The sequence below is a fragment of the Nyctereutes procyonoides genome, unplaced genomic scaffold, assembly GCF_905146905.1.
Source record: "Nyctereutes procyonoides isolate TBG_1078 unplaced genomic scaffold, NYPRO_anot_genome, whole genome shotgun sequence".
NCBI classification, from domain to species: domain Eukaryota; kingdom Metazoa; phylum Chordata; class Mammalia; order Carnivora; family Canidae; genus Nyctereutes; species Nyctereutes procyonoides.
In genome coordinates this window covers 72,008,277-72,118,839 of record NW_026575135.1, presented here as the reverse complement: position 1 = coordinate 72,118,839, position 110,563 = coordinate 72,008,277, and the positions used below count along the sequence as shown (strand labels likewise).

The window sequence follows — 110,563 nt, the reverse complement described above, 5'->3', positions numbered from 1 at the left end:
ATATGGGGGCGCCTGGGTGGCTCAGTGGCTCTGCCTTCAGCCAAGGGCGTGATCCTGGAGTCCCGGGATCGAGTCCCACATTGGGCTCCCAGCGTGGAGCCTGCTACTCCCTCTGCCTCTCTCTCTCTGTCTCTCATGAATTAAAAAAAAAAAAAAAAAAAAAGGTAAAATATGGGTGATGTTACTGAAAATAGTGGAGTCGGGAATTCCAGGGGCTTATCTCTCTCTAAAAACACTGAAAAAGGGATCCCTGGGTGGCGCAGCGGTTTGGTGCCTGCCTTTGGCCCAGGGCGCGATCCTGGAGACCCGGGATCGAATCCCACGTCAGGCTCCCGGTGCATGGAGCCTGCTTCTCCCTCCGCCTGTGTCTCTGCCTCTCTCTCTCTCTGTATGACTATCGTAAAAAAAAAAAATAAATAAAAATAAAAATAAATTTATAAAATAAAAATAAAAATAAAAACACTGAAAAACCTTGGCAAAAATTGTCAGAGGCAATCTTATCAGAACTCTAGAAAATAATCAAAGATTTCTAGCAAGCAAGAGCTTAACCAGAAGAAAGGCCACTGAAATATGATAGGAGGGCTTTTTGGCAGCTAACTTACCCTTTCCCAGTCCAAGTACTGGGAGCTTGGGAGCAGAGTGGGTACTTGGGAGCAGAGTGGACTTTGTTCTCAAGAACCTGTGTTTGTTTTGTCCTGTCTGAGGTTCCCTGAAGGATCCAGGTGAGGGGCTTGCCTTTGTTTTGCCAACTTGGAACTCTTTCAGGATGGAGAAGTGGCTATGCAGAGGATAATGCTCAAAGACATTGAAAAGCAAATGAACAAGCAGCTGCCACCTGGGTTTGGGGAAGGGGGAGGGAATAACAATTGGAGGAAAAAGTAAACATGCCAGAAGCTTGGGAAGAAAAGTTAGAGGTAACCAAAAAAAAAAAAAGAAAGAAAGAAAGGAAAGTTAGAGGTTGAGATATGCTGGGGACTAAATGCTTTGAAAAGCTCCCACATGTAATGAAGGATCTAGAAAGTCTTGTGCGTGCCAGCCAAGGGCATGTGCTCAAAAGAGCTTTTACCTTTTGCTGTCCTGTAGGTTTCAAACAGCAGAAAGTGAAGTCTGAGTTGAAAATGGCCTGGCTGAGCACCAAAGGTGTGTCCCAACACAGAGACAACCTGCAAAAATCCGGAAGAGTATTCTTTTCCTTTTTGCTTGTGTTTTCTGTCTCTGTCTCTCTGTCTCTGTCTCTCTCTCTGTCTCTGTCTCTCTCTCTCTCTCTCTGTCTCTCTCTCTCGGTTCATGGTATCTCAAGAAATCCCTATTTAGCTTTTACTGCCGACTATGCTAAAAAACAGAGTCATTAGGGGCCACCTATACCAAAGTATAGTCTTTACAAAATTGTTTTTAAAAGTCACCAAACAAGCAACTGCAACTCACAGCAAGCAGAACACATCTTGAGGAGATGACAGAATCCAGGTTACAATAGTGTAATAGTCAAAATGCCCAGTGTTGAGCAACAACGAAATATTAGGTGGGCAACAAAACAAAAAGTTATGGCCTCTTCACAAGGAAGAACAATTAACAGAAAGTGTCCCTGACATTAGAATTACCAGACATAACTTAATTGTCTTAACCACACTCAAGGGAAAAAAGTGAACCATGGACAGAAGGTGAAAGGAAACCGGAAGAAGGATGTCTCAACAGATAGAGAACATCAGTCAGGAAATAGAAACTGTAAAGAGGAGCCAAACAGAAAATTCGAAGATGGCTAGACAATGTGTTTGTGTCCCTTCCCTCCCCAAATTCATGTTGAAATCAAATCACCAATGTGGTGATATATGGAGGGTGGGCCTTTGAGGAGAATATTTGAAGGAGGAGGCCTCTCATGAATAAGGATTAGTGTCTGTAAAAGAGACCCAGGGGGTTTGCTTGCCCCTTCCACCATGAGAGGCTTTAGTGAAAAACTGCTGTCTATGAGCCAGAAAGTGGGCTCTCCACAGACACCAAATCTGCCAATATCCTGATCTCAGACTTCCAGCCTACAGAATTGTATGAAATATATTACTGTTTTTATAAGCCACCCAGCCTGTTGTATTCTATTTTCCTTTTTAGATTTTATGTATTTTTTATTATTTTATTTATTTATTCATGAGACACGGGGAGAGAGAGGCAGAGACAAAGGCAGAGGGAGAAACAGACCCCCTGCAGGGAGCCTGATGCAGGACTCAATCCCAGGATCCCAAGATCATGCCCTGATGCTCAACCACTGAGCCACCCAGGTGCCCCAGATTTTACTTATTTAAGAGAGAGAGAGAGAGAGAGAGAGAGAGAGAAATAGCAAGAAAGAGCATGAATGGAGAGAAGAGGGAGAAGCAGACTCCCTGTGGAGCAGGGAGCCCCATGTGGGTATCATGACCTGAGCCTAAGGCAGATGCTTAATTGACTGAGCCACCCAGGTGCCTTCAGCCTGTGCTATTCTGTTACAGCAGCCCTAACGGACTAAGACATGAAAAATCCAATACCTAAAACAAAAAATTCACTAGCAGGGATCAATGTGAATTTGAACTGTCAGAAGAATAATCAGGGAACTTAAAAATAGGTCAAATTAAATGATCCAGTCTCACAAGTAGAAAGAAAAAAGAATGTTTTCTTTTTTCCCATGGGACACCATTGAACATGCCAACATATGCATCACAGAAGTCCCAGAAAAAGAGAGAAAAGGGGCAAAAAAATATTTGAAGAAATAATGGTCAGAAACTTACCAAATTTGATAAAATACATTAATGCACACATCCAAGAAGCTCAGTAAGTTCCAAGTGGGATAAACTCAGGATCTACACTGACACACACACATTAAAATTAAACTATTGAAAGATAAAGACAGAATCTTGAAAACATTGTGACAACATAGGTGAACCTGGAGGACATTATGCTGAGGAAACAAGTCAGACACAGAAAGACAAGTACTGTATGATCTCACTTATATGTGGAATCTAAAACAGTAGAATTAAAAAAAATAAAAATAAAACAGTAGAATTCATAGAAACAGTGAGTAAAATGGTAGAGATGGAGAGATGTCAAGGAGTATGTTTTGTTTTGTTTTTTTATATAAATTTATTTTTTATTGGTGTTCAATTTGTCAACATATAGAATAACACCCAGTGCTCATCCCATCAAGTGCCCACCTCAGTGCCCGTCACCCAGTCACCCCCACCCCGCACCCACCTCCCCTTCCACCACCCCTAGTTCGTTTCCCAGAGTTAAGAGTCTTTCATGTTCTGTCTCCCTTTCTTTTTTTTTTTTCTGTTTTTTTTTTCTGTCTCCCTTTCTGATATTTCCCACTCATTTCTTCTCCCTTCCCTTCTATTCCCTTTCACTATTATTCATATTCCCCAAATGAATGAGAACATACACTGTTTTGTCCTTCTCCGATTGACTTACTTCACTCAGCATAATACCCTCCAGTTCCATCCACCTTGAAGCAAATGGTGGGTATTTGTCGTTTCTAATGGCTGAGGAATATTCCATTGTATACATAAACCACATCTTCTTTATCCATTCATCTTTCGATGGGCACCGAGGCTCCTTCTACAGTTTGGCTGTTGTGGACATGGCTGCTAGAAACATCGGGGTGCAGGTGTCCCGGCGTTTCATTGCATCTGAATCTTTGGGGTAAATCCCTAACAGTGCAATTGCTGGGTCATAGGGCAGGTCTATTTTTGACTCTTTGAGGAACCTCCACACAGTTTTCCAGAGTGGCTGCACCAGTTCACATTCCCACCAACAGTGCAAGAGGGTTCCCCTTTCTCCACATCCTCTCCAACATTTTTGGTTTCCTGCCTGTTAATTTTCCCTCTTCTCACTGATGTGAGGTGGGATCTCATTGTGGTTTTGATTTGTATTTCCCTGATGGCCAGCGATGCAGAGCATTTTCTCATGTGCTTGTTGGCCATGTGTATGTCTTCCTCTGTGAGATTTCTCTTCATGTCTTTTGCCCATTTCATGATTGGATTATTTGTTTCTTTGCTGTTGAGTTTAATATGTTATCCAGGGCAATTTACACATTCAATGCAATCCTTATCAAAATACCATGGACTTTCTTCAGAGAGTTGGAACAAATTATTTTAAGATTTGTGTGGAATCAGAAAAGACCCCAAACAGCCAGGGGAATTTTAAAAAAGAAAACCATATCTGGGGGCATCACAATGCCAGATTTCAGGTTGTACTACAAAGCTGCGGTCATCAAGACAGTGTGGTACTGGCACAAAAACAGACACATAGATCAATGGAACAGAATAGAGAACCCAGAAGTGGACCCTGAACTTTATGGTCAAATAATATTCGATAAAGGAAGAAAGACTATCCACTGGAAGAAGGACAGTCTCTTCAATAAATGGTGCTGGGAAAATTGGACGTCCACATGCAGAAGAATGAAACTAGACCCCTCTCTTGCACCAGACACAAAGATAAACTCAAAATGGATTGAAAGATCTAAATGTGAGACAAGATTCCATCAAAATCCTAGAGGAGAACACAGGCAACACCCTTTTTGAACTCGGCCACAGTAACTTCTTGCAAGATACATCCACGAAGGCAAGAGAAACAAAAGCAAAAATGAACTATTGGGACTTCACCAAGATAAGAAGCTTTTGCACAGCAAAGGATACAGTCAACAGAACTCAAAGACAACCTACAGAATGGGAGAAGATATTTGCAAAGGACGTATCAGATAAAGGGCTAGTTTCCAAGATCTATAAAGTATAAGGTTTTGGTTATGCAAGATGCATAAGTGTTGGAGATCTAAGGCACAACAATGTGACTATAGTTAACAATAGTCAATTGAATACTTGAAATTGGCTAAGAGGGTAGATCATATGTGTTCTTACCATGCATGCGCCCATGCACACACACACAAAGTAGTAGCTATCTGAAGACATGGATATGTTAATTAGCTTGAATGTGGTGATTATTTTGCAACATATTTCAAAGAATAAAATTGTATTTAAATTTATTATCTTAAATATAGAAAATTCTTAATTGTCAAATATACTTCAATTTAAAAATTAATTAGCTAAGTTTTTAAGAGAGTAAAAAGACACCTGACATAATGGGAGAAAATATTTACAAATCATATATTTGATAAGGGTCTACTATCAGAATATATAAAGAATTCTCACAACTCATCAGCAGATAAGACAGTCCAGTTACGAAATGGATGAATGACTTAGATAGACATTTCTCCAAAGAAGATACACAATTGGCCAACAAACACATGAAAATATACTCACTGTCACTCTTCATCAGGGAAATGCAAATCAAAAATCACAGTGAGATACCACTTGAAAGCCCCCAGGATGGCAATAACAACAAGGCTGTGAATTTGGAACCCTTGTGAGTTGCTGGTGGGAATGTGAAAGAGTACAGTCACTATGGAAAAATTTGGTGGTTCCTCAGTAAGTTAAACACAGAATTACAAGATGACCCAGTTATTCCACTGCTAGGTAAATACCTGAAAGAATTGAAAAGTCAAATAAACACTTGTACATGTTTATAGCAGCATTATTCATAATAGCCCAAATGTGAAAACAAAAGGTGGTGTATGAACACAGTTGGCCCTTGAACAGCACAGGTTTGAACCACACAGATCTATTTATATACAGTACAGTTCTGTAAATGCATTTTCTCTTCTTTATGATTTTCTTTTCTCTGGATTACTTTATTGTAAGAATACAGTATATAATACATATACCATACAAAATATGTGTTAATCAACTTTATATTATCGATGAGGTGTTCGGTTAACACGAGGCTATTAGTAGTTAAGTTTGGGGGGAGTCAAAAACTATACACAAGTTTTTGACTACATAAGGAGTTGAGGCCCTAACCTCTGAGTTGTTCAAAGGTCAACTGTACAATTAAATATTATTTGGCTAAAAAAAAGGAATGACTTGCTGATCCATGCTACAACTTGGTTGACTGGGGGAAACATGCCAGACACAAAGCCCACATATCACAAGATCCCACTGACATGAAACATCCAGAATAAGGCAGATCTATAGAAACTGATTGGTTGCCAGGGGTTGGGGGTAGGGAGGAACGGGGAGTGACTATTAACAGATATAGGTTTTCATTTGAGATGATAGTGGGGATGCTTGAGCAACAATATAAATAAATGTACATACTGCCACTGAACTGTATGCATTAAAAGTGATTTAAATAGCAAATTTCATCATGTGTATTTCACCACAATAAGAAAAATGGTAAAATGCATATCTACCATGTGATATACCTGTTCTAATGCCTGGGCTCAAGTCATGGTTCCTTTTCCTGGAGAGAGACTCTGGGCATGTCCCACCTGTGAGTCTCCTGTCTGGATCCAATGCAACTGGCAGAAAACTTGGTCACCCTTAAGGCCATACTTAAATGGGACATGGGAGTAGAGGATGAAATCAGATCCTGGGGTAAGAACCAAGGAGGCTGGCAGTGAGCTCACCTGTGAAAGCCTATAAGTGTCAGCCTTGGTCTCCTGAGAAGTCATAGGGGACACCATAGAGAGAGAGAGACAACCCGCTTAGCATGAAGGTTGATATCTCAACTTTACACCTCAAGCCAGCCCCTCAGAGCCTCAGTGTCTTCATCTGTGAAATGCAGACAGAATTTCTACTGGGACTATGGTGAAGAGACAGTGATGAAACATTTTATACAGTGTCTTGTTCTAAGAAGGTTTTGAGGCAGTATGATAATGTGTACCAAAGAGCGCCAATGAGCTTCATTTACCCTATGCCCTCTCCTCTCCACAGGCCCTCCTTCCTCCCCAGATACCCTGCCTTCATATCCTCACCCCTTTTCCACCCGAGATTTTGGGTGTATGAGCACAGAGTCCCAGTACTGCAGAGAGGGGCTCCTGGGAGAAATGGGGCAAGGATAGGGTCTTTTTAGGAGCCCTGAAAGCTGCCCTTTTGCCCCATAGAAAACCACAGTACTGAGTTTTCACCAGTGAACACGGTCCACTCCAGGCTCACAATCCTTTCCCCAGGACATTATGTCTGTGGCCAAGACAGCATGGTACCAGCTTGGATATACCCCTGGCCCCCCACTTCCTGTCCAGTGCAGCTGTGCCTTCCCCAGATGTGGCCAAGGGCAGAGCTCACCTCTCCAAGGCTCCCTGCAGGCCGGGGCCCAGGCACACATGCCTCCACTTGCCTGTAATCCCACTGTCATCCCGAAAGCACTGCTTGGGCCTCCAAGTTGCGACAGCTCTCAGCACTCTGCTTTCCAAGCTCTCAAGCCAAAGTATGTAAGTCACAGAGCCAGGCCCTTGTTGTGAGAGGTCCCCCCACCCCACCCCTGCAGATTATTTCATCAGAGTAAATTCCCAGCAGTGAGATGATTGGGCTAGATAATATGAACATTTTTAGGGTTTTTGCTGCTCATTGCCAAATTATCTTCCAATGCTTATCTACACTATCAATAAGAGAATATACTGGTTTCATTACAGTGTTATTGGCACTGATTCTTATCCTTAACTTTTCAAAATTTTTGTGAATACTTTATTCTTTCATTTTTAGAAATACAAATTGCTTGTCGTAAGATTCTTATACTGTAGACAGAGAGGTCACTGCTAATCAGACATATTTCACAAAATAACTAAAGTTTTGATGTGCCATCATTATAGCTTCACTTAAAAAGTGAATTCTATTTTGTCCCTCCATATCTCATAAGCACATTTCCCTACATAATCATAATGTCATTGTGACACTAGATGACTAGATGACCAAGAAGTCTTTGGTGTTATCAAAAGTATACTCCATAGTCACATTTCCCCCATTGCCTCAAAAATAAGGCCTCTTCTCACTTATCTTGTTCAAAGAGGATCCATACTATGGCCATACATGTTATGTGGATATTATGTTTCTTAATTCTCTTTTAATCTAGTGGGTCCACACATACACCTTGCCTTTCTTGCCATTGATTTGCTGCATAAGCCTGATCCATCATCCTGTAGAGTGTCCCACCTCTCCAATTTGTCCAGGTTGCCTTGTGGTGTCCTTTAACTGGATCTTCTATCTTCTCTTCGTCCTCACATCTAGAAGTTAATTCTAAAGATGTTCTCCGGATTCAGGTTCAGTTTTGGGGCAGAAGCCTGAGAGGCAGGGCTGGGGGCTTCCTAGCCCATCCCACTTGGAGGCACAGGACATCTGGATGCTCTTTTCTTAGTAACTCCAACATTGATCTCTGCAAGATAAATGTCTCATCAACCTTTCAGGCATTGATTGATGCCTATTGATTATCAGTTGGCAAGGATCCACTCTTTAGCTTGGTGTCACAGGGGATGGCCATTTTATCATTCCCTAATTAATTCTTTGTATATTTGAAGATAAATGTGTAAATAGATAAAGGAAGCCAGCATTCAGTGAGCACCTACTATTGTGCTGGAACAGTGCTTGGTGCCTAGCTGTGCTCTGTTGTATTTAATCTTGGCAACAACATGGTGAGGAAGAAAACTGATGTGATCATACCAGAAATAATTCAGTAGCATTTGGGATGCCTCATTTTATTCAATCCTACCTTTGAGGTACACTCTGTTACTATCAAAATTACCAGTGATGCTCAGAGGTGGTCTTCATTGGCCCAAGAGCACAGAGCCAGGGAGTGGCAGGGTGAGATGTGAACCCAGCTTCTTGCCTTCTGCAAGGCTCCTCCTTGCAGTTCAGGTGTGGTCATGGATCCCAGTTCACCTTGGCCTTGGCTGCCTTCAAGCAGTGGTAATTGGGGAAATGGTCAGTGTGTAAGCATACCCACCTAAGGCTTCTAGAATCCTAGAATTCTTCTAGAAGGACTCAAGCATGACCAACACTGTCTGGCTTAACAGATATTTATTGGCCATAGTCCCTGCTCTTGTGAAACATAGAGGTCAGTCTGTTGGTGGTCATGCCTGTGGGCTATTCAGTAAAGGTGGCCAGATGAAATTCACACTGGAGATGAAGATAACTGGCAAGAGATAAAAGCTAAGGCAAGGTAGTGGAGGAGACCGCCATAGAGCACATGAAGAGTACGGAGGTAAATAGGCTTGGAGATACCACATATTAATGGAGGAGAAATCATCTACCCAAGGAAGGGAACTGCAAAATCTTTCCCAGATCCTAAATATCCCATCAGTAGGAATGAAACTATACCAGCCAATCTAGTCATCCTGGGAAGCACATTAAGAGGATGATACAGGGCCATGCACTGACATATGTTCTACCCAATAAGACAGTTGATGATGAGAAAATCAAGTTATAGAACTACATGGACTGATTATGCTATTTATTACACACCCATACACACAAATGCTTTATATACACTATAGGTGGACATGTGTGCCATAAATACATAGAGAAGGTCCACAAGGAGAGTCAGCAAATCCAAACAATATTCACTTGGGCCTGGGATTTGCTGAGGGCCAAGCAGTCAAGGAATCCTTGGCTTTATTGAAATAATTTCATTTGCATAAGAAAAATGTACTCACTTGTCACTTGAGTATTTAAAATTAACTTAACAGTTTAAGTGAAAAGCCGTTCAGAGACTTTGTGGTGTTGGGTGTTATCCAGCCTGGAGGCTGCCAAAGCTGGGGACGCTCCAGGGTAAGGCAAAATAGACAGCTCCCTGAGGCCCATCCCCTGGCTACTCCCAGGCACTGGCAAATGCAGGAAGGGATGTGTGCCAGGCTCCTGGCATCTAGCCAGGCCTGCAGCAGGCCCTCCTGCCAGGCGGCAGTTACTGTTGTCCTGGGCACTCTCTCCCTGGTTTCTTCCTGAGTATGGGAGAGGGACCTACAGGGAAACTAGAGGTTGAGACTCTGACTGAGTGTGTACTGAGAAAGGATTCCCGGTCCACCTGCGACCTGGAGAGGCCTGGAGGTGAGACTGGCCTTGGGTGGGGCTCTTTGGTGCATGGGCTGATAAAAGGGAAGTCTGTGGTCACCCAGGCCCCATCTGTGGTCACTCCCTCAGGTCCAGACCCCCTCCAGGTGGCAGCCAGAAGATGAGGGGGTGCTAATCCTAGCTCAGTCAGAACAGACCCAGATCTGTCCAAGGGGACATAAGAGGCACCTCCCTCCCGAGTCATGCTCTGAACCCTGAGCCCTGGCTTGGAAGGCTGCCCCTGAGCCTCTGGAAGGCTGGGGACCAAATGGAGCTGCAAAGATAGAGAGAAGAGTGAGTCTGGGGGTCCTTAGCAGCATCTTGTGGCCTCTGACTGCCCTAACACTGAAATTCCATCCCACTGTGGTTTGAGTGTTGGTTTGGGGGGCGCATCTGTTCCTTACAGTGAAAGCAGCCCGTTGCCAAACTGCTCTGCAGAGAGGGATGCAAGCCAAACTCCATCAGCAGCCATGTGCTCTAAGATACTTGACAGCTTTGCCATGAAGATGGGAGGATGATGTGATATTGGAAAAAGGCCAATCACCTTGCTTAGGTCCCTTGCCCACCACTTTCTGGTTGTGAAATGATACAGATGTGGCCAGTGGCTGCCCTAACCAGACCTGAGTAAGGTCACTTGGCACTCCTGGGTCTCTCTCCCCATGGTCATTCAGTTACTCCAGGCATATCTCTGCCTCTGAGCAGGGCAGGCCCAAGGTGCTGGGGACTGATGCTTCAGGATGGGAACGGCCGTGTCAGTACATCAGCTCCCTTGCCTCTCGGCAGGATGCCACAAGGTGTGTGCTTCTAAGTTTCTCAGGAGGTCCTATGGGGGACTGAGCTCCATTGGCAACCTGCCCACTAACACCTTCCTTAATGGGCTTGCCTTCCTTCCCATGTCCCTTCCCTGCTCTCTCTCACCATGCTTCCTGGGAACTTGAACCCAACTAACCTACTGTAGCACCTGCTTCACTGCTTGAACACAAATCTTTGTCTCAGATTCTGTTTCTGGAGAACCCAAACAAGACAGCAGCATTTGGCAAGTGACTTCCCTCACTCAATGCCCTATCCTCATCTGTAAAGTGGGTACAATTGTGAGTACTAGTTCCCCAGTGTCGATTCATCCTGCTTCAGTCACAGCACTCTACTTTTATTTGCCCCATGGTTAGTTTTTTTTTCTTTTTAAGATTTATTCATTTATTTGAGAGAGAGCATGAGTGGGAGATACAGAGGGAGAGAGAGAATCTCAAGCAGACTCTGTACTGAGCCCAGAGGGCGATGTGGGGCTCGATCTCACCACCCTGAGATCATGACCTGAACTGAAACCAAGAGTCAGATGCTTAACCGATTGTGCCCCCCAGGCACTCCTCCCCCATGGTCAGTCTTAGTGGTACCTTTGATTCCAGGACTCAGGCCTGTCTGATTGGGAGGAGCAAGACCCAAGCAAAGCCAACCAGAACAGCCCTTCTGGACTGTGAATCCTGCAGGTATAGCGGACAAGTAGCCCAGTGCCCCAAATGAGGCAGCCCGTGGTACCACCTCCCAGCTCCTGCTTGAGCTGGCCTGGCTCCCGTTCTTGTTCAGCTTTGGTGCCTACCCATCCTGCTCACACTAAGGCTGCCTGTTAGCCTTCCCATTACCCTGTCAAGAAAGCCAGGTTCCCATGTATGGAAATTCCAACCCTGGCCCTCTGCATTTTGGTGGTCTCCAGGAGCGTCTTACATGTTTGAGCTGGAACCTGTGGCTCTGAATGACACTCTCTACCCATGGCTAGTGGTCCTCATGGGTACAACAGAAAGTGGAATCATGGCTTCGGCACATCTCACTTGGGTACTATGGAGTTTATGCTGTGCTACTCCATTTGCTCATGTCTGATGTTCCACAGGGGTAAGGTGTAGAACTCCCTTGTGTCCCATTCTACCCAGCCCAGAATCCCTGCACATTATAGGAGCCAAATAAAGGTATATTTAATGGCTAGGTAATTGGAGGAAGGAGTCCAGCTTCCAGCTTTGGAAAAGTCTGGCTACAATTAAAATTAGAATACAGAACAGTTTCATCATCCCCGAAGAATTCCCTCATGTCACCCCTTTGTAGAAACCCAGTCCCTATACTAACTCCTGACCACCACTGATCTGTTCTTTCTTCCTATAGTTCCCTTTTTTCCAAAATGTCATGTAAATGAAATCATTGAAGCTTCTAGAGTCTGGCTTCTTCATTCAGCACAATGGCTTTGAGATTCATGTCTTAATAAATTTAAAAAGATTTAAGTCATATAAATCATGTTCTATGACCAAACCAAAACCAGAAAGAACAATAGAGAAGACAAATAAAACTGATAAATGTCTAGCCACACTGAAATTTGGGAGAACACAAATTACCAACAGCAGAAATGAGAACAGTGACATCACTACAGATTTCTACAGATATTTGAAAAATAATAGAATATTCTGAAAAACTTCGTTCATAAGTTTGAAAATTTTGATGAAATGCACAGAATTCCTTGAATACCACAAACTACTGAGGCTGACTCAGGATGAAATAGATAAATAGCATTGTATTCATTAAAGAAATTGACTTTGTAATTATAAACATTCCCCCAAAGAAAACTCCTCACCAGGGAATTCATTTAACATTTAAGGGAGAAATAGCAACAATCCTCTACAAGCTCTTCCATAACATTGAAGTGGTGACAATATTTCCCAACTACTTTCATGAGGCCAGAATTACCCTTGTATGGAAACCAGGCAAAGACATTCTAGTAAAACTACAGACTAAAATTCCTGATAAATATAGTTGAAAAATTTTAAGCAAATCTTAGCAAACCAGAGTCAACAATATATAAAAATATTAATACATCATGACCAAAAAGGGTTTTTCCCAAGAAGGTTGGGTTGATTGAACGTTCAAAAATCATAATGGCAAGGTGGCTGGGTGGCTCAGTTGGTTAAGCATCCAACTCTTGAGTTCAGCTCAGGTCATAATCTCAGGTTGTGATCTGAGATTATGTGTAATCTTCACTGGGTGTGGAGCCTGCTTAAGATTCTCTCCCTCTCCTGCTGCCCCTCCCCCTGCTCCCTAGAAACAAACAAACAAAAAATCACAACGGAAGCCAGTATAGGTAATGGGTCAAATAGTGTCCACCTCCCCCAGATTCAAGTGTATTCAGAACTTCAGGATATGACCTTACTTGGAAATAGGCTTTGTAGATGTCATTAGCCAAGGATACTGAGATAAAATCATTGTAGGTTTAGGATGTGCCCTAAATCCAATGACTGGTGTCCTTATAAGAACAGGAGAGGTCACAAAGACAAACATGAAGAAGGTTATGTGAAGATGAAAGTAGGTAGAAACTGAAGTTATCTGGCTGCTACCCAAGGAATATCTGGGACCACCAGAAGCTGGAAGATGCGAAGAGGGATTCTCCCTTACAGCCTTTATAGGGGACATGGCCCTGCTGACACCTTATTCTCAGACTTCTAGATTCTATAACTGTCCAAGAATTAATTTCTGTGGTTTTCTTTAGGCATACAACATAGAGATTTAATAAATGTATATATTACAAAATGATTACCACAATAAGTTTAGTAGCATCCATTACCACACATGGGTACAAGTTTTTTCTCATGATTGAACTTTTAAGATCTATTTTCTTAGTAACTTTCAAATATACAATAAAGTATTGTTAACTGTAGTTACCTTTCTGTTCATTACATCCCCAGGACTTATTCATCATTTACCCATATTTTTTTTTACCCATATTTTTTAAAAGAGAATTTTAAAAAGATATTAGGGAAGTCTGAGGACTTTCACTCTTTTGTGTAAGGTTTTTTTCACAAGAATTTGTGGAACTTGCTATCATAAATTGAGTGAATGGAAGAAAACTAAGTAAATTAATAGCAGGTTCATACTTATAGAATATTTTCAGGAAGTGGTTTGAATATATTGTTTAACTCAAAAAAAAAAAAAAAGCAAAACAAAACCTAACATCATGTCCTAAAGAAGTTCCCTTGAGTTACTAATTTCTGTGTTTTTAAGTGGTAGTTTGTTACAGAAATCCTAGGAAACTAGGACCATACTAAGTAACTCAAAACAAAAAAACCACATGATCATCTCAATAACTGAGGAAAAAACATTTGACAGAATCCAAGATCCATTCCTGATAAAAACCATCACAGCACATTTAGAAGGTGATCTTCCTCAGTTTAATGAATGTAGATTTAAAAAACCCTCCAGCTATCAACATAAATAGTGAAAGACTTCGTATTTTCCTCTGTGATTAGGAACATGACAAGGATGTTCACTCCCACCACTTCCATTCAGGATGGTACTGGAGTTTCTAGCCAGTGCAATCAGGCATGAAAAAGAAAAAAAAAAAAAAGTCACTCAGATTGAGACAGAAGGAGGAAGCTGACTTTATTTGCAGGTGACACAATCCCCTGTGGAGAAAAATCTACTGAAATCTATAAAAACAGCTATTAGGGGGCAGCCCAGGTGGCTCAGCGATTTAGCGCCACCTTCAGCCCAGGGCCTGATCCTGGAGACCCAGGATCGAATCCCACGTCGGACTCCCTGCATGGAGCCTGCTTCTCCCTCTGCCTGTGTGTGCCTTTCTGTGTCTTTCATGAATAAGTAAAAAATAATAATAAAAAATAATTTAAAAACACAGCTATTAGAACTCATCAGTTTAGCAGGCTCTAAATTCAAAATAAATGTACAAAAATAAAATCTATTTCTACATGCTAGGATTGAGAAATCAGATATTGAAATTAAAAACAAATATCATTGACAATGGCATTATAAAGATCTGAAAAAAAGTTGTAAAAGAACTATATATTGACACTACAAAACACTCTTGAGAAATTAAAGAATATCTCAATAAAATAATGGAGAGATAGACTTTATTCACCTGTTAGAAGACTTTATATTATTAAGATGTTAGTTCTCCCAAAGTTGGTCTAGAGATTCAGTACAATCTCAGTCATATTTCCAAGAGGACTGTTTATGGAAATCAACAAAATAACTCTAAAATTCACATGGAAATGCAAAGGACCTACAATAGCCAAAACAACTTTGGAATAAAGAACAAAGTCAATGGGCTAACCCTATTTGATATGAGGATTTATTGTAAACATACCTTAATCAAGACAGAGTGGTATTGGCCTAAAGATTCCATATTTGGACTATTTGAAAAAATTTTAGTATTCCATTTTAATTAATTTATATGATTTATGTATGTATGTCTTTTTCGTGGTTGCTCTAGGGATTATGATATGAATAATTAACTTTTAGTTTACTAAGAATCAATATTTTAATTTCCAGTAGAATGCAGACACCTTCACCATATCCTTTTCCTTTACACTATAATTGTCTCTCTCTCTTTTTTTTTAAGATTTGTTTATTCATTCATGAAATACATAGAGAGAGAGGTAGAGACACAGGCAGAGGGAGAAGCAGTCTTCTCGCGAAGAGCCCACTGTGGGACTCGATTCGGATCCTGGGATGAAGGATCCGAGCTGAGGCAGAAGGCAGACACTCAACCACTGAGCCACCCAGGTGCCCCTACACTATAATTGTTTTGTGTATTATACCGACATACATTAGAAACTCCATCACACGATACTGTAACTTGTACTTTTAGCATCAAACATGTTTTAAAGAACCTAAGAGGAAAATGTCTTATTATATATACTGAAATATTTACCTCATCACCTTTTCTAAACAACCACACATGGATATGGAATGGGACATTCCTTATTTCTTTGGCCCACACAGATTTGTTGAGTCTGGTGTCAATGTGTACATCTGGTGTTCCCATCTTCTTCATGGCAAATTTCCAGATCTCTTTGAATACACAAGGGGCACGCTTCTTGAAACCCACTCCATTGATGTGCTTGTGAATGTTGATGGTGTATTCTCTGGTCACTACCTGGCAGAACAGTCCTTCTCACCACCTTTCATCGAGGGAGGCATATGAAGCCAGGTGACAAGGAGGCTCAGAGCAGAGTAGGACAAGCACAGGTCAAGTCCTCTCTCCCCAACTCAGCCTCACACTGCTCCCCTTTGGGGGCTTCTAGGTGCCTGACCACTGAAGTCCCATGTCTGGAGTTTTTTGCAAGGCAACTCCTTGGCAACACATTCTCCATATTTTTGTCTGTCCCAGAGTGTCTTTATTTTGCTTTCACTTTTGTAAGATTATCTTGAAGAATATAAAATTCTAGATTGGTTGAGGTTTTTTTCCTCAACACTTTAAATATTTCATTCCACTCTTCTAGCTTGCATGGTTTCTGAGAAGTCAGGTGGGTGAAGTGTTTTTCCCCCCTCTGGTTTCTCTCAAGGTATTTTATCTTTGGTTTTCTGCAGTCTGAATAGCATATGTATAGGTTTTTGTTTGACATTTTTCCTGCTTGGTGTTCCCTGAACTTCCCAGACCTGTGGTTGGTTCTGACATTAATTTGGGGGAATTCACACTCATTACTGCTTCAAATCTTTCTTGTGTTCAATCTTCTCTTTCCTTTCCTTCTGGTGTTCTTGATATGCATGTGTGACACCTTTTGCAGTTGTATCACCATTTTGAGATTTGCATTCCATTTTTTTTCAATCTTTTTTTATCTTTGCTTTTCAGTTTTGGAAGTTTCTATTGGCATTTCCTCAAGCTCAGAGATTCTTTCTTCAGTCATGTCAAGTCTACTAATGAGCTCATTAGGTATTTCTCACTTTTGTTATAGAGATTTTCATCTCTGGCGTTTCTTTTTAATTATTTTTTAGGATTCCCATCTCTCTGCTTACATCCATTGCATGTTGTATATTTTTATTATTAAGAGTCCGTAGCACACTGATCATAATTGCTCTAAATTCTCAGTCTGATAATCCCAACATCCGTGCTTTATCTTAGTCTAGGTCAGATGATTGTTCTATCTCTTCAAAATGTGGGGGGTTTTGCCTTTATGTATGCCTCGTAATTTTTTGTTGAAAGCCATATATGATGTGCTGTGTGAAAGGAACTCCAGTAAATGGACCTTTAGTGGTTTGGTAGTAAGGTATGAGAGGAGAAGTGTTCTACGATCTTATGACCAGGTTCCAGTCTTTTAGTGAGCCTGTGTCCCTGGACTGTAAATTACACAAGTCCCTCCCAGTTATTCACCCTGTTAGGTGGGACAAGCATAGAGGGGGCTGGAATTGGGTTTTTCCCTTCCACTAGAGACTCCCTTCAGAGATTCTGCTAAAACTATTGAGTTAGACTTTGGTAAAACAGCACAGAGTCCTCTGGTATATTCCAGAAAGGTTACTTTCCCCTGTCTCTACAGGCAGCACAAGGGAATTTTCTCTGATGTTCACTGTGAGGACCTGGTGGAGTTCCTGGAGGTAAAACTCACAAGAGTGCGGGGGTACCCCTGACTGGGTCTCTCTGGAATTTTTAACTCTCAGACTTGTCCAGAACCAAGCTTCTAATTGGTGGATTGCGGGTCAAGTTATACTACTCTGGCATTGGTTCCTGGGGAAATTTTTGTTCACCTTTTTCTACTCTGTTAACTGAGTATCTCTGTATCCATCTGTATGTTCAATTTTGGAAACAATGATTTGCCGTTAAGTCACTTCTCTGACAGATCTAAGAAGAATTGTTGATTTTTCAGTTTGGTTAGCCTTTTACTAATAAGTAATAATAGGGTAGAGTGATAACTTCCAGGCCTGGAAATTGGACATCTCATTTATTTTTCAGAATTATCAGATAGCTATTCCACACATTCTGCCGAAGGATCTTCATTGCATTTAGTAAGAGATAAGAACTCTACCTTTTGGAACAAAATAACAAAATATATAACAATAAATATATAGTTGAAGATGAAACCAAGAGGATATTTTAACAAAACCTTCCACGTTATTTCTGGGTAGGACAATTTTGAAGGTTTCTTATTCACTTTTTGGTCATTTTCAACTTTTCTCTAATGCACATTACTACTTATATAATTAGAAATCATTAAGCACTCTTAAAATAACCCCTGGCACGGTGAACTCCCATTTTGTGGTCAGAATAATTTCTAAGGCGTATGCTGTGGACTATATGGACAGATGGAGGGTTCACATGAAGTGCTGCTTGGGGCAAAGGCAGTGCCTAAACAGTGTGAGCATTCTCATTCCAGTCCTGGACATCATATCTGCTCAGGTGAAAGGAAGAGAACCAGCACAGATGCTAGCCCATAGTCATTCAAGCAACAGGCCCTGGGGCTTTGTTTATTTTACTTTTTATTGTCTATTTTACATTGCCTAAACATTATGTTAAAATTAAAATTGTAAAGACCAAACAAAAGAGTCATTGTCATTCCTCTGAGAAGTCCTGAAACCCTTACCCCACTCCTTGGCCCTGGAGACACACATAGTACTTGATTGGTGGTCCCCAAAAAGTCATGTCCAGGTTCCCTGGAACCTGTGACTGTTACATCATTTGGAAAAAAAGTCTTTGCAGATGTAATTAAGTTAAGAATCATGAGATGAGAAGATTGTCCTGGATTGTCTAGATGTGCCCTAAATCCAATGACAAGTGACTTTATAAGAGACAAGACAGATTGGAAGGAAAAGCTGATGTGAACATGAAGGTAGATGTGTGAGTGGCTTGGGCTCAAGCAAGAAGATGGCAATCGCCAAAAGGTAGAAGAGGCAAAGAATAGATTCTCCTCTGGAAACTCAGGAGGGAGTGTGGCCCTGCTGATACCTTGGTTTTGGACTGCTAGCCTCCAGAGCTGTGATAGAATAAACTTCTGTTGTGTGAAGCCACCAAATTTGTGGCAATTTGTTACAGCAGCCCTAGGAAACTAATATAGCTTCAGAGAGGCCAGAATGTTGGCAGATCATCCTCCCCAGGCCGGGTGAGTCCAGAAGTCAGACCTCAGGCAGATTGATAAAAAGTCAGTTACAATCTGAGGTGTGCAGGCACACACAGGCAGGCAGAAGCCCTAGCAGAAGACTTATAGCCAGGAAGAAACCCAGTGTCCTCTAAGAAGGGATTCTTGGGATTCCTGTGGAGCTACCCTAGGGAAGGATCTCTGCTGTGAAGCTTACTCAGTGTTACAGCCTTTGGCAAGCGTGTGCATCAGTCAGCATAGCAGAGGCCATGCTACAATAACAAAAAACCCTAAGCTCTTTGTAAACTATAACATCAAACGTTTACTTTTTTCTCATGTTACATGTTTATAACGGCTTCTGCATGGCTTCTGCTCCATATTTCCTATCTCCATGACCCAGGCTGAAGACGCAGCCACCATGTGAAACACTAATAGTCACCATGGCAGAAGGAAAGAGAGCTTTGGCAGATTCTGTACAAGCAATTAAAATACACCACCTCATTTGTCTGATTTATTAGTCATTCCACACACACCCCCAAATAAGAAGGTCAGAAAGTGTGACCCTATCTTCCACAAGGTGAGAGCTAAAGCTATTTAGTGAACATCATTAATGACTAGCACGCTTTCTGTGAATTTAAACGGTTCCTCTTTCCACTGATTTTTCAGTGATCGCTGCCCACCACAGGGCTGACTGAGATTATGTTCAATTACTGTTGAATAAAAGGAAGGAGGGAAGGAAAGACAAGAGGAAGGAAAGAAGGGAGGGAAGGAGAAAGGGAGGAAAGATAAAGTTCTTGGTGTGTAGAAAGTGTTCAAGACTGTTTTTCTAAACCAGCACTGAAAATGGAACACAGTAGGAGCACTATAAACATTACATTGACATTCATCTTTGTTTCTCCTAGTTTTATGTTACAGCTTTATGTTAAATCCAAGCCTACAGCCAGACGTAGCCCATGACAGGGCAGCCTTAATGCCCAGGGTCAGGGGTGAGGTTATTGCTGGTGGAATTGATCTAAGCACTCACAGCACAGTCCCGGTGGGTGTCAGAGCAAATCTTGGTGCTAGGTTTGGTGCCAGGGTTGCTCTCCACTCCCCTGTTCTTAGGGCTATGTCCCAGTGACCCAGGACATGCCCAATCCGGCACACTATCATTTCTGGCCACTTGGATCTGCTCTGGCAAGCTCTGTCTAGGCTAATATCTGCACTCTGCCCCTAATCAGCCTGTCTAGATAACAACACAAACCTGAGAACTTTCCATTTCAGTCGTTCCCTTGAATCAATGGGAAGTCCACTTCCATTGATTCAATGTCAAATTATGACTTGTATACAAGTGTCAGCAACCTCACTCAGAGGGTTTCCAGAATAGAGTACAAGTGGTTTCAGGTATGGTTGGATCCAGCAATCTAACTCAGTGCTCCATTTCTCAGCTTGGCTTTCCTCTGCTAAGCCTCATTCTCAGACTGCCTGTTCTACACAGCATAGCTCTTACCCATGAGCCAGGCTGGTGCTAAGAATATTGTAAGGGTTCAATAAATACTTGTGGAATGAATAAATGAATAAATGGATGATGGGCTTAGCACTCCAGGTTTATATCCCATTAGTTTAGCAATTCCAGGAAAAAGAGAGTATTTCCAAATCAAAGTCCTTGGGGATGACTGTAATTAGTCTGGCCTGGGTTTGGATCCTGTATTTGTCAGAGTGGGCTAGACTTTGCTGTGGTAACACATAAATCCTGAAATCTCTTCCCGCTTACTCACATCACAGTCCAACATGTTTAGGAAACGGAGGCTTTGTTCCAAGTAGTCACTAAGGTGTCCAGGTTCATTTTGTGACCATCTTCCATGTGAAAGTTCACGGTCATCAGGGAAAGGAAATCAAGAGAATATTCCACATAGAAGACATGTTAAATTGCAGGCTTGAATGTGGCATCCTCATTTCTGCCTGTAATTTCCCTGGCTAGGGCTGGTGCAGGAGGAGAATAAAGTGCTCTGTAAAGTTGTGGTATTTTACCATGCTGTAGGTTTTATGACCCTCTGGGCTAATCACTGGGGCCAGGAAGTCTCACTGCTCTGATCGGTGAGGTTTGGGTTGCACACTCACCCCTAAAGTTGGGAGAGTGGGTCAGCCTTTCAAACTTCCTTTGCCAGCCGTGGAAGAGGCCTGCTTCCCAGGGGGGAAATCAAGGTGCTATTAGCAAAAGGGGAGATGTGTGCTGAGTAAGCAGAGTTCATGGTGACCTGTAATAGCCAGGTGTTGCATCTTGACCCTCCTCCCAGGACCAGCAGACAACTTCTGAGCATCCTCTTTAGGGTCAGCCTGGCAAAGGGGCCCAGAACAGGTTTGATTTTATTTAAATTACTCTCAAGTAACTTTCAGACCCCTGTGGTCCCTCAAAATCTAATTTAGTGAGGATATTCAAGCCTTGTTTTCATAACAGACTCTGGACAGATCAAAAGAGTTAAATACCTAGACAGTAATATGTATTTTAATAACTTTTAGAAATTGATTATAAAACTCATGTATATTACTTGCAGAAAACTTGGAAAATAAAGAAAAGTATTAGTCAGCTTTCACTGAGCTATGCTACAAATGATCCCCCAAATCTCAGTGGCTTGCAGCAACAAAGGTTTATTTCTCCCTCGTGTTTTATGCTGGCAGTCGGATCAGCCAGGCTCTGTTCTGTGTCAACACTCCAAGACATAGGCTGCAGAAGTCTCATGGAGATATGCTGTTCTTGCAGCAAGGAAAATGGAGCTGGCTGAACCTATAATGATTTTTAAAGCTTCTGCTCGGACATCATACATAGCCCATCTGCTCATATCACATTGGCTGAACACATCAGCGGCCATGTCCAATGTCAGTGGAGCAGGGTAGTATGCTCCTTTCAGATGGAGGCCCTCTGAGTCACAGACAATGGGCAGAGATGTCTTACAGGAAAGGGGGAGCAAAAATTAGAAACAAAACCATATTTATGACAAGTATTAAAAAATAAAATATAGTTGCCACAATCCCATCAACCCAGAGATAACCACTGTCACCCTCTGGGTGGATTTCTTTCAGGATATGTTCCTAAGCATGTGTAAACTAACATTCCTGTCTAATAGCAATTTACATGAATCACTCAAAATACTGAAATAAAGCAATCAAACCGGGTACTCTAACAATGAGTGTATCAAACCACAACCAAATGATTCAATCAGCCTCCCCCAGCCAAATCCAGACTCCCAAACCAATTGTCCAGGCCAGTTAATTGATTTGGCTGGAGAAACAGACTAATTGGCACATTGGTGCAGTGCTTACTATATACCCAACGTTGGTGTTGGTTGACTGAATCATGTTGATTGAATTATGCAAATTGAGTCCAAATGACTTCATATGTGTAATATTAGATTTTATAAGAAATATAAACTATAGAGAACAAACTGATGGTCGCCAGAGGAGAGGTAAGTGGGGGGATGGGTGAAGCAGGTGATGGGGATTAAGGAGGGTGCTTGTGATGAGCGCAGGGTGATTGTATATATTGTATCGCTATATTGTACACCTGAAACTAATATAACTGGAATCAAAATTAAAAACTTAAAAAAAGAAATATATATTTGGTCATTCAAATGACCAAAGTATATTTGTTCATGGTCCCTGGCTCACAGCTTCCAATACCCTTGGAAGTTTTTGAGTGGTAATAACAATGGCAACATATTTTGTTATAGTGGATCACCTGTCCTCAGTTCTTGGAAACACTTCACCTCCATAGAAGTGAAATGCATATCTTGGTTTTCATTAACAAGCTCCTTTCTACCACAACTGGGTTTATGTTACTGAGGTGACTTTGGAAAGCACCCAAGGGTGGGGCTGGTTGCCAAGGGAACCAATTATAAATAGAAGGTTGGAACTATCGAACTATCAAACGACCCCTTGATTTCCATGGAGGAGAGAGAAGCTGGAGGTTAAATCAGCCATCAGTGAGTGGCCAATGAGTCAATCAGTCATACATATGAAATGAAGTCTCAAAAAAAAGAAATGAAGTCTCCATAAAAACCCAGAACATGGGGATTCAGAGAACTTCCTGGTTGGTAAACCAGAATGCATCCATACTGGGCCCAAACTTCACGGGAACAGAAGTGCCTTTGTCGGGGGATCTCACCCTATGTATCTCTTCATTTGGCTGTTGGTCTAACCCCCTTTAATACCCTTTGTGATAAATCAGTAACCTAGTGAGTAAATGGGCTTCCTAAGTTCTGTGAGCCATTATAGCAAATTGATTGAACCCAGGGATTGGGTTGTGGGAATCTCTGATCTATGCCAGTCAGAAATACAGAATCCCTCTACTTGGGATGGCATCTGAAGTGGAAGGCAGTCTTAGAGGACTGAGCTCTAAACTTGTGGAATCTGATGCTGTCTCTGAGTACACAGTGTCCAAGTTGAGTTGAACTGTAGGACACCCTGCTGTTGTTGGAGAATAGCTTGGTGCTAGGGAAAACATCCGCCCTCTACATGTTGGAACTGGAACCAAATCCTAATATATGTGTAAATCTTTTATATCTATTTTTTTTTAATTTTAAACTTATCAAATAAGGATTTTTGTGTGGGTTGCTAAAACCTCACGAGCATAATTTTAATGACCACATAAAGTTTCATTGTGTAGCTATATCATAATTACTCAACCCGTCTTGAACATTTTTTTTAAAGATTTTATTTATTCATTCATGAGACACAGAGAGAGAGAGAGAGAGAGAAACACAGGCAGGGGGAGAAGCAGGCTCCATGCAGGGAGCCCAATGTGGGACTTGATCCTGGGACTCCAGGATCACACCGGGGCCGAAGGCAAGTGCTAAACTGTTAGGCTACCCAGGGATCCCCAAGTCTTGAACATTTTTAACACTGTCAATTTGTGCAGTTTAAGTAACTGCTACAGTCTACATATGTTAATAAAATAATCTCTTAATACAAAAAAATTCAGTTTAATCATACAGTATGTAGATAAAGAAAAAAATTAAATTTTCCTGCAATCCTACTTCCTAGAGATAATCATATGGATATACCTAAGTATACACATTTATTTATAAACAAAAGTGGGATCATTTAAAATATATATGGTTGTATATGATTTTCTGATTTGTCCCCATGCTTGCGACTCATAGAAGAAGGAGGATTAACAGGACAAAGGGAATGACCATGTTTAAGTCTCTTGATACATTTTCCCATCCCAAAATGTTGTGTTAATGTGCACCTCCTCCAGAAGTGTGTGAGTGTGCCCCCATCCCACTACAGTAATCGTGTTGTAATTGTTATTTTCTTCCATCTTGCTGGAAGAGACCTTGGCTTGAATCCCGGTGGCATCTCAAGTAGACATTGCATCTAGGTGGCAGGCCAGCCCCCAAAAGGCAGAGAGCTTTGGGACTGTGTCAGCCTCTAGCACACTACTCTGTTATGGTAACTGCCTCAGTTTCCTTCTCTGAAAGGGCAGTGGCTGCTGATTGCTGCCACCTCTGAATTTTTTTTGTCTCGACCTACAGCTCACCTCATGGGACAGCTGGACATAGTGATTGTTCCTAAGACATGGAACATAGCAACAGTGATGGACATCACCTCTGAGGTTAGACTGTGAGAGACAGGAGCTCTGTCTTGCTTACACACGCTCTCTTGCTGGCAGTTCCTTGCTTGCTCCCTTTAGTGATGACAGATGCTCACTTCATGTAAGCTGCCCTATGGAGAGGCTGATGTGGTAGGCAATTGAGGATGGCTTTGGGCCAACAGCCAGTGAGGAACTGAGGCCCATAGTCCAACAGCTCACAAGTTCTGCCAACAACCACATGCATGAGCACAGATGCGGAGTTTTCTCCAGTTGAGCCTTCAGATGCCTTGATTGCTGCTTCACAAGCCACCATTAGCCAGTGACCTCCAGCTAAGCCACACTTGATTCTTAATCCACAATGACTATGGGATAATAGATAGGCAAAGTTTTAAGCCACTGAACTTTGGGCTGTTTTGTTCCATAACAGCAGATAACTAAGAAGAGCTCCTACTACTCAGTGAGTATAGTATGCTTGTTTTTTTTTTTTTTTTAATGAAAATACTTTCTAATAGTAAAAGTGTTGAGAAGCATTGTTCTAGATGAGAGGTTACAAAATGATAAACCACAAGCCAAAATTAGCCTGCAGATTTTGCTTTTTGTTTCTCCCTCCCCCCTTTTTTGGGGAGAGGAAGTATTTACACAGTGTTTAGAAAACATTTTAGGGCAGTCGGGGTGGCTCAGAGGTTTAGTGCCGCCCTCGGCCCAGGGCCTGATCCTAGAGACCCAAGATCGAGTCCCACGTCGGACTCCCTGCATGGAGCCTGCTTCTCCCTCTGCCTGTGTCTCTGCCTCTCTCTCTGTGTTTCTCATGAATAAATAAAATCTAAAAAAAAATAGTTTTTTGTTTGTTTTAAAAGAATTATTTATTTGAGAGAGAGAGAGTGAGCAGGGGTAGCAGCAGAGGCAGAGAGAGAAGCAGACTCCCTGCTGAGCAGGGAGCCCAATGCAGGGCTCTATCCCAGGACCCCAGGATCATGACCTGAGCTGAAGGCAGACACTTAACCAATTGAGCCACCCAAGTGCCCATGCATTTCCCCCATTTCTTATGGTAGAGTAAGAGGAAGTTAAGAGAATGTCAAGACATGGAAAAATTTTGTTCCCACATCTTCAACAAAGGGAAGTTCAGGCCGAGAGGATTGGCGGTTCAGACAGCACAGTGAATGGCTCAGCTCTGCTCCAGGTGATATCTGCCGAGTCCAGATGTCCGGGATGTCTTCTTCATTCATCCTCTGGTGCTGCAGTTAGCATGGCTCCAACTACCACAGACTTTAGAAGTATGCCTGCAGGTCTGCACTCCTGTCCAGGGAATACAGCTTATCACCTCTCAGGGGTGGGTCGGACTATGGAACTGACTCAACTTGCCCATCATCAGGTCATGCATGAGTCAGCCTCTTCACTTCTTGTCCCCAGCCAGGGACAGGGCCCTGCCTGAACTGGGATTCTCTGGGTGGAGGGCAGCTTTGAGAAAGCCATGAGTGAATGAATGCTAAACCCAGTCAGGGAGGCAAAGAGCAGAACTGGTCAGGAGAGAGGATGGGGTCTACGGGAAAAGCCAGCAACAGGCTGGAGCTTCAGAGGTATAATTCTGGCCACCATTGCTGAGGCCCACTTCACGTGCCAACCATGGGCAGAAGCTTTTTTTTTTAATTAATTAATTAATTAATTAATTAATTAATTAATTATGATAGAGAGAGAGAGGGAGAGACATAGGCAGAGGGAGAAGCAGGCTCCATGCACCGGGAGCCCGACGTGGGACTCGATCCCTGGTCTTCAGGATCGCACCCTGGGCCAAAGGCAGGTGCTAAACTGCTGCGCCACCCAGGGATCCCCATGGGCAGAAGCTTTATAATAATTTCCCTCTAAGCTGCTGTTTTGGGGCATCTCAAGACCATCCTCAAGTTGTATGATTCATGAGAACTCACAACAGTTTCATGATAGGGGCCTGGCATTGGGCTCCGTGCTCAGCTCAGCATGGAGTCCGCTTGAGATTCTTTCTTCTTCTTCCTCTGCCCCCCCCCAAATATATAAATAAATCTTAAAACAAACAAAAAAATAAGGACTCCAAGGCCTGATAGGTCTGTGTCCTAGTGTTGGTTCTGCCACTAAATTCCAGTATTTCCACAAGCAAATTCACCTGTATAACAAAAGTAAAACAATGGTCTCCGAGGATTCTTCTCAGGAATGCATGAAGTAGTACCTCCCATAGCATGCCATGAGGGATGCATGAATATGAGCTCTCAGGATTTCTGTGGAATGGCTCACCTGATTCCAGCCAGAAGCACGGAAATAGCCCTAGGGAAAGTGGCAAGGGGAGCAGCAGATGGGAAAGCCCTGGAAAGGTAATGGTGGCAGCCTCCTTGAGACAGGTCCAGGCTGTGGAGCCCACCTCCAGTCTGCCACCTTCCGAAGGGGTTCCATAGGGCAGATTGGAGGTTGAGGGGAAAGCAGCCTGATGGAGCTCAGCCTGCATGTGTAGTGTCTGGGCCTGGGGAACCTTGGCCCCTGGGCAACATGTTCTCCGCACAGAAGAGTCAGTCCCTAAGATGTACAGATTGTTGTGAGGCCCAGGCCTGAGCTTTGAAAACCTCTTTTGGAGGCCAGACTCCAACAAGGTCCTCTGCCTCATGCACCAAGCAGGGGCAGCAGAGCCCTGATCACCCTGGCTGTGGCCACCATCGAGCCTTCAGAGGGGCAGTCAGCTTGGGGAAAGAGGTGTAGGGGTTGGTGGAGAATGCATAGACCGGCTGTCCAGATCGGGATCCCACCTGGCTTTGCCTCCTGTGGGAAGTCACTGCAAGTCTCTGGATCTCAGTAGCTTCAGTTATAAACTCAGCACAGCATTGTAGGGTAAGGTCACATGATTTAGAGAGAACAGGGCCACCAGAGCCCGTGCCAGCCCATGCCATGCGAGATGCATGTTATCTGATCCTCACAGATCATCTTAACACTTTCAGCTCACTGCCAGCATTTTAACATCAGAAGACGTTCCCCGGAAATCCAAGTTTCCAGCTTTTCTTTAGAGATGGGAGGGGACTGTGATCTGACCCCATGTGCCCCGCAGCCTCTCCCACGGGAGCTGGGCAGCAGCCCCACCTTCCCATGGGGACTTCCTTCCTCAGCTCGCCACTGGCCCAGCTATTTGTTCCTCTGTGTTTGGGCCTACCCACTTCATAGCATAGGCCTCGGGGTGACGCTGCCCAGAAGTGCAGGCACATCCCACCAGACCGAAGCTTCCCAGGGCTGGATTCTGAGCTCTAGCCCCCACGCTACAGTGTCCCAGCTGTGGCCCCAAGCAGGGGTTGTCCTTAGTCCTGCACAGGGAGGACACTCTTCCTGCCAATTGTGGACATGAACAGAATGCCTGGGGGTGGGGTGAGGGGTGGCAGCAGAGGCCCAGAGTGGGGGCTGTCCTGCCGGGTGCTCCACCTCCTCCATCAGGTCCAGGCAGGGAGCCTGAAGCCACAGGTATGGCCTGACCCCAGGCCACTCGGGAGATGCTGGCCACCTGCCACCTGGCTGGGAGAGAATAGCCAGGGTGGGAGCACTTGGAAGTTCCAGACATGGGGGGGATGGCAGGGCTTTGTAACTGCCAGGACCATTGGGCCTCAGGGGCCTCTGGGGATGTGAGGGTGGGGACATCTCAGAAAGCCTTATCTGCCAGTCGCTAGTGTTCTCCTTGCTCTGGGGAGGGCAGGAGAAGGGGCAAGAAACCAAGACTGCTGGGCTGCTCTGAATCTGTGTGGCTCCTGCAGCAGCCATGGGAAGCTGAACATAGAAAACCAGGGGCCGATGGGTCAGCAGTCCTCTGGTCCCTGCATTTGGCCTTTCTCTGGGCAGCCCTTCCTGGCCTCCAGGCCTGGAGTCTTTTTCCTTAGCTTTCTTTGACAAATTACATCAAGACACATTTGTAAAGCTTCCCCCTCCCATAAGCTTCATCTAGCCAAGGGCAGAAGCAATGCATCTTTCTGCTGGGTATCCTCAGGTCCTTGGATTTTGCCCCATTATCGAATGGGGCCAGGCACTCTGTATATTGGGATGGGATAGTCACAGGGCCATGTTTCCCATCAGTCCCTGAGAGCTGGGGCCAAGGGGCACTTTCTGTGTCTCTGGTACTCAGGCCAAGGCCTGGCACAGAGAGGTGCCTGGTGCTTCCATGGTTCATAGGGTGGAGCCAGCATGTCCTCTCCAAATGGCTCATGTGGCTGTGGTCCTTGCGCAAGCCATAGGCCCACCCCCAGAGGCGCGTGCCCATGGCGTCAGGGCCTGTGTACAGTGGGCCCTGGGGACGGGAGGAGTCTACATGACCTCAGAGGGGTGTGTGCAGGGACAAGTATGAAGTCATGCTTGTTTGTGAGGCTCTGACACAGCGCCTGTCATTTCCTCTCTGCTGGGCCACACAGCATCTTCCCTCCTCAACCAGCCTCTGATTTATTCTCTGGCATCACACACTTTCACTCCTGCAGCCTATTTCAGCAGGGATGACAAGGTCAGAGCTGTTTGTCTGCAGTTCGGAGTGACCATCAAGAACCCATTCTGGCGTTGGGATGCCAGATACCCCCCCCCAGCCCGCAACTGTCTACTTGGGCTGGCACAGGACATGAGCTGAGAGGTGCCCCAGCTGCAGCTCGGCATCTCCGCGAGGAGCATGGAGCAAGCAGAACTGGGGCCCCAGGTGGGAGCTCCTGGAAAGGGATGGAGGAGGGGATGGTCAGCACTGTGCCCTAGCCTACCTTTCTGCCCCTGGTCCTCCCAGAAAAGGACCTGTAGGGTCCAGAGATAGGGCCCCAAGAAAGGGGTCCTAGGGAACAGTTATAACAGCCTCAGAAAGAGGGAAGGGAGAGATCCAGACCTCATAGGCCAGAGTGCCTGCCCCGCCTAGAGGCATTCACATTCATGAAGGTTAGAGCACAAGTTTAGGCTGATGCGTGCCAGGCATGCCTTTGTTCACTGGCATGTGGGTCAGGGCATGGGGGCTGTGAGGACATGGCTGTCTTTGAGAAGGATTATGAGGAGGTGGGAGCGGATCCTGCTGGTGAAGAGGATGCAGGTGAAGGGTAACTAACCTATCTGCTACGATTTTCCACTCCATTGTCCTGGGCCTGTCTTATTTCTGTTGTGGAAACTGTGCATTGTAGCCCTAATTTATCAATGAAAGTGATGCTTCTGTTTGAAAACAACAGCAATAATACTTTGCTGGCCAATATGGAAACATGCATAAACACACACACGTATGTACACACACATATGCACACACACACACACACACACACAAAACGCATGCACACACACTCTGTCCCATTTGGCACAGTTACCTTGTGGTTCCTGGTATGAAGCCTGACAGGTCCTCACAACTTGCGAGTGAGTTCTTTGGTCTGCAAGACTCAGACACTAGGTCAAGCCAGGCCGAAAAACAAGGAATTTATTATAAAGAGTGCATGGCGTGTGGGGATATAACTATTCTGTGGCTCCTGATTTCTTATTGTTTCCTTATTGAGGTAGAGCACAAATCTTAAGTACACAGGCGGTAGGTTTTGAGCTGTGCCTATACCCACATAACCTCCACCCAGATGAACATAAAGAACATTTCCATCACCCCAGAAAGTCCCCTTGCACCCCATCCAAGTCAAACCCACAGCTCTCCAGAGACGACCACTGTTCTGATTTCTATCATTATACATTATTCTCAACTTTTCAGCAACTTCACAGAAGTTGAATCATACCGCGCAAACCTTATACGGTGCTACTGTGTGAACTTATGGTTCTCTTTCTCCTAGGGAAATGTCTGGTAGTGAGATTGTTGGGTCATTGAGTAGCAGCATGTTCGCTGTTATCAGAAACCGCCAAGCAGTTCCAAAGCAGTGGGACCACTTTACACTCCCCCCAGCGATGCAGGTGAGTTCCACTTGCCCCTTCTCTTCATCAACACTTGATATTATTAGTCTTCTAAAGTTTCCCATGCAAGAGGATGGGTAGTAATATTTCACTGTGATTTTAATTTGTGTTTTCCTGATGACTAGCAAAGCTAAACACGTTTTTCTATGCTTATTGGTCATTTGGATATCCTCTTTTGTGATGCGCTTTTCGATTTTTTCCCTAGTGTTCTATATGTGTTGTGTTTTTTCATTTTCCTTTTTGATGAGTAGGAGCTCTTTTTATGTTGTAGATATTCTATATATTTCTTTGTCAGGTATTTGTACATGAACACTTTCTCCCTGTCTGTATCTTGTTTTTGCTTTCTTGATCGTGTTTGTGGGTAAGCAAAAACCTTCAATTTTATTGAAGTCAAATTTTTTCTCTTATGATTAATGGCTTTTTACATCCAGTTTAAAAAATCTTTGTCTACTCTGACATCGTGAAGATATTTTCCTGTTTTCTTCTGGAAACCTTATTGTTTTATCTCTGACCTTTAGGTCCAGGATTCATTTCAAAATAATTTCTCTGTATGGTGCAAGGTAAGGGATCAAGGTTTCCTGTTTAATATGGATTTCCAGTTGATCTGACTTCATTTATTTATTTTTTTAATTAAATTAAATTAAATTTACATTCAATTCACTAACATATATTATTAGTCTCAGAGACCAAAGATACAAAGGTAATGATCCAGCTCCATTTATTGAAAAAATTCTTCTTTTCTTCACTGAATTGCACTGGAGATTTTATGGAAAATTACATGACTGTATGTGTGTGAATCTACTTCTGTATTCTGGATTCTTTCCACTGATCTCTGTGTCTGTTCTTATTGCGATTTTATAATAATCTTGATTCACATGCTGTAAATTCTCCATCCAAGTTTGTCTTGGCTTTTTATATTTCTTTTTTTCTTGATTAATTAATTTACTTATTTATTTATTTTGGCTTTTTATGTTTCCATATACATTTAAGAATCAGCTTGGGATCCCTGGGTGGCGCAGCGGTTTAGCGCCTGCCTTTGGCCCAGGGCGCGATCCTGGAGACCCGGGATCGAGTCCCACGTCGGGCTCCCGGTGCATGGAGCCTGCTTCTCCCTCTGCCTGTGTCTCTGCCTCTCTCTCTCTATCTGTGTGATTGTCATAAATAAATAAAAATAAATAAATAAAAAATATTTAAGAATCAGCTTGTGGACCTGACTAAGACATCTTGCTGGAATTTTCATATGAACAGCATTGAACCTATAGATCAATTTTTCTTTTAGATTTTTTTTTTATTTGACAGAGAGACAGGGCCAGAGAGCACAGCAGGAGGAGTGGCAGAGGGAGAGGGAGAAGTAGGCTCCATGTCAAGCAGCGAGCCCAACTCAGGGTTCAATCCCAGGAACCTGGGGTCATGACCTGAGCTGAAGGCAGACACTTAATTAACTGAGCCACTCAGGCACCCCTAACCTGTAGATCGATTTAAGGAGTATTGGCAGCCATATTGAGTGCTAACAATCTATGAACATGGTATACCTCCCCCATTATTTAGATGTTTATTAATTTCCTTCAGCAATGTTTTATGGTTGTAGTATAGAGACCATATACATCTCTCATTAAAATTAAAATTTTGGGGCAGCCCCGGTAGCTCAGTGGTTTGGTGCTGCCTTTGGCCCAGGGCGTGATCCTGGAGATCCAGGATCGAGTCCCACTTCAGGCTCCCTGCTTGGCATCTGCTCCTCCCTTTGCCTGTGTCTCTGCCTCTCTCTGTGTGTGTCTCTCATGAATAAATAAATTAAATCTTTTTTAAAAAATTAAAATTTTTTATTCTTTTCTATATAGTACTTTTACACTACTTTGATGTCTTTGTAATGGTAATTCTCATAGATTCCTCTCTCTGTGTCTCTCAATTTTTATGTACATGTTCTCAGTGCAAATTTTGAAAGGAGCCGGTGTGATCAGCCTATTAAAAACCACAATCTTCCTAAGTATAGTCTCCTTTGAATCTGGGGTCCAACCTGATCGCATTACCAAGCTTAACATAGTCCCTCTCTGAGCAGAAACCATCAGATGCAATGTTTTTTCACAGGAAGGAAGGATTATGTGTGGCAGCTACTATGGCTGCCATGCCACAATTCTGTAGGGAGTTGACTGCTGCCCCCCCCAAAAGATATGCCTGCCTGGAACCTCAGAATGTGGCCTTAATTGAAATAAAAGCCTTGGTATACATAATTAAGGTAAAGCTCTTGAGATGACATCATCCCAGATCAGGGTGGGCCCCAAATCCAATGGTAGTGGGCCTTACAAGAGAAGATAAAAAGAAGAGACCCTGAGAGACACAGGGGAGAGAAAGCCATGTGAGGAGATGATGGAAGCAGAGATTGGAGTGATGTATCTACAAGCCAGACAACACCAAGGGTTGCCCACAGCTACCAGAAGCTGGAAGAGGCATGGAACAGATTCTCCCTCATAGCCACCAAAAGAAGCCAACTCTGTTGACACCTTGATTTCAGACTTCTGGCTTCCAGAACCATGAGAGAATATATTTCTGTTGTTGTAAGTCATCCAGATAATGTTAATTTGTTACAACAGGACTGGAAAACTAGTACAGATATAGTTATGTAATAGTCACCCTAAACTGATGGATGGTTATAGCTAGAGCACCTGGTTGAGTAAAACAGCTGCCCTGCAGAGATTGTGGGCAGAAGCACCTCACTGTCACACCACACCTTTCCCTCCATGTTGTGGGGACTGTCTCTGAATGTCAATGGTGCCAGCCTTATGCTGGGATTCCTGTAGTAAAACTGGGGGGCTTGGCCAGCTCCTTTGCTGCTTTGGGCCATGTTCTTCTAGCTCTTCCAGGGTTGAAGGGGGTGAGGGGGGAGAACAGAGAGGTACTGTTTAACTTGGTGTTGATTTCTTCTATATGTGGCAGATATCCAAATGCTAATTCTTTTCCTGGCTGAGGTCTTCTGGGGCTCCTCAGCAACCACTAACAGGCAACCTTTGACTGCAGTTTCCTCACACTGGCAATGCTTCCTTCATTAGCTGTGGAAGACCCTTTCCCTGCTCCTGATCTGGAAACGCACTTTGCAGACATCCTCTTGGGTCTTGGCAACTCAGGGCCAGCCACCTTCCAGAGATCTAATGGCCATGAGAAGCTCACTCATCTTGCTGTGCCAGACTGTAAATACAAGCCATTTCCAACATGTTGTTTTAGTTAAAGTGCCTTTAAAATAAGATTTAACATCTGATAGGTCAATTCCCCCTAACCATTTTATTTTAATAATTTCCTTGTATACTTACTCTTTGCTATAAACTTTTAAATCCTTAGTCCACCTCCCTATCTTTCATCCTATCTCCTTCCCCCCATTCCCCCAAAGCCAAAACACATTAAATTTATATTCTAACTTGGGGGAAATTGCATGTTTATGGTGTTACATTTTCCCAGCCAAGAATTTAAATTTTCTCTTTGTTAAATTAAACATTTGAGACTTTCCATTCATTTTCATAGATTTCTCACATAGGTTCTGTATCTTTATTTTAAAAATTATTTCTAAGATTTTATAGTTATTGTGAATGCATTCATCTTGTTTTTATTTCTAGCTGTTTTCAAGAAAAACATATTTCTTATCTATTATATTTTCAGCTGCCTTAAATTCTCTTATCAATCCTGGTAGTGTTTCCAAAATGTCTTGGCTTTTTTGGATGTACATAATTTTATTTGCAAATAAAGATAATTCTGTCTTTTTTCCCAAATGTAATCGGTTAACCTATTTTTTCTTGCACTATTTTTTTAGCTAGAACCTCTAAAATAGTCTTCACTTTAATGGTAATGGCAGGCATATATTTTTTGTTGGTAATTTTAATGAAAATAGTTTCAACCTAGCAGTAATTAGTATGGTATATGCCTTTGATTTTGATAAATATACTTGTCTTAGTTAATATTTTTCTTCTATTTTTCTTCTATTTGGATTTTTTAAATTAGGAATGACTGCTAAATTGTAAATGCCTTGTTACATATCTTGAAACAGCCACATGATTTTTCACCTTTATGTAAATGTCCTCTGATCTTGAATAACTTTCCATTTTTGGAATAAGCCTTATTTTATCACCACACACATACAAATTTTATATATATATTATATATATATATATGTTTCAATTTTCTATCGACTTGCCATAAGCTAATTATAATCATAAAAATTAAGTAAAAAAAATTGGAAGTATAAATTCAATTCTATTTATATACCATTGCTGTGGGAAGCTATACAGTCTAGTGGTTAGGACACGGACTTAGGAATCAGTCTTGCTGAATTTACATACCAGCTTCACTACCTAATGTGCCCAGGTAAGAAGCTACATTTCCCCAGCCTCACCTGCAGATGGAGGTGGCCAATGAATTGTAGGTGGACATCTGTGTGGGCCTTTTGAGAAAGCCTGCCCTTTCATATTTCTGTTGCTTACCTTTCCTCCCCCTTCTTTCTATCTAGATACTGGGTGTAATGACTGGATGCACAGCAGCTATCTTGTGACCTTGAGGATGAATGCTACATGCTGAGAATGGTGAAGCAGAAAGGTGGAAGGAAACTGGTCCTGGGGACACCATGGAGCTACCACCCCAACTGGAACCTCTGTAGGTCCAGACTGCTTTTACATGAGACAGAAATGTACTTCTGCCTTGTTTAAGCCACTGTCATTTCTTTTCTCAGCTGAAAGAAGTAACAATGCAGCAACCTCACTTTATTGCAAGAATAAAAGGGAACTCGTAGAAACTTACAGACAATAAGCCACTGCACTCAGCCACTCCTGCCTGCTGCAGACCAACCCTGAGGAATGCAGGAGTGGGGCAGAGCTGCAGAGAAGTCCCAGACCTGTGCTATCCAGCCATAGAGCCCACATGAGAATGCATGAGGCATCAGCCTGCTGTCTTGGAAGCCCTCAGGCTGTCCAAGACACCTCGTCATCTTTAAGGGCTTTCCCCTAAGCCCCAAACCTAGGCTTCTTAGAACCAAAAAGGCACAGATGTCTTCAAATCTATCAAGACCCAACTCCCCTGAGCTCCTATCCCTGCTGTCTAGCTCTTCAGTGAAGACCAACGGGCAACCTGCAAAGTTCGGCTTAATTTCAAAGAGGTTGCTATCTTCACCAGGGGAACAGTTACCCAGAGTGGAGACCCTGCTCTGAAGACACTTGGCCATCTGCAACCAGAGCTACTGGGCTCAGGAAGCTCAGCTTTTGTCATTGCCTCAAGTGAAGAAATCTGAAGACTTCCAATGTCTAGTGTTTAGTGTCAGAACCACTGGGCAAACACGTTTTGCCCAAAGTCTGAGGGTCTGGGATCTTCTATATCCTTCTCTGACCCCAGATACCTCACAAACACTGTTGGCTGGGAGTTTATGCTAATCTGCACTCTCTCAGAGACACTACCTTCTTCTTGTGGGGACACTGACTCTCATCAAAAAGTTGTCTTCTCCCCTGCCTGGTGTTTTCCAGCATACAGGTCCTGCCCCCTACTTCTAGAAAGAGCTTCTCTTCCATCCAGCTTCCTGCACATCTCACTTTCCACCATGGTTCATGTTTGTCTCCTGGTTTGGGAGGGAAAGATTCTCTCAAGAACCTTTGGAATGCACATGACATAAAATCACTCTAAGAAAACTCATCAAACAGCTCACATTGCAATTGTCCTGGTAACTCCATGAAACAGTCTTAATAACACCTTCCTGGGGGTGAATGTCATCCTGGCTTTCCTTCATTGACCTTGCAAACAGGGAAGAACAAGTGATCTGGGTGCCAAGGATACTCAGCTGCTGTCCTTGCTCTACTCCTGATCCCTGGCCTCAGTGGGGCCAGAAGTCTAAAGGCAGCAAAGGTGAGAAGGCCTTGGGGACATGGAGCACCATGGCATGGATGGTTAAGATCAACACTGGAGGGGTGAGGTTCTCACTCACAAGTCTTTGAAGGCTCCAGCCTGGGGCCAAATTGGCCCAAAGGAGCCCTGGGCCAGGAAGGAGGCTGTAGAAGTCACTGTGAGGGGAGTGCTTGTGGGCCTGATGGTCATGGACTCTGAAGGCTTTCCAGAGTGAGCCTAGAAGGAGGGTGAGGGATAGTATTTTCCACCAAAGGCAAGACCTTAAGAGAGTTACGGGGACAGACAACAGAGACAAGGCTACTGGGCCCATCCAAGGGCCACATATGAAACCATAGATAGTGTGTCACAGGGGAGGAGTGCACAAGGAAGGCCCCAGGGCACGGCCCCAGCTCCTCCAGCAGACACATCTGGATCTTTCTCAATGTAGAAAGGCTGTGTCCTGACCATGCCTCTCTCATTTTCCTCCCTCCTAAGTGGCCTGTCTCTCCCCCACCCCCACCCCTACCAGCCTTGGCTCCCACCGTCCTGCCTTGGTCCTGCTGCTCAGCTGTGCACCAGGAAAGTCTGGAAGTCATTAGTGGAGAGCTGGACTTTCCTGCTGTCTGCACCCAGCTGGGAAACCAAACAGAGATGGGGGTGGGAGGCATGAAAGGGTCCCTCATCTTAGGCCTGGGTGGAGCAGGAGGGGGATATGGGATGCTGTGCTAATTTGGAGGATGGGGGCATCCTTGTGTAGGAGAAAGAGGCCTGAGCCAGTCTCTGTAGGGGTGGGCAGTAGGGCAGCATTGACAAAGACAACCATGGGTCATGTGGCCATAGCTCTGTGCAGTAGGCATGGCCATCCTCCCCTCACAGGGAAGAGCAAAGACTCAGAAAGGTTGGGGGCATCCCCGTGGGAACCTGGGCACAGATGGAACAGGCTCTGCTGGCCTTCCTGAAACCTTTCTCTGGCCGTTTGGACATGAGGCACTGCGGGAAGTGACCCACTGAGAGGATGCAGTAGAGAGGTCAGCAGGGGTGGCATGCAGAGGGCCAGGCCAAGAAGGGACACAGGGAGTATTGCTGAAGACTGGCCTATGGGGGTGGGGTTCAGGGTACATCTCAGACCCTCTTACTGCCCTGAGAAACAGCACTACCTGAACTTCCTTGCTGTACGAGAAATCCAAATGTTTTCTGGTTGCCAAACTAAGCTCATGTTTAAGGGAATACGCAGTGATGGGGGGATGGGGTAGGATGGAGACTGACTGCTGGAGGGCTAGCTTGAGGCAAGCGCTTTTGTACTCAGGACTTAAGGGATCGTCACCACCACCTGGGGTGCTGTTAGACCTTCTGTTTACAGAAGGGAAGCTGTGAGTGGGAAGCCACTTCACCATGCAAGGTCGCAAGCTGGGGACTCCAGCAGCAGGTCCCTGGGCCTCAGGGTCTCCATTCCTGGCAAAGAAAACCTGGAGGCTGGGTTGGGGGGAACAGTGCAGGTGTGTTCCCAAACAGCCTCCTCTGAGAGAAAACCTGGCTGTGAAGACACCAGCCTGCGGAGCTGCAGAGTGGATGCCTTTATCTCCAGATAGGAAGCCCCCCCACAACCCCACTTCACCTCTATCCCCAGGGTACTGACCCATTTCTCCATCACATTCTTGACAGCATCTTGTTCTAGCCCTCCAGAGGCCAACCTTTCCCAGTGCCTTCCTGTTTAAGGACACGGGGATGGATGCAGACTCTCAGTTGAAAGGAGCAGGTGGGCGAACTTGGCTGAATAAATTTTCTTTTCTTCCTCCACAAGGAGAGTGAAGGTTGGACCTTGGGCTTCTGACAAGTGCAGGGAGGGGTTTGGCCCAGCCAAATTCTCAACCAGAAAAAAAAAAAAAAAAAAAAAGAGCACAGCATTCTCAGAGGCTGGCCTCCATGTCAAGGACTCGGAGTTCCAAATTTCAGACTCATCTCTGTGTTCATCTTAGAGTTTTTGGCAAGCACTGGTGTCAGTTTTCCGGGACAGGAGTCCTCACACGTGTCACAAGAGGGTTCCAGGGTTCTCTGAACTACTTCCTGTGCGCAGGCAAGCAGAGAGCGGCCCAAGGACAGAAACACAGGAAGCAGAAACGCTCATTGGCCTTCCTCCAAAGAAGAGCTTCTTAAAGTACTCAGTGAATTTCTTCATTATTGTATTGCTTTAATTGATTGCAGTGAATCATGCTTTCATAAAACATAAAAGCAAAACAGTTATTTTAAAAGATGAATCCCTGGTTAGGTTATTTGGAGATGTGTCTAAGATGGAATATGGAGAAACCATTTGGAAGAATCTTCCTGTCTATATAGAATAATCTGATCTTTCTTTCCCAAAGACTCAAGGCTCAATTCTTGAGAATTCTGCCCACCAACAGTGGGCCTGTTAGAGACAGACACAGGGACAAGAGCCGTTAGACTGGGCAGCCAATCAGATTCTAAAGGTCCTGGGTTTGGTTCTCCACCTCTATCCAAAGGGCTTGAGTGGGCCCCAGGGGCCTCTGTCCTCCATGCATCCTCCATTCCATCCCCAAACACTGTTCAATCAACATATTTACTGAGCAGCTACAACATGCTAGGCACTGTTCTGGAATCCAGGGCTGTAGCAGGGGACAAAACAGACAAAAATCCCGCCCCTCATGGAGCTGAACTCCTCATGAGGGAGATGGACAAGGAATACATATGCAGGATGTGGCCTGGGGACAAGAATTCTGCTCTGAAGACAGTTTGAGCTGGGAAGAAGGGAGGGAGACCTCGTCGGGACATGCGCAGGAGCACTGCATTATGAAGCATGATGTTCAGGGGAGAGTTCATTGAGAAAGTGACAGGAAAGCAAAGATCTGAAGAAGTGAAAGAGGAGACCGCAGGGTTCTGAGGGAGGTACATGCCAGGCAGAACAGAATGTTCCAGAAACATTCAGGGAACATCCCTGTTCTGTGTGGGTGAGTGGCAGAAATTGGAGGGAGGGGGCTAAGAGCACAGGAGGTATAGGACCTACCTGGAGTAGGTATGTCCACGTCCCAGAACCTCTGAACGTGACCTTATTTGGAGAGAGTCTCTGCTGACATGATGAACTGGGGATCACAAGATGAGATCATCTTGGATATGCAGGTGTGCCCTCAATCCAATTACCAGTGTCCTTATAAAAGACATGTTGAAGGCAGGCACAGATGCAGAGGAGAAGCCCATGTGACCACAGAGGCAGAGACGGGAGTGATGAGCTGCCAGCCAAGGTCTTTGGAGTCACCAGGTGCCAGAAGAGGCAACTAAGGATTCCACACAAAGACCTTTGCAGACAGCATGGCTCTGCCAACTCCTTGATTTCCACCCAGTGGAACTGATTTCGCACTTCTGACCTCCGGAGCTGTGTGGGGTAACTGTGTTAGGTCACCCATTCTGTAGTGGTTTGTTACAGCAACTCCAGGAAACACATACACCACTGCAAGGAGCTGATGTGGAAGTGGGGAGACCGGGGTGGCGGTCCACTCTAAGACACAGCCACCCAGGGACTCCCAAGTCCATCGGGCCTGCCTGTACCCAGCCAGCGTTTGCTGTGTTTATTCACCACCTGGTTGTTCTTTTAACATCTTTTTTTTTTCATGTCAATAACTCATTTAAAAATGCAACGTTAGATCACTAAGTTAAATATAAAACGAATTCATTTTCCATACATAGACGGTAACTGTGAAAATGAGTTCAAGGAAAAACAGACTGTTACTACGTTACTACATTCTAATGTCATACCCCGCTGCCCATTCAGCTGTCTGAGCTTTCAGCTGTCTGAGCTCTTGCCCTCCTCTTTGCATCTAAAACCATAAAATCATGCTAGTGTCAGAGAGGGCATCAAGGTCATTAGCATGAGAGGGAGCTTCTCCCACAATGCCACTCCTTACTCCTTACTCTGACACCACTGCGGTCAGCATGGCCCCATCTTGCACAGCCCACATTTGGTCAGGCAGAGTCCTTGCCAGGGTGGGGTTGGGGTGGGGAGAATCGGGGTGGAGGCACAGGAGCCAGTCTGGGACCCAGACCTGACTGTAGAGGGGATCTCTGGGAATGAATAGTCTAAACTGGTATGGGTCAAGGGCCAGGGCCAGGAATGAGCCCAGTTTTACTGTTTTTTTTCGATGTTCATGTAGAGTGAAGTGCACCAATAAATATATGTCCCCTAGTTACTGATGGCCCCGCCAGCTTGTGTGGGGTTGGTCTCTGTCTCAGACCCGATGTCAGGGAAAAGAGTTTCAGTAGTGGAGTGGGGTAGGGCAGCGAGTCCCTAGGGAGGTTGCAAGTTGAGAAACTCGCCAGGTTTTGCCAGATCTCTAGCCGTGAATTCAGAAGTGCAAGAAATGAATGCCAGTGACTCCAGTTTGCCCCAAAAAGCCACCCTGTGCCCCATTTTGTGCCCCAGATGCCTAACCTCTAGATGAATCATAAACCAACAGGCCTTGCCCCGTGGAGAGGTCAAGGTATTTCTTCCCCAGGTCTGCTCCCTGCAGGGTCATCTAGGGCTGACTATGTTCCTTTGCCAGAGGTCATGGTTCTTGATTGGTGGCCTCTCCACAAAGCCCCTTCCTTCCTAGGTTTCTGATAATGGCACCACCCTCCGCCCTGACAGGCATCTGGCTATTACCAGCTAGGGCCCTGCACTGTCCCTCACAGTTTTCCTACACCCTCTCCACACCTCCATAGAGCTCATTTATTAAACCTAACCCATTTGAATGTGCTTCAGGAAACTTATCCTTGGAATGGTCTCTGGGATTCTGTTGTTCAGCTATTTGAAGAACACACAGATCACCCCCTCCTGGCTAGGAGAAAGGGGACATGGAATCCTGGCACCCAGTGGCATTGTGATTCCCCAAAGGAGAGCTGGTGGTGGCGTGCAATAAGCATAGGTGGAGGACAAGGCATTGGAGCATCGAGTAGCTGTGACACTCAGTTGCTATAGCAACCATGGCCCAAGGAATAGTAATGACCCTGGAGCATCACTTGTCAAAATGTGGCCCAGTCTATGGACTGGTGCCAGGCACTGACTGCTTATTGCTCGTCAGAGTTGAGATAAGTTGAGAAATCTGGAAACCTTTGCAGCATTTTGGTCCAGCTACAACATTGAAGTACATCTGAGAGTGTGACCAGTGCTTTTACTGCACAGGACAGAGGATCTGTTTGGGCCTTTTCAGAGCCACATGGCATATGGCACGTGTTGCAAGCATGTCCTTGATATATGTAGCACGACCATGTCACTAGGTATGGAGTTTTAAGATATGAACATAATTAAAATATGGGATCCACTTCTTTCTTTAAAAGATAATTTAAATTCCATAATCTATAGAATTAATTGCTGGGACTAGTGCTACTGAGGATTTGGAGATGCATTTTTAAAATTTTTTGTTTAAACTCAATTTAGTTAGCATATAGTGTAGTATTAGTTTCAGGGGCAGAATTTAGTGATTCATAGGTTGCATATGACACCCAGTGCTCATCATATCACGTGCCCTCCTTAATGCCCATCATCCAGTTACCCCATCCCCCCACCTCCACTCCAGCAACCCTCAGTTTGTTTCCCAGAGTTATAAGTTTCTTATGGTTTGTCTCCCTCTCTGATTTCATCTTATTTTTCCTTCCCTTCCCCTGTGTTCATCTGTTTTGTTTCTTTAAACCCGTTACTTGTTCCATTTTATTTTATTAATTAATTAATTTATTTATTTATTTATTTATTCATGAGACACACACACACACACACAGAGGCAGAGACATAGGCAGAAGGAGGCTCCCTGCAGGGAGCCTGATGTGGGACTCGATTCCAGGACCCCGGGATCATGTCCTGAGCCAAAGGCAGAAGAGAGGTATCTTGAGATTCATTTTGCAATTTCTACACTCATTTCTGCCAACACATCTCCGTGTGAGACTAGTTTATCATTAAAATTACTAAATTTAATAGCACTGGTCAATTTGGTTTATCTAATAAATTAACAAGGAGGAAGCTAGTCCATTAAAACTTCAAAACTAGGGGATCCCTGGGTGGCGCAGCGGTTTGGCGCCTGCCTTTGGCCCAGGGCGCGATCCTGGAGACCCGGGATCGAATCACACGTCGGGCTCCCAGTGCATGGAGCCTGCTTCTCCCTCTGCCTGTGTCTCTGCCTCTCTCTCTCTCTCATTCTATGTGACTATCATAAATAAATAAAAATTAAAAAAAAATAAAATAAAACTTCAAAACTAGGAATCATCATTGGGCTTCTTTTTGTTTACTTACAGTTGCAGAATGATGAAAGTCATTAACGTAATTATGATTCTTTGTATTAATCATCTATCTACGCTTTCAGTGAAATAAACAGCTTCTGTCATTTTAATAGTTTCTTCCCCGTGCTGTTTGTTCTGATTATACTTACTAAAAAGTAATTTTATGTGTATTGAATCTAATACTTTGTATGTCTTGCTCTTAAATTTCTTTTTTTTTTTAAGTAAGTCATTTTTATTGTATTTATGTAAGGATCAGTCTGCAGGGGATTGGATATTTTTTCGAATGACCTCTCCCCACAGACAGTTTGAGGAGCACCATTTGAGAAAGCTAGGGACAGGGGGAAGTTTTGAGCTAAGAATGGGAATGCAGGTACAGGGCCTGAGGCCGGAGGGGGAAGCCCTAGTGAGACACAGTTTGCAGAAGGTAGGAGGGAAGCTGTAGGAAACACTGGTATTCCCCCATCAGCAAAGTTTCTATGGGTCCAGGGATCTTGGCTTCAAAGTAGAGGTCTGTTGCTACACCTCGTGCCACCTGGAATGATGCACACTCCAAAAGCCTCTTTGCCTTCCCGGCTTGTAGAGCTTCTGCAGCACCACCACTGATAAACTCAGAGACCACATTATCTACTGATGGTATCCCACACAACATGGCCTCAAAACAAGGAATGCATTTTACACCAAAGGTGTGCCAGTGGGCTCCCACATGCCCCATCACCGAGAAGCAGCTGGCTTGTGGAAGAACTGCCCAAATGCTCCATTAGGATACCATCTGGTGGCAGCGGGGATGCCTAGGTAGCTCAGCAGTTGAGTATCTGCCTTTGATTTGGCATAATCCCAGTCTGGGGATCGAGTTCCACACTGGGTTATGAATATCCTGCTTCTCCCTCTATGTTTCTGCCTCTCTCCCTCTGTGTGTGTCTCTCATGAATAAATAAATAAAATCTTAAGAAAAAAAAAGGATACCATCTGGAGGACAATACCTATTGAGGCTGGAGTGCGAGCCTATAAGTGTGCATCAAACTGATGACCAAATATGGTGCCATCTCCCCCATATACAGAGTTCACAGGCTTGAGAACCAGCAGTGGAAATGGGAGTGTTTCCCCCTCACCATTTCACTGACATCTTCCTAAAGAAGACTTACATTCTCTCCCAATCACCTTAGACCCATGGGACCTAATAGGTCCTAACATTCAGGGAGGAATACAGTTATGGTTTCTACCACTGGAAGCTGAGAGCGCTCCCAGCTATGTGGGCTCTCCATTTACTGAACCAACAAGCAGATTTAAGTGGTCTCTGTACTAGGAAGGGAACTGACCCCAATTATGAGAAAGAAATTGGATTGTTGTAGGCAGTGGGAGCAAGAACTTTGTATGAACCTAGGAGGTTCCCTGGGTGCCTTCTAGTTCCCCTGGCCTAGTAGTACTGGTCAGTGGAAAGCATACAACCCAAAAAAAGACGGGCTCACTAAGAAAGGACTCATGCTATAAGAGTAAAGATTTGGAAAAGAACCACCAGATACATAACACTACCTGATTAAGGTACTGACAGAGGATAAGGGGAATGCGGAATGAGCAGTGGAAGAAGGAGCCCTAGTTGCCAACTCAAGTCTCCTGAGTTTATGTATCATCCATGGCTATTGCAGCAAAGTCAAATTACAAGAACCGTATGGCTCACAAAGCTTAAATATCTGTTATCTGATGCTTTATAGAAAACGTTGGGTTAGTGAGGATGTAAAGAAAAAAGAGCCCTCATGCACTGTTGTGGGAATATAAATTGGTGCAGTCACTATTGAAAACACTATGGAGGTTCCTCAAAACATTAAAAATAGAACTACTATATGATCCAGCAATTCCACTTCTGGTAATTAACCAAAGGAAATGAAAACATGAACTCAAAAAGATCTAAGCCCCACCATGTTCACTGCAGCATTGTTTATAGTAGACAAGATATGGAAGCAGGCTATGTGCTCATCAGTGGGTGAATGGATAGCAATTTGGTATATATACACAATGGAATATTATTCAGCCATAAAAAGAAGTAAATCTTGCCACTTGCACAATATGGATGGGTCTTATGGATATCATGCTAAGCAAAGGAAGTCAGACAGAGGAAGACAAATATAGTATGAGCTCACCATATGTGGAATCTAAAAACAAAACAAAACAAAAACTCATACAGAGCACAAGTAGATGATTGCTGGAGGTGGGGATAAGGTGGGAGAAATGGAGAAAGGTTATAAAATAAATAAGTTTTGAGAATACAATGTACAGCATGGTGACAATAGTTAATGATGCTGTATTGCATATTTGACAGTTTCTAGAGAGTACATCTTTAAAGTTTTTATTACAAGAAAAATATTGTAACTATGCATGGTGATGGTTTTTTTTTTAAGATTTTATTTATTTATTCATGAGAGACACACACACAGAGAGAGAGAGGCAGAGATACAGGCAGAGAGAGAAGCAGACACCATGCAGGGAGCCGGATGTGGGACTCAATCCCAGGACTCTAGGACCATGCCCTGGGCCGAAGGCAGATAACTCAACTGCTGAGCCACCCAGGCGTCCCAGGTGATGGATGTTAACTAGATTTATTGTAATGATTATTCCACAATCATAATCACAATTTCACAAATAATCACATTATTTCACAATGGTACGTTGAATATCATTATATTGTATACCTGAAACTTATATGATGTTATATGTTACTTATATCTCAATTAAGAAAAGGAAGTAAAAATTGCCCAATCCCTGCTATAACTATTGGGGTCCCCTGTGGAGACTCAAAGTGTTCTCTGAGTGAATGGATGCTGAGGCCAAAAAGGGGTGGGATGTTTGAGATGGTTTCCATTTGCCCCTGTAGGGCCCCTCTCCACCCACTTCCATCCCTTTCATATATCTGTTCCGGCTACCTCAAGCGTTCTCTGTTCCTCTGACTTCCAGAAATGGAAGACATTTAGCAGGAGATGGGAGGCAGAGAAAGAAGTGAGATCCTTCCTTCAGAGTCAGTCTCCCACAGCCAAAGGTCACAGCTCCTCTTGGACAACCTTCTCCACATGGCCCTTCCAGTCTCAGAGTTCCAGAAGCTTCTCCCTCCCTTTACCCCATCAGGCCCAGGCACAGTAATGGGCCCCTGCTGTTATTAGCACCAGAGCCCTGCCTGCTGTTTCCCTCCACACTGTCCACACATCCACAAAGGGCCCTTTTACAAAAATCTTCTCAGGTATCCAATTTGAAGGTATTATCTTAAACCACAGGAACCCTGATGGGTACATAATATAACTTGGCTTGTTTTTTTCTATAAGTAAACTTAATTTGAATCCACCAGGCTTCGGTTTGATTTTAACAGATTTCTGGTATAATCTCTGTTAATTCGAGATTCCATACTTGCCTGCATCTGGCTAACAGGACCCCTCCCTTCCCTGGGGTGGTGTGAATGTAGAGTGACCCTGTGATCGACTTGTGGGTCAGATAGTCCCAAGTCGACACCTGTTGTCTCAGCATCATTATTGTCTTCTTTCTCATATTCTAAACGATGTTTTTAAGGCTATGAACATTCCTCTGAATACCACTTTGTATGCACCACCCAGGTTTTCATGTGAATGTTCTTAAACAGCTCCAGTTCTACTCCCTCTTCTGCCCTAGGATTATTTAGAAGGATTTTGATTTTTACTTTCAAGTTTTTTTTTCTTTCATAATTTTTTATTGGTTGTTCTGAGGATCAGTACAGACATTTCAATTTGTACACAATTCTTAACGTACGTACCGAAAATCTAAAAAATCATGTAGTTGTGATTCTAAAAGTCATTCCAGTGACCTTCCAGCTTAAAATTTGGAGGCAAATTTTCCTTAACAGTATATCAAGTACCAGTATCTTCAAATTTTGATACACTGTTACTTTAAGTCCCATTAATTCACAATTTAATATCATATACACTACATATTCAAATTTTCAATCTTGCACAGCACATTAACAGTTACTAGAAAAACTGGACTACCACAACCAAGATGTTAGAGAGTGCACAAGAATTCTGACAAGGAGAGCCAAGATCTAGGACTGGTTTTCTTTAGGAAACAATTCTACCAAAAACAACATGGGAATAGAAGAAATTTAAAATGTTCAAGACATATTAAACGCACGACTGACTCCAAATTGCCATTTAGTATGCTTGGTATTATAGGATATAAAAACTACCCCGTCTATGGAATGTTGAGCTGACACCCAAGACAATCAAAGCCTCCCACATTCAATATCCCACTATTTTCTGGTTGTACCAAAAAAGTAACAACCAGCAAATGATTTCACCTCTTAAAAAAAAGCATTTACACTTAAAAAATGGGAGGAGGTGGGATTCCCTCCTTCTTAAAAATGTTTCTAGAGCTACTAAAAAACTTGCATTTACAAAATAGTTGATAAAAATATTCCTCTGGATTGTACAAGAAGGGAGACAGGGACCACTGATAAGACATGGTATATGGTATGGGTCAGACTTGGCTTCTTTCTCTCCTGCTTCATCGGAGGCTGGGCTCTCCTGGTTCTTGGTTTCTCCGTTGTCGGCAGGTAAGTCCTCTTTCGTTTCCTGGTTAGCCACTTCAGCCTGTTTTCCCTTCGCTCCCCTCTTCCCCTTTGTTTGCACTTTTTTGTCTGAAGATTTATCCTTTCCTGCCGCCTTTTTTGGCTTCGTTTCCACTTTTGCGGGAGCAGGTTTAGCGGACAACCTCGCCGACCTCCCCTTGGGCTCCTCCTTGGCCCGCCCTCGGCCGAGCTGACCTTCCTCTTGGGCATCGTGCGGCGGGCGGCGCGCCGGGTGCTCCGCGAAGCTGGGCTGCCTGGGCCGCTGCGCTCCTCCCGCCGCCCGAGCTGCTGCGGCCGCCAAGTTTTGCTGTTGTTGTTGTTTTTTTTTTTACTCTGCTTTTATTGTACTGGTATTCCATGTGTGTTCCCGACACCTTCTCTTATTGTCTTTCTCCTTACAACAGCTCACCCAGCTAGAGTATCATTCCCGTTTCACATATGAAAAAACACAAGTCTAGAAAGGGCTAGGCTTTAAGGTCCTTAGGGACACAGTAGGGATTCATCCTAACCCAGCAGGCCAGAAGAAGCACCATTTCTTGCCCTAAGAGGAGCAGGCTTTCCACAGAAAGGGGCTGCTGGGCAGTTCTTCTCAGCCCTGTCCTGAGCTTTGCGTCTTCTCAGTGGGTGACACCAGAGAGGAGGCCGTCCAGTCAGGGATGTGCAGTCTCTCTCTCAGGCCCAGAAGCTACCCCTCAGATTCCAGCTGCAGCCCAGGGCCTGCTAGGTCCTCCCTCCAGGGCAGCAAGGGGAGAAAGATGCTGGCAGGGAGGTTATCTATGGACTTACTCAGTTGGCCCTGTTGTCGCAAAGGCAGTGCGGTGACCAAAGCCAGGAAGCACCTGGCAAGTGCTCATTGTCAGTCAAGGAGCCAGCACCATTAGGTGGCCACTTTCAATAGGGGCACTGGGGAGAGGAGCTTTTCTGGGAGGGGACATGGACTAGCCCTGTGTGGCCATTTGGGACTAGGGGAGGCTTCCAGGCTAAGGGAACACCAAGGGCCTGGAAGAGGGGACAAGAGACTTCTTATGCTCACTAGAGAATGGAGCTCAGATCTCTGGGCATGGCCCCAAAGTCTTTCACACTATCTCCTGGCCTCTTCCTTGTTCTTTGTTGACACACACATATACACGTGTACACACACACACACACACACACACACACACACACACCACTGCCCAGAAAAGCTGGGCCCTTTTGATAACATCCTGAACCAGCATAGGCTGTGTGTAGGTTTGGGGGTTAATGGAGCATGTGCCAACCCTGAGAGTGGCTCCACCTGAAGGCCCCGTGCCTGCACCAGCTGGTGGCAGCTCGAGGGTCCCAGCCATGCCACATGAATGCATGATGCATCCGGCCTCTCTGGCCCCTTTCCCCATCTGTCCAATGGGCAGATTGGCCCAGAAGGCCCCAGTGTCCCTATAACCCACCATAGTCTGACTCATTCAGCAAACAAGTAACACACAGCTCATTTTCTTCGTCTGCTACTGACAAGACCATCTCGAAAAATCCTGTTATGCTGGGATGGCTGACAAAAAGGCCATCTGGGCAACACCCGTCCCTAAGGCCACTGATCATTCACTTCCCAGCTGTGTTTTTAGGAGAAAATAATTAAGGGTCTGAACACTGCCAACAGGGTGGCTTTGTGGCTATCCTTGGTGGTGACCCCCCCACTGATTAAGCTCCCTCGCCCTGGCTGGAGCCCCACCTGCTGGTCCTTACCATGGCCACTTGACCTCAGCTAACAAGGCCCCAGTAGTCCCTCTGCATAGATGGTCTCTATCCCTCCCTAGGCTGTGGTTCTCAGACCCTCTGTGGCCTCCCCTGCTCACCCACCTCTGCCATCCTCTGAGCTCCTTAGTCAGTCTATGCTTTGCAGTTTGCATAGGGCATCCTCATCTGTTCTCATAACTGCCTGGGAGCTAGGCTTTCTCAGCCCCATTTCACAGGCGAGGTTCAGGGAGGTGAAGGGGCTTGCAGGGCCACAGGGCTCCAAGAGAGGGTACAAGGACTTGGATTCCTCAGTGTACCCATTCCCATAACACTCTCCACCTCTTCAGATCCAGGCCCTCAGCTCTAAACCCTGCATCCAGCACGGTCCCTCCCTGAGCTCCAGACTCACCTCCAAAGGGGCACATGTGTCCACAGGCAGCTCAGATCCAACAGGGCCCAATCAGTCATCCCCAACCCCTTCAGCCTGCTGCCATCTTCATGTTCCAAAGAGCAGCAAATAGCTCTCCTGCTGCCCCCAGAGCTGGATACTGAAGACCATGCCATGGCTTCCTTTCTCCCCACTACCCCTTACTGATAGCTCTGGAGCTCACCTGTGCAACCTCCTATAGCTTCCTGGCTATTGCCAGGCCTGCACCCAAGCCCACCCACCCAACCTCCTCTTGCCTCAGAAATCCTTCTAAAGTGAAAAGCCCCCAGATCTCTTCAGCTTAAGGACAATAATTGCCTCTTTGACCACAGAATTCTGGTTCCTGCTGGCTGGGCTCCCCCCATGTTTTTCTTCTGTCTGGTACGTGTCCTACCCACTTGTGATAGACCAAATGTTTTATAACCCATTAGCCATGGGTTTAGTTTGGTAAAAGCACTTCAGACTTTATTTGGGGATGCCACTCCCAGCCCCACGATGGGTGTGACCCAGACCTATGATGGCATATCCAGTGATTAACTCAGACTCCCCGGACCATCTGAGGAAACTGCAGGACTTCTGCTGGAATCTCTGGGGAAGGAGCCCCCACTGGAGGTGCTAAGTCAGTAAGATATAAGCCTGGGACTACCAGGAGCCAGCAGGTAAGGGAAGCCGACCTGGAGCCAAACCAGAGCTAAGAGACTGGACACGGGATCTGAGCACCTGGATCCAGTTGCCCCTGTACTTACCCCTGCAATTTTGAGTTATGTGAACCAGCAAAGTCCCTTTCTGACTTGCCACAGTTTCCATTTTTTTTTTCTTCCAGGTACACACATTCCAGATCGGTTCTAGGAAGAGTGGGTCACTTCCTCCACTTGTTCCTTTTTATCTGTTGTACTGTGCAGCACAGTGGGGATTCACATCTGCCTCCCAGCTTCACCATGAGCTGTCAACGGCAGGGATTGGAACCTGACTTACCGTCATCCCTGGTGCCAGTGCAAGGCTGGTGCATGGCCAGCCCAGGAAGTGCCTGAGGGGTAAAAGAGTTTGATCCCCTGGTGGGGGAGGGGCCCACGCAGGGAGTTTTCTGAGTGGATCCCCATCCTTGCCTTGGGGGTTATTGAATTCCCTCTCAATCCTCTCAGGAAAGAGACAAGACTGCTCCTCTCTGGGCAAAGAGAAGACATAAGAAAGGAAGGTTCTCCCTGCTTCTGCAGCCTCTCTCAGACTGAACCTACTCAGTGAGTGTCATTGATGGCTGGCTGTAGTCTCAGACCACCCGGCATCTTCCCTTCTTCCCATCTGAGGACCCTCCCTTCAGCAATCATTCCAGGCGGTTCCAGGGCAAACCCCTGTCCTCAGCTCCCAGGACTGGTCCCCCTGACCGGGGAAGAGAGCTCCCTTCTCTCCCCACGCTTGGGGTGGTTCACTGTCTAAACCTGGCAACCAGGCCGGGCACCTGCCTGAGCCCCAAGACTACCTGGACGTGGGTGAATGGAGGACAGCACCACAAGGATGCTGTTGGAGCTCCTGGATCTATTTTTTGGAATAGAAGATTTCCTTTCTTTTCTTGCTTAAGTTGATGTCTTAGCTCAGGTGCCATAATAAAATAACCAGGTGATTCAAATGAGAGATACTTATTCCTACAGTTTGGAGGCTGGGCAGTCAGGTTCAAGGTGCCAGCAGATGGCGATTCTTCCAGTTCTTGGTAAGGGTCCTCTTCCTGGCACCGAGACAGAGCCCTCTGCTGTGTCTTCCTGTGGCCTTCAGGCGCCTGTGTGTGGAGGGAGAGAACTCTCCCTTCCTTTTCTTGTAAGGGCACAAATCCCAACAACAGGATCCCACCCCCATGACCTCATCTCAATGGAGTCACCTCCCAAGGCCTCACCTCCAGATCCCATGACACTGGGAGTTAGGGTTTTGACACACAAATTTTTTGAGGGGATGCAAACATGCAGTTAGGGAGCCAGCTTGAACTGAGCAGGGGCCTGAGACCAGAACCATATGGCATTCCAGGCTGGCCTCGTGGCCGAGGTTGTGTTCAGGGGACAGAAAGCAGAAGGCGGGGGCCCGGCCAGAGTCCTGTGCTCAGTGGAGATCTTGGAAGTCTCGTCACGAGGCAGCTGTTGAGGTGCACAGGATTTCAGGGATGTCTTTGGTGGCCAATGAGAAAGCACAGTGTCACATCCGGAATTATTTTCACTGTGCCAGATGTAAAAGGTGCCTGGCGTAAAGTCACATAGTGGCCAGCGTCCCTGGAGGAGGCAGTCACCACGACCAGCCCGTGTGTGTAGGGTTGGTGGGAGTTAAGACGAGGTCCACGTTTCCCCTCCAGGAAAGGCTTCTGTGCTTGTGCGATATCAGTATCCCCGCGTGATCCCATCTATGCGCATGGACGTGCCAGCCTTGGAGGGCTAAGTGTCTGGATGTTGGCCTGCTTTCAATTATTTCCACTCTACAACATCTGCAGACCCACGAAAAGATTCAAAGTATTTCATTCCATAGACAGATTGGTCAGCTTCATGTGGGACAGTTTGTATCCCTAGAGGACACAGAGCGCCTTGTTCTCCCTGCCCTGGCTTCTCTGCCAAGGAGTGGGCTGGCCAGGCAGCTGTGCCAAGAGGCCAGCCCTGTGTGCGCCTCCACAGCCTTTGGCTTCATGGGGCGGGCTGGAGCCTGAGTCACAGGACTGGCCACTGGTTACCTTGCCAGCAGGACAGGAGGCCCACACTGTTCTTCCTGGGCTTGGGTAGGCCCCTCTGCTTTCCAGGAGCAGGAGGCCCTTTGTACAAGAAACTTTTCCTGCCAAGCTTGGAGGCTCCTGATTTCTTTTTTTCTTTCTTTCTTTCTTTCTTTCTTTCTTTCTTTCTTTCTTTCTTTATGATAGTCACAGAGAGAGAGAGAGAGAGAGGCAGAGACATAGGCAGAGGGAGAAGCAGGCTCCATGCACCGGGAGCCCGATGTGGGATTCGACCCCGGGTCTCCAGGATCACGCCCTGGGCCAAAGGCAGACGCCAAACCACTGCGCCATCCGGGGATCCCTCTTTTCTTTTTTTTAATGGGAAGATGATGAAAATATTCTCTAACCGATTGTGGTGGTGGTTGGACAACTCTGAGAATAAATATACTTAAAAGCACTGAATTGTATGCTGTAAATAGCTGAATTATAGGATACATGAATTATATCTCTACAAAGCTGTTACATATGAAACCAAATGCAATGAGTAGAGACTTTGTAGCATCTCTGTACCCTTTCTTCCTGCCAAATAACATAGCCGGTACACACCCATGCCTCCCCTGAGTCTCAGAGCCGCAGTATTTCGGGGTGGGTATATTGCACACCAGGAAACCAGGTTCCTGTTGATACATATTGCCACATTTCTCTCCTGAAGGCACTTTCTCAGGCACTATATGATCCTCCGCCATCCTCCACATTCTCTGGAAGAAGAGAATGCCTTCCTCAAGGCCATACCACAAGGCTGCAGAGAGTCAGAGCGCAAACCTGACCAGCCCAACTAGGCCAGAGGCCAGCTCTCTGGTCTCCTTGCCTCCTATGAGCTCCGCGCCTCCTGCTTGCTCTGAGCCAGGCAGGAGACAGATGTGCCAGGGAGCAGATACTCAGCCTTGCAGGCTGTAAAAACACTTGCTAATATCAGACCATTGCATGTGGGAGAGGGAGGTTGTATATGTTTTCGCCGATTATAAATGTAAAAGTCTTACAGGCATACCAGCCAAAGGCGACCAGTAAGAGCTGTCTGGATCCCAATATAAATCAACAAGCAAAAAACTAAAAACTAAAAAAAGAAACCAACAAGCTATAAAAAGACATTTTTGCGACAATCAAGGAATATTGAATATACTCCAATATATATCAATAATAAAGATGAGGTGAGTGTTAGATAATTTAAATATATCACTATTAATTCTGTTTGGTGTGATACTGGTTACAGCTTAAGAGCCTTACACATCATGAATTATTTAAGGAATAAATCAATCATATCATGACTTATTCCAACAATACAAAAGTTGGAGAGATATTTGAGACAAAATCAATTACACATCAATCATTGTTGACTCCAGGGCACCTGGGTGGCTCAGCAGTTGAGCGTCTGCCTTTGGCTCAAGGCGTGATCCCCGGGTCCTGGGATCGAGTTCCGCATAGGGCTCCCCAGCGGGAGCCTGCTTCTCCCTCTGCCTGTGTCTCTGCCTCTTTCTCTGTATCTCTCATGAGTAAATAAATAAAATATTTTAAAAGTTTAAAAAATAATTGTTGACTCTGGGTGATGAGTACATGGGGGTTCATTAGACTATTTTTGAAATTTTTCAAAACAAAAAGTATGTGTGTACATATGTGCGTGCATGTGTATACATATTTGCCAAGGTCAAAAAGATTTTCTAAAGATGATACTTCTAGGGAAGTTAACAAGGGCACCCTCTGGTTGCCATTTACAAGAAAAGAAAGATGGTTTTTGCAGGCAGATCCAGTTATTCTAGAAAATGTGTAAGACCTTCATGTGCCAGCAGAATGGGGAAACCCTGTGAGCTCTGAGACTCCCTCTCTCCCCACACTCCACTGAAAATCAAAGTTATGTTAAAGGTCACGTTACCATGGTGATGTTCTCACCTTACAGAAACAGGTGGTGATGCTACAAACCTCCCATGAGGAGTTCACAAAGATCAGTGCCTGGAGGACCATGTCCCAGGAAGGACCTGCCTCCACAACTCACAGCACATGAAGACAATGACCCCCAACTCAATGTCTGGGCAAGCCGCCTGGAAGCCCCCAAACACAGCCAAGAGCAGAGTCGCAGGAGTCAGGGAGAGGGCAAACAAGGTATCAGTTCCTGAGGGCAGGGGTCAGCCTCACCAGGTAAGGCAGGGCCCCCAGCCAAGCAAGGACAGAATGCCTGAGAAGCTCAGGCATGCATGCCTTCCAGCAGGACTGCAGCCAACACAGATCTGCTTTCCTCTATTTTCTCTACACTCCTGAATTCTCCCCACTGGGGTCAAGCTGGCACAAGCAACACCCCCAGTCCCATATTCTAATACCTTCACTGGACTTCATTGGAAAGAAAACTTCCTTTTTCCAATGGGTCCTGCAACACTCTTCCAGGATGATGTTCCTGGTTCTGGTTCTCATCGGCCTGATTTAGGTCTCTTGAAAAGCCCAGACCCAGTTCCTGTGTTCTGAGGATGGTGGCCTCAGTGTCTTGGCCTGGGCTATGTGCCCACCACAGTAGTTGGGAGGGAAGCCAGCTGCATATGAGCCAGCAAGCTGAGAAGGAGAGAAGGGGTGGTTCCAAGGAGGAATCCAGGGTGTTGTCTCCAGGGGAAAGGAAAACAGGCCCAAATGTCCTCTCTGCCCATTAGTCACTCCAGACATCTTGGCTTCTGTGTCCTAGTGAACTCCCAGGCAGACCCTCCCCGAAGCCTCCTTCTCACCCTCATATCCCACCTGCCTCAACAAACATGAAAACCAGGCTGCACATGAGACAAGAAAGGCTTCAGATTTGCTCTGGAACCCAGACCCTGCCCTATGCAGTTGGACTGATGCTTGCATAGGATCATCTGCATGGGCCACCCAGAAGCACACCCCCTCCACTGTCCAATGGAGATGGACACCAGAAGGGTCCTGGACCCCAAAACTTCACCTTCTGTCCCTGTCCTAGGCTCTAAGAATCATAGGCGAATGCCACTGTTAGACTGGACGACTTGGAGGGGACACGGGCCACCGCAGTTGAAGAGCCCCTCCTCCACCCGCCCCCAGAATCTGCACATCAGTAGTGGATGGAGTAGTTGACTCAGCTGCCTACAGGGCCCAGCAGGAAACCAGGGCTGGAAGGACAGCCAGCACTCAGCCTAGGAGGGACGCTAGGGAGGACATGGAGGACAAGCCCCTCTGAGGATACAGCCACACTCAGCACCGGGCAACAGTGGCCAGAACTGTCAGCTCTTCTAATCAGTCAGAGACACTGGAAGCCCAGGACACAGACTGAGCCCTTCTCAATCTTGTCTCAGGGATCCCTGGGTGGCGCAGCGGTTTGGCGCCTGCCTTTGGCCCAGGGCGCGATCCTGGAGACCCGGGATCGAATCCCACATCGGGCTTCCGGTGCATGGAGCCTGCTTCTCCCTCTGCCTGTGTCTCTGCCTCTCTCTTTCTCTGTGACTATCATAAATAAATAAAAATTTAAAAAAAAAACATTGTCAATCTTGTCTCAGTAGACAAGAAGGCGAGAAAGCAAGAATGGAGCATCAGAGAATCCAGAGAAATTGGTAGCAGCCAGAGTGGCCAACCACCCCAGTTTGCCCAGGACCGAGAGGTTCCTTGGGATGTGGAAATCTCAGAACTAACCCCAGGACAGTCGCAGTAAAAAAAAGTCAGACAGCTAGTCACCTTGGGTTACACCCTCAGACAGGATGACAGAGCATTTCCTGAAGGGAATGTGCAGGGTTAAGGCAACCAGCAGGGCTGGGTCAGCTTCAGGGGTGCTCAGCCGGAGCATCGCCACCCAGAGACCTGATGGGCTGGACCCTGACAGGGCAGTGTGGGAGAGGCCACCAGACTTTACCTGAGCCCTCAGGGAGAATATTTATATCCTGACCGCACCCCGCCCCCTCCAGACCTCCTGCTGGCCAGAGCCAACCAGTAGCCAGGGAGCCTGGGATCCCCATGAAGGACAGTCTCCCAGGGCACAGAGTCAGGGGAGGGGTAAAGAGTGGGTCTGGTGCCTCTTTGTCCCAGAGGAGATGCTTGCCTGAAATAATGGGGTCTGAAATAATACACTGCTTGGAGTGGTGGAGCTTCTGTAGTCACATGCAAGCCTTACCATCACCAGTTCCCTGGATCCGGCCAGAGAGCCCCCAGAGTACTCCCAGGGCCTGTACCCCTTGGGGTATGCTACTTCTCCCCATTCACAGATACCCAATAGCCAATGCATGCAATCCCAGGCTTCTGCTTGCCCACATGCACTCCCACCCTCTCCCACTCCCACCCAGTTTTTCCTGGGTGCCAAGGCAGCAGAAGTGCATTGGTAGCACTGGCACTCCTGGCCAGATCTGGGCTTCACAGCACAATTTGAAATTATTTCTAATCAGAGATCAATCTCTGGCTAAAAAAAAAAAAATTGTAGTGCAACCATATTATTGTTTAAATAATGACTACCAGGGGCACCTGGGTGGCACAGTAGGTTGAGCGTCTGATCCTTGGTTTCAGCTCAGGTCATGATCTTGGGGGTCATGGGTTTAAGTTGGGCTTCCACACTTAGCAGGAGCCTGTTTGAGATTCTCTCTCTCTTGCTACCCCCCCCCCCGCATCATGCTCTCTTTTTCTCTAAAATAAATAAATCATTTTAAGAAAAATAAATACTGACTACCAATGCAAAGAATAATGTTTCAGGGGTTGGTAAAAATCTGACAGGATTAACTCTTAAAAGTGTTTTTTTATTCTTTATTTCCTAAAATGAATAGGTATCTCTTCTGGAAGAAAAAAGTTACAAAGATTTATAATTAGCCTATTTTTTTTTTAACTAACTTACAATCATAAAAGAATACAGGAGTTGAGGCTTAAGGCAGAACTCCCCCTCGGTCCCCACAGGACAGAGAAAGGAGGTAGAACAAGTCCACGGCTCCAAGGAACTCCTCAGGATGATAACCTGTGTGTTGTGTTGAAAGGGATGGGGGGGCCTCTCCCGCCTCAGTGCTGAGGTGGGTGGTGGCAGTGGGGTGGAGCCATCTGGCGGCCAAAATTGCACTGGACAACCCTCCCACTTTCCCATGCCCCGACAAAGAACCTGAGGCCTTAATCCCTCCAGGATTCCTGCCTCAGTTTCCCATCCAGCTCTCCATTTCAGGCTGTCCTCGAACCCTGGCCTCAGGCCTGTCTCTCAGACCCTCCTTAGCCCTGTGACTTTTGCATCTCACCCCGTCCCTGTCCCCATCCCCAACCCTATAGGAAGGAGGAAGAAGGAGTCTGAGGAGGTGGCTTCGTGATTGACCCCAGCTCTGGCCTCATGTTTTGCACTGCTTTGCACTCCCCACCACAGGTCTCAGCTGAGGACCAGCTACCCAGAGGCAAGGAACTCCATCCAAGTCACCATACCTGGGGGTTCTGACCTGGGTTCCCCCAACCCTGTCTACCATGGGCACCACTCAGGGCCCCTTAGAATCTGGTGCCCTGCTGCTGGATAGAGTGATCTAACTCAGAGCTCCAGCTGCAGGCTTCAGCATCCTGCACACCCACCCACCCCTCCTTGAATCCTCCGCCGAAGCCTGGGAAACCCTGTGCTTCACAGCTCTCTGGGAAGGGTTGGATCTCTGGGCTGAAGGAGCTGACACCAAGGTCTGCCTGGCATTTTGGCTCTCAGAGGGGAATAAGAAGACCAGGAGGAACAGGTGACTAACCCTGGTCACCCTGCAGCCACCCCAGCTGAGGTTAAGTGGAGACTGGTGCCGAGGACCCTTGATGACAACATGGAAGCTGTTGAAAGCCCAGCAAGGACTCCCACAGGAGTTAAGGGCAGCCCTCATCATACCCTGCCCAGGCCCCCGCAGAAATGTTACAGAAAAAGGCGGCTGAACAGGGCCTGTAGCCAGATGATAGCTGGCACCATTCCATGTCTACCAGGACAGTCATGGGGCTTAGTGGACTGTGTGAGAGGAGGAAGCAGATCTCCGGGTTGTTTAGGAGAATCCAGTCAATGAACAAATCCCCTAAGTGTATCAGAGTTGACCTGAGGTTTGGAAAAAACAGTGTAGGTGAAGAAGCTCTTTGCAATCCCAGCACATGGTCCTGCTCTGCTGGTCAGAAGGGTCAAGGTCACTCCTGGAAAGTGGGACAAGAGCCAGGCTTCCAGCTCCTGCCACTCAGGCTCACTCTCCCAGGAAAACAGGCTGAGGCACGTGTCTATATACATGGTCTTTCTTTCTCCTTCCTCTGAGAGGGGCCACACAAGGGCCTCCTGATCCAGACCAGCCTAGCTGGTCTTCCTAGCTGAGTGACTTTGGGGAGATTGCTTAATCTTACTAAGTCCCAGGGGCCTCCTGGATTGTACCAGGACAACTCCCTGACAAGGCTGATGGCAGGAAGGGTCTCTAACCAGCAGCACCTTACCAGCTGAGGTCACCAGCTGCCTAACTGCTCCCCTGAACCTCAGATCATGGTTCCCACAGGTCAAAGGAGCCAAGACTCTATTCAGTTGCAAATGACAGAAGTCACTTCAGAGTGCATGCAAAGATGGGAACTTATTGAGTCTTGATACTGAGAATTCCAGGGATAAATGCTGGCTTCAGTTCCAACTAAATCCCAGAGCTCAAAAAAATGTTCATCTTTCTCCATCCCACAGATCTGTTGTGCTCTGGATTGCCTCTCTCTCAGACAGCTAGCCCTTCCCCACCCCACCCCAAAGTTGACAAGAGGGTCCCCAGCATCACTAGTTTACCTTCCAGCCAGCTGTGCACCAGCAGAAAAAAGGCTCATCTCCTCTGATTTGTCCCATGTTCCTGAGCAGGTAGAGCTCAGCACAGGCCACATGCTGATCCCTGAACCAAGGCCAACACCAGCCGGATCTACTGGCTATGTGGCCAGGCCCAGACCACAAAACTAGCCCCCAAAGAGAGGAGATAATGCTAACCAAGCTGCAGATACCTCCATGGGGGTCCTAGCATCCATGCCACTCCCCACTGGGGAGCTGTGAACCCCCAAGGAGGATGGGAGACAGATCTGGACCCTAGTAGGACCCCAGCGCTCCTGGTGTCTTGGTGCTAGCAGAGGGCCTGATGACATGATGCTGTTCCCACCTCAGTTACATGGGGGGAGGGGGGGCGGGGAGGCTGGTCTAGGGTAGCTAGCACTCTAGTAGTCCTCAGCTGTGGGAACTTTGCACACACCTGAACCTCCCTTCTCAAGTCTGTTAACTTCCTCTGGCAACCTGTCATGGCTCTACTCTGACCTGCACCAACTCCAGCCAGCCCAGTCCCCAGGGAGAGCCTGGCACCCTCTCCATCAACCCCTCCCCACTCTCCCCCCACCAATCCAGATCCCACCTCGAAGTTTCTTCCTTTCTGCATGACACTGGATTAATGTCTGCCTCCCACCGCTATCCAAGTGCCACATACATGCCCAGGCTGCACCATTCTCACTCATCATGAAGTCCCTTTACGCATCAGGACAGGCATGAAGCAGCTGCTTAGGAATGAGGGAATGAGAGAATGAAATGAAATGAAAGCAACCCTGCACCATGAATGGGGACAGGCGGATACAGTGACTCCAGAGCTGGCTCCACAACTTCCCAGCAGAATGACTCAACCAAACCCCTTCTTTACGGTCACTGAGCCTTAGTATCCTCAACGGGCAAGTGGGTAGCACAGAGACTCTGCGTAGGACCTGCCAGAGCCGTGGTGAAGCTAGGGAAAGAGTACACCAGGAAAAATGCCCAGACAAGAGGCAAAAAGCTTCGTTTTGTTCTCTAACACGACTGGGAAGTATCTGTTTAGAATTTCAAGATGTTTTTTAAAAAAGTAAAATAAAAAACACCAGATGCCTTCAAAGTACGCAAATGTTGGGCCAATTCTCGTGACCCTCCTCGGGAGACTGAGGCCCAGGCCGGGAGAGCAGTGGGGAAGGGAGGAGCCAGCCAGGAACCGGGCGGAGGAACGAGTGTCAGTGACTCAGAGCGGGGCCAGACTCGGGCTCCCGGCCGGCTGGCGGGCAGAGATGCCCCTGGCTGCCTCGGACCGGACCGGTGCGCTCCGGAGGGACCCGGGGTGGGGGTAGGGTGGGGCTTCCCCGGGTCGCCCCGGCGCCGCTCACGACCTGGGGAGTCCCCGCTTTCCCGGCCCAGCCCTCCAGTAAACCCCGGGCTCGAATTCTGCCACTGCCAGACTTTGTCTTTGACTCTGCCACTGCCGGCCTCCCCTTTCTGGCCAAGTCCCTTTCCACCTGGGAGGGGCCCCAGTTCTGTCCTCCCTCGGTGAGGCCCCTAGGGTTCTTTCCCCACCGGGAGGGGGGCATGCTTGAAGGCCGTCCACGTGCTACGTTTCTGATGCCCTCGGAGAAGCCTGGCACCCGGAGGGGCGCCCAGCGGAACGCGGGCCTCGTGCCTGGCATTGCGGTCTGTGCCCTACACACACTGTCTTAATCCTCACCGGGACCGGACGGGAAGCTTTCGCTGTCATCCCATTTCGCAGACGGGGTAACTGAAGCTCAGAGCTACTGAGTGCCCCGCCCACAGCCCCACGCCTGGGGCGTGTTCTGCCGCCCCCGGTCCAGCTCCAGGACCCGACCCCGACGCCCGGGCGTCACCCACCCGGTTTGCGCGCGGGAGCCGCCCCTCACTCAGTTCCCTGACTGCTGGGGCCCAGTCCCCGCCGTTGTCACGACAACCGGGGACCAATGGGGAGCGGGCAGGCGGAGGAGGCCCCGCCCCGCCCCCGCCTCCGGCTGCGGTCTCCTCGCTATAAGGGGCGGAGGCGGGCGGCGGGAGCCGAGGCCAGCGGAGCGCCAGGCGCGCGCGGGGTTCGAGTGTCCGGAGCGCGCAGAGTCCCCGAGCCGCGAAGGGCGCAGGCAGCAGCCACGATGTGCGGTGAGTGTGGTGGGCGCGGGCGGTGGCCCCCCAGCTTCTCGGCCCCGGGGCCTGGGAGCGGGGCGCCGGGGACCCCGACGGGCGCGGGACGCGGCATCGACCTGCCCCGCCCCAGAGGTAGAGGCTTCCACCCGCTGGGTTTGCCGCCTCCTGCCCCTCGTCCCCAGGGGATGTTCCAAGAGGTGTGGGGCAGGAGGTGCCCCTCCGCGGTCTCGGACTTGGTGAGGGCAACCCAGCCTGGCCCCCCACAGAAGGGACAGAATTGATCCTGTCCTGGGCCGGCCCTTCACGATACAGAGCTACCCGCCCCCCATGTCCAGTGAGGAAAGCGCCCTCAAGTCGTCCACAAAGGCGGCCACGCACAAGCTCACGCGTCCCGGGCGCGGGGTGGCCAGCCCGGCTCTCAGCACCCCGCGCCCCCCAGGAGGGGCCACCCCACCTGCACCCTCCCTGGCAGCCCGCCAGGCTCGCTCGCGTGGCGCCGGCAGCAGCCCTCGTGCGCTCGGGAAGGGCCTGTGCGTTCTCCCCGCGTCCCAAAATGAACCTCTCGTCCCTAGAAGGGTTGATGCCGTGTTGCCGCCTCTTTGCTGAAACAGTTCTTGGCGAAGCTTGGGGAGAAGGCAGCATCGCCCGCCCAGCCTCGAGCCTCGAGCCTCGAGCCGTAGCTGGGGGAAGGCGTCGGGTCCGGGGAGCAGGGCCGGGCTCGGGCGTCCCCCGCTCGGGGCGGCGGCAGAGACGCGGTGCTGTCCCGAGAGGCTGCTGCGTGGTGGGGAGGGCGGCTGCGGCCCCGCGCACATCTGCAATTCCTTACTCTCCTGGCTGGGCCGCCCCCGCTGGCTGGGGAGAGGGCCCGGAACTTCTGCAGGGACAAAAGGTCACTGTGCCTTTTTTTTTCCTTGAGTAGGATTCAGTTACCCATTTCAGCCTCCTGTGGCTGGAGGACCTGGTGGAACTTTTGAAGCCATGAAAGGCCTCTGTCTGACTTCGCCGAGGGCTGTGGGGTGGGACGTGCCAGCAGTGAGCCCTGGGCCAAGATCTGTACAGGCCTCGTTTCTGAGGCCAGCCGCCTCTGAAAGTGCAAAAGGACCTCTGACTGAGAAGCCCGCAGCCCAGCAGGCTTTGGGAGGCAGCCTCCCCCAGGCCAAGCAGGCGTCAATTTAAACTCCTGAACCGCAAGCAAAAATGTCAGGGCTTTGGGGCATCATTAGCAACGTATAGGGCTGCCTGTGGGTATTTCTGGGCTGAGAGGCAAGGCAACGGTGCCACTTTTGCCAGAAGCCCATTGGAGTCTAAATCCCTCAGTGTGGCATTCCAGGCCCTTGACCAACTGGTAGCCCTAGCCAGACTAGTAAACCCACCAGGATCTGCCCGTCCAACATCTTCGACCTCCCTCCTTGCTCCTCTCAGGTACTTTCTTGCACCCCTCCCCACACCAGCACCCCAGCCTTCCTTCCTGCTTCCTACTTGAATCCAGCTTTCTCTGTCGTCTCTTTGAGCCTAGGGGAGAGATGGGCTCAGACTCTCCAGATCTGGGGTTTGGTTCTGCTTTCTTAAGGGGCCGCACATATTTGGTCCCCTAAGGAAAGGATGAGCTTTGGGCTGTAACCACCTATGTCCTCACATCAGGGCTCCCCACTAGCAGATCCCACTCTGAAGGACTCAGTGAAGTCAAGGAGCCACGTGGAATTCCCACATGGGGGTTATTTCCTTTTCAAGTAGCCAGGAGAAAGTCTCAGCTAGGTGCTAACGTGTCTTTTACAGCTCTCCTACACTTGCCAAGCACCCCTTGCACGAGGACACTGCCCCAAGCTCAAGCCTCATGGCGGCAGCTGGCTAGAATTAAACCTGTTGTTCTGGGTTAGTTCTGGATTACGGTCTGTGTATGTATGGCCGGTGATACTCGATTTCGTTTTATGGTTGTGCTCTTTCACAGTGCATTTATTTAGGTTTTCAAAAACTTAATCAATTTCATAGAAAACTATTAAGGATATGATTGCGTGTTTGGTACAAGGATTCGGCAAAATTTGCAAAGATGCTCTTAGAATAAGTCGCTTGCCCTTGTCACTGAACTCCAAAGAGGTCTATGTGCACCTGTGTCTGAACACGAGCTGTTTTAGGTCCCCTTTCTGGGTTGGCTCTGTCTGGCCCCCACTACGATCTGCCACTTCGAAGCCTCCTCCTGGAGAAGTCAAATCTCCAGGGCTGCTCCTACAGAGGTGAGCAGGGACTGAGCTGAAGGCCTTCCCTTTAGTTGCTAATGACCATGCTCAGATTGGCTCTTGTTCACCCTCATCTCTCTGCATCTCCCACAGAAAGCCAGACCCAGTACTGGCTGATCCTCCACACACTAAGCAGCTGATGTACTGAGAGCTTAGCATGGCAGCAGGGACCAACACATGCATGGGAATTTGGCAAAAAGGATTGCACTTTCTGTCCACGGATTTTTAGATCTTCCCTATCCTTTACCACTGCATTTAGTAATGCATGGTGGTGGGGGCTGGGGGGAGAACTTGGCTATGCAGAATTAATGAATTCTTAATTTTTTCGAGAAGGTAAAGCCCTTGCTTTGAATTCATTATCTTTTGTATTAGTTGGTGTATTAGTGTCTGCTGGCTGCTATAACAAGTTACCTCAAACTTCCTGGTTTAAAACAACATGAATGTTATTTTCTCACAATTTGGGAGACCAGAAATCCAAAACTCAGTTTTACTGGGCCAAAATCAAGGTGTCAGAAGGGCCCCACTTTCTCTGGACACTCTAGGGAAGAATCTGGTCCTGTTGCTTCCAGACTCTCGTGGCTGTCAGCATTCCTTGGCTTGTGTCTGTACCTTTGTGGTCACATCACCTTCTCCTCTTCCAAGTCAAATCTCTCTCTGCCTCCCTTTTATGACACTTGTGATGGCATCTAGGGCCCACTTCATAACCCAGGAGTCTGTCCCATCTCTAGATCTTTAATTGAATTTCACCTGTTAAGACCTTTTCCCATATAAATATGTTTACAGATTCTAGAGGTTAGGACATGATATCTTTGAGGGTCATTATTTATCTTGCTACAGTTGGGCTCTTGCTTTTGGGCACCCTCTCCAAGAATAACTCAGTATCACTAATCCCATATGCTCAAGACGCAGCCACAAGGATGTTGACCAGAGGGCTACCAGTGTCCCCTCTATGCCCAATGCATACATACACCCAAGTCCCCGGGTTCCAGAACTTGCAGACTGGGCCCACCATAGTCAGAAGATGAATATAGGCATCAGTTAAAGATCCCATCCTTCACTGGCATGGCCAGTTGGAGCAAATAGTCTTCACAATTTTTCTAGAAGTCAGGTCTTGTGTCGTATAAATATGGTGCTGACTTCATCTCACCCTCCATGCAGGTACATACTCTTCCTGCTCATGTCTCCCCTGCAAGAAGCAGACGTGGTTTTATTCCTCAGAATCAGGAGGGGCAGGACGCGTGTGCACGCCCTTCCCCCACAAGCTCTCTTTGCTTACATAGTGGTCTTCAGAAGAGCTTGTTATGTGCTTAGGGGGTTTGTCTCTCATTTCAGCTGAGGAAACAGCCATCCAGAGAAATTAGATGACACCGGGGAGAACTCACCCTTTTGTTCCAGACTACTTCTGGCTCTGGGAACCTCATCATATATGACACCCATTTCCTCCCTGTAATGGTTCAATTCATGGGATGGATGCTTCAGAAGAGACTAACCTGGAGTTGATGGGGCACAGACTCTGGAGGCAGGCCACTTGCCTTGCCACCTCTCCAAGCCACAAGAACCTTGCAAAACAGAGCCCCTGCTCCAGGATGTGCAGATAAATGTCTGACAGCTGGCTCCCTGTGGCTAATTTCAGGTCGTCAATGTGAGGTCCTTGAGTGTGGAGTTGAGAAGAGATGAGTATGTTTGGCTCTCAGGAGCGAGCCCTAGCAGTTCCCGCACCCTGCTCACACCCTGCCTGCAAGATTCCTGTGGGCATTCTCGAACAGAGGGCTTCATAGGGGCCAGCTGGGGAGGGGCTCAGCACTGGAAGTGACTCCCCACGTCCCCCTCCTCCTTCCCATCATTACGCCATTCCTCCCTCACTCAGTCTTATTCATTCGGGGTTTCCCAAGTTCACAGGAACCTTCTGGAAATTTTGTGATGTAACCTTAGTAAACAGTACTTTTAAACCGAAGGATTCTCTTTTATGTTTAGTGAAATTTGCTTATAAAGGAAGATTGCCTTGAGGTTACAAACACTCCAAGAAGAAAGTTCTGGAGAATTAATTGGCAAAAACAAGCGCTTTCATCTGATTGTCTGTCTCTTTCATTTTCAAAGGGAATATTTCACCAAAAAAAAGTTTGACCTTTTTTTTTTTTATAGCCAAATTTTGGCAGGTTAAGCAAAGACTTAAACTTTCTCAAAAGTATTTTTTAGTGCAACTTAGAGTATCTGTTACTTCTCCCTTTGCTCTTTGTGAAATTCTAAAATGACAAGGACACCAAGAACTTTTTCATTAAAAATAGAAATGCCTTGCCCATGTTTACTGCAGGAAGCAGAGTCTCCTGTTATCTCAGAGATTCCAGTGGTGCAGTAACTTTAACTCATGGAGTCCCAACGAGGCCAGAGGCAGGGTGAGGCCATCCTGACCCTGCGCCAGGCCCTCAGGTCCCTGTGTCTGTGTGGGAACCCTGTGGTGGGACCTCTGCCTTGGCTCACTTCTGTGAGAAGATGGCAGCAGCTGTCGTTGCCATTTTATCAATACAGTGCTGCCCCGAGAGGCCACAACCTCCTCGGGGGTCGTCCCTGTTGGCACAGTGGCCTCCCCGAGCTGGGCCCTCACCCAGGAGAGTAGACCTGCCCCACCTCTCCTAGCACACCACATATATACGCCCAACCCTCAAACACACACTCACATACACTCACACCTACCCAGCACTCAAACACAAATTTACACCCATCCAGCGCTCAAACACACATTCACACCCATACGCATTCACGCACCACACACACTCATATATATTCATACACACCAATATGCTCTCTCACCCTGACACTCAGACACTCACATATATACATACTCTCACGGACACACACGCTCAGGAATTCTGGGAGGCAGGAGTCTGACTGGCTGGCCCGTCTTCTGCCTGAGTGGGGAGTGACCCCACTTGAGAACCGGACTAGTATCTAATTTGTACTAGGCTCTGGGACCAAGCAATGCTAAGAAGCATGGGATGGTGGTGGGAAGAGCACCCTCAGTCTCGTGGAGCACTGGGGAAGGGATCCCCAACCTGGTGGGGTGGTGGTGTGGACCTGCGGAGTGAGCCCCTACCCTGGTGGGGTGCAGACTGTATCTCTAGCTGCAACTGTCCACCCTCCCTCACAGTGAGGGCAGGGCTTTCATTGAGGAGGACAGAGGGTGAGATTTTCCAAAACGACAGGCACAGATTCAGAACACAGACCCCAGCCTGCCCATTGTGAATTTGACCTCTTCCCATGTGCACTAGGCCCCAGACAGCCCCTGTTCTCCTCCACCACCTCAGGCATTCCAGGGTTGTAAAGAAGGTTCCAGGAGTTCGGTGCTACTAGTCCTGGCCATGAGTCCAGGGGACACGGCCACCAGACCTGGTCATTGTCATTATGGTTCAGAGTCCCCCTGCCTGAGTGAAAGGACCTCATCATCCTGGTGCCTTTGGTCCTGGTTGCCTGTATCTCTCAAACCATTTACAGAGGGAGTGCTAGAACCCGCAGGTCCCCAAAGGGAGCCAGGCAGAGGGGCTGCAGCCCCCTTACAAAGGGCTAGTCTCCATTCTACGTCATGTCTGGAGCCTTCCCTGGAGTTTATCTTGGCTTTTCTCCCTCCAGAACCTTTTCTCACTCACTTTCCCCATAATATTTAAGAACAGGGCCCTAGAAAGCTGTTTAGAAGCTCTGGATGCCGGGGTGGGGTGTGGGCATAGGCCATGTACTGAGCTGGGGTGGTTAGGCCACAGCAGCCTCTGTCCCAGGGCCAGACATTTCTGTAAGCCACCTTGGGAGGATTTCACCACCCTGTCTGTGTAAAGGAGGGACAGATGGACGTAGGGAGAGCCAGACTTGCTGTAGTTGCCATGTCCTATATGGCAGAGAAAGTGGAGTCAGAAACAGCAATGTCTGGTGGGGCCAGGGGGAGTCTCTTGCTGTCACCAGGGCCCAGACCCTACCAGGGAGCTTGGAGGTCTTTCCATCAGGGGTGAGGTGGGCATCTCTCCAAAGACCAGGCCCCTTCTACACAAGCGATTTCTCACCCCTTGAATTGTAAGACGGGGCTTATGCTGATTTGAGAAGCAACAGGGAGACACTCTGCCATCACTCAGATAGACCCGGCTGTGACTTCCTCGAGTCTTGGACTTGGAGCTAGAGATACCCTGTCCGTTCATGGGAACCACAGCCTTGGCACAGGATGTTGTGAAGATCAGACGAGATAAGGTTCTGAAAGTACTGGCTTCCTGTGTGCTCCGCGCATCTGCTGCGTGGCGTCTCACACTCCCCGGGAGTGGGAAGACCCTTGGGTGGCTCTGAGCCCATCCTTCTATGCATTGGAAGGTGTGCTCAGACAGGGCTTTCTCCTCGAGACCGTCATTCTTCTGGGTGAGCAGGACTTGGGAGCCACGGAGAAGTCAGATTGGGCTGGATGACAATCCCAGACCTACCAAAACTAATTCATAGAGCGGCACATGGTCAGATAGTGTACACGGGCAGAAATACTGTGACCATGCAAAGAACACACATGCAGTAGGAAAGGAGTTTCTGCCCGATAGCCAATGCCCTCTTCTGAGGCAACCACTGCCCCCTCCCAACCTCAGGTCTTGAGAGCCCTTCCAGAAATACCGTATGTGTCTCCCAACCCCTCCCTGCATGATTTACTCAGGTTCTGCGAATTGCTTTTTCCCTTGACACATCTTGGAGATGTAGTTTGTTTTCCAAGAGAATACAGAGCTTCACCTTGTTCTCTGCAGAAGGCCACCTGCCTGTGGTCCCATAGTGGCCCTGCCATGTGGCTGTGCTGCCACCTACCTGGTGGTATCAGGGACCATCTTCAGGACCAGGATCAGGATCCCAACCTTGCCCGCATCTTAACTCCCACAAACAGCGCTGAGCAGTGGCTCAGGCCTTGTGCATGCACACATGCCCCTCTGCAGAGATAGCCGTTGGAGACATTCCTAGCAACAGCTCTGGTCAACAGATGTGTGCATTTTTAATTTTGACAGATTGCCAGATCCTTCCAGAGAGCGCGCATGCATTTAAACTCTCAGCTTATTGTCAAACTGTTTGATCTTTACCAATTCCGTAGGTAAAAAACCGAGTCTCCTTGTAGTTTTTATCATGGATGATCTGGATTCCAGAAGGGAATTCTGACACCAATAGTAAGAGAAATGCCTGGGAAAGCAGCTTTATTCCATTTCTTTATTTTTCTAAGCTAGTAAGAGCATGATGTTAATGCTGGGTGTTGGGTTTTTTAGTTGTTTTTTTTTTTTTTTTTCACTTCATCTCGGGAGAGTGCAGGGAGAAGCCTGCCAAGAGGGAGAGCTGTGAGAGGAGATGGAGGCGCTTCGTTAATGAAAGAGCTTACTGAATAGGTGTCTGAATGCAAGAGATTTTTATGTTGAAATTAGATTTATGTTGTCATGTGCAAGGACCTCGAAAACCACTCCCTGGCACCCCCCCTCACCACAGTATTCTCCCAAACTGTGCTGGGGTGGCTGGGAGCCTCCTGGCTGGGTGTGGACACAGCTGGTAGTCCTGAGGACGAGGCGGCTTTAACCAGCCCAGCTCCCCCCACCTCGGGTGGAGGAGGGGCTCTGGAGGCAGCACCCCCACCTCCCCACCAAGCAGGCTACCCTGGATCTAAGAGCCAGGGGCGCCTGACAGGAGGACCTCAGAAGTGCAAGTTTAACCCAGAGGAAGGAGAATCATGGGGGAAAATTGAAGGATTGCAGAGTAGAGCCTGAGCTCACTCTCATAGAGGCATTTCAGATTCCAAACCTTTCCAGGGTTGGTATATGGGCCTTTGAGTCATCTGCAGTGCCTGTCAGCTCCCCTCAGTGAGGAGCCGCTGTAATTCTAGAAGGATTCCCAGGATGCCGGGGAAGACTACAAAAATGATCTGTGAGTGGCCCCCTCCTTCACATAATTGTCTCCCATGGCTATGTGGTCTTTACAGGGACTGGAATTGGCCCACGTCCCCCCAAGAAACTTCCTGATATTTTGCAGGATAATTAACGTGAAAAGTTTCACCCAAACATTAGGTAGTAGTGGTGGTCGGACAATTCTGTGAACATAGAGTTGGCCCTTGAACAATGAATAGTGTGTGTGTGGAGGAGTGGGGTGGGGTTAGGGGCACCAGCACCCTGCACAATCAGAAATCTGCACGTAACTCTGATTCCCTGAAAACTTAGTTACTATTGACTAGAAGCCTCACCAATAAGCATTAACACATATAACTATGTTATATGGAGCCTATACTGTATTCTCAAAGTAAGCTAGAGAAAAGCAAATGTTATGAAGAAAACCTTTAGGGAGAGAAAATATACTTATGTACTATAGTTATCAAAAAAAAGTGGAGCTGGTAGTTCAATCCCATATTGTTCAAGGGTCAAGTGTCCTGAAAACTATAGAGTTATACACTTTAAATGGGAGAATATTACGGTATGTGACTTATATCCCAATAGAATTGCTCAAAATTTTTTAATGTTTCCATTAGAAGGTAACTAGTGGGGTATTTTTTTTAATGAGTAAGGTGAGAAAAATACATCTTCTGCCCACGTGTTGAGCTCTGAAGTATAGGGTAAGGTGTGAGCTCCTGTGACCACACCTTCAGCACCTTCACCCAGCAAGTGCCTGAATATACACAAGCCCCTAGACACAGTGGCTCTCACCTTAGAGTTAACCAGGAACCAAAATAGCTGACCACCAAGATAACCTTAGCCATGTTAAAAAGAAAGCATCTGTCACTGCTCAGAAAGCATAGTGTGCATGTTTTTATATAGAAATTCTATACTTTAATACTTGTGTGCAAATATATCCTGTGTACAGTAATATACAGGACAGAATGCAAAATATCATTTTTAGCACTGTTTAATTTTATTGCCCAGCTTTTGACTATGTCTAGAATGAATTTTAGCAAGTTTATTATTCATATGCTGTGCCCCTACTCACTGCTTAGAGATATAACATCCCTTTAAGTGACATTGGATAGCTCATTCAGAAATACTATATTGACTTAAATCTAATCTTTTTTTAAAGACTTTATTTATTTATTCATGAGATAGAGAGAGGCAAAGACATAGGCAAAGGGAGAAGCAGGCTCCCTGTGGGGAGCCCGATGTGAGACTCGATCCCAGGACCCTGGGATTCGCCCTGAGCCCAAGGCAGACGCTCAACCGCTGAGCCACTCAGGCATGCCTGAATCTAATATTCTCCATGACTGGAAATATTACAGGTGGTTTTCTGTAAGTTGTCCCCTCTGAGGTTCATCTCTGACATTTCCCCCCAGTTTTATTGAGATACAGTTGACATATAACATTGAATAAGTTTTCAGTGTACTAAATGATTTGGTATATGTATATATTGTGGAATAATCACCTCACTAAGATTAGTGAACAGCCATCACCTCACATTGTTACTTTTTCCTTGTGGTGAGAACTTGAAAGAGCTACTGTCTTAGCAACTTTCAAATATACAATCAAGTATTATTAGCGTAGTCACTGTGCTGTACATTGCATCCCTAGGACTTGCTTATCTTATAACTGGAAGTTTGTACCTTCTGACCATGTTTACCTAGTTCCCTCAACTCCTACTCCCCCACCCCTGGCAACCACCAGTCTGATCTCTGTATCTCTGAGTTTGGGTTTTTTAGATTCCACATATCACACAATATTTGTCTTCTTCTATCTCACTTATTTCACTTAGCATAACGCCCTCACGTTCCATCCATGGTTTGCAAATGGCAGGATTTCCTTCTTTTTTATGGCTGAGTAATCTGTCATTGTAAACATATACCATAATTTTTTATCCATTCATCTGTGGATGGATAATTAGCTTGTTTCCATGTCGTGGCTGCTCTAGATAATGCTGCAGTGAATACAGTGGAGGGAGGTGGATATCTGGCAAATTTTTAATCCCGGTCAGACCTTTCTGTCATCCCAGGAAAACAGTGGGAAAATTAAAAATTAAAATAAAATCATTAAAATTAGAAAAATAAACCTTCTACACCTATTCATCCTTGAGGCAGCACTGCCCAGTGGTTAGGAGCATTTAAATCCTTTGGTCAGATCGCCTTGGTTCCCAGTCACAGCCTCCCAGGCTTCTGTTCCAGAGAGTAAAGGGAGGTCATTGGTAGGTCCAGTGCCTACAGCTGATGTGAGCTTTGACTGACATCTGTATGGGAACACTTGGCCCAGTGCATGAGTTCTCAATAAGAAGAGTTACTAAGAATGTTCCTGAAGACCAGTATTGTTCACGATCCAACCTCTTGGCTTCCCTGATGAATGCAGATTTACAGTCATTCTACTCCACATACACTTATCGGAGAAGGATGGTATGCCAAGACATAGTGAGAAAGATAAAGATAGAAGTGCCAGCCTGTGTCCTTATCAGGGGATGTAAGTGTTCCAGGATGTAAGAGCACCGGGGTGGCCCAGAGCAGAAGAGCCCATCTGGCGGGGGCCTGGGAGGGATAAGCCTGCCATGGGAGGTGGTTGGATCTTTGAGGAGGACAGGTCTTCCCAAGTCAGGTAGGGAGAAAAAAGGGCAGAGAGATGTCAGGACAGGCAATTCGCAGGAGACCAAGGGTCTAACATAGTCTCGAGCAGGCAGGGACATAGAGGACTTTGGCAAGAACCAGCATGATGACTGGTTTCTTTCCATTTGGGAAACTATTATTTTGAAATACAAATACAGAAAATGCAGCCAAATAAAATCTTCTTGGTATGCAGATCTCCCTTGAAGATAGGGATTCTCCAGGGGCCAAGAGATGGTTTTATTTTTGCTGTTGTAAAAGTAGCGTTTATGGATGTTGAAGCTCAAGGCATTAAGTAGAAAGGAGTAAAGGCCCCAGTCCCTGTCCTCACCTGCTGTAAGAGGCTGCTGTGACCTCCTTAGGACTCTCTCCAGGCCTGTTCTGTATGGATCAAGGAGTCCAATAGGCAGGGACTTCCAGATGCCCCTGGGTGGCCAGGTGGTTTTGCTGATCTTTGCTTTTGTAAATACCGCCACAGTGAAAGCCCTGTTGGAAAGTACAGCTGTAGGAGAAATCCTCTGCAGTAGGATTGCAAGGCCAAAGTGCGTGCATGTGCTCTTCACATACATGCCTTATGAGACCTTTTGTCATGGATGAGGCTGTGGGCCATGTCCTTCTCAAAGCAGGAGGGGAGCACGGCTGTCGGGTTATGTCAGGGAAAGGCTGTGCACATGGCCAGAGAGCCCTCCAGCCTCGTCACCTGTGCCAGCATCCCAGGAGCTTTTTTTTTCTAAACACCAACCAAGCAATTGATAAACCTGTGGCCTCCCGTCTTTTCACAGGAATCTTCGCATACATGAACTACAGAGTCCCCCGGACGAGGAAGGAGATTTTTGAAACCCTCATTAAGGGCCTACAGAGGCTTGAGTACAGAGGCTATGACTCAGCAGGTAGGTCCTGTGGGCTGCCACCGCATGCAGGACGCTTGTTCCTTTCACTTGACAACTGGAGACAAATAGGGAGAAGAAATCAGGGCAAGCAGATCTCCACCAGAAGTGCTCCCATCCATATCTTCGTGTCCCTGTTCAGGTCACTGCTTTGCATCTGCTGGGGTGCTCAGGGGTGGTGAGATGTCACAAATAGATATTATTCTTTCTATCTGATTTCATGATAGAATTATAATTTTATATCCTGTGTTCATTTCTCTCCCACATTTTCCGTTGTCTCAAACTCTTCCTGACGCTCTTTCTTGGTGGCTGCACACTCTGACAGCCTCAGAGTTCACTCTCCATCTACTTGACCTATAGACATCTGGTCTGCTTTCCATTTTTAATTAAGCAGCCTGAGGGAGAAGGGGGAGGCAGATGATTTTATATATCCATTCATTTTTTTAGAGATTTTATTTATATATCCATGAGAGACACACAGAGAGAGGCAGAGACATGGGCAGAGGGAAACAGGCCCCTTAGGGGAGCCCACTGTGGGACTTGATCCCAGGACCCTGGGATTGCGCCCTGAGCCCAAGGCAGACGCTCAACCACTGAGCCACCCAGGCTCCCCTATCTCTGTTCGTTCTTAATGGAGAGCAAGTCAAGTGAAGGATCGCAGGAACACTAATGCAGCAAGGATACCAGCTAACACAGCAGAGTGCACAGTGCACAGCATGACAGATGCCCTCCAGTGAGCCTCCTGCCCTCACTGGTGGGCCTGGAGGTGCCTCCCTCACAGGCAGGCTTCCAGGGCTGCACCCCAGTTGGAAGCCCCACCAGGCAACCACAGCCCAGGCCCAGGCATGCGTTCCCTGCTGGCTGTTGAGCACTGCTACAGCCTCTTTTTTCCGAGTCGACATCCTGAACACTGTCTAGTTCTCTTCCAGGCCACAAGCCTGGTGAACGAGAACCGATAAATCCACAGTGCTGTGTAGTCCTCACCCGGGGTTGTACTCTGTAACAAAGACAAAACTTAAATTCCAAAACCAAAAAAAAAAAAATCATGTGTATACCACAGGTGTGGCCATCGATGGACATAATAATGAAGTCAAAGAAAGACATATCCAGCTGGTCAAGAAAAGAGGAAATGTCAAAGCTCTTGATGAAGAACTTTATAGTAAGTGTAACACAGGCCCTGTCAAAGCAGTAAGTGCAGGGCGCATCAGTTTAAAACCTTTTATTGCAGCAAGACTAAGAATAGAAACTTAACAAGGGGAATCAATAGAAGAAGGGTTCAGCCCACATTATAAACTGTGTCTCTGAGGGTGTGGTTTTTTTTTTTAGGAGGTGGTGAATGAGCATTTTTAATTTTTTAATGTTTTATTCTTTCTGGCAAATGATAGCGCTTTTCCATTTATAGTAGTGCTCTGTAATTTTCTTTTTCAAGTAAGCTCATCTTGGTTAGTGAGTTAGGATACTGATGAGTACTGAGTAAACCACAGTGGTGGAAGGTGGGATGTGCTTCTGACCGAGCTGAGGGGACTCCTGTGTCAGTGCTTATTTTTCTTTGATCTAGAACAAGACAGCATGGACTTAAAGATGGAGTTTGAGACGCACTTTGGCATTGCCCACACACGCTGGGCCACCCATGGGGTCCCCAATGCTGTCAACAGCCATCCGCAACGCTCAGACAAGGGCAACGGTAGGTCCTATGGCCCTGCTCCCCAGCCTGAAGGTTCCACCGGGCCCTGACCTGTGCCAGTGTTGAGCCACACCCATCACCAGCAGCTGGCTTCTCTCCCAGCCCTGTCTTCCCCAAGGACCCAAACAGGTGGCACCAGGCCCAAAACAGGAGGTGAACTCAGCCTGGCTCCTGGGCAGCGCTGACCCTCCAGGCTGCCACAGGAAAACAGTGACGCTTCCCAGGCTGGCTGCTGGCCCTTGAGACCCAACCCGAGTGCGACCTGGCAGCATGAGGGGTCGAAGAGTCTGGGCACTGTTCTCTCCTCAACAAGGGACTGCAGTGTTCTGGAGGGCTGGGTGCCTCAGGGAGGGGTAGGTGGTCTTGAGCCAAGGCCAGTGGCAGTGCTGATCTGGGTTAACATCTGAAGTGCCCGCTCCAAACCTGGGCCTTGCAGTGAGGCCTTGGCTGCCAAAGGCTTGAGATCTGGAGACGCAGAGGCTGCACCAGGCAGCCCGGGGCTCCCTCCAAGCAGCAGAGCCCTCCACTTGGTTCCCTACATGTTTTTTTAGACCTGAGAATGATAATACCTAAAAGTCTGGACTTCTGGCATCCCTTGAAAAACTGAAAGGTATGGTGACGGGGCTCACAGTAACTTGGAGTTCAGGTGGCAATCTGAGGCTACAAGGTAGGATTCCAGACCCTCGTTGGAGGACTGCAGGTTCCCTAGTTTCCCTACCCGGCCCCTCCACATGGCATGCCTGGGCCTCCAGGACAGTTCTCCACACCATAGTTCTTCACGCCCCCACCCACTCTCGTAGGAGGACTGATAGGTCTAGAGATCCTAGTGGGTCTCCACTGTAGATTAGGCCTGGTCAGGTCAGAAGCCCCCAGTGACCCACACCTGGGCATGAAGGGGGAGGGTCTCTGGCAGAGAGAATGATCTTTGGAGTCAGCTGGGACCCCCACCCCAAGACATCCCCGGCCCCATATTAAAGTAGAAATCAGATACATCAGAGTTTCTGAGTAATTGAGGAGTGCTTACTGGCAAGCACTCAGCTAAACTATTGGCCAACCTCACTGCAGTTACTCGTCATGCAAGTAGCATCACAGGAGAGACTGGTGCCTCCCTGCTCCCTGTCCTTTACCCCTGTGAATGGTGGTTCATCATGCCTGATTTGGAAGGGTGAGCTCTATGCCCCTTGCTCGGCAGAACAGTTGGGATAACACGGGCTGGTCAGAGTCTTGGGTAGTGAGGGTTTTTTTTTTTTTTTTTTTTGCTAGAGATTGACCCTTGGATCTGGTGCATGCCCAGAACCATGGGACATCCACTACTGGGGCAGGTGCCCCATATCCAGGAGGCAGATAGCAGACTTCCTGGTGCTAAGGACCCAGAATGTATGTCCAGCCAAATCCCAAGCCAGATACAGACACTAGTCCCTGGAGCAAACAGAGTCCCAAGATCACGTACCCTGAAATGTTGCCACCCCAGGTGACACAGTGAACCCCCACTTCAGCATAGATGATGACTCCATGTCCCCCCAAGCAGGGAGGCTCCAAGAAGATCCCCCCACACCCAGACTTGAATATTCCTGCCCTGACTCAGGATGAGTAATTGAAAACAACATGAGAAGGAAGCAGAGATTTGTAGAATTCCTTTAGCAACTCACCAGGGATTAACCAAAGAGCGTATTTTTGAGGAAGACTTCTACCCAGCAACAGCATTACACAAGAAACTCACTCAGAATTTTCACAAAGAAAACACAGATTCTAGGAAACAAACTACCAATGAGAAGTTAAGACAATTGAGTGAAATGAAAAAAAAAAATGGGACAGGGTTAAGAAAATAATCTGAAGAAACCGTGTTGGAGTTGGTGTGAAAAATAAGAGGGGGATGGATATGGCGGCAGTTAATAGAAGTCCAACAGGTGGGTATCCCTGAGAAGAGAACAGAACAAATAAAACAGTAAAAACAAAAGACAAAAAGGCCCCATACATGTAAAGCTGTACTAGAGTTCAGCTGTGCCTAGCACACTTGCTGAAAGTGGCTTTTCTATTCAAGCCCTCTAAGTTTTTGCGTGACTTCCCCAAAGTAAACCACAGGTTATAGAAAAATAAAAGAGGAAATTATGATAAAAATAAAGAAAAAGAATAAAGGACCAGTCTGTACTGAAGAAAAACTTGAATTGGGGAGCCAAAGTTTCACTGAACAATAATACGTGGACACATCCTGGTAGAATTACTGACTCTCAAGGACAATAAAGGGTCTTTCTATTATCTGAACTCAGGAGGAGTGGGAGTTACTTACCCAGAAAAATTCTCATGCTGGTATTAGACCTTCGAGTTATTTATCAGCTACTTATTGAGAAAATGCAGTGTTGACTAAGCTGATGTATCCTTGCTCTCTCAGGGCTGGCGGGCGGGGGTGGGGGTGGCTGTTCCTCGTGCAGGGAGTAGCCTGACCTGAGCAGGGTTTGCTGCTGGTGCTCTGGAAGGCCGGAAAAGCTGCAGCGGGCAGACCTGCAAAGAGAAGTGTTCATGGCCACACAGGAATGTGGCTGAGCCTGGAGATGCCAGAATTTCTGGGAATTCTTCCTCCCATGAGAAAATCAGGATTTTTTAAAATAGATTTTATTTATTTCTTAGAGAAAGAGAAAGCATGTGTGGTGTGGGGGCGGGGTGCGGGGAGAGGGAGATGGAGAGGCAGATGCTCCGCTGAGCAGGGAGCCCAACGTGGGGCTCCATCCCAGGACCCTTGGGACCATGACCTGAGCCGAAGGCAGATGCTTAACCCACTGAGCCACCCAGGGGCGGTGAGAAAAAATCAGGATTTTTTAAGTGAAAATTCAAAAATTTTAAACTTAAATCTTTTTATAATGCAATGTGGGTCAAACAAAGCATCTTCATGCTGAATAATGAAGCGTTCATCCTCCCCCATTTGACATAAATACCAAAGTGTGTTTGACGATACTGTAGGGCACCAGCCAGAGCTCTGTGCGTGGTCTGGCTGGCAGGTGCTTTCTATCCAAAGAGAACTGTGTATTTCCTTGGGTTTAGATTGTAATCGTAGTAGATTGTAGACGTCAGCTCTCATCTGCATAAGTGATGTTTGCTAAATAGCAGATGCTGTGGGAGCAGAGCTTGCAGAGTTTCAAGCTGTCAAATCAGTGTCCTTCACTGCTGACTTGAACTTCACTTTCTCATGGCATTTCTGTCTTCACCCAACTTTTCTTCCAGAATTCGTGGTCATCCATAATGGGATCATCACAAATTACAAAGACCTGAGGAAGTTTCTGGTAAGATACTTGCCCTGGGTTAACATGTAACTCAAGTGATCTTCCCCAGAAGCTTTCCAACCTGCTCATTTGCCTCCGGGAATGGAGACAGGAACTGAGAGAGACCTACTCTCAGTGACATCTCCAAGCATCGGGTGTACTTCATCCCAGCTCAGCCGCCTCCCCTCAACTTGCTGGAGAAGATAGCAGGGCATTTGCATGTACTTCAAGTGCCACTGCAGATTCACAGAATCAAAAGAACTTGAACTTTCTTTTATTAAAGTGTCTGCATTACATAAGCATATCCACTCATACACCAAATGGAATGTGGGGTGGGAATGCAGATGGCCAGTGTCTGATGTATGACAAGGTTGTGGTGCTGGCTGGGACGTGGGTGGATTTGACTCAACATATTTGATCATTTTGACGGCTGCTGTTTTGCAAAGTCCAGATTAACAGCAAGGACAGGCTTCTGAGGAGGGATGATCTCAGGGAATACTGGAATGACTCAGCTGTGTTGGGCTGTGTGATTCAGGCAGACAGTTCTCATCCTCGCTTTCCTTGTTCTTATCTTAAGTCATGTGAGGGTGGGTGGGTCATAAGAAAGGAGGGGAGCTGGCCACGCTCTGTTGCGCAATGACCTTTTCTGATCCTCGGTCCCGCGAAATATTCCAGGAAAGCAAAGGCTACGAGTTTGAGTCAGAAACAGATACCGAGACCATCGCCAAGCTGATTAAGTATGTGTTTGACAACAGAGAAACTGAGGACATTACATTTTCAACACTGGTCGAAAGAGTCATTCAGCAGTTGGTGAGTTCCTGGTTCCACCTGGTGTCAATAAAGCAACTCTGTACCTTCACTCTTCAATAGCGTCTGTGATGCAAATATGTGCAAAGCACCTAAGGATTAGAAAAGGTTAGTCTACAGTGTCTGTCCTTAAGATGTCATATTGTGGAGAATTGAGAGAAGTCCTGAGCTTTTGGTAATGAACACCAAGTGGGGAGTGCCTGGCTTCATTTCAACCGCCTGAAACTGTGGTCAGAACTTCCCATCTGTGGCTCTCACATGCAGGACTCAGTTGTGGTGGGTCCTTTGTCATCTGTCACTTGTGCTTCATGTGCCATTAATTACATACCCAGGGGTCCGTTGAACTGATGTGGGAGACTCCAAACTGTAGCCTTCCCTCCTGTTCCAGTGAAGTGATTGTTTACCACGTGTCCTTACTGAGCAGAGTTGGGAAGAAGAGGAAGTAGAGACAGCACGTGTGGACTTTTGAGAAGCTTGATTAAAAGAGTGTTGAGAAATGGCCCAGTGGAAGCAGAGGCTTGTGGTTCTGAGGAAGGACTGTGTTTTTGTGATAGGAGCCATCAGATCAGGTCTGTGTGCTGATTTAGGAGAGACAGAGGCCAGTGGTGTCCCAGAGGGCTGGACCCATAACACTAAGCCTCGAGAAGGGGCACATGCTGGGGAGATTGTCCACGAAGAGGAGGCAGAGCAGACCCAGGCCATCTGCAAGATGTACAGGGAGGAGGAGAGGTGTCCTGACTTTTCAGAGTACCTCCTCCCAGGCATCTGAGATGGGGGTAGCCTGGAGACAGTGTTTGGGGCCGAGGATCTGGAACATCCAGTGTCAGAGGCTGCTGCAGGCACAACACTGTGGTTTAAAATCTATCACCCTTTGGTGTTTTAAGAGCCTTTTTAAGAAATAAATCTAGCGTGAAACCCTTTGCCCTATAACTCCTGTTTTTGGGGGGTCATAACTCATAAGACACTTATAAATAAGAGCCTGTCCTGTATGAAATGCATAGTGTACTGTACTTTGTGGTTTACAGTAGACCCATTTGGTTTTGCAGAACAGTATTTCCTCATTTCCATTTGTAATTTTCAATTTTGGAACTACCTCCACAGTGACGACACTTGTAAATTTCAGTGAGTTCTCATAAGGCAGAGAATGGGAAGTGTCTTTCTCTTCAGAGTGACATCTTGTTGCCAGAACCAGCAGGATGAAGATCAGGATCCTCAGGATCTTCCTGAAGCCTCTTCATTTTGGGTAGTTGGAAAGGCCTGGGGACACTACTCTGGGTCCCTCTACCTGTGTGAGTCAGCAATCTGGCCAATGCACACTGGCAACGCGGGGTCTTGGGTCTGTCCAGGAATCAAAAAAATGGGGCATTTCAGGTGGAGAACCATATTTATAGCTCATGGTACATAACCCAAGTCTACTAGGGTTGTGGCAAATTAGTACAAAATGGTCAGAACATAGAGAATTGTGCATCAAAGATTTCAATATAGCACTTGGAGTCTTGAGTTAGGAGAACTAGGTTTGTTCTGGTTTGCACAGTGCAACAAGCTGAAGCACAGAGAACGAACAACAGTCATGGCTAAAGAAATAATCACACTGAAAACAACCCATGCCTCTATTGGGTTTTCCATATGGCAGCCACTGTTCTAAGTACTTTAGGCGCATGAGCTCATAGCAGGCATAGAAGGTAGGACTGTTCTCATTTCTGTTCACCACAAGGCACACGGTGATTGCCAGTTACAGGGTTTAAACCCAGGCTGTACCACGTGTCATGAATTTTCATTCTCATAACTGCTCCCTGAGTAGGTACCATCCCGGAGGCCCCAGGCAGGACCCCCAGCCCAAGTTGTCATTTCCTGAGGCTCTAACTGCACCCATCCACCCATATGGTCACAGAGCTGGGAATCATTCCTTGTGGGCTTGGGCAGGGGTGGTTTCCGTCGAGTACCATGAAATCCACAAGTTCTGGTGTTTGGTTCTTCAATGTAGTCCTATTTCACTTTCTCCTCCTTCCATCGCCCTGAATGAGCTGTCCTGTGTTCAGCCCCTTGAAGGAGTGACCCCAGGACCCACCCACTGTGACAGTGGCCCCTGTTTGGGGCAGTGGGCTGGGCTGGCCGGGCCAGAGCATGTTGTTCCTCACCCTTGTTTGCTGTGTTTGCAGGAGGGCGCATTTGCTTTGGTTTTCAAGAGCATCCACTACCCGGGAGAAGCTGTTGCCACCAGGTGAGGCACAATACATTGACATTTCAAGAATAAATAAATAAAATAAAATTGTTTAGATTGAGGTCCAGGGGAGAAGTAGGGTGTCTGGCAAGCTGGAAGTTACCCTCTAAGGGATAGATGTGGCTTGTGTACCCCACCATCTCTGTGGCCAGAGCTACTGATTCTTAAAAGAGAAACCAGAAAGTTGGATATTTATTTGAAATCTCCATATTTTCAGAAGTTGACAACAAATGCAAACTAAAAAAAATAAAATTGTAGGGGGCACCTGGGTGGCTCAGTCGGGAAAGCATCTACTTTCACTCAGGTCATGATCACGAATGGAACATCTGAACATCCACATCCAGCTCCCTGATCAGCAGAGAGTCTGCTTCTTCCTCTGCCCCTCCCCCACTTGTGCTCTCCATCTTTCTTTCACTCTCTCAATCTCAAATAAACTCATAAAATAAAATAAAATTTTATAGTGAGGGGCATATCCAGGTTGCAGGTCAATTTTGGAGATTCTTTTTAGAGAAAGCATGCAGAATTATGAACATGAAACTAGGAACAACTAGTTTACTCATCCACCCAAAATTTGTTACTCTACGCTGGGCCCTGGGGGACCTAGTAACCCCTAGCCCGGTCCTGCCCTTAAGGACCGGACAGCAGGACAGCGTGGGGCAGAAGGTATTGATGCTCCACATTCGGGGCTGGGGGATAATGCAGTGGGGGCATGAGGAGGAACAGGTGTCAGCCAAGAGGAGTCAGGCAGAAGGACCAGCATAGCAAAAGCAAGGGGTGCAGAGTGAGCTCAGCACTTCAGGGATCTACAGGCAGGTCAGGAAGTCGGGAGGTGGGGAACTTTCTTCTCTCCCAGGGCCATCGTGTGCTCACTGCCTCCTGCTGTGTGCTGGGCACAGGAAAGGGAGACAGCTGTGAGCAGGGTCTTGTACACACTTTCCCTCCAGCTTCAGGGGAGGTGGGGAGCGAGGATGAGGCAGAGGCCCAGCTCTCTGAGGTCACAGGGGTACAGCAGGCTGCAGGCTTCGTTCTGAAGTTTGGGGGAAGCTACTGAGAAGGCACCCGGGGCCCTGGGCAACCAAGAGAGACGATGAGGCAGCCCTCGCAGACTGCCAGACTCTCTAGGCAGGAAATGATGCGACTGTGTCACGATGCAATGTTTTCCTAGGAGAGGAACTAATTTACTATCCAGCATCGAGCTCCTTCAATCGTAGAATTGTAAAAGACCACTGGGTCCCTCTCAAATTTAGAAACCCCTTTTAGGGCAGGCCTGGTGGCTCAGTGGTTTAGCGCCGCCTTCAGCCCAGGGCCTGATCCTGGAGACCCGGGATCGAGTCCCCACATCGGGCTCCCTGCATGGAGCCTGCCTCTCCCTCTGCCTGCGTCTCTGCCTCTCTCTCTCTCTCTCTCTCTCTGTATCTCTCATGAATAAATAAATAGAGTCGTTAAAAAAAATAGAAAACCCTTTTAAAATCTGGTATTATCATGGGATTAACCATTTGAAATGTAAACAAAGAAGGCAGCAGTGTGAAGAAGCTATAAATTTTTTTTCTAAATTGACTATAACTAGTGGCTCTGTAATGCCCAGAGCAATCTTTGGGTTGTCTTGGGAGCATTATCTGTGGCAAGGCTTAGAGAAAACATAGACCTCAATCTACAATAAAATTTGGGGGGGACGTTTGCCAAGAAAGTTAGATAACCACAGTATCTTCTCATTGTGAGTATTAAAAAGGCTGTTTAAGCTGGATCCCCACTGGACTCAGAACCACATCTCCTCTTTGCTTTAGATTTCTTTATTTATTTTAGAGAGAGGGAGAGAGAATTTCAAGCAGACTCCACTCTGAGCACAGAGCCCAACTCGGGGCTTGATCTCATGACTCTGAGATCATGACCTGAACTGAAACCAAGAGTCAGACGCCCCCACCCCTTTGCTTTAGATACAATAAAAGTTGTCCAAAATATTCCAGGTGCTCAGAGCACCTTCTTCAAGGCCATAAACTTTGTCCCCTCACTTGGAGAAGCCAGAGAGGGGGCTGGGAATAAAAACTCTAGTTGCAGGTGCTCACTTAGGTCAGCTGCAGGGACTCCCCAAGGCTTTGCCTTGTGAAAATCACTGTCCGCTTTGCAGTGGGGTCCACCTCATACAGACAGGTCACTGCAGTCACCCAGGCAGACAAAACCACCCTTGAAAGCATGTTAAGTGGCTCACCAGGTTGAGCAGACCCAGAGCCAGTCATTTTAATGCCCCCAAAGCTAGAGAACAACTGAGTTAGGCAAAAGGCATGGAGGCAGGGAGAGAATCTTTGGGCAGAGTCTCAAGGACTCCTCCTTTGGAGATGGCAGCAAATGGAGGCCAGCTGGGGACGCCAAATGTTCCAGTATGCTGCCATGGACTACTGAAAGTCTCAGCCTCTGTGATCTAACTCTGGGGATTCACTGGGCAAATGGGTGGCACCATGAAAACAAGCTGAAATTTTCCCACTAGCCTGTTGGTCCCTGCTTCAAGCTCTGGGAGCATCTTCCTGTGGCCAAGGACTCTATCTGTGGCATCTCAATAGGACACCTTCCCCTGGGGGGAGGGTTGGATGCGGGTGCCCATCCTGAGAGCCTGGAGGCCATCCAGCCCTGCCCAGGGTGGCAAGGCAATGAGTAACCGGACTCTTTCTTGTCTCTACAGAAGAGGCAGCCCCCTGCTCATTGGAGTGCGGAGCAAATACAAACTCTCCACGGAACAGATTCCTATCTTGTATAGGACACGTAAGTTTTTCGAGAAGGACCTGAATGGGGCTCTGGTGCAGCCAGCCCCCTTCGGAGACAGGATGTCCTCACTCTGCTGGGGCCAGCCTGCACATGGCTCCAGGTTGGAACGGTTTTCGAATAACTGAGACTTTGCTTCATTTTTTGTAAAAGCTTTGTATTATGGATATTTAAAAAAAAAAACTCACAAGTCCAGGGAGCAGCATGCAGCTCCGTTATATAAAGGCGTCCCCGCTCTTGGATGAGTAGTGATTTGGTTTTGTTTTGTTTGCAGCCATTTAAATGCTCTTGCAGTGGTACTGTGCTATTTGGGGATCATTTGCACAATTTGGCTGATGCAGCCAAAGCTAAAAATTGCAAATTTCTCCCACACATATTCAAAGGGGAAGCTGGAGCTTTGCTTCGTGTTATTCAAACAAAATAGTTTAATGGGACTGGAGATTCTTTCCTTCACTTGCTAGGCAATTTTGAGAATGTGAAGAATATCTGTAAAACAAGGATGAAGAGGCTGGACAGCTCGACCTGCCTTCATGCCGTTGGCGATAAAGCAGTGGAATTCTTCTTTGCTTCTGATGCAAGGTAGCTGAACCTTGTTTCTTTATTTTTTTTTAAGATTTTATTTATTTATTTATTCATGAGAGACAGAGAGAGGCAGAGACACAGGCAGAGGGAGAAGCAAGCTCCATGCAGGGAGCCTGATGTGGGACTGGATCCTGGGACCCCAGGATCATGCCCTGGGCTGAAGGCAGGCGCTAAACCACTGAGCCACCCAGGGATCCCTAGGATTATGTAATCAAAAAAAGACTGGCTAAACACCAGTGTTTCTAATTTATCCCCTCGTTTTGGCTGTTTTCTCACTGCAAGGAGCAGGGATGATGGCAGATTCAATTCTCTATGACCCTTCTCTGAGAATCCTTCTGTAGTGAGCACCTTGTGACCAGAGACCAGGTTGCCTGACATACACAGTGTTTGGGGCCTGCACAGAATAACTGAATTATTCGCCAACATTTTAAAAGTGGGGGATTTCCTGTAAAAGTCTGGATTTCTAGCTTGTCTGGAAACTCAGCAGGTCTGAGCACACTGAGCTGTGCTCCCTCTGGCCCAGCCTGTCTGGGGCTACTTGAAGGCTGATCCCTTTAGGTGGGGCAGATGTCCCCAGCCCCATGGTCTTTCTTGTACCCCAACTGCCTTGCCTCAGTCTGACCACTCATAAAAGACGGTGCCAAGATGTAGGGGTTTGGTGCAATTGATTTCAAAGTCCTTGTTCTCATACAGACAAAACCGTGATCCTGAAATTGGAGGAAGTCTGCTTCATACTCATTTTAGTACCAAAAATTTAAACACAGGGCAGCCTGGGTGGCTCAGCAGTTTAGCACTGACTTCAGCCCAGGGCGTGATCCTGGAGACCTGGGATCAAGTCCTATGTCAGGCTCCATGCATGGAGCCTGCTTCTCCCTCTGCCTATGTCTCTGCCTCTCTCTCTCTCTCTCTCTCTCTCTCTCTCTCTCTCTCTCTCTGTCTCTCATGAATAAATAAATAAAATATTTTAAAAAATTATATACACACATACACACATGTTCAGAAAAGTCCGACACACTTTCCTGGTAGTTGAAGTAGAAAAGCACCATAAACACCACCACTATCTTCTCCGTGCAAACACTTCTCATGCCCCCTTCCTGCCAGCCTCTAGTAGGGTCTTCCCACAGCAGAAAGCAAGTGCGGAGGACACCAGACAAGATCTCCTGGAATGCATGGAGTCATAGCAACCTAGAGCCCTTGGCTGTAAAGCCTGGTGCAGCCCATAGCCAAAATTGTACTCAGTGCTCATAGGAAAGGGCAGTGTTTCCCAAACTGTGTTCCTTAGAGGACCATTCCAATGACAAGCTAATACAATCTCGGTGATTCTAAGACACACAATTATCTTACAGATTTTAGCATCTGTCAGTGGCATCTTACAATGGTAATTTGCTGCAATGTCTGTGTCTTAGAAGTGTATGAAATAATTGCAATCCCTAAGACCAGTATTGCCTTATATTCAATGAAATATCCTAAGTGTTTTTTAAAAAAGAAAAAAGGCATGAATGCCTACAAAGAGATGAAATAACTATGTGTAGGCAATAGGATCATATGATTTTAAAATCCAACTGAAAGCCTTTTGGAACCAATCCTAGAGGCTGGTCAGAGAATGAAGATGTGGAAATTTGACCTCCCAGCAGTAAGCTATCTGCTGAATGGGACAGTGGGATCACACGCATCCCGTTTCCTCTGTGCCTCCTCACAGGGCTGGCACAGGAGACTCTCAGCAAACCTTTCTTGAACAAGAACAAAAAGGAATCTATTTGCCAGACCTGGAAAAACTATTTTAATCCCTTAAAATGAATTTGAACCAAAATAGTCCAGAATCTGTTTGGAGAAGGCTACAAAAGTTCACTGTGAAAGACAGAAACGGATTTGAATAAAGGGAGAGAGTCCACATTCCTTGGCAAAAGGGCTTAGTATTATTTTTACAAATTTATTAGTTTAAAATTATTTTATTTTATTTTTAAAAGAGATTTTATTATTTGAGAAAGAGAAAGAGTGAGCACAAGCAGAGGGAGGGGCAGAGGGCAGAGGGCAGAGGGCAAAGCAGACTCCCCGCTGATCAGGGAGCCCAACTCTGTACTCCATCCTAGGATCGTGACCTGAGCCAAAGGCAGACGCTTAACCCAGTGAGCCACCCAGGCACCCAGCTTAAAATTATTTTAACAGTTATAAATTATGGGGATCCCTGGGTGGTGCAGCGGTTTGGCGCCTGCCTTTGGCTCAGGGCGCGATCCTGGAGACCCGGGATCGAATCCCACGTTGGGCTCCCGGTGCATGAAGCCTGCTTCTCCCTCTGCCTGTGTCTCTGCCTCTCTCTCTCTCTCTCTCTCTCTCTCTCTCTCTCTGTGACTATCATAAATAAATTTTAAAAAAACAATTATAAATTATTATTTTAAGATACTGGCTCTTTAACCTGTAAATTTGATGCTATAATTAAAATCCTCAAAATTATTTTGCTTGTTTAGGTTTTGAGAACTTGAAAAGGTGATTCTATAGTGTGTGGGGTGTAGACCAGTAAGCCAAAACATATTGCAATGTGAGAATGAACCCTTCCAGATATGAAGGCACACCGTGGAGCCCTCGGGACAGTAGGAGCCTGTGCTGAGGGCTTCGTTGGGATGATCTCATTTAATAAACACAACAAACCTCTGCTGAAGGCACAGGGATCATCTCATTTTACAGATGAGGAATTTGATATCAGCGCTCAAAGGGATCACATATGTGTTGCCCAAGCGCATCATGCCAGTAAGAGACAGAAATGAGGATTCCATGTTGGATCTTTCTAGCTCCTGAGCCAATAGTCTTAATGATGGTTTATACTACCAACCATTTCATAAATAAAAATAATTGTAATTAAACATACAGATGTATATGCACATATAAATGTAAATGCACTGGTTTTATAATTTGAAGGGAGTACAATATAAGTGGTGCTTACTTCTTGGAGATGGAATCAGGCCATTTTCTCCCCCTTATTATTCTGTGTTTTCTACTTTTTACACAATGAGTTTATACTGTGTAAAGTTTTTTTTCTCCAGTGCAGTGGCTTTCCATCCTTCTTTGCCTGTCTTCCTGAGTATCTCTCTGGAGACACCTCTCTCAGGGCCACAGAATATGATCATTTTTCTCTTTAACTTTGCATTAGGGGTTATAAATGTTCATATTTCTGCACAGGGCACATGTGGGTGTGGCACTTGGTACAATGAGGGTTTTTTTCTCCCATGGTCCTATAAGCACCATCTTCATGGGATTTTTTTTTTAACCACTTGTGTTTTTGATTACCTTTTTTTTTCACTTGCCAACTTTTCTAACTCCATTTATTTTTTTTTAAAGATTTTATTTATTTATTTATTTATTTGACAGAAAAAGAGAGAGCATAGCAGGGGGAGGATCAGAAGGAGAGGAGAGAGAGAAGCAGGCTCTCCACTGAATAGGGAGCCCAAAATAGGACTCCATCCCAGGACCCCCGGATCATGACCTGAGCCGAAGGCTGATGCTTAACCAATTGAGCCACCCAGGCTTCCTAAATCAATTTATTTTTAAAAGAAACCTTGTGTTGCCATTTTGTGAGACAAAAATCATCACTACTTTCCATGCAGAGAAAGTTATTCTAAAAATAAGCACAGTGACCTTACATTTCATTGGTGGACATATTTTGTACTTTACTATTAAAGTATCCTTTTTACCTTATAAGGTATGAGTGTGTGTGTGTGTGTGTGCATGTGTATGTGCTCACGTGTGTGCCTGTATTTTGAAACTGAGTCATTTGTCCTGATGACTTTCCTACTGTCACAATTTTGCTGAGTGAATCCCCCATGGTGTCATTTAACATGTTCCCCTGCCCATCATATTTTCTGTGCCCTGGCATTCACAGGTGTCTAGAAACTTGATCTCCCTTGGGTTTGATTTTTTTTTGGCAAGACTGCTTCATAGGTGATGGTATGTCCTTCCATCCAGAGATAGATAGATAGATAGATAGATAGATAGATAGATAGATAGATAGACAGACAATATATCATTGTCTGTCTTTTTGGGCTGTAAAGATGGATTGAAGGGTTTAAATGTCAGACAGCCTCACCCCTCCATGATAAAGCTGCTCTCTGCTCTTCACCTCTTGGTTTCAGCAGTCATTGATGGTCCTTGCTTAGAACTGTTAATAATTGGGAGTTCTGATACCATCATTCCTTCTTTATTAGCTATATTCCTTCTATAAAGAGAAACGTGCCTTCATAAATGCTGTGTGTATTCAGAAAGGCAAATCATTTTAAAAGGATAAGTGTTTCATTCTTTCCCATCCTGGTTCAGAATGCTGTGTTGGCTCCCAAGCATTGTCCAAAGGAGGTGACACTGTCTGGATCTTGGCTGGAAAAAAGTAATCATAAAAGGACACCTATGAGATTACTAGGGGCATTTGAACAAACTGGATATTCAATGAGTTGGAGGAATAACTGACTAATTTTAGGTGTGATCATGGTATTGTAGGTGAAAAAAACAATCCTTCTCTTTCAGAGATAGAAGTTAAATGTTACAGCTGAGGTGAGATGATGCCTGGGTCTGGCTTCACAATAATTCTGGGGGGAGGGAAGGAGGTGTAAATTGATGTTTATCGTGCACTGTTCCTGTCCCTCCTAAAATGCCATCCAATGCTACTCATATGGACCCACACTTGGGAGGCAGTGACCGCTGTCTTGTAACAGTCAAGCACAAGCCACATCTGTGACACCTGTATTGTCCTTGCTCCAGCGCTATCATAGAACACACCAACCGGGTCATCTTCCTCGAGGATGATGACATTGCTGCAGTAGCTGATGGGAAGCTCTCCATTCATCGGGTCAAGCGTTCAGCTAGTGATGATCCATCTCGAGCCATCCAGACCTTGCAGATGGAACTGCAGCAAATCATGAAAGGCAGGTGTCCTCTGAGGGTCCGTGGACAGCAGCCTTGGGCGGGGGGTGCAGGTGCTCTATGGGGGTGCTCCGGAGACTCTCTGGCCTACCCTGAATGGGTACCACAGCCCTCCTGCCTGCCATGGCCATTGGGGCAGGACTGAGGGGAGGGGGGTCTGTGGCTTGCACAGCCCAGGGGAAGGGGAGCTCCTGACTAGAGCCAGGCACTGGTCTCCCAGCTTGATCTGACCAGTCCATCCACTGCCTCCCTTTACTGGCTCTCTGGGACACATTCCTATACCCAGACATCATTGCTCCTTGGGGTCAGAGGCCTGCAATAACAGGGGTCTGTGGCCCTCTTCTTCTTTCAGGGAGAGTCTGCCTATAACCCCTTCTCCGCAGGGCAGCCTGGGTAAACATTTAGGAATGTGAATCAGACCCTCTTATGCTGCTGCTTAAAGACCTCTGATGGCTTCCCACTGTTCTTAGCATAAAATCCATACTTCCTGCCATAGCCCACAATACCCCACGTCCAGCCTGGCCCCACCTCACTCCACCCTTTCCCCACTACACCCTGCCTACCTCTCTGGCCATCTCACTGTGACTTAGGCAGGCCAGGCGCTTCTCACCTGGGGTCATTGCCCTTGACTGGCTCCTTTTGATCACCTACCCCAAAACATCACGCCCCTCAGAGAGCTCTTCTCTGACTCTCCTCCCTTGTCTCTGCTGAAGGTGGCAGACAGGGAACACTGTAGTGTTCCGTGTCATACGTGTTGTGTATCCCAGAAAACATTCCCACCTTGTCTGTGACACCTCCACAGCTTCAGGCATGACACCTGTCAGGGCCATAACCCCACTGCAGCCAGATCATCTCTTTGACATCACCTGGCTCCATTCAGATCAGAGCCTTAGAAATGCATGTGTGGCAGAAAAGGGTTTTTTTCTTTTTTAAGATTTTACTCATTTATGAAAGAGAGAATACAAAAGCAGGGGCAGAGGCAGAGGGAGAAGCAGGCTCCCCACTGAGCAGGGAGCCTGATGTGGAACTCAATCCCAGGACCCTGGGATTGTGAGCGAGCCGAAGACAGACACTCAACCACTGAGCGACCCAGGTGCCCCCGAAAAGGTTTTTCTTTAAATACAGATGCTAGGAGGGAGGGTATTTCTTCAGAAGAAAATTGCATATTTCTCTGGGCTTGCTCCATTTGTACCCCTCTAAGTAGCTTGGTTTTTAGAAGTAAAGCATTTTCCTTTCCTCTGGCCTTGCTAACAGGAGTATGGCCCAGCAGGAGCAGCCACATATTTATCGCTTCCCTCCCTCACTCCTTCAAGCTGCAGGGTCCTATATGTAAAGTGGAAATAGTGATTTTACCTGACCTGCTTCCCTCTCACTTATCCCCGTGAGCATCAAGCAGGACTGTTCCCGGGAGGCCCTTGGAAATCTGCAGCGCCCTCCACGTGTGTCACTGCAACTAACTGCTTCCACGACTTTTCACCCTGGTTGGAAGTGAAGCGCTGGTAATGTAACTAAATTAAAATTTACTCCTTTTGTTGATGTTTATTTGACCAGGCAACTTCAGTGCGTTTATGCAGAAGGAGATCTTCGAACAGCCAGAATCCGTATTCAATACTATGAGAGGTCGGGTGAATTTTGAGACCAACACAGGTAATCGCTGGTCTGTGCCCTGGACTGATGCACCTACCCATGTGGGGTCAGCACTGATGCCCTGTGTGTGTCCCGCAGTGCTCCTGGGTGGCTTGAAGGACCACTTGAAGGAGATTCGACGCTGCCGACGGCTCATCGTGATTGGCTGTGGAACCAGCTACCATGCCGCTGTGGCTGTAAGTGCAAGGCGCTGGGCCCTTGTTCGTGTTGGGGAGGGAGCGGTGGCTGAGAACAAGATGTGTCTTAAATGCTATCGTGTGTCTGACCTCCTGAATCTGGTGCCCGTGAGCCAGCATGAGAGCTGGCGCCGAAGCCTTTCTCCCGCGTGGTGGCTGGTGCATGCCTGCAATTCCCTTACCACCTGGACCCCGGGTGCCTGTGTCTCTGTAGCATCTGTGACTAACTCTGGTCCTCATTCTTGTTGGCTTTAGACGAGGCAAGTTTTGGAGGAACTGACTGAGCTCCCCGTGATGGTTGAACTTGCTAGTGATTTTCTGGACAGGAACACCCCTGTTTTCAGAGATGACGTTTGCTTCTTCATAAGCCAGTCAGGTAAAAAAGACAGGTTTGTGTTAGTTCATCTCAGGGTAATATACCTCTTGGTAATATGCCTTGCGTCTTCCTGCCTCCTTTATCCAGTGTAAGTCTCTGCACACTGACCATGTGCCAAACTCTCTTGTGCATAGGGTCACTTAATCCCCAGAGCCATCAGTTACTATCCTGTTTTATGGGGGTGACCTAAGGGACCACTCACCAAAGTGCTTATTTATGTGTGCTGGGTTTATTTAGAGAGGAGAAAGTTCTTCAAAATTCTGCTGGTTGAGAGTCACTTTAAGAACTATGTGCCTGCTTTGCAGTGCCCATGCTGCCCAGCAGGGGGACACATAGAGAGACATTGCTCAGGTGTAGGGCCCACCACACCTTCAGTAAACACTAAGCTTGGGCCTTTGCTCTAGTGGGGCTGGGCAGAGAGTCAGGGAGGTAATTCATGGCAATATGCCTGGACTCTCTATGACCTTTAGAAGGATTTTAAAAACATTTTAATTATGGAAAATTCCAAGTCTCTGTAAAAGTAGAGATTCATTTAAGGAATTGCTTATCCTCAGCAATGATCAGCCAGGCAGGGCTTGTGTCATCTAGATCCGCATTAACCTGTCCCCTCCACTGGGTTATCCTGAAGTCAATCCCAGGCATCATGTTGCTTCATAAATACTTCCGAGTGTATCTCTACATAGTAAAAGAAAAAAAAAATAACCCTGATGTCATTATCACAATGAAAACATTAACAGCAATACACTAATATCCACTGGGACTTTTTTTTTTTTTATATAAAGGTTTTTTTTTTTTTATTTATGATAGTTACAGAGAGAGAGAGAGAGAGAGAGAGAGAGTGGCAAAGACACAGGCAGAGGGAGAAGCAGGCTCCATGCACCGGGAGCCCGATGTGGGATTCGATCCCGGGTCTCCAGGATTGTGCCCTGGGCCAAAGGCAGGCTCCAAACCGCTGCGCCACCCAGGGATCCCTCCACTGGGACTTTGAATCCTGTTTCCAATTTGAATTTTTAAGACCATTTCTTTTTTTAAAAAAAATATTTTATTTATTTATTCATGAAAGACACAGAGAGAGGCAGAGACACAAGCAGACTCCAAACAGGGAGCCCCATGCGGAACTGGATCCCAAGACCGTGGGATCATGCCCCGAGCTGAAGGCAGACACTCAACCGCTGAGCCCCCAGGTGTCCCTTTAAGACCATTTCCATTTTCAATAACAAACTAAGAAAAAACAATACGGACACACCCACCATCTGGCTAACTCCCTGGAGCCATGTGCTGCCATATGACTTCAGATGCCAGTGTTGCCTTTGGGTTTGCGATCCTGTCAGAGCCTCAGAGTGTTTCATGAATTGGGTGGGAGCTGTCAACCAAAGCAAAGAGGCAGATTCAATGTAAAAAATAATGCAGTGGCAGCTTCTGGGTATCTACACAAAAAGAATTTAGTTTCATTTTTGTCCAGCCCTTAAGTTAAAAAAAAAAAAAAAAAAAAACACTGGGAGGGGGGTTGATGAAGACAGAGCCATCCTGCTCCCTGCCTCTGAGCCCTAAGCCCCGCTGGCACCGAGCAAGGGCTGTCACCCCAGTGCCCTAGACACACATGGGAAGAGAAAAAGGAGATGAAGACTGGACCAGACTAGCACCAGCCTACACTGCAGAAGAGCAGTGGCCATGTGGACATGGACGGGTTTAATTTTCTGATTGGATCATATTTAGTTTAGCTTCAGGTTTCGGGACTTACAGGGTTCTTGTGCTGGCTTATCTGCGAACCTATTTCAGTAGCTTTATCATAAAAATAATTTTGAGTTTGCACTGGCAGACTGCAAAAAGTGTTCTTCTTTAAAACAAGATCTATTTGAGAAATGGTATTCAGGGGCAGTCTTGCTTTTTAAACGTTAAATCTCAGCACATTCCAAATAAGGCAGCTTAAAGTCCTAGAAAGGACGCTGGCAGCCAGGTTTACCTAGGTAGGCACCAGCTGTCAGTCCCAGCTGCGTGGCCCCAAGAGAGCAAGGCAGGACTTCCCTCCACCTCCGAAGACCTCGTCCTCCAAGGGAGAGCGAGCCAATGGCCCCAGGGGTGGGGGTCTGCCGTGAGAGTTCAGCGAAGCAGGGATGGAACATGCCTGCCACATAAATAGCCAAATCTCAAATCCAAGAAATAACCAGAAGCATTGCCGAGTGTGGATCTTCCTTTCTGAGAACATGCCAACTGTGTCTGGGCCCCGATTGCTGCATGAGTGACAGCAAGACTTCGTGAGTTGGGGCTGGCTGGGGGAGGGCTTGAGATGGCACAGCCACACTCCTGTGAGCATGTGGCTGAAAGGGGGGACCCCTGTGGCAGGTGAGACCGCGGACACCCTCCTGGCATTGCGCTACTGTAAGGACCGCCGGGCCCTGACTGTGGGCGTCACCAACACGGTAGGCAGCTCCATCTCCCGAGAAACTGACTGCGGTGTCCACATCAATGCTGGGCCGGAGATCGGCGTGGCCAGCACCAAGGTAGCACCTCCCACCTGTGCCCCCAAGAGCACACTGCAGCAGGGCGGGGGGAGGCAGGGGGTTGTGTGTGGGGGTGCTTGGTGCTGTGCCTCCTCCCACGTGGCCCACAGGCTCCCATTCGCCCCTGCTCTGCCAGAGTCACCATTTTATCCACAGGCTTACACCAGCCAGTTCATCTCCCTGGTGATGTTTGGTTTGATGATGTCTGAGGACCGAATTTCACTGCAAAATAGAAGGCAAGAGATCATCCGAGGTTTACGATCTTTACCTGGTATGTTCCAGAACTGAAGTTTCTGTATGACTGTCTCCTGTAAACAATGCTGTTAATCACTGCCTCCCCCTCAGAACTTCCTAGTCACCATGAAATGCCTCAAGAAGCTCCCCCCAGGCCGTGATTAAAGTCCACACTCCTCACCAGCCCTTAGGACCCTGCACACTGGGCCCCTGCCACCTCTGACTTCATCCTACTCCCTCCTTTCCCTCCTTGGGCTGCCTCACTGACCTTCTGATCCTCAGCAATACCAAGCTCTTTCCACCACAGGACCTTTGCAGTGGTCCTTTCTTCTACAGAAACCCTCTACCTCCAGCTCTCCACACAGCTGATGGCTTCTCATCATTCGAATCTGAGTTCAGGTGTCACCTCCTGGGACCCTTCCTGGCCATCCAAACTAGTCCCCCATCCCAGCTACAAAATATTAGCCCATTTCTTTTCTTTATAGCACATGCCATGATCTGAAATTACCTGTCCTCCTGTGTACTGGCTTGTCCCCCAACTAACATGTCAGCCCATTGAGCAGACAATCCTGTCTATCAGAATCACTACTGGCTGCCTGATGTCTGGGCAGGGCAGGCATACAGTAGGTGCTCAGCAAACATCTGGGAAAGAGCAAATGGCCCTGAGCCCTTTCCTGTCCCAGATTTATTTTCACCAAACTCGCCTGTTTTGCTAGGTCCCATCTGTAATGCAATGTCTATGACACTAAATCACAAGCTCTTTGAGGGGACCATGGTTTCAGTCATTCTCCACACATTGATCAGGGCCCAGCGGTAGTACCCTGCCCATGTGACATCGTGGGAGTGCCCAGATAAGCAACGGCTCCTTTCTTTAGGACACTTGCACTCCAGGGAAGCACAGACACCTACTGTGTTTTCTTTGTGCAGCTCTAAGAACCTGAAAGGAAGCAGACCTCACCCCTCGGCTGACTTGGAGAAAATGCCAGGGTACCATGGTCACAAGGCTATAGGGCAACCTCTCCCAGAGACAGGGAAGGACTAGGTCTCCCCTGGGGGCCAGGGGCAAACCCCAGAGAAGGCAGTGAGGGAAGGCCACCATCTAACCATGCAAAGCCCAGACCACTTCCCACCCATTATGAGTATCTCTGATGAGGCCATAGTAATTTTAACAGATGTGATTTCTAAAAAATATTTTTATGATGAAATGTGTCCATTTTTTGAAGATTTACATAACTCAGGCAACCTGTGTTTCGCAAATGGCTAACACATGATGTTACAAAATTATACACATGTAGAACTCCGCTTAAATAACTGTAGGATAGACCAATAAATTTTAATGTAACAAGGTAGGAAAAGTTTATTGATATGATTTCAGATTCTACATTTGCAACTGCTCTTTTAAGAAATTACTGTTTCTTGGGGCACCTGGCCGGCTCAGTCAATAGAGCATGTGACTCTTGAGCTCGGGGTTGTGAGTTCAAGCCCATGTTGGGTGCAGAGATTACTTAAATAAATTAATCAATTTTATAAAAAGGAAATTACCATTTCTTTTTTTAAAAAAAGATCTTTATTTACTTATTCATGAGAGACACAGAGAGAGAGGCAGAGATGCAGGCAGAGGGAGAAGCAGGCTCCCTGCAAGAAGCCCAATGTGGGACTGGATCCCTGCACCCCGGGATCACGACCTGAGCCAAAGGCATACACTCAACCACTGAGCCACCCAGGTGTCCCTGAAATTACCATTTCTTGAGTTGGATATAATATCAGGGAAGAACATTCACAAATAGTTGAAAAAGTTATTTAAATGTTCCTCCTGGGGATCCCTGGGTGGCTCAGCGGTTTGGTGCCTGCCTTCAGCCCAGGGTATGATCCTGGAGTCCCGGGATCGAGTCCCATATCGGGCTTCCTGCATGGAGCCTGCTTCTCCCTCTGCCTGTGTCTCTGCCTCTCTCTCTCTCTCTCTCTCTCTCTCTCTCTCTCTCTCTCTCTCTGTGTGTGTGTCTCTTATGAATAAATAAATAAAATCTTAAAAAAAAATAAATGTTCCTCCCTTCTCTAACTATGAATCTGTAGGAGGCTGGATTTTCTTCCTATACTTCAACCGAAAGAACATATTACAACAGGCTGAATGAGGAAACAGATGTGAGAATCTAAATGTCTTTATTACAAAGTCAGACATTAAAAAGATTTACAAAAATGTAAAACAATACCATTATTCTCACTAATCTTTAAAAATGTATAAATTTACTGTGACTTTTAAATGACTGAATAAAAACACTTATAATTTTCTCAGTTTCTAATCTGATATTGATAGAACCTACAGAAATGAAGTGTCTTAAGGATTCACAATAATTTTTTAAAAGGTTTTATTTATTTCTCTGAGAAAGATAGAGACAGCACATGAGTGGGGGGAGGAGTAGAGGGAGATGGAGAAGCAGACTCCCCACAGAGCAGAGAGTCCAACTCGGGAATCGATCCTAGGACCCTGAGATCGTGATCTGTGCTGAGGGCAGAGGCTTAACTGACTGAGCCAGCCAGGTGCCCCGAATTCACAATAATTTTTAAGAGTGCAAAGAAGTGTTGAGAGCAAAAAATTTGGGAAGTGCTGGTCCAACATACACTGACATTGTTTCCAGAGTTAACATATGGGCTGGATTGGTGGGGCATTGATTTGGAGTGTCAGCTCTGTGGCTAGCCAGCTGGTGATTTAGCCTCTCTATGCCTCATGCTTTACGTGTAAAATGGAGCTAGAAATAACACTTCCTGCTTGCCTTACATGCTCAAGAAAGCATAAACATAAACAAAATCCTGGCTATTAATAACTTATTTCCTATAATCTACATTTAAAATCCTTTTCAAGTAATGCAAGGGAGCCAAGGGTATTTAGCGATGCGAGTTTCAAAACTTTTGTCTTATCACCATGATTTTTCTTTGTGAATCTTGCTATAAAGTCTGTGTGATTGGCACCCCTCTGCTGTATTCATGACCTAGGGCTGATCAAGGAAGTGCTGTCGCTGGATGAGAAGATTCATGACCTGGCCCTGGAGCTCTACACACAGAGGTCGCTCCTGGTTATGGGACGGGGCTATAACTATGCCACATGCCTGGAAGGTGCCCTGGTGAGCCTCCTCTGCACGCCACGCGCCCCCCACCGCCTTCCACCAGCCCCTGCAGGAGGGCAGGCATGGGAGACACGCTGAGACATAGTGGGAAGGAGGGCAGGGCACTGGACTAGGGAAAGGGAGGGCTGTGTGGCAGCATCAAGCACCAGATCAAAACCAGCTGGTCTAGCCTTGGGGACGCCAAGGTGGGGGCCCCAGTCTCCTGAGAAGAAAAGAGAAGGACACCCTCAGGTGAGCTCCTGAGGTGTCATCCTGTGCCAGGTTCCATCTACGCTGGCCCAGTCATACTCCAATGAGCATCTTCTGAGAGGCTGACAGTTATTGTCCACATTTTACCTAGAGGGAAACCAAGACTCCAAAAAGTGCATCTTGCTCAAGAGGGAGTGATTATTCTGAGATTCAAATTCAGGTCCATATGGCCTCGGGTTTTTCCACAACTGCACGCAGCCCTCGTTGGAGGATTTGGGCAGATCAGAATTGTGGGGCGGGCTCTCTGCAGAGTTTTCCTGTTAGCCATCAAACTTACAAGGGGAGCTGGAGATCCTCAAGGAATGGACTTCGAAGGCCAGGCTGCCTTTTTTTTTTTTAATTGGTAACTGGCTACTTTGTGGCAATGAAGATCCAAACTTGAATAAGAGAGCTGATGGAGCATGGGCAGGTGCTGAAATCCGGGGCTTTCAGCCCTAGGACGGACAGGGCTGTCCAGGGGCAGAATCTAGTGCCAGCTCTTACCTCATTATCTGCTTGCTACTTATGGATGGGGATGCCGGCCAAAGCAGACAGGAGACAGTGTCACAGGTGAGGCAGCACTCGGTGCCCAAGCAAGGGCATCAATCATAGCTGGTCCAGCTTGGCTTCCCTCCTCTTCCTAGGGAATAAGTCCTTGCTCTTTCCAGGTCACCCCCATTTGAGAGAAACATTCAGAGAGTTTTACAAGTGGTGGTGGTGGTGGGAGGGCACCAGCCAGAGTTGCCCAACCTTCAGTGAGCTCCAAATTCCACATGCTTCTATGATCAGAACCTATAGAGGTTCTGACCCCTACCAAAGGAAGTGGAGGGCTGGACATGCTGCTTCCGGGGGCCGGGCACAATAGGAGCAATGCCTGGGTGGAGTACATGTGCAGCTCCCCCTGCCTCTGCTGCCTGGTGCCGGGGGCGTGGGGGCTGCAGAGCACCAGTGTGCTGTGAAAGATGCATATTGAGCTGTTTCTCCAAATTAGTCTTTGGGGGAAGAAAGAAGTTTTTACGATATTACTGGCACCTGTCAGTGGTCCCTCTGTGGTCTCTTAGGGGCTGGCACTCTAGCGTCTGTGGTACCCCAGGTGGAGCCACGCTCCTGACAGTGTCCCCCCACCAAAATTAATAGTTCTGGGGGAGCTGAGAAATATTTTATTTGACGCTCACCAGTTCAGTGACATAGGTTTGATGGTAACTGAAAAGAAATGAAATAGATCTCCCTAAACATAGGGGAGAAAATCTAGGAACAACCCAAGGTGTGTGATTTTGCTTCATAAGTAAGTTGGAGGAACCTTTTGGAAATTATTAATGGTCTAGAATTGGGGGGAATGACATTCATTACAAATTAGAACTGTGGGGAGGCCAGAGGGGCAGCCACAGAGCAGAAGGGGAGAGCCAGATCAGCACCGACTTGTCCATCCAAGGGTGGTGGCTGTGCTGCATGCTGGGCCTCGTGCATGCTCTGGACAACAGCCAGCTCTGGCCCCTGGCCTGTGGCCCCAGCCTTGTGAGATGCCTTCAGTGCTGTTGACCACTTGGTGCATTCGTCTGCCCTGCAGCCCTCAGCTCCCTGCTTCTGGATTCATCCCTTCCACAGCTCCCCTTCCTCCCATCGGCTGATCTGCTCTAGCACCGCCTACCCTCTGCCCCATGTCACACTGACCCCACCTTGTGTTTCCCCAGAAAATTAAGGAGATAACCTACATGCACTCAGAAGGCATCCTGGCTGGGGAGCTGAAGCACGGACCCTTGGCACTAATTGACAAACAGATGCCCATCATCATGGTCATCATGAAGGACCCTTGCTTTGCCAAGTGCCAGAATGCCCTGCAGCAGATCACAGCCCGCCAGGTGACAGCTCTCAGCTGGGCTGGGGCCCCTTCTTTCTTGTCCCCTTCCACACAAGCCCACCTTACCCACTGTCTGCCAGTGCTGGTTAATGAGTGGTCCTGCCACTGAGCAGGGTGGACCACACACTCTCTCCCAGGCCCTTTCATGAGTGGTACACACACTCAGAAATGGCTGGCCAGCCTGTGGCCATGTGCACACTGGGTCCTCAGGGAGACCTTGTGACCCACATCGGCTCGAGCTATTCTGGATCCCAAGCGCGGAGTGCCTTGGAGGTAGGAGCGCGCAGAGCCCCCACAGATTCATCATGAATTTAGCCAGGGCTCATGAAGTTACCAAGAGATGAAATCCAACAATGACCTTGAGCTCAGCACAGTGGACAGAGAGAAGCTATAAAGCACAAATCACTTTACTTCCCTACTTAAAACCTTCCAGTGGCTTCCCATAAAACTGTAGTGACCACAAGCCTGCATTATCTGGCCCCTTTCTTCTTCTTCCCCTCATGCCAAGCTGATTTCTGTGTCTGTGCCTTAGCGCTGGCTGTTCCCTCTGCCCTCCATGTACTTCCCATACCCTTTCCGAGTTGGCCTCTGGTCATTGAGGTCTCTGTCCAAATACGCCTTTTTCGAGAGGGCTTCCCAGACCTCACTGGTGTCCTGCAGTCATATAACTATGTTTTATTGCCTTTTTGGCACATATCTGGAATTCATCATTATATAGTGGTTGGCTTGTTTGTTTTTATTTTCTACCACTCAGTTATGAGTCCCCTCAGAATAAGGAGTGGGTGTGCCCTGCCCTTGGGAAGGCTCATTGAGGCTACTCAACGAATGGGAGCTGAATGAATGCCGTAGGCTGGCGATCATCCTACCAGCGGAGAACAAGAGAGACTCACCAAACAGCATCAAACACTTTGTCCTTCACACTATCACCTCCTCCCATAATTGCAACAAAAGCAAAAGATCGCTGTTATCATTGCAATGAGGTTTATCTCAGAAACTCTGCTGTGTGTGAGGGGTTGCTTCTTTCAGAGACAATCTGCATGTCCTGATCCTATTTCTGTGCTTTAGGGTCGCCCGATTATACTGTGCTCCAGGGATGACACTGAGAGTTCCAAGTTCGCATATAAAACGATCGAGCTGCCCCACACAGTGGACTGCCTCCAGGGCATCCTGAGTGTCATTCCACTGCAGCTCCTGTCCTTCCACCTGGCTGTTCTCCGAGGATATGATGTATGTCTAAAACTGCGCCGAACCCACCGAAGGGGAAAAACATAACCCCAGAACTTGATTTTGTTCTTAAGTGCTCAGTTGGTGTAAATATTCATAGGAGAAATTTTTTCATTTAAAATAACTCTCTTCTCAAATGAACTTATACCCCTTGAGAGCAAGGTGGGACCTGCAAGATTATGAAGACCATTTCATTAGGCTATAAACTCATCACCCAGAGAAGCAACATTAATTAGTGCATTTAATAATTTACTCAGTCTTTTCCTTGTACATGTGAATTTTTTTAAAGATTTTTTTATTATTAATTAATTATTTATTTTTAAAAAGATTTTATTTATTTATTTATTTATTCATTCATTCATTCATTCATGAGAATGAGAGAGAGAGAGACAGAGACACAGGCAGAGGGAGAAGCAGGCTCCATGCAGGGAGCCCGATGTGGGACTCGATCCCCGGACTCCAGGATTACACCCTGGGCTCAAGGCAGGCGCTAAACCACTGAGCCACCTAGGGATCCCCAAAGATTTTTTTATTTTTTATTTATTCATGATAGACAGAGAGAGAGAGAGAGAGGCAGAGACACAGGCAGAGGAGAAGCAGGCTCCATGCAGGAGCCGGACGCGGGACTTGATCCCGGGACTCCAGGATTGCACCCTGGGCCAAAGGCAGGCGCCAAACCGCCAAGCCACCCAGGGATCCCCCTGTACATGTGAATTTTTAAACATTTTTTGAGATTTTACCAAGGATGGCATTTTACATCTTCCTTTTAAATATATTTATAAGCATTTCCTTATATCTTGAACTTATTGTAAGCAACATTGACAATATTCCCTATACAATAACGGGTTCATGTTGATACTCCAACACAATCTTGCAGCATGGATTATAACAATGATTTAGCCGGTCTTCTGTTATTTAAACTGTTGCTAATTTGGGGGGAATATCTGCACAAATCACAACTGCAGTCAACATCTTTGCACATATATCTTCCTCCCGCATTTAAGATTTGTCCTCAGTCTGGCAAATGATTCAACATTTTGAGACTCCCTAAACATATTGTGAATTTATATTCCAGAAAAGAACCAATTTATGATCTCACTCGCAAGTGTATAAAAGCATATAATTCACTGTGTAAAGAAATAGAAGTTTTGTTACAATTTTATTTTGAGAAGTTTTTAAAGATACATAAACATACCAAAAAAAAAAAAAAACCCACACATAATGTAACAAATACCTCATGGTGTACATAGCCAGAACTGCCATGGGCCAACATTTTGTCATATTTGTTTCTTTTTGTAAAAAACAAAACAAAAAAAAAACCCACATTATTGTCACAAAAAGACATTGCAGATAGAGTTGAAGTCTGCCCTGTCAACCATTCCTAATCACCTCTTCTTCCCAACCCCCACCCCAAACTAACAAGTCTTGTGGATTTAGTGTGTATCCTTCGAAGAAAAGTGAATATTTAACAGGTATTTAACAGGACAGACTGAGCCAGCTGGTTTTAATAGCATGAATCATATCCTTTTAAAAGTGTTAACACAGAATGACACATGTTAGGTGCATACTGAATGTTTATTGAATGAACTAAACATTACATAGTTGAGTGCGGTTTCTAGAGTAAGGAAGCACTTCTAAGACGTAGGTCTCTGGGAGCTCATGGTCGAAGGTGACCAGGAAGCCCATGTCCTTGTCTTCAAGAACTCTGATAAGAGGCTGTATGATATGGCATGTTTGCTGAGATCTGTGGAGTCCTGAGCGCTTACTTTCTATCTTTTCAGGTCGACTTCCCCAGAAATCTGGCCAAGTCCGTAACTGTGGAATAGAGAACCAGAGGCTGAGGAGGCCCCTGCCACCTGTATAGTATGTGGTTCAAGGCCTGCCTCAGGGACGCCCACGTGGGAAGAACAGCGGGCATTCTGTGTGTTCCGAGTAGATCCCAGTAGAGCTTGATGGCTTCCACGTGCCTTGTACCCAAGTGCTTTGCTTACAGCAGATACTGTTTCTCTGTGTCCTGAAATTGCCAGAGGAGAAGGGAATCATTGTTTACACATGGGGATCAGAGCAGACTTTCCCACTACTGTGCAATAGAGACACAGCTCTCTTCAGAGTAACTGTGAACCTTTTTTAACCAACACTAGTTAGTTTTAAAGACAAAATATTTATGATGATTGTATAGCGTTTAAGTTATTTTTCTAGTATGTGGCTTTCTGTAGCCAAGGCATCTCCCAAACTGTGTGGCCCAGCCTCCCGGCAGGGACACTCATCTCAGATTTGAACACAAGGCATTGCCCCTCTGGACTCCATCCTCCAGATTTCCTGTCCCTGACGTCAGGGAAGCCCTCCCACCATCACCCTATGCCTTCTAGAAATCCCTTCAAAATCTCAATGCCTTTCAATGATTTCTTCTCCTATAGATTCCCCCACGCCCCCACCCCCGCCAGACTCTCCAACTTCTGTTCAATCTGATCATGGTTCTTTTTAAGCCCAGGCAGCATTTTGGTCCCTGCTCCGACCTATAGTATAACAGCTTGAAATATCCCATGCAAGAGAGTAGTTTCAAGTGGGCTATCCTGCCCTCTATTTAAAAGCGTGCACAATCAAAATACTATGCAATTTTAAGACAATAAAGACAGTACAATTCTTTTTTGGCTTATGCGTTTGGATTTTTGTTAATCTCCTGCTTGTCGTATACTTGGATCTTAAGGGCTCCTCAGGACAGGAAATCCACAGTATCTGGTGGGTGAGTCCTGTTTCTTGGTACCCAGTGTCACCGTCCCCACACCTGTGACCTGCATGCTTTCTAGCATGAAAATGAGTATTTATTTTGCGGGACTGAACAAAATGTAAGCTATTTGGGACTCTTGGCTGAATCCACTGAACAGCTTATTGGAAGTGGTTGGACCACATGGTGCTGTTTAGGAGGATTGCCCAGAACCCAAAGGCAGCATGCAGGGGTGAAACTCTCAGATCTGTACTTTTTCTTTCCATGAGTCCATTTATTAACTATGATGGTCAATAAATGGTCAATAACTGACCAATTTTATTAATACAATCGTGGAAGATAAGAAGCCAGGGACAGGGTTCTGAAAGCTTGAGGGGTCAGAATTTAGGCTCCCAATGAAAGTGGCCATCCCAGACGGCTTGAACGGTTTCTTCATGACCACTCATTGGTGTGAGTAGCTCTAGTATCCCATCAGACCTCTGTTCAGGATTACCTGCAGGCTACTCAGTAACTATTCTTCCCTCTTCTATGCTATCCCCTGTGTCATAGAGGTTTGCAACCTGGGAATTACATTTCCAAGTTAAATTCCAACAGGGAGAAGCATCATGGAAGGTCTGGAAGGTAGTTTAGAAATCATGTTATTGAGAAATTATGTTACTTATTCCTCCTCTGGTAGAAGCAGAGAGAAGCACGGCTTCAGCAGAAAGGAGGGCCTGCTATGGCCACTAGCCCCAAAGCACACACTACGACTAGCTCCCTGCAACTCCCCCACCACCCGGTGCTCTGGGCAATGGCAATCACCAGCAGAGGTTTCCTGCGGTTCCTCCAGAATCCCACTTCTGAAGAGCTGGCAGGAACCCTGGAGCCATGGTGGCATTCTCTGAGCCACATCCTCCAGACCTTCCCACAGATTATCCAGGCCTAAATCTTGCTGGAAACACCAGCATTGGTTTCTGTCTTCTAAACCAGACCGTGGTCATTACAACTTCTGAGGTCAGAAGGCTTTACAAAGTAGCCAGAACATTTTTATCTGGACAAGAACCAGAGAGGTGCATTTCATCTTACACCCAAGAGGTGATTGCCACCCTGACTTTTGTGCTAATCATTTCTTTGCTTTTCATTATAGTTCTACCTGGGTTCTATCCCCCAGCAATACACCACCTAGTCTTGAAAATGGGGGCAAACACACACAAGATCATGGTTCAATTTCCCCCTCTCTGGGAGTTGACAAGGCCCCTTCTGGGGAATTTCAAGCAAGGTCACAAGTAGTCTTGGGAAACATGCATCTCTTCACAGTTGGGCGCTTAGCAAAACTAAGGTGTGGACCAGGCACTGGACGTGCATCAGAAGTATAGTCAGAGGGAACGGGCTGCCATGCCTCCCGCTCTCAGGGAAAAGCCGAGAACTTCAGTGAGTGACACCCATGCCCTCAGCAGAGCATGAGGGGAGAGACCTCAGGAGCACATGGTCAGGACAGGCCAAGTCCTGATGAGAATCTGGGCCAAGCTGCCCTGCGTGTTCTGTCCTTGGTTTAAGAAGACGGCCTGATAGAAATGGGAGGGTCTTAGTGATGACCATCTGTCTGGGGTCACACTGCTGTAGGACGGTTCAGCTCCCTCCACATCTGGTGCAGAGCTGCCCTCAGGGATCCCTCTGTCATCCTCCAAGGGATCCCCTGGTCATCCTGCTTCCCGTATTTCCCATCTTCCTTCTGAGTTTCCTTTTACATTTTGGTGGAGTATATCTTTCTTGAGCAATGGAGCCTGGGAGTTAAATTTTTGAGATGCTGGGAAATATATGACTCTACACCTCACATGGGACTGAGGGTTTAGCTACATAGGAATTCTAGGTCACAAAAAAAATTTTTTTTTCTTCAGAACTGTAAAGGTAATAATCCATTAGCTTGTTCACAGTTCTGCAATGGAGGGCTTCAAGGTCACTCTGATGTAGGTGACCTTTTCATTTCCTTCTTCTCCCCCGGTTTTCTGGAATACCACCCTGAGGTGTCTTGGGTCTCTTCTCATTTAGTGTTGATTTCAGTCTGATACCTTCTGCCTGTCAATTCCAGGGAATTTTCTTGAATTACTTTTTTTGTGGATTTCTTTGTTTTTTTCTGGCATCTTATTTCAGAGGTTGAAGTTTCTGGACTGGCCTCTCTTTTCCTATCATTTTTATTGTGCTTCTTACATTTTTGCTCTACTAATGGGAGATTTGACTTATTCCCTCATCCTGTTTACTACTAAGGGTTTTCATCTCTGCCAATACGATTTCATTTCCAAGGGCTCTTTTTTTTTTTTAAATTCTGAAGATATAAATTCATATATATTTAATAACACATATTTTTAAGCCCATACTTTATTCACATTTCCTTAGTTTTATCTAATGTCCTTTTTCTGCTTTTTCCTGACACATTACATTTTTCCTTAGGCTCCTCTTGGCTGTGACCATTTCTCAGACTTCCTTTGTTTTTAATGATCTTGACATTTTTGAAGGCCACTGGTGGCCTTTCTAGAATGTTCCCCAATTGGGTTTGTCTGATGTTTTTCACATGGTTAGACTGGGGTTATATGTTTTGGGGAAGAAGACCCCCAGAAGTATAATGCCATTCTCATTACTTCATATGCAGAGGGTACATGCTATCAACATGTCTTGTCACTGTTATGTTAGCTTGGTCACTGCCTGAGGTAGTGCTTGTCCGGTACTCTAATTTTTCTCCTATTCTATACTGAACTTTTTGGAAGGAAGTCACTATGCCCACCCCTATTGAAAAAGTGGGGAGTTATGCTTCACCTTCTTGAGATTATCTACATAAATTTTTTGGGATTCAATACAGACTTGTCCTTCCTTGTTTTTTTCATTTATTAAATCATTTATTTCTATTAGCATGGACTCATGGATTTTTTTTTACTAAGTTATAACCCAATACTGTTATTTCTTTTTTTGCTCATATTGTCTCCCACCATTGGAAGCTCTTTGAATTGGCTGTGTCCCTTTGACTACCCCCTATGTGTGTGTATTTTGCAAGCAGTTCCTTATTTTCTTGCACCACAAGATGCTTCAGGCTCCCTGCCCCAGCCCTAGAATCAATCATTGCTGATTTGGGATCACTGGTTTCTTTTGCTGAAGAGTAGCAGTAGAAAACAATTCCTGGGCTCTGGGTGTGCTTTTGCTGCTGGGGTGTCACTGCTTTTATACCATCTCAGCTGAGAGCAAGGACATAGCAGTGCACTAAATATCTTTTTAATGGCTTCAAGGATGCAAGACTTTGTCATGCTCTCTGAAGCTGGCAAGATATTTTTCCTTTTAGAATTTCCTTTCTTTTTCACTATAGTTTCTGTTTCTTTATATATATATATATATATATATATATATATATATATATATATGCTGTCTTAGTTTTGTGATGTTTTCTTTTTGTTTCTGTTTTTTTGTTTTGTTTTGTTTTGTTATTTTTTTCCACATGGCCTTGGGCTGTCCAGTCAGATTCAAGGTGGGGGGGATGTTTTGAGTACACCATGGGGCCCATTGATGTCGAGATTCACTGCTGGGCAATCTGGGGGAGTTTGCCACAGGGGGTCGGGGGTGCTTTAGGTTTTAAGGGGTCTGGAAATATATAGGGGGTGAGGTCTTTGTTTAGGTTTTAGGGCTGGTCTGACTTCCAGAGAAGAATTTCCCAATCCCTTGCCTGACAGTAAGGGTCCAGTTGCTGGTGCTTTGGGGGATGCCTGGAAAAGGAGGGCTGAGTGCCACTGTATTCATTTATATAGCACCCATGCCCTTTTTCTTATCAGAGAATAAGACCCCAGCCTTCTGCCTCTCCCGGCTGTTCCTGCTCTTTTCTCCTGCCATGTTTTCCCATGAGTATGACTGCCCAGCCCAGGGGTGGGAGCCCATGCCCCAGGAGCCCATCAGAGTCGTCTTCTGGAGATCTTCAAATTTGATTTGGGACAGAGGGCCTGCCCCCACTTGGGTGGTGGGAGAGCAGAAGGTGACACCAGGAGAAGGAAGCTGACCCAGAGGAAAACAGGGTGTGATGAAAAAGTTTGCCCATAGCTTCCAAGGCTCTAGCCAGGCTCTCTAGGTGGTGGTCCTATGACCAAATCCACCCATGCTCTCCCAGGTGTTAAAATGCAGAAACATCCCAACAATTGTCCCCACGGGATTAAGCGCAGATTGGCTTTCTCTCACACACGATTGGAACAGTCTTGACTTCCATTCCCTGGCATATGAAGTCCTGGTCAGGGTTGGGGAGGAGATGGGGAGGGAATGCGGGAGCAGGAGGAGAACGGGCAATGTGAGGAGGGAGCAGAGGAGGCCAGCACAAGGACACTCACTGTCCCCTTGTGCACTGGCTATGCCCTGACCTTGGCACTTCTCTCCTTGAGCTCTTGAAGCATTCCCATCAGGTGGGGGTCACCACCCATGCCCACTCCCCATGGAGCTGAGGCTCCAGGAAGCAAACCTTTTGCCTAGAACAGCACAACTAAGTGAAAAGCCTAACACGAACCCAGTTAAGGCAAGTCCAGATGAGTGGATGATGAGACTGGAGCCATGGAAACCAGTCAGCACTGTGATCCCTGGACCAGCCTCCAGTGCACCTGGCACTCCCAGGTCATGGCATGGAGCCTGAGTTCTTCTTTCTTCCCTCCTGTGCTCCACACCCCACCCCCTGCCGCCCCAGGGCAGGGAAGTGGGCAATGTCTGCCAGGTGGGTGGTGTCTGGTGTCTGCTGCTGCGGCCCGGCCCATATAGGAGCCAATGGCCTTCATCTCAGAGGGTACATGGTCAGGGCTGCAGAGCCAAAGGTGACAGGAAAGGGGGAGGTGACAGAAGGCAGGTGGGCAGTCGTGAAGCAGGTACAATAAGGCCTTCTTCTCAGCAGGAGAGGGAGCAGCCAAGGCCAGAGGTCCCCACCCCAAAAGTCAAGCCAGGAACCCTGGCATCCTCCTTGACTCCATCTCCTTCATCACCCCCACATCCCACCTCTAAGGCTGACAATTTTTTCTTAGACTTCTTTACGTCAAGTTTTTTAGTATAATTTACATCCACTAGAAGTTACCCTTTTTTAGATGCCCAGTTCTCTAACTTGAAATAGTGATATGACCATTATCATCATTAAAATAGAGTATACCTGCCTGGGTGGCTCAGTTAAGCATCTACCTTTGGCTCAGGACATAATCCCAGGATCCTGGGATCAAACCCTGCATCAAGCTCCCTGCTTAGTGAGGAGTCTGCTTCTCCTTCTATCTCTGCTGCTCCCCCTTTCTTGTGCTCTTTGTCAAATAAATAAAATCTTAAAAAAATAAAAATAAAATATAGAGTTTACCCATCATCCTCCAAAATTCCCTCCTGGCCCCTGGTGATCATTCCTGCCCATGCCCCTTACCTTGACCTCTGGCAATCACTCATCTAATTTTGCTTTTTCTGGAATGCCCTATAAAGAAAATCAGAGAGGATGCAGCCTTGTTTGGCTTCTTTCACTTAGTATAATGTCTTTTTTTTTTAAAAAAAGATTTATTTATTTATTCATTCAGAGAGAGCGAAGAGAGAGGCAGAGACACAGGCAGAGGGAGAAGCAGGCTCCCTGCAGGAAGCCCGATGTGGGACTCGATCCCGGGTCTCCAGGATCACACCCCGGGCCGCAGGCGACGCTAAACCGCTGTGCCACCGGGGCTGCCCAGTATAATGTCTTTTGTACGTTTTCCATGTTGTACATTTGTCAGGCCAGGGTTTTTTGTTGCTAGGTAATATTCCACTGTATGGATGTACCACAGTTTGTTCACCCATCGGACAACCTACGGGCATGGGTTGTTTCTAGTTTGTGTTTTGAATAAAGTCGCTATATTTACATAGAGCTCTTTGTGTGGACATGATTTTATTTCTCCTGGATACATATCCAGGAATAGGATTGCTGGGTGGTATGATAGGTATATGTTTGATGTTACCAGAAATTGCCAAACTGTTTTACAAAGCAGACATGCCATTTTGCTTTCCCACCAGCTGCAGATCAGAGTTGTAATTGTTCCACATCATCACCACCTGATATTGTCTGTCTTTATTATAGCCATGCTAGCGGCTGTGTGGTGGTAGCTCACTGTGACTTGTCACATCCCTCAAATCTTGAAATAGTTTTCAAATCAGTTCCTTCCTCTTCACACCTGCCCCAGGCCAGGCCTCTCCTTCTCTTACTAGGGTCCTTCTCTTGCAATACCTCCCTAAATGGTCTTGTGAACATAAGCCCCTTGTCCCTGAAACTTCATGTGCTCTACTGATCTTTCCAAAATAAACACCCAATCACATCATTCACTTCCTTTCTTAAAATCCTTCAAGAGCTGCCCTTTACCTCCATGGATGGGCCCCTATGCTGCAATGCCCCAAGGGCCAGCTAATGAAGTCATGGCCAGAGATGGGTCATAAGAAGTAGCAGGGATTATGGTGACCTAGGAGCTGCCCCTAAAAGCTGCCACTAAGTTCCAGCTGGTCTCTGCCTTCTGGGAATGCAGGCCCCATTTTTGCCAGAGCTTCTAACTATTCAAGAGAAACCAGCAATTGAGATTCTTTTTCAAGTGAAAGCTCCCAATTTTCAAATGTTGGCAACTAAGTCAATTAAAAAAAAAAACTGGGCTAAACAAGGCATATCAGTGAATTGAAGTGAGCCCATGGGTTTCCAGTCCACCTCAAGGCCCTACTAACCCCCCAGTCCACCTCTCCCCATCTCCAGCAAGACCAGGTGACCTCTGATTTCCTGAACACACACGTAGGTCCTTATGTCTGAGTTTCGGGTCTCAGGGCCCATTCTGCCTAAACCACTGGCCTAGCACATTCCTGCTAGCTTTCCAGCCTCAGTGGGGGCTTCCTCCTATCCAGGCCTTCTCAACTACTTCTCACCACCTGGCAGGCTAGGTCAGCTGTTAGTCATGCTCATGTGTACAAATACCCTCTCCCTTCCCCCTGCACCCTTTATTCACTTGGCCTCCGCCAAAATTCTGTGCACTCTTCCAAGCATGGACTAGATCCTTCCTCATCACCTCAGCTGTGTCCTCAGCTTTGTTTCTTAAACCAGAAAAGGCAGAATCCTTTTAGAAAATTATAAGTGTGAGTGTGTGTGTTTGCACATGATTTTAGGTACTCACTTTTCATGGGGTGCATGTTGTAAACTTGACTGAAGGGTGTAGCAATCAATGGGTGTCCCATCCTAATCTAAGGGGAAGCAGCCATGAGTGCTTCTTTATGAAACGACAGCTCTGACAGCCAGGCTTTACTAGTCTCCCATAATCCTTGATGATAGCAATTTTTGGATGTGTTTTCTCTTGTGCACCTGGGGCAGGTGAGGCTGATGTGAGGACCAATGTGGGCAGGAACCCACCGGATGGGCCTTCAACTCAGAAGCTACAATTTCAAGCAAGGATGGGCCATACTCAAGTTCAGAAAACTCCCTCTGGTGGCCAAGGTAAGGAGTGGCCTAAGGGAGGACACCAGGGCTGGATCCCTTCCTCTACTCCACTCCTTCGCGGAGGAGGCCCTGGAGCCCTCAGTCTGGCCCTGCATCTCAGACTTGCCATCCTTCCCAATCTCAGCACCCTCCATGCCCCCCAGTTCCTTGACCTCCCTAGGGTCCTGCTTCCTCCTCTCCTTTTGTCGCCTGCCCCATCACGCAGTGGGTTCTGGCATCCCGTGAAGGCTGCTCCTCCTTCACAATCCTCTACTCATCCGGTCCCCAAAGTGTGCATCGCCCCCCACCCTATTCACGGACCTCTGAGCTTTTATTCCAACGTGTCCAGCCCCCTTGCCTCACTTCCAGCTTTGCTTTTACAAACGCAAATCTGGCCACACGCGACACCCTGGCCTCTCCCATCATTTCACACGACCCAGGCCTGCTGGAACCCGACCGAGGGCCAGAGTGTTGCAGAAGTTGGCTCAAAAAGTCAGCGCCCACGGAGCCCAGGCCCCGGGGGGATCTCAGCACTGCATTCCCTTCGAGGCCTTGCCTTTCTGAGCCAGAGGCTTAACCCCAGCCCCGAATACACCCGCC

The 110,563-nt window shown here is 46.7% G+C and overlaps 1 protein-coding gene and 1 pseudogene across 1 annotated transcript; one reads left to right on the top strand and one right to left on the bottom strand.

Moving 5' to 3' along the window:
- Positions 1-46,672: 46,672 nt before the first annotated feature.
- On the bottom strand, positions 46,673-47,085 carry LOC129494648 (non-histone chromosomal protein HMG-14-like; annotated as a pseudogene).
- Positions 47,086-60,495: 13,410 nt separating this feature from the next.
- Positions 60,496-102,452, top strand: GFPT2 (glutamine-fructose-6-phosphate transaminase 2). The gene is made up of 19 exons (XM_055301555.1): positions 60,496-60,588; positions 72,129-72,236; positions 73,294-73,392; positions 73,792-73,917; positions 77,134-77,192; positions 77,847-77,981; positions 80,138-80,199; positions 82,874-82,953; positions 83,415-83,532; positions 88,279-88,442; positions 89,992-90,087; positions 90,166-90,263; positions 90,519-90,639; positions 92,983-93,140; positions 93,297-93,411; positions 96,366-96,493; positions 98,416-98,583; positions 99,648-99,809; positions 101,588-102,452. Exons 1-19 carry the CDS (start codon positions 60,582-60,584, stop codon positions 101,630-101,632), a joined length of 2,049 nt encoding a protein of 682 aa, XP_055157530.1. The 5' UTR covers positions 60,496-60,581; the 3' UTR covers positions 101,633-102,452.
- The last annotated feature ends 8,111 nt before the right edge of the window (positions 102,453-110,563 follow it).

Coding starts and splice junctions, on each gene's coding strand:
- GFPT2 (XM_055301555.1), top strand. Junction 80,200..82,873: donor GGAGAAGCTGTTGCCACCAG/GTGAGGCACAAT, acceptor TTGTCTCTACAG/AAGAGGCAGCCCCCTGCTCA. Junction 99,810..101,587: donor CTGTTCTCCGAGGATATGAT/GTATGTCTAAAA, acceptor CTATCTTTTCAG/GTCGACTTCCCCAGAAATCT.